Source organism: Oncorhynchus kisutch, linkage group LG16 (genome assembly GCF_002021735.2).
Source record: "Oncorhynchus kisutch isolate 150728-3 linkage group LG16, Okis_V2, whole genome shotgun sequence".
Taxonomy (NCBI): domain Eukaryota; kingdom Metazoa; phylum Chordata; class Actinopteri; order Salmoniformes; family Salmonidae; genus Oncorhynchus; species Oncorhynchus kisutch.
The window spans coordinates 20,544,963-20,671,860 of NC_034189.2; the positions used below are offsets into that span (position 1 = coordinate 20,544,963).

Consider the following 126,898-nt stretch of genomic DNA (forward strand, 5'->3'; position numbering starts at 1 on the left):
CCTCTGAACAACAGTGTCCTGACAAGAGAACACATTTTCCATGCCAGGTGAAAATACGCCTCATTAGCTCATTGTTATGGATGTATCCAAATAAAATGTCACTAAAAAGCTTAAACAAATGCAAATGCACCTACTTTGCTGTTATTCTGGCTGCACTTTTTGACGTGACTGTAAGTTAGCTATAGTTGACTAGCAAGCAAGGGATAAGAACGTTGCCAGCCAGTATGGCAATGGAACATTTAAAACGAACGACTGGGTCGCATCCATTGATACAGAACAGAAAGACTGAGCAACTGGGCCACGTCTCTGGCAACCGAACCGATAGAACGAACGACTGGTGTCAGGACTATATCTTGTGAAAGGATGAAATAGTATGAATACATTAATCAATATAACGTTTTTAATGAAAATATATCAACCATTATTTGAATATGTTGGTAACCCGTTGTATAAAAGTGATAATGCCTTGAACCAGTGTTTGAAGGATATATTGGTATGGTTTGCCGGCCCTGGACTTCATCTCGGGCCTAACAACACCTGTGCAAATATATCCTCCGAACACCGGCTTCTCAGGCATTATCACTTAACTAGAACCAACCCGCTCCATCCACTCAATGCGTAATGAATGATGCGCCAACCACACAAAATAGGTGACTCGTGGAGTTAGTTGCTCGTGTTTGCCAGATGCATTGAGGTCAAATGACAACATTTCATGGTAGCCCTTTAGCATCTATAAAGGGTTTGTAAAGGATCTTTAGGCCTATGTAGAAAATTAAATGTTAATATTTCATTAAGAAATACTTTAAAACACAATAATAATAGGCCTAATGTGATCTAATTTCACCGTTTTCATACGATTCAGAAGAGTTAGGGCCCAATGACCAAAAAAAGTTTTAATGTCAGCCAACCATGACTGAATATTCCGGGTAAGTAAACAGATATGATCAGAGTTAAGAAATTGTCATTTTTTACATGTACAGGTCCAGCGTTGTGGAGTAACTGATTACAGTTACATGTAATCTGAATACAAAAAAACTGTAACTCTAATCTGTTACGTAACCAGCCAAAATATTGTAATCAGATTACAGATACCTAATAAAAACAGATTGTGTTTAGAAAGTAACCTACAGGCCTATACCTTGCTTTTTAATAGTTACAAACTGAAAAGCACATGGGTAAAAAAGCAAAGACTTAGCATTGGACAATGATCATCCACCATGCAGATTGTAACTGTAATTGCAGAGTCCTAGTGGATTTAATCTTTGCCAGATGAATAGAAACACTGCTCTAATCAGGCTCCACAACCACCACAACAACTCTTTAGTCATTGAGGCTGACCGAAGAAGAGCCTTCATAGGAGTTTGTGTTTCACTTCCTCTTATGCTGCCCTATCTATCTCCATCATCATCGCATATCAGATGTTAGGGCATGCATGGTGGCGGAGAAAAACAAAAAGCCCATAAAACCTGTCCAGACTTATCTATCTAGCTCTCTGGCTGTAACACAAATAAGACGCATAGAGAGGTGATTATTGCCTGAGATTATAATGTAAATTGAACAGCTACGGATAGAAAAGAGCAGATGCTCTGAGCTTTCCTCCCAAGACCAAGACACTACTACTACTATTCCTGTAACAGATTTACTACTATTCCACTTGAACACATTACCAAGAAAAGAGACAGCACTGCTCTACTCTGTCCAGTGTCCACGGCTGCCATCATCATGTCCAAGCTCATCTGTGTGGCTCTCCTACTGGTCTTTCTGGTCTCCATTTGGTGCCACAACACAGGTGAATATGCAGAATACTATATGTGGGTTTACAATATAGGTGATATCAGCTTCATGTCACACTTGAACAGTGGTGTAAAGTACTTAAGTAAAAATACTTTAAAGTACAACTTAAGTAGTTTTAATGGGTAGCTGTACTTTACTATTTATAATTTTGACAACTTTTACTTTTACTTCACTACATTTAAAGAAAATAAGGTCCTTTTTACTCCATACATTTTCCCTGACACCCAAAAGTATTAGTTATATTTTGAATGCTTAGCAGGACAGGAAAATGGTCCAATTCACGCACTTATCACGAGAACATCCCTGGTCATCCCTACTGCCTCTGATCTGGCGGACTCACTAAACACACATGCTTCATTTGTCAATTATATCTGAGTGTTGGAGTGTGCCCCTGGCTATCTGTTTTTTTTTTTTTAAGTGGTGCTGTCTGGTTTGCTTAATATAAGGAATTTGAAATTATTTATACTTTTACTTTTGATACTTAAGTATATTTGAGCAATTCCATTAACTTTTGATACTTAAGTATATTTAAAACCAAATACTTTTAGACTTCTACTCAAGTAGTATTTTACTGGGTGACTTTCACTTTTACTTGAGTCATTCTCTATTAAAGTATCTTTAGGTTTACTCAAGTATGACAATTGGGTATTTTTTCCAGCAGTGCACTTGAATTAAACAACAAAGTATTTGTTGTCTGCATATAGTCAATTCTGTACAGATAGATTTATCATGCCTGAACACTACTAGGTCAATGACTAACAGATCTTTTACAGTTAAATGCACCTTTTGAATGGACTGTTGTTTTCTCAAGGGTTACTCAGTAATGAATTGTTGCAGTAGTTCAACATTTATGACAAAATGGGACCAATGATTAAGTTAACTCTTCCTCCACTCTGTGTATAGTCTCTTCTACCAAATGGTCTGTGAGGGACGTGCTCCGTAAGTGTCGGTGCAAAGGTGAGCATGCCTATTTAGTAAGTGCTAAATGATAAATGCCAATGGTAAGAGATGCATTGTATTTGTTGACTATAAAGCAATTACTGTAAGTTAACACCACTGCCTAAATAAAAACTTCAACTCAAACTTAAACTTAATTCTGTACAGTCTCCTACAAAGGTTATCATCATCATCATCATCATCCTCACTTGCATACTTAAGATTACTTATTGAATATGATATGAATATAAAGAGACGTGTGTAATTTAGAACTGTGGATTTCATTCTCTCTCCAGTTCTTCCCAATGGGAGAGAGATCTGCCGCAAGCCACTCTTTCCCAAAACCCCTGAGGAGACAAAGCAACTGATTAAATGCTTCTGCAGGAAATATAACTTGTATAGTGAGTATACTGTGTGTGTGTGTGTGTGTGTGTGTGTGTGTGTGTGTGTGTGTGTGTGTGTGTGTGTGTGTGTGTGTGTGTGTGTGTGTGTGTGTGTGTGTGTGTGTGTGTGTGTGTGTGTGTGTGTGTGTGCAGTTGTTTTTTGCTTTCTATAACTTTGTTTGTCTGTCTTTGTAGAACACGGTGCAAAGCTGAACTTAGAGACAAAGCGGGACTTGGAGAAATGTTCATTTATCTGGTCCAACCCCTTCTGAGGATGAGAGGGCAAATTATTTTAAATCATTGTTACACCAGCATAATCAGTCTTTTAAACATGTCAATCAAATAAATAAATGATTTTTCTATATTATCAATTCACATGTTGTGTTTATATTCATTTTTGTGTATGTGTGTTGCGTTTTAGTCATAGTGTGAAAACATAATCACAACTTATTCAATCATGTTTTGCATGCAGAGCCCCTATACCATACAGATGAGTGCTTACAGTAGGTTTCACGGTGTCGGGTTGTCACACTCTAGAGCCCTTTTATACCTGCCGTTAACATGCGTCCCTTTGTCCTGATCTTGACCTGAACTTGTCTGTTTAAACTTATGAGATGTGTATTTTAATCGTCTACACCTGTCTGAAAAAATTGGGCACAATAAGAATGTGGACAAGATCAACTAACTAAAAACAAACTAGGTTTACCTTTTTGTCTGTGGATTACTTGTCAGAGTAGAGAAGAAATACACTATTTTGTATGACTCCAGGTCAAAATTCAGGTAAAATAATGACCCAATCTCCAAGGATATGTACATTCATGTTTATTGTGTGTTTTGACCTGCCCCCAAATTAATATAGTTGGTTCACAGTTGGTTCTGATATTTTAACCTGCATGTCAGATTACAGACTCACACCATTGGGCTTTGTCACTAGAGTTTACATCTCTCTCTCTCACTCACTCAATCACTCTCAAATCATTGTTGCATGAACAGGCCTTCATGGTCAAATTGCTGCGAAGAAAGCACCACTAAAGGACACAAATACTAAGAAGAGATGTGCTTGGGCCAAGAAACACGAGCAATGGACATTAGAAAGGTGGAAATCTGTCCTTTGGTCAGATTAAATTTGAGATATTTGGTTCCAACCGCTGTGTCTTTGTGAGACGCAGATTAGGTGAACAGATGATCTCTGCATTGGTCGTTCCGACCGTGAAGCATGGAGGAGTGATGGTGTGAGGGTGCTTTGCTGGTGACACTGTCAGTGATTTATTTAGAATTCAAGGCACACTTAATCAGCATGGTTACCACAGCATTCTGCAGCGAAACTCCATCCCATCTGGTTTGCGCTTAGTGGGACTATCATTTGTTTTTCAACAGGACAATATCCCAACACACCTCCAGGCTGTGTAAGGGCTATTTTACCAGGAAGGAGAGTGATGGAGTGCTCCATCAACTGTTGGAAAAGCATTTCTCATGAAGCTGGTTGAGAGAATGCCAAGAGTGTGCAAAGCTGTCATCAAAGCAAAGGGTGGCTACTTTGAAGAATCTCAAATATAATATTTATTTTTATTTGTTTAACACTTTTTTGGTAACTACATGATTCCATATGTGTTATTTTATAGTTTTTATTTTGCAATGTAGAAAATAGTACAAATAAAGAAAAACTATTGAATGAGTAGGTGTCTGAACTTTTGACTGGTACTGTGCATAAATTCCTTATATCATATGATGCTGTACTTACTATAAAGTCAGACACCTTTGGTCATTCTTAACACATACATAAAGGCTTAATGATATAAATACACATTTATTAATATTTAGGGAATTATTACTAACAGCTAAAACAAAAAAATATTGAAGACATTTTTTATTTGTATTTTTTTCAGCGATCACTGCCTCATTGCCTGCGTCCGTAATGGGTCTGCGGTGAAATGACCACCCCTCATCACTGTCAAACTCTCCCTAAAACACTTCAGCGAGCAGGCCTTTCTAATCAACCTGGCCCAGGTATCTTGGAAGGATATGGACCTCATTCCGTCAGTAGAGGATGCCTGGTTATTCTTTAAAAGTGCTTTCCTCGCCATCTTAAATAAGCACGCCCCATTCCAAAAATGTAGAACCAGGAACAGATATAGCCCTTGGTTCACTCCAGGCCTGACTGCCTCGACCAGCGCAAACACGTCCTGTGGCGTACTGCATTAGCATCGAACAGCCCCCGTGATATGCAACTTTTCTGGGAAGTTAGGAACCAATATACACAGGCAGTTAGGAAAGCAAAGGCTAGCTTTTTCAAACAGAAATTTTCATCCTGTAGCACAAACTCCAAAACGTTCTGGGACATTGTAAAGTCCATGGAGAATAAGAGCACCTCCTCCCAGCTGTCCACTGCACTGAGGCAAGGAAACACTGTCATCACCGATAAATCTGCGATAATTGAGAATTTCAATAAGCATTTTTCTACGGCTGGCCGTGCTTTACACCTGGCCACCCCTATCAACAGTCCTGCACCCCCTGCGGCCCCCACAGCAACTTGCACAAGCCTCACCCATTTCTCCTTCACCCAAATGATGTTCTGAAAGAACTGCAAAATCTGGACCCCTACAAATCAGCTGGGCTAGACAATCTGGACCCTCTCTTTCTAAAATTATCCACCGAAATGGTTGCAACCCCTATTATTAGCCTGTTCAACTTCTCTTTCGTATCATCTGAGATCCCCAAAGATTGGAAAGCTGCCGCGGTCATCCCCCCATCAAAGGGGGAAACACTAGGCCCAAACTGCTGCAGATCTATATCTATCCTACCCTGCCTTTCTAAGGTCTTTGAAAGCCAAGTTAACAAACAGATCACCTACCATTTCGAATCCCACCATACCTTCTCCGCTATGCAATCTGGTTTCCGAGCTGGTCATGGGTGCACCTCAGCCACCATCGACCTGGCCAAGGCTTTCAACTAACCACCACATTCTTATCGGCAGACTCAACAGCCTTGGTTTCTCAAATGACTGCCTCGCCTGGTTCACCAACTACTTCTCAGACAGAGTTCCGTTATCCGGGCCTGTTGTCCAGGCCTCTGGCAGTCTCTATGGGGGTGCCACAGGGTTCAATCCTCGGGCCGCCTCTTTTCGCTGTATACATCAATGATGTCACTCTTGCTGCTGGTGATTCTCTGATCCACCTCTACGCAGACGACACCATTCTGTATACTTCTGGCCCTTCTTTGGACACTGGTTTAATGCTATGCTAGTCTATGATAAACTTACACAAATGCTTGTCTAGCTTTGGCTGTAAAGCATATTTTGAAAATCTGAGATGACAGGGTGATTAACAAAAGGCTAAGCTGTGTTCCAATATATTTCACTGGTGATTTTCATGAATAGGAAGATTTTCTATTAAGATTTATGTCCATTGCGTTATGCTAATTAGTGTCAGGCGATGATTACACTCCCGGACCCGGGATGGGGAGTCACAAGAAGTTAAAGTAACAACAAAGAAAGTTAGCAGGTCTGTTAGGAAACGCCTTTGTCACACCATCTGGATAAGGGGATTTCTGTGCTGTGCCAGAAACTGTAAATGTGAAGATGGGAAACTCCATTCAATTCGTATTATTATATTCCTCTTTCATTTACAAATCTCATGACGTGACAATGAGACATGGCTGTATCTAGGGGGATTTAAATTTAGCTGAGTCTGCTAGCTTGCACAATTTCGACTAGCTAGCAATTGCTGTGAATTCACCAAAATTATTTTAAATAACAACTGAGGTAGCTACAGTATATAATCTAACACTTAGCTACAATAAACTAATTTCAATTACAATAAATAAAGGCTAAACTTGCTTTTTTCTGTGCAGTGGCAGCATAACTGGGCCATTTGATTTGCGAACACATCACATTATAAGCATCTCATCAGCAACACTAATACATACTTCTGGGTCACAGAATAGTAGAAAAGTGTCAATAACCATTCATGATATATGAAACATAATTCTCTAACCATGAACAATTATTCCTATTTGGGTTTTGGGTTTCACCTGTCTTTATGCTTTGGGTTTTAAAACATGTTCCAAGTTCAAATAAATTCCACCAATGCAAACCACTGTTTATGGAATACATATTGGCTTAGATTAAGAACTATTCTGGGTGCTGTCACACCCTGATCGGTTTCACCTGTCTTGGTGCTTGTCTCCGCCCCCTCCAGGTGTCACCTATCTTCCCCATTATCCCCTGTGTATTTATACCTGTGTTCTCTGTTTGTCTGTTGCCAGTTCGTCTTGTCAGGTCTTACCAGCATGTGTTCCTGTCTTCCTGCCTTTTCAAGTTTATGTTTCCTAGTTTACCCGGTTCTGCCTGTCTTGACCCAGAGTCTGTCTGTCGTTCAGTACCTGCATGACTCTGAACCGATTACAAACCTCTGCCTGCCCTGACGCCGAGCCTGCCTGCTGTTCTGTACCTCATTGACAATGCCCTGGATTACGGACCTCTGCCTGCCCTGACTTGTCTTTTGCCTGCTCCCTGTTTAGGTCAATTAACATCTGTGATTCTAGCTGTCTGCATCTGGGTCTTATCCTGAGTTCTGATAGTATGAACTGGCCATTACTGACCCAGCAGATTCAGACCAGCTCCACAATGCTGTCTCAGAGCAAGGAGCCACCATTGGAAGACATGAGGAGTTACTGCAATGCCTTATGGAGGGACTCCATACCCTGGTGGAACGACATGACCAGGCATTCGATACATTGATGGAGCAATTCAAGAGATTCTCTACAAGGTAGTAAGCCACATCAGTAATGCCCCAGACTCTCAGCAACCCTGCCACCAGGGTACATTATAACGCTTATGTCAGGGAGGGCACATGCCTGGGCTACGGCGGTGTGGGAGCAACAGTCCGCCGTCTACCTTAGTATGCAGAAGTTTGTGGCGGAAGTACGGAAGGTGTTCGAGTCTCCATTGTCCAAGAGAGAGGCTGCTCGTAAACTGCTCTAGCTACGTCAAAATGCCCATAGTGTGGCATACTATGCGGTGGATTTTCACACATTGGTGGCTGGGAGTACCTGGAACACAGAAGCATTGTTTGACATGTTCTTTCACGGATTATCGGAGGTGATCAAAGATGAGCTCGCAGCCCGGGAGTTGCGAGTATCAGGGAATCACAGTGAATGTATGCAGTTCCTGCTCATCGAGTCTCCCCATGTACCTGTGGTTTTGGTGTCACGCCCTGACCGTAGAGAGCTTTTTATGTCTCTATTTTGGTTTGGTCAGGGTGTGATTTGGGTGGGCATTCTATGTCATTTTTCTATGTTTTGTATTTCTTTCTTTTGGCTGGGTATGGTTCTCAATCAGGGACAGCTGTCTATCGTTGTCTCTGATTGGGAACCATACTTAGGTAGCTTTTTCCCACATGGGTTTTGTGGGTAGTTATTTTCTGTTTAGTGTTTGCACCTTACGGGACTGTTTCGGTTTCATTTATTCTCTTGTTATTTTGTATTAGTGTTCAGTTCAATAAACAAACATGAACACCTACCACGCTGCGCTTTGGTCCGACTACTCTTCCTACCCTTCCTCACCTCAAAGCCGTTACATTTGGGATATTCATGGCTCCAGAAGCACAATCCCCTGATCGACTGGTCTATTGGTGCTATTGTGGGTTGGAGACCGTGCTGCCATGCTCATGCTCATCACCCATCTGCCTCCCCCGCCGGCGCAGGGTTCTTCTTTGTGGAGAAGAAGGACCAAACCCTGCACCCGTGTATTGACTACAGGGGCCTCAATGATATCATGGTAAAAAAAACGTTACCCTCTACCACTCATCTCCTTGGCTGTCGAACGTTTTCGGGGAGCGACCATCTTCTCCAAGTTGGACCTTCGGAACACCTACCATCTGGTTCGGATATGGGAAGGAGATGAGTGGAAGACTTCCTTTAACATGGCTAGCTGGCACTATGAGTACTTAATTATACCATTCGGGCTGACCAATGCTCCCACTGTGTTCCAGGCCCTGGTCGACAATGTGCTCCAGGACATGCTGAACCGGTTCGTGTTTGTGTACCTCGATGATATCTTGGTCTTTTCCCGGTCAGCTCAAGAACACATCCTCCACATCTGACAAGTCCTTCAGCATCTCCTGGAGAACCAGCTTTTCATTAACCTCTCTGGTACAAGTGGGACGGTAGCGTCCCACCTCGACAACGGCCAGTGAAATTGCAGGGCACCAAATTCAAAACAACAGTATTCCCATAATTAAAATTCCTCGAACATACAAGTATTATACACCGTTATTATACACACTTCTTGTAAATCCAACCACAGTGTCCGATTTAAAAATTGGCGCGTTATGTTCAGAAATGCATTGTCTCAAACAAACATTCGGTGAAAGTGCAGAGAGCCACATCAATTTACAGAAATATTCATCATAAACATTGATCTAAGATACAAGTGTTTAACATACGATTAATGATAAACTTCTCCTTAATTCAACAGCTGTGTCCGATTACAAAAAGGCTTTACAGCAAAAGCACACCATGCGATTCTGTTAGGTCAGCCAGCGCCTAGCCACAGAAAACCATACAGACATTTTCCAGCCAAAGGAGAGGTGTCACAAAAGTCAGAAATAGCGTTAAAATTATTCACTTATCTTTGATGATCTTCATCTGATGACACTCCCAGGTATCCATGTTAGACAACAAATGTTTGTTTTGTTCGATAAAGTTCATCTTTATGTCCAAATACCTCCTTTTTGTTTGCACGTTTAGTCCTGTAATCCAAAAGCACAATGCGTGGGCACTAAGTCCAGATGAAAAGTCAAAATTGTGCCATTACAGTTTGTAGAAACATGTCAAATGATGTATAGAATCAATCTTTAGGATGTTTTTATCATAAATCTTCAATAATATTCCAACTGGACAATTCCTTTGTCTTTAGAAATGAAAGGGAACAGAGCTCGTGCTCACGGCCGTGCGCTTGACTAAACTAAAGGCTTTCAACCAGACCACTGGTTCAAACAGATTCACTCCCCCTTCACAGTAGAAGCCTGAAACAACATTCTAAAGACAGTTGACATCTAGTGGAAGCCTTAGGAAGTGCAATCTGACCCCATAGACACAGTATATTGGATAGGCAATCACTTGGAAAACTACAAACCTCAGATTTCCCACTTCCTGGATGGATTTTCCTCAGGTTTTCACCTGCCATATCAGTTATGTTATACTCACACACAATATTTTAACAGTTTTGGAAACTTTAGAGTGTTTTCTATCCAAATCTACCAATTACATGCATATTCTAGCTTCTGGGCCTGAGTAGCAGGCAGTTAAATCTGGGCACGCTTTTCATCCAAAATTCCGAATGCTGCCCCCTACCCTAGTGAAGTCAAAACATAGAAATGTGAGCTCCATTGCTCCAATATCTCCTTCCTTGGATACGTCATCGCTGCAGAACATAGACAGATGGATCCAGACAAGGTGAGAGCGATGGTAGATTGGCCTCAACCCACATCCAGAGTGCAGCTGCAACATTTCCTGGGGTTTCTAACTTCTACCGCCACTTCATCCGAGGTTACAGCATCCTGGCTTCCCTCATCTCAGCACTCACCTCTCCCAAAGTTCCCTTGACATGGTCGCCAGCAGCTGACCAGGTGTTCTCACACCTTAAACGTCGATTCACTACAGCCCCCATCTTAGTCCATCCGGACACATCCCGTCAGTTTGTGGTGGAGGTCGACGCCTCGGATGTCGGAGTGGGGGCTGTCCTGTCCTGGCCGGGACCAAAAGCTGCACCCCTGCGCTTTCCTCTCCCATCGTCTTACCCCTGCTGAGAGAAATTATGATGTCGAAAATTGAGAACTCCTTGCCATGACTTACAGTCATGCATGAATACATTTTTACATATGGGTTGTCCTGGGAATTTAACCCAATATCCTGGCATTGCAATTCTCTACCAAGATGCATTACAGGGTTAGAGATACTTTTTGGGGCCTCAATTTAATATGATTTATAAGGCCTATATTAAGCAGTGTTTATGTCACCCTTTATAAAGCACAAGTTTATGTCATATTTGACATAGTGGGTTATGTCACATTTGACATGGGTGGTCATCCCACACCCATTATAAAGCATGACCTGTGGTTATAGATGATTTGTAACACATTTATGAAGTGTTTATGAAGCCTTTATAAACTGCATGTCATTTAAAGCGTGACCACATTCTATTCTTATTTACAATAAAAATGACTCCAAAATGACACAATGCATAATTTACCATTAATTTCTATTGTGCAGAAAATAATCTGAAAGACAACCAAAACAAACAGCAAATGTGTAGAGCCACAAGCTTGATGTAGTCATTGCATGCTATGAATATGGGACCAAATACGACAGTTTTGACTACTTTAATACACATATAAATTAATTTGTCACAATATTTTTGGTCCTCTAAAATGGAGGGACTATGTACAAAAAGTGCTTTTCACCCGATATGGATTCAAATACCTTCAAATTAAAGCTGTCAGTCTGCACTTTAACATCATAGTCATTGTATCAATTTAAATCCAAAGTTCTGGAGTACAGAGACAAAACAACCAAAAATGTGTCACTGTCGCAATATTGGAAGAATTGATTAAACTACCTTTGGGCTATGAGCAAAAGTGACCCCAGTCAGTAGCTTGAGGGTTAAACATGTAAATCAAATAAATAAAGGATTTTGCTATATTTTTACGTCACATGTGTGTTCTTGTGTTGATCCACATTATTTGCAAGTGGAAAAGCATAATGGTATTGGGTGTGTATATAAATTGTATAGTAGCATTCACTACCATACTTAAGTCATTTGTTAAATGCATTGTGTCTCAGTCAGCAGTAGCCCCTATACACAACAGGAGAGTACATAGGTTTCAGTGGTGGGAATTTACACTCTAGGGCTCTCCTGATCTCTATCAACTCTCACTGACATCAGGGTCATCATTATATCTCAATGACAGGTCACACACACACACACACACCACTGGGCTTTGGCGTCAGTTACATCATCAATCAACAACAGGAAGTCACAATCTTCAGTTGACAGTTTAATACTGTGAGAAGTGTTTAATAGTTCTATTCAATATGGGTGATATACACCTGATTTGTTCTAGGATTCACACTCTTGGATGAATAACAGCAGCAAACAAATCAACGTCTGCATAGAAACAGGTTAGACAGCCCCATGGCGCCTCAAAAATCTGATTAGCAAGTTTTTTGTAAGCTTTCATGGGAACGTGAGTCCACTGCTGTTTACTCCATGTGGTTCAGTCATTTTACACTCTAAACCCCTGGTAAGGAGGAGGAGCAGAGAGGTAAAACGTGACAGTCCAGTAATCTGAGAGGACTGAGCGATGGGTAAACACTGATCTAGAGAGTCCTGTACAGGAACCCAGTCTTCTGTCCTCTCTTCTTCCTTCACACACTCTTAGAAAAAAAGGTGCTAGCTAGAACCTGAAAGGGTACATTGGCTGTCCCTCCAGGTAGAACTATCTCGGGTTCCAGGTAGAACACTTTCCACAGAAGGTTCTACGTGGAACCCAAAAGAGTTCTACCTGAAACCAAAAAGGGTTCTCCTATGGGGACAGCCAAAGAACCCTTTTTTGTTTTGCCTGTCTGTTTTACCTGTAAGACCACCAATGTGGTGGGGGTGTGTCCCTGTCTTCCTCTGCTGGACTGTATCAGCTATGTGCCCCCTCTGTCAGGGAGTGATAGAGGCATAGAGGTAAGGTCAAACTAAAGGGCCTTCTTCATTGATTCATGGTATTACACTAATTAATCAATTGTTTAATTGATATAGTACTATCAGGAAGGCATATTATTAGAATATATGAATAATATTATATTAATATACAGTATATCCTCCCACATCACCATGGTAATGTAATAACAGTCCAACAAAATGGTTTGCCAATGAAAAACTTCCATATTTTTCTTGGTAAGCACTAATGTTGAATTTTTGTCGTGTTCAGTACCCCTAGTACCTTTATTTTTTTGCCGTACAGCGGAGGCCTAACTGAACTTGAATGTAATAGCAGTGTAATACACATGCATCTGGCTATGCAGACAACGTGCGCAGACGCTAGTAGCTGGTAGGTGTTGTTTGTCAACACAATACCCTGACATGGCGCCTGTTTGTCTCTAGGGCCTTTGAAATTGATGATCATCAGGTCACACAGTCTCAGTCACTGACTGCACTTGGCAGTAAGCAAATCTGGGCAACACAGTAGGCCAAAAGTATTACATTTCTATGGCCTGACTCCAAGAGATGGTCTCAGCCCACTGCCAGTGCTCATCAGTTCCTCTCTTATCGCTCTTCTTCCTCTCTATCAGAGACATTCAGTTCTGTCCTTTTGGTCCAAACATGCCCCTTGGCCCAGGCACCCTCTTATTGTTGATAAAGTGGGCTGTTGCTACTACTGCAGTCTATAAGCTATAGATACTTTCTGCTAAGCAGTATGTGTCTGAAGGTTTTCTTATGGAGGAGCATCTGATTTTCTTGTCATGACAAATAGAAAGAGATTTATTCACCTGTTGGACACCAAACGTGTTCCTAATAATGCATGGGATTATGTCCTAACCATGTGATCTAAACAGAAAACCACTCAAATCGGGACCGCAATTACAATTACTCTGGGGTGGCCCTGCAGTACACTGCTTCTGTCTATAGAGAGAGCTCTTTTACTTGTTTCTGCTTGTCACCATTGACGTTATAGAAAAAACAGGCCATTTAAATACTTGAAGACTAAGTAAAGATTTGAGCCACGCATGTACTGTATGTTATGTCTGTTGTCAAGATGTGTTGAGTTCGAGCAGTTCTAGAAGTCATTGGCATGTGAATGCTAGATAATTCTATGTGATATGTCATGCAGGCTACATTAACACCCGTAGACAAATTCAGTTAACACCCTACAAGGGCTTGTTATTGTTTGTTTGTAACCACCTACACGGTTTGAGCTATTTATATATTTTTTCTCTCTCTCTCTCTCTCTCTCTCTCTCTCCCTCCCTCCCTCCCTCCCTCCCTCCATGGGAAACATATATTTTTACATTGCCAAAGCAAGTGAAGTAGATCATAAACAAAAGTGAAATAAACAATAAACAAAATGTACAGTAAACATTACTCACAAAAGTAAGAATAGAGACATTAGAGAAAGAATACAGACATTCCTAATGTCACGTCTAAATACAGTGTTGTAATGATGTGCAAATAGTAAAAGTACAAAAGAGAAAATAAATCAACATAAATATAGGTTGTATTTACAATGGTGTTTGTTCTTCACTGGTTGCCCTCTTCTTGTGGCAACAGGTCACAAATCGTGCTGCCGTGATTGCACACTGTGGTATTTCACCCAATAGATATGGGAGTTTATCAAAATTGGATTTGTTTTCGAATTCTTTGTGAGTCTGTGTAATCTGAGGAAAATATGTGTCTCTGATATGGTCATACATTTGGCAGGAGGTCAGGAAGTGCAGCTCAGTTTCCACCTCCTTGTGTGGGCAGTGTGCACATAGCCTGTGGCGGTCTTTCTAAATAGCAAGGCTATGCTCATTGAGTCTGTATATAGTCAAAGATTTCCTTAATTTGGGTCAGTCACAGTGTTCAGGTATTCTGCCACTGTGAACTCTCTGTTTAGGGCCAGATAGAATCCTAGTTTGCACTGTTTTTTTGTAAATTATTTCCAATGTATCAAGTAATTATCTACCTCTCTCTCGCTACCTCTCCTCTCTTTCGCTCCCTTACTCCACCTTTTAAACAATAGAGAATGAAGGGATTATGAAAAACAGGGATGATGAGTGATATGCAGTATAAGTGGGTGACTCAGCTTTAAAACCCTTTCCTGCAGTCAAGTGAACACATCGCCCTCTATAGTTGCCTCATGGGTGGAATGTTATTAGTATTTTTCATTTATTAGTATTTTTTGCATTATTTCCAAAAACACGCCAAAAATACGAGTTTGAAAGTGTTTCTATGTCAAACGGTTTTGTTACATTTCAGTCTTCTGTGATGTATATAAAGTGTAATATTGGGATGCAAACTCAAATTGAAATACATTTCAACTCTCTATCTGACATGATACAGGTGTCTGCTTCTTTGTAAAGCCCCTAACCATGTGTGTTAGGTGTATACCTTTGCTTCATAGTAGATTTGTTTAAGATGACCAAGGAACACTCTGTCACCCTGATTTAGCACACTGCTGTATTAAAGTAGCTAGAAACAATCATGTTGATGCTGACAACTGGTCTTTCCAGTCTGGGTAAATAAACAAAGAGGGTAATTTCCACTGCTGCTTCTCTTTGTATTCATTCTGCACAACATGCACACAATGAAGTTACCTCAATTATTGCCACAACAACAATTGTCTCTCAGTGACTCTTTTAACGTCACTTTGGGTGGGATGAGGTGGAGGTGGAATGCAGTCAGTCGTTGTTCTACTATCTCCCAGGTTTATGTTTTAGAGGTTGAGATTCAACCAACAAACCCAGATTCCAGGAAACATGAAAGGAATTGAGTCATTGTCTATCTTTTTGTTATCCCACACAAAAATACTTAACTAATGATTACTAAATGGTTTATAATGACCTATATTATACATGTTATGAATGATCTTATTAATCATTAGTGCAAACTTTAAAAATTGTTTATACATGTGTTAATAACTAGCTTACTAACATTTACAAATGTAGGAGTAAAGATGAATGAAGATTATGAATCAACTATTTACTAACCAATTATAAATACTTAATAATTATGATTAATGGTTCTTATTGGTGTTATTATAAAGCACTACCGGGCACATTTCTTCAATATTTTAATTGTTAATGTTTTCTTCCGATGAAGGAGAGGCGGACCAAAATGCAGCGTGGTTAGTTCGATACATGTTTAATAAAAGATAAACACGAACAAAACAAAACAATAAACGTAACGTGAAAACCTAAACAGCCTATTCTGGTGCAAACTAACTCAGAGACAGGAACAATCACCCACGAAACACTCAAATAATATGGCTGCCTAAATATGGTTCCCAATCAGAGACAACAATAAACACCTGCCTCTGATTGAGAACGACTCCAGGCAACCATAGACTTTTCTAGACAACCCCACTAACCACAATCCCATAACCTATAAAAAAAAAACTAGACAAAACACACCACATAATAAACCCATGTCACACCCTGGCCTGACCAAAATAATAAAGAAAACACAAAATACTAAGACCAGGGCGTGACAGTTAAACCATTTTTTTTTCACAAGGGGCGGCAGGGTAGCCTAGTGGTTAGAGCGTTGGACTAGTAACTGGAAGGTTGCAAGTACAAGCTGACAAGGTACAAATCTGTCGTTCTGCCCCTGAACAGGCAGTTAACCCACTGTTCCTAGGCCGTCATTGAAAATAAGAATTTGTTCTTAACTGACTTGCCTAGTTAAATAAAGGTTAAAAAAAAGAAGTGGGACAGCCAAGCTTAGTACTGGTCTGTTTGCGTACAGTATAGCACATTATTTTAGGTGATTCTAGAGCAGGGTTGTTCCTGGAGAACTACCCTCTGTAGGTTTTCGCTCCAACCCGCAGTTGTTACTAACCTCATGCAGCTGATCAACCAGCTAATTATTAGAATCAGGTGTGGTAGACTAGGGTTGGAGTGAAAACCTACAGGACTGTACCTCTCCAGGAACAGGGTTGGAGAGCCCTGTTCCAGAGAAACAGTAGCACTGCAAGCTTTTTGGAAGAATCTTGATAAACTACAATGCTAACATACCTTCATATCTTCAAAGCTACCAGATATCATAATTTAAAATAACTTGCATGGTTTGCATGGTTTGTCAAGCTTAACTTGTTTGGACACAAAAAAAGGCTTGATGATAATGATTAGGGCCCTGATGTTTTCCTGACCATATGACCTGACCAGGAGAAACTATGCATATAACAGTAAATTACAGTGCCCCAGAATTTCGAGTTCGTCGTGGTCGGGTCAGTCTTTTGAGGTGTGGGGCTTATGAGGAAAGCCTGTGTCTGACAGTCTCAACTATTTAGTCAAACTGGATGGACTAGTTAATGGGTGAAACAGTAAGCCATTGCCAAGTGTGTGTGTGCGCGTGTGCGTGTTGAGCCTTTCCTACATATGCCACACTTCTTGCTTGGTTTCAGTCACTCAGCATTCCTCTTCACCATCCTCTTCTCTGAAGCTAACTCAGGTAAGACTATGTCTATGAGCAAAGACCAGGGAGCTTAGTCCCTCTATACGGAAAATCAATATTTGTGAAAATATGAAATATCTTTTGGCTATATTTTATATTTCAATTTTATTTTGAAATATAAAAATTGGCCAAACGTATATTGAATATTTACACATATATTAAAATATGTATTTATTTTCTGTATGTCATAAGGAATGAAAGGGAAAGGGAAAGGGGAATCACAGACTGCTGAATGTAATGATAATTTACAAGCCTGGTCTCACTAGATGTAACACAGTAAACATAAATCAGGGACTCTCAAATTAGAATATGTTACGTATAGTATGATTACATAAGACAGAGGGTTACTTGTAGGGTGGTTGGTCATGGTGAGTGGGCGTATAATCCAAACATCTAGGAACCCCAAAGGGTGTGGGTTCGAATCTCATCACAACTTCAGCGCTTTAGCGGATAAGTAACTACTTACTAGTTTTTAGCTACTTTGCAACTACTTAGCATGTTAGCTAACCGTAACCCTTTAAAATATCTCATAACTCTTTAATTTAACCCTAATCTTAACCCTAACTCTAAACTTAACCCTTAACCCAAAGCCTAGCTCACATTAGCCACCTAGCTAACATTAGTGTTAGCCCCCTAGCCACCGAGCTAATGTTAGTGTTAGCCCCCTAGCCACCTAGCTAACATTAGTGTTAGCCCCCTAGCCACCTAGCTAATGTTAGCCACAACAAATTGGAATTCGTAACATATCATATGTTTTGCAAATTCGTACCATACTGTACAAATTGGAATTGGAAAACAAATCTAGAACCTAAAAGGGTTCTCCGGCTGTCCCCTAGGAGAACCCTTTTAGGTTACAGCTAGAACCCTTGTATGTTCTATGTAGAACCCTTTTAGGTTCAATGTAGGACCCTTTTAGGTTCAATGTAGAACCCTTTTGGGTTCAATGTAGAACCCTTTTAGGTTCAATGTAGAACCCTTTCAGGTTCAATGTAGAACCCTTTTAGGTTCAATGTAGAACTCTTTCCACTGAGGGTTCTACATGGAACTCAAAAAGGGTTTTACCTGGAACCAAAAATAGTACTACCAGGAACCAAAAAGGGGTCTCCTATGGGGACAACTGAAGAACCCTTTTGGAACCTTTTTTCTATGAGTATATAATATGAAATGGGTGACGGACATCAACAAATGAATACATAACATACCATACGAAATGTAACATGTCATACTAATTGGAGTGTTATGGATTTACAGTTTTACTCTATTACGTCTACCCCTGAGTCCAGGTTGAATTTACAGTTTGAATTGGACTATGACTCCTTCTAGCTCATGTTCAAAGGAGCAGTTGTAAAGCCTGGGGACAACTAAGCTCTAAACACTAGGCTTCTCTGTAGAGCATACAGCATTTTGAATAACTTCAACTCGTTTTGAAGAATTTCACAAACTATCTTGAGAACTAGTTCTGGTGCCATTATTATGAAGCATGAAACATCGCCCTATATTCATTTGCTGGTGGTGTGACTTCTGTAAAAAAGAAATATATACATATATGCTCTTTTTTTTTTATCCTCACAGAAGACGCCACCATGGCAAACACGATGGTCATCCAGCAGCCCAAGCCCTTTGTTCAGGCCATTACCTCAAACCAATGGAGCTCCGAAATCTGTGACTGCACCAAGGATATGTCTTCGTGTAAGTGTGTGTGTTTGTGTGTGCGTACGAGCATGTTTGTGTGTGTACATATATTGATCGTCTTTAAACAAGGCCTCTGTTACTGCTCAACTCCATTCAATGGGGGGCAAACTTGTTTCAATCAACAACATAACACATTCCTTTAGAGTTTGAGCTCCCGAGTGGCGCAGCGGTCTAAGACACTGCGGTCAAGATACTGCATCTCAGTGCAAGAGGTGTCACTGCAGTACCTGGTTTGAATCCAGGCTGCATCACATCCGGCTGTGATTGGGAGTCCCATAAGGTGGTGCACAATTGGCCCAGTGTTGGCCGGGGTAGTCATTGTAAATAAGAATTTGTTCTTAATTAACTGACGTGCCTGAATGAATAAATGTCAATAAAAAATTATCCCATGGGTAAATCACTGTCATTTCTTGTCCTCTATCTCCCTTTATAGGTTGCTTAGCATTCTGGTGCTTCCCCTGCTTTGCCTGTATAACGGCGAGGGAGGCTGGGGAGTGCCTGTGTCTGCCCCTGCTAGACGGCTTCGGCCTTATCCCCGCCGCCACCATGTCCCTGAGGGTGGGGATCCGCCAGCGCTACGGCATCGAGGTGAGGACACACAGAACTCATTGTTTACTGTTAGCACAAATCAAATCAAAGCAACATTTGTCACATGCGCCGAATACAACAGGTGTAGACCTTACAGTGAAATGCTTACTTACAGGCTCTAACCAACCGTGCAAAAAAGGTATTATGTGAACAATAGGTAAGTAAAGTAATAAAAACAACAGTAAAAAGAGAGTGAAAAATAACAGTAGCGAGCAGAGGTGGGACCAAGTCATTGTTTTACAAGTCACAAGTAAGTTTTAAGTCTTAGCACTCAAGTCCCAAGTCAAGTCTCAAGTCACGACAGGGAAGTCCGAGTAAAGTCTCAAGTCAAGTCTCAAGTCCTAAACCTGAAGTTTTGAGTCCTAAACAAGTCATAATGTGCTCTTCGCCAAATGTAATACCAAGAGTAATAGTTAGTATATTACATTTACGCAAATCATAAATGCTTTTAAAAATATTTATATATTTATTATCTTTCCCAATAAACGTTATATTTCCATGGAAATACATGGGTAGACATGAGAAAGACCCCCCCCCCCCAACAATAGTTATCAACTATCAAGGATCGCTATGGGGCGCAGTAGACTTGTACACAATCGCCCAACCTTAACACACACACACTTTCTCTCTCTCTCTCCCTCTCTCTCTCTCTCTCTCTCTCTCTCTCTGTGTGGTTACAGTAGGCTAACGTGTGTCAGTGGTTTTAGGAACAGCAGTAACATCAGCCAGGATCTAGGCTACCAACTGCCTAGCCAGTTGTAGCTCAATCTTGGGTGCAATGATCACATTCCCGCACTGACTGACTGTGTGGAAGCTCATTGATTTAACGTTAGGTTAGCCTACATGATACACTAGTAAAGTAATAAAATATATAGCTGTCGGCTATATTAGCCATGACTTACCGTTCTTTGTGCAGCTTTAAATGTCGAACAAAGTTGGAAATTGTTGCGCCTCCGTCTGTAATTTTCTTCCTGCATGTTTGGCAAGTTGCAATCTGTTTTTTTGTTGATACAGCTTCGTATTGCTATCTGAAAATAATAATTTTGGGAATCATCTTTCCAAGGGCTCCATCTGAATTCACCCGCCGATATTCCTCTGCACTGCCACGCACAACTTTTTCTCAGCTGGCACAACTTGATTGGCTGCTGTCCGATTCAAACTGTAATCCGTTAAATGAAGAGTTGATGCGCTGCACACTTTTTTTAATAGCATCATTTTTTATATTTGGGCATGGGGAGGGTATCAAGTCAGGTCGAGTCATAAGGCTCAAGTCCAAGTCAAGTCACGAGTCATTGGTGTTAAAGTCAAAGTCGAGTTGCAAGTCATCATATTTGTGGCTCGAGTCTGACTCGAGTTCAAGTCATGTGACTCGAGTCCACACCTCAGGTAACGAGGCTATAACAGTAGCGAGGCTATAACAGTAACGAGGCTATAACAGTAGCGAGGCTACATACAGACACCGGTTAGTCGGGCTGATTGAAGTAGTATGTACATGTAGATATGGTTAAAGTGACTATGCATATATAATGAACTGAGAGTAGCGGTAGTGTAAAAGAGGGGTTGGTGGGTGGTGGGACACAATGCAGATAGCCCGGTTAGCCAATGTGCCGGAGCACTGGTTGGTCGGGCCAATTGAGGTAGTATGTACATGGGATGTATAGAAGAACACGAGTCATAAGGCTTGGCATGCCTTATGTCTAGAGTTTTTCCTGATCACAGGATCTGACCAGGAAAAACTCTGGGCTTTATAGTTCTTAGGCCATAATTATTGTTGAAGATGTATTATTTAAACATTTTGTGAAAATAATGCATATGAATACAATGTCCATACAAATTATGTGTATCGCCCAGTTCCTTTGACTGTACATGTGAATGTGTTATATCTCAAAATAGTGTACAACTATCAGTCCCTCCATCTCTCCAGTAATTCATGATCCAATCAAATCAAATTGTATTTGTCACATGCGCCGAATACAAAAGGTGTAGACCTTACATTGAAATGCTTACTTACAAGCCCTTAACCAACAATGCAGTTTTAAGAAAAATACCTTAATGTAAAGAAGAAATATAAGTAACAATGTTCACCTCACCTTCTAATCCGATCTCAGAACTCTCCTAACCAGTTCTAATGACCTAAGTTTCAGGAGTACCTGTGGCCCAGACCATTGCCACATTTTTTTTTTGAGTACTCAAACTCTGTTTTAATACCTGCATACTGAGGGTGTTGCCTGTGTACCAGTCTGTCTGTGTTAACATTCCTCTCCTTGCCAATCCTAGTCATGCAAATCAATGAGTTGTAATGATAGAACAAACTGATCGGAGACCAGGCTACTCAGGGATTAATGCATAATGTTCTGAAGATGGCACAGTGCTGAACTCCGATCAGACAGTCTATCTCCGCTAATTGATTAATTGATTAATGTAGTCAATGTTAACTGATCCTAGATCAGGTGTAATGTGATGTATCTCTGTCTCCTCCCTAAAAGGGCACCATGTGTAATGACTGTGTCTATTCATTCTTCTGCGGGCCCTGCACCTGGTGTCAAATGTCAAGAGAGATGAAGACCCGCCTCCAACCAGTCACTCTCATCAACCCACATGTAAGATAAGGACAGACCTCGTTCTTCCTCATCCTCTTCTTCGTCATCATGCACCATCATCATCATATATCCCTCCTCTTCATCCTCTTCCTCCTCCACCTTCATCATAGTCATTAGACTAATAATAATCAACATCATCATCATTGGACTCGTGTTAATGGAATAGTAACAATACCAAGACTGCACTTTCTACTACAGGAAGCTGCTGATGGGAGGACGGCTCATAATAATGTCCGGAATGGAGCAAATGGTGTATTTAATACCATCCCATTAATTCCGCTCCAGCCATTACTACGGGCCCGTCCTCCACAATTAAAGGGCCACCAATCTCCCGTGCTTTCTATCCTCTGTTGACTCTTCTATCACCGATCACTGTCACCAAAGTCATCACCATTGAACGTCACACACGTGTACACCTGTACTGTGAGCCACCCAAAACTGTTCTCCATTCAGTTTCAAGCAGGTCTGCAATAGTATCCTGTTCTTAGGTTGTTCACGTTCACTTCCACCCGGCTGACAGCTGAAATAGTTTACTCTGTATCTGTAAAGACCCTTTACATTTTTTGGGGTGTGTGAAAGATGAATGAATATGTGTGTATAAATAAACTTCCAAAACCCTTTTGAAAACTGGACCTTTTTATCTACCACTATACGAAATGTACAAAACATGTCCAAATGTATTGTAGAAACATATGAGAGAAATAGGTGTGACACATTTCCAAACAACAAAACATACATTCAGATATATCTTTCATGTTTGCAGTATAAATGTATCTTAATTAATGGTGAATAAATGATTCAAAGATGAGTGCCTGTCCTGTCTCTGTGACGTTAATACAGAGGATACTGTATGTCACTGATCTTTAGTGAAGGTGTTGAATCTTATGCAAACCACACACATGCAAAGAGTGACTGTTCCATAATTTAGTTCCTGAATGATATGATTTTTAATGCCACCTCTGGTCTGGAGATACCTATCACAAACCTGGATACAGCCAGGCAGAGCTGTCCATTTCAGGTGAGTATATTTTATTAAGAGTCATAATTCAATAAAACAGGACTTAGATTGAACATACCCCACTGCTAGAATTATAGGCTGCAATGAATTGTATTTGATGGGGAGACTTATAGGTAGACTACATAGACTTGTACGTTTTAACATCAGATTAATGGTGAATACTCTATAGACTACAGTTTGAAAATAAACAGTACCAGAGTGCACACAGTAGCCTATTGGTTGTTAAGTGATGATTGAAGGGGCTCCACTTGTAAGACGTGAATTAGCCACTTAGAATAGAAGGAAGTGCAGAGCTATTAAAGCGCATTTCGAAGCCAGGTGAAAGATGTGTGTGTGGTGGTGGGGGGGGGGGGTATTTCATATTTGATTTCATTGGGGGGGGGGGGGGGGCAGGAAAAAGTAACAATCCATTGATGTTTGTTGTTGCTTTTTGCTTTTTGTTCAGGTTCTTTGTCCTTAGTCGAGTGGCCAGCCGGCCAGTCACCATGGCAACGAGTGTGATAATCAACAACCAACATTCTCAGCCTCCTCAGCCCCAGACACCAGCTTTCATAGCTGTCCACTCTAACCAGTGGAACACTGGCATTTGTGACTGCTTCGACGACTTGCAAGTCTGTGAGTCTGTCTGTCTATTTGTTTGTCCATTTATCCAGTGTCCAGCGAATCATTCACATTTCTCTGCAAAAATGTTGAATTCAGAGTTCACTATTTATTTCCATTGTTCACTATTCATTCACATTTACATTGTATTTCGGAAATACCTTCTTAAAACATTGTTATAATATAAAAAGCACATATGTTTTACATGACATTGTTCCGTTTTGACTGACGCCGTGCTTGGAATATACACTCAGGTCCATAAATATTTGGACATAGTCCAAGTTATTATTACTTTAGCTGTCTACCACAGCATATTGGAGTTCAAATTAAATAATGAATATGAGCTGAAAGTACAAATCAGGTGAATGGTTTTCTAATTACAGCACTTTTTATTTGTGCCACCCCCCTTTTTTAATGGACCAAAAGTAATTGGACAATTGGCTGCTCAGCTGTTCCATGGCCAGGTGTGTTATTCCCTCATTAGTTCATTTACAAGTAAGCAGATAAAAGGTCTAGAGTTGTGTGGCATTTGCATTTGGAATCTGTTGCTGTTAACCCTCAATATGAAGTCCAAAGAGCTGTCACTGGCAGTGGAGCAAGCCATCATTAGGCTGAAAATCAAAACAAACCCATCATAGAGATAGCAAAAACATTAGGTGTGGCCAAATCAACCATTTGGTACATTCTTAAAAAAGAAAGAACACACTGGTGAGCTCAGGAACACCAAAAAGACCCGGAAGACCACGGGAAACAACTGTGGTAGATGACAGAAAAAAATTTTCCCTAGTGAAGAGAAACCCCTTCAGTTGGCCAGATCCAGAACACCCTTCAGTAGGTAGCCGTATCTGTGTCAAAGTCAACAATTAAGAGAAGACTAGTAAATAGAGGGTTTACCACAAGATGTAAACAATTGGTAAGCATCAAAAACAGGAAGACCTGATTAGAGTATGTCAACAAACATGTAAAAAAGCCTGTATAGTTCTGGAACAACATCCTATGGACAGATGAGACAAAGATCAACTTGTACAAGAATGATGGGAAGAGAGAAGAGTTATGGAGAAGTGAAGGAACTGCTCATGATCTGAAGCATACCACCTCATCTGTGAAGCATGGTGGAGGGAGTGTTATGGAGAAGTGAAGGAACTGCTCATGATCCGAAGCATACCACCTCATCTGTGAAGCATGGTGGAGGGAGTGTTATGGAGAAGTGAAGGAACTGCTCATGATCCGAAGCATACCACCTCATCTGTGAAGCAAGGTGGAGGTAGTGTTATGGCGTGGCCATGTATGGCTGCCAATGGAACTGGTTCCTTTGTATTTATTGATGATGTGACTGCTGACAAAAGCAGCAGGATGAATTCTGATGTGGTTAGGGCTACATTATCTGCTCAGATTCAGCCAAATGCTTCAAAACTCATTGGACGACACTTCACCGTACAGATGGACAATGACCCGAAGCATATTGTGAAAGTAACCCAATACTTTTTTAAGGCAAAGAAGTGGAATGTTCTGAGATGACCAAGTCAATCACCTGACCTGAATCCAATTAATCATGCATTTCACTTGCTGAAGGCAAAATTTAAGGCAAAATGCCCCAATAACAAGCAGGAACAGACAGCTGCAGTAAAGGCCTGGCAGAGCATCGCCAGGGAAGAAACAGCATCAAGTGATGTCTGTCGGTTACAGACTTCAGGCAGTCATTGACTGCAAGGGATTTCCAACCAAGTATTAAAACTCACAATTTAATTTCTGATTATGTTAGTTTGTCCAATTACTTCTGAGCCCCTAAAATTGGGGGGCTATGTATAAAAATAGTTATAATTCCTACACGGTTCATAAAATTATTTTGACAAAACCATTCAATTAAAGATGAAAGTCTACACTTAAAACAGATCTTGATTGTTTCCTTTCAAATCCATTGTGTTGGCGTGCAGAGCCAGAATTATGCAAATTGTGTCACTGTCCAAATACATATGGACCTGACTGACAGCGTTACTAGCCACTAATCAAAGTGAGTGAGATAAGTGTCGTAATCAGTGTTAACAGATCTCTTCCCTGACCTGCGCTTTGCGACCCTATGATCAGGCTGTTTTGCCTATTGGTGCTTCCCCTGTTTCGCCTGCACCACCACCTCAGAGTTCGGAGAGTGTTTCTGTCTCCCCATGCTGGACGGATTATGTTCCTCCACCCAGCTGGTAGGGGTGCCAACCTGCATTCCTCCTGTGTCCATGTCCATGAGGGTGGCTGTACGTACCCGCTATGGCATTCAGGTGGGTTAATGAATGTCAATCTGAACGCCTGAATAAAGAAACTAGACAAGGAAGATTGTTAGGGTAGGCCTACAGACTGTGTAAACGTGAGGCAGTACACACAACACAGCAAATCAAAAAACATGTTATTTGTCACATACACGTGTTTAGCAGATGTTATTGCGGGTGTAGCGAAATGCTTGTGTTTCTGGCTCCAAAAGTGCAGTAATATCTAACAAGTAAAATCGAACAATACACACAGATCTAAAGTAAAGGAATGGAATTAACAATATATAAATATTTGGGCTAGCAATGTTGGAGCTGCATAGAGTAAGATACAGAAGAATAGGATAGAATACAGTATATACATATGAGATGAGTAACGCTAGATATATAAACATTATTAAAGTAGCCAGTGATTTCAGGTCTATTTATATAGGGCAGTCACCTATAATGTGCTAGTCATGGCTTTTTAACAATCTGACCTTGAGATAGAAGCTGTTTTTCAGTCCCTCGGTCCCAGCTTTGATGCACCTGTACTGACCGTGTCTTCTGGATGATATCGGGGTGAACAGGCAGTGGCTCGGGTGGTTGTTGTGCTTGATTATCTTTTTGGCCTTGATGTGAAATCGGGTACTGTAGGTGTCCTGGAGGGCAGGTAGTTTTCCCCCGGTGATGCGCTGGACAGACCGCACCACCCTCTGGAGAGCCCTGCGGTTGCGGGTGGTGCAGTTTCCGTACCAGGCAGTGATATAGCCTGACAGGATGCTCTCAATTGTGCATCTGTAAAAGATTGTGAGGGTGCCAAGCCAAAGTGCCAAGCCAAATTTTTTCAGCGTCCTGAGAGCTTCTGTCCAGTTAATGCAACAGCCCAGTAGTCAGTGTAATCATACAGTATCCCAGGTTTGAAACCTCTGCTGATACCTCATTGCATGTAAAAACTAAATCCTGGGTGGAACATTGCCAGAATCAGGCAGGAATAAGCAAGTAATCCAAGAATCATCCAAACTGGGATTTCTAGAAAAACAGGGAATTTTGGGATCATAACCCTGTCTATATGTGTGTTCAGGGTGACATGACGGCAGACTGTGTGTACTCCACCTTCTGCAACATCTGCTCCTGGTGCCAGATGGCCAGGGAGATCAAGAGACGCAGACAGACCTTCACCGTCATCAACGCCCAGCCCACCATGCTGCCCGGTCAGCCCATGTTGATGGCCTCCCAGCCTGGGGTCATCACATCTCAGCCTATGATCACCTCTGCCCCTCAGGCCATCTTGAGCACTAGATTCATGTAACCTTTGACCCAAGACACAGAAACCACACTGGGTTAGCCACGCCCTCTGGTGGTGATTTCATAGAGGTGATGTAATGGAGGTGATGCACAATGTATAAGACTTGAGGCATTGGAATTCATGTAAAATCTTGCACAATTCCAGCATTTACTATACATAAGGATAGCTGTGAAATGTAAGTATCTACTCTTTTAACTATGTCAATCACCCAATGCAGATTGTTATATAATAATGAACATTTGGTGGGTGCCTATATTTGTCCTATTTCATATGTGCAAGTGTGTATTGTATGCATGTATGAATTGGAAATGTATTTTTTGCATATCCCAACTCCCCCTGAGACACCCTCTGAGAGCGGGGTCACGGCCAGGGTCTGCCATTATCAACGGCGACCCTGGAGCATTTAGGATTAAGTGCCTTGCTCAAGGGCACATCGATTCACACAATGTGACGTAAGTAAGCCTTCTGTTACCTTGAGAGCCAGACAGTTATTAATGTCTGTAGATAAGGCCAGTATCAGAGGGAGAGAGAGGGAGGGAGTGAGAGAGAGAGAGAGAGAGAGAGAGGGAGAGGGAGAGTAAGAGAGAGAGAGAGGGGAAGGCTGTAGCCCTCTCTGATAGGACTGTGCTAACAGTCACAGTGACTCATGTTCATCATTAAATGTTTATTTTTATACTGCTGTGACCTCCCTCCCTCTGACTTTCCAAAACAGTAAAGGACGTTACTGTACTTTAGGGAAGAGTGGAGTCCATCTCTAATGTCATGGAATGTTGAATATGTTACAGTCCTACTGCATTTAAAGATTAAAACATCATCTACACAAAGATAATGTTAATGTGTAATGTTGCTTTGCCTGAAATGTGTATATTCTCAGTTAAACTCAATAAACATTTATCAAAAACAAGGATTTTCCAGTCTGCGTATGAAAATGTTACAATATAAACAATTTGGCAATATATTACGCATCAAGAAACTGTCAGTTAACAAGCTCACTCCAGCTTGGTCTTTCTCCTGGAGCTCTTGCAGCACAGTCTGCTGCAGACAGAAACTGAGGCCCAGAGAGAGGCCCCGCTGAGGGCCAGGAGCAGCGTTGCCACATCCAACCTGTGGTTGGAGTACCTGGACATGCTGTAGGCTTCGGTGTGCAGGTGGGATGACGTTCCTCATCACGTAATCAAACCAGAAAGTGGTGCTGGCGAGAGGGGACAAGGGCGTGTTGCGGTACAGGCCAAAGATCTTCTGCATTCTGTGGCAGTAGGAGGGATTCTCCAGGACGTCCATTAGGACCTCCAGGAAGTCCACTGTGGTGAGAGTGGCAGCCTCCAGACATTGCCAAACTTGTCAAAGAGGAGCGGCAGGCCCAGCACAGTTGTAGATGGCCTCTTCCAGGCCATTGGTGCATCCGTGAGCCACGACGCAGGTTTTGGGTTGGCCCAGGAGGTTGCTCTGGGGGAGCCAGTGTAGCAGCAGGGTGTTGTTCCCCATGGAAGAGGGTCTTTCTCCCAGGAACCTCCACAACACCGTGTGGGGCAGCAGGGCAAAGGCTTGGGCCACCGCCTCGGTCACCTCCTTAGGCAGGGCGGACACCAGCATTCCCAGAGACACGACCACCACCCCGTGCTCTGCATGAAGGCCTCCAGGTCAGCAGGGAGCGACCTGGCCAGACGACACTAGAAGCCACCCATATAGACCACGTTGGGCATGGTGGGCCACAGGAACTCAAAGACAAAGTCCACCTGCATCAGCCACACGTCTGCTGAACGCTGCATGGAGAGCAAGTCAGCAGCAGAGGGGAAGTGACATTTGAGCAGGTTGGCGTACCGATGGTTAAAAAAGAAATATTGCGCCACCACACTATAGACATAATGCAACACATTTCTGGTTCTCTACAGGAAGTCCATGTGGTCAGAGAGATCTTTGCCCGACACGGGGACGTAGGACAGTGGCGAGGGGGCAAAGGCGAAGTGACCCTCTCCCGTGTTGATCCAGGGCAGGTTGAAGACCAGAAGCAGACGGAGGTAGTTGGCCAGGAGGATCCCTGTGGGCAGAGCAGGGTGTCAGCACCAGGTCAAACTGAGCATCCCAGAGCCGAGCCATGAATGCTGGATCACCATGAACGCTGGATCATCTGCGCCAGAACGTCCGCTCTGACACAGATATTGTGGCCTGTCGGCTGCATGGATGTGATCTCGTACTGATTGAGGAAGGACCACAGGAAGGGCGGCAGGGTCCGGATTCCCAGAATCGTTTGCAGCATCTTGTCGTGGAAGTTCTTGTCCACCTCGTCCTCCAGCATGAGGACGGTGATGGAGCTGTAGAGAGGGAATTTCTGGGAGATGTACCAGCTCTTGGCAGAGCGCAGCACGGTGAGGTCGTGATCTCGGGAGTGGAGCTCATGGAGGATGACCTCCATGTTGACCCAGTGGCTGCCATCCACCGGGACCACCAGGATCTTCCTACTGCAGGCGCTACAATGGCAACCATTGCCGGGCGATAGAAGCAGGAAGTAGAGGGCAGCCAAGAAAGGAGATGTCACTCTTATCATCATAGCTGTCTGTGGAGAAGTCATACAACAGATATGGAATTGATTAAGGAGGTGAAATCCAACACAACAAATAAAGAACATGTGTAAAACAGAGCCAGCTCTGGTGTGACTCATGTTTTTTTTTTTTTTTTTTTGTTTTTTACCTTTATTTAACGATGCAAGTCAGTTATTTACAATGACGGCCTACCAGTGGGTTAACTGCCTTGTTCAGGGGCAGAACGACATATTTTTACCTTGTCAGCTCAGGGATTCGATCCAGCAACCTTTTGCTCTAACCACTAGGCTACCTGCTCCATGTGAGCTAATGCGAGCTAGTACTTTAGACGAGACTCTACAATACTTATTAAAGTGTGGTAATGCATCAACAAACAAAGTGTTGTATTATTTAATACAACTCAGAAAGCAGGCTACTGAAATACCATTATAGCCCAACTTCACTATAGTCCATAGTGAACTTCAGTTTAATGAACCTTAATAACACTGCCCTGGTAACAACACAGTTAAGGCAATATGCTCTACAGAGGGGGCATTGTATAATATCGGTCTGCTTGGTCTGCTGGAGCCAGAGGCAGGGGACTGGAATAGTAAGTGAAAGGCTTCATGGATCCTGATCCATGACATGTAATATAAAATATAGACTTGCAAAGGTTACATGTAGAACAATGAATATATATATCAATCTGAGTTCCCAATCTCCACACATACACACGCTCTGTTCTTTGCAGAGTGCAAGGGTAGTGTTGCAGTACTCTATTTTCATTGACAGAGGTACAGATGGTTTGATACACAGTGTACAAAACATTAGGAACACCTTCCTAATATTAGGTTGCACCCCATTTTGCCCTCAGAACAGCCTCAATTCGTTGGGGCATGGACTCTACAAGGTGTCTACAGCGTTCCACGGGGATGCTGGCCCATGTTGACTCCAATGCTTCCCACAGTTGTGTCAAGTTGGTTGGATGTCCTTTGGGTGGTGGACCATTCTTGATACACACGGGAAACTGTTGAGGGTGAAAAACCCAGCAGTGTTGCAGTTCTTGACACTGGTGCGCCTGGCAGCTACTACTCACCTTCCAACAGAACAACGACCTTAAGCACAAAGCCAAGACAACGCAGGAGTGGCTTCGGGACAACTCTCTGAATGTCCTTGGGTGGCCCAGCCAGAGCCCGGATTTGAACGCAATCTAACATCTTTGAGACCTGAAGAAAGTTGTGACGTGACGCTCCCCATCCAACTTGACAGAGCTTGAGAGAGGATCTGCAGAGAGGAATGTGAGAAAGTCCGCAAATATACAGTAGGTGTGCCAAGCTTGTAGTGTCACACCCAAGAAGACTTAAGGCTGTAATCGCTGCCAAAGGTGCTTCAACAAAGTACTGAGTAAAGGGTCTAAATACTTAGGTAAATGTAATATTTGAGTTTTTTTTTATATAAATTTGTTTTTGCTTTGTCATTATGGGGTATTGTGTGTAGATTGATGAGGATATATATATATATATATATATATATTGTTTTATCCATAATGCTGTAATGAAACAAAATGTGGAAAAAGTCAAGGGGTTTGAATAATAATAATAATGCACTGTAGGGCCAGAGAACTACACAGACAGTGAAACATGGACAGACAGTGACACATTCAATACCGCCTTGCACACTCTTGCCTGTATCTAGCTGATCTATGGTAAAATCATTCGTTCAACAGTTGCAAAGAAGTGTATCTATTGGACAAATTCTGGTATGTTTATCCCCGTTTCATTTTGTTTGCTTCCGTTTAAGAAACGTTTTTCAACAGGATCGGCAGAATCAATACACCCCTGATCACTTGCCTGCATCTAGCTGATCTAGGGTGAAATCATTCGTCCAACAGTTGCAAACAAGTGTATCTATTGGACAAATTCTGGTATGTTTATCCCCGTTTCGTTCCATTTGCTTCCGTTTAAGAAACGTTTTTCAACAGGATCGGCGGAATGAATACACCCCTGATCACAAGTAAACACAGTTTACTTTCATAGCAGCCACGTTGTATTCCTTCTCGCATCAATGCGCTCTCCTCCTCTCACCTTTTCCCTTCGCTTGTGGATTTCAATGCACAACACACCAGCTGTATCATAACTGCTACACACATCCTACATCAATGTCACCATATTACCTGAAGTAACATCATAGTCAACATATCTAATAGAACTTACACGTTAGTAAACCCACTACAATCACCTAGTAACATTAGTGTACAGTCAGTAATCTACTCAGTAAGCAGTTTAGCAGTTACACCGGCAGGCCCTGGTGGCAATACATTTGTCAAACCAAAAGCTTACTTACTTGGAAGAGTTCTAGTGTTGTGTTGGATAGTCATAGTCAGCTAGCTAACATAGCATCCCTCTGTTTGAGCCGGGTGTTTGAGTAGCCTAAACTAGCTAGCAAGCTGCATTTGCTAGCTAAGTATGTGTTAAGTGAAAGTGAATACATTTTTGAATAAATGAATTTGTTCAAAACTGTTAAACCATTGTCTTTCTCTCTCTCTGAGTAAATTACTCAGTTCATGTCAGTTCATGCTGCAAGAGCTCTGTTAGGTTGGAGGATGTCTCCAGAAGTTGTCATATGGAGGGGGGTGAGAACCATGAGCCTCCTAGGTTTTGTATTGAATTCAATGTACCCAGAGGAGGGCGGAAGCTAATCAATTATTTGGTGACGTGAATATATTTAGTATTTTTTTTATTTTATTTTTATAAAATTCACTGAGGATGGTCGTCCCCTTCCTCCTCTGAGGAGCACCCACTGGTTCAAAGGCAATTACATATTTTTTACCTTGGCAATTCACTCTTTAATATGGCACACAGATTACACACTCCATGTATAAATAGTCTCAGGGCTTAAAGCTCCTCCTTTAACCTGTCTCCTCCCCTTCATCAACAATGATTGAAGTGGATTTAACAGGTGACATCAATACGGGATCAAAGCTTTCACCTGGATTCACCTGGTGAGTCTATGTCATGTTTTGTACATATTGACATTTGTTTCGTATAGATAATTGACCTGAATGTCTCACTTATGTGATGTTGGGTTGAACAAAGTAATATAGAGATTCCACATAGATTTTGGCATCACGTAGGTACTGTTTTGCTCTTCTGTCCATGGCTGGAGTGTCATTGTTGCTGTGCGCATAGTTGGTCAAGGTCCATTTAGAACAACACCCTGTGTCACATTTAACCATGTTGTTATTTGCTCTGTGTTAACTTTCGCTATAATGCTAAACTGAACCCTACGGTGCTGGCTCGGATGTTTTCTTTTCACATTGTCCTTTCCAGTAACTATAGTGTGGTGGATGCGTAACCTGGCAAGTAGGCCTACAGTGCAGCTTGGCTTGGCTCAGTAGAGTGAAAAGGGTATGTGTATGCAATATCTTAGACATCTTGCCAGTCAGACATTTAACTTTGAAAAGGCATTGTTCCTTAGATATTTAAGTCATTGCCGTGTATAGATGATGAAATAGAGCTGTGAGTCATAAGACACATTCGACTTAACAACATTTTTACAACTTTGCACTTTATGGAACATGAAATGGATAACTGTGATGGCTTACTCAGACATTAGCAGTGATAGTTCAACGGCTTCAGTAAATACCCCTCCATACAATTTCATCTTCAATTGTGACTTGCTAAATTGTGATATAGTATGCTAAAATGAATGGATCTAGTAAAAATGTAACACAATATTAATTGGGAATTGAATTTCTTTCATATTGCATTTCCTCAATCAGTGTACACATATGAGGTACCAGTAGGCCTACAGATATAGTAACTGCATAAATTAAACATCTTTATGGTCTACAACTTCTACAAACAGTTAAAACCATAAAAAGCTTTCTAATGGCTTCCATGTGAAATAAACAACACTCAAAGTTGATTCTTATTAAAAATGGGCAACCCTACAAATCCCTTCCACCATGGGGGGTGAGGAGCTCAATGTTCTTTACCCGGCTGCTTAGAATACAAGCTGTCCCCCAGGATGTCCGAACATGGCATTCCTCCCTCATCTTCCTTATCTAACTCAGAGGAGGAGTTAGTTGCTTGTTTGTTGGTGTGATGCTCGACTATAAAAACCAGTCCATCTGGGATCTCGTGTATTAACTAGCGACGAGGAAGAGGACAAGGGACAGTCTTTGTGTTACAGGTCACAGTGAGTTTATCATGTCTTTCACTAAACACTAACTGTGCTTCTCAGTGAAACTGAGACTGGCTATCCGTGCACACTGCTGCTACCGTGATATGATGAGAGTGCACTTGAAGAAGTAGGCGATAGATATATTGCATCGCTCTATGCATTGTATCTCACTATATGTTTTGTAAGTTTGGATTACCATAGTTTCTATTGCCTTTGTTAGGCAAAAACATCACATAGTTAGCATATATTGTTGTAGTAAAAAATATTTTTATAAGAATCTTTCAAAAAGAAACCAATATGCATGCATTTTGCTTTACAGAAAGATGTACATTTTTAAACTGATCATTTTTCAACTGGATATTAGCATAAAATATGATAAAAGGCTGGACGCTCCATGACTTTTAGAGATCAGGAAATAACCATAATAATCATCCAAAGTAATATACTGAATTGAATAATTTCTAAATGATGCACAGCATACTGTGAGAGAGTGGAGCCAGTTGATGCTGATGGATTCTAGTTCAGAACCCTGTGTAAACCTCCAGTACAGACTATCAACAGCTTATTGTGAAATAAACAAATTACTTATTTGAAATTTGTGACAGGCACATGAAAAAGTACACTGTGTGTATTCGACCATTTTCATGCCAACATTACACTATTTTCTTTCTTCATAACGCATGAGTACATTACACAAATTTCAATTTGTTGTGGCTAATGTTAGCTAGGCTAGCTAGGTGTCTAATGTTAGCTAAGGGGTTAATGTTAGGGGTTAATGTTAGGGTTAGGTTTAGGGGCTAAGGTTAGGTAACCTGCTGGCTAAGTAGTTAAAGGGTTAAGGTTAGGGTTAGGAGTTAGGTTAAAGGGTTAAGGTTAGGGTTATGGGAAGGGTTAGCTAACATGCTAAGTAAATGCAAAGTTGATAATTAGCTAAAATGCCAAAGTTTTCTGTGATGAGATTCAAACACACAACTGTTGGGTTGCTAAACGTTCACATTATAGAGCAATCTTTCCTGTCTTAAGTAACCTAATGTCTTTATCTGTGCAATGTACACAAAATTGTGTACTACACATGAAAACATATACTTTTTCATGTGCCTGTCACAAATTTCCAATAAGCAATTTGTGTCTGGGTTGAGTACATGGTGTTCTATAGTCTAACTGTGATGTCTTGCAGCAGGGAAGGGCAGCAGATAAACATGATAAACCAATGACCTGTGGTGAGGTCAGTAGCTGAGTAAGCACTGGCTATTATCAAAGCCAGATTTACTCACAAATAAACAAATTTCACCATACAACATAACTTCAACAACCAGAGTGACATAGGCTATTATTAACTGATATTGACAAACAATTTTTACCAAAATGTAAATACAAATGTAGCCAAGATACACAAGCAATAGCCTCTGATACACTGCTCAACTCAGCTCAGTCGTAGACCAATGTATCATCCACAGTTACAACTGATAGGTGGCACTAAAAGACCAATATATAGACACATTTCATCTGAAGAATTCGCAATGCAAACTCCATAGCATTTCACAACTGATTTACAAGCCACTCCTGCATTGTCTTGGCTGTCTGCTTAGGGTCGTTGTCCTGTTGGAAGGTGAACCTTTGCCCCAGCCTGAGGACCTGAGCACTCTGGAGCAAGTTTTCATCAAGGATCTCTCTGTACTTTGCTCCATTCATCTTTCCCTCCATCCTGACTAGTCTCCCCCTGCCACTGAAAAACATCACCACAGCACGATGCTGCCACCACCATGCTTAACTGTAGTGATGGTGCCAGGTTTCCTCCAGATGTGATGCTTAGAATTCAGGCCAAAGAGTTCAATCTTGTTTTCATCAGACCAAAGAATCTTGTTTCTCATGGTCTGAGAGTCCTTTAGGTGCCTTTTTGCAATCTCTAAGCGGGCTGCCATGTTCATTTCACTGAGGAGTGGCTTCCGTCTGGCCACTCTACCTTAAAGACCTGATTGGTGGAGTGCTGCAGAGATGGTTGTCTTTCTGGAAGGTTCTCCCATCTCCACAAAGGAACTCTAGAGCGCCGTCAGAGAGTGACAATCGGGTTCTTTGTCAGCTCCCTGACCAAGGCCCTTCTCCTCCGATTGCTCAGTTTGGCCGGCAAACTCTAGGAAGAGTCTTGGTGGTTCCAAACTTCTTCCATTTATGAATGATGGAGGCCACTGTGTTCTTGGGGACATTCAATGCTGCAGACATTTTTTGATACCCAGACAATTCCTTTGACCTCATGGCTTGGTTTTTGCTCTGACATGCACTGTCAACTTTGGGACCTTATATAGACAGGTGTGTGCGCCTTTCAAATCATGTTCAATCAATGGAATTTACCACAGGTGGAATCCAATCAAGTTGTAAAAATATCTCAAGGATGATAAATGGAAACAGGATGCACCTCAGCTCAATTTCAAGTCTCATAGCAAAGGCTCATTCTACAACAATGAAAAAATAAAGTAAAAATGTATTAAAAAAAATATTATTTACATATGTATTCAACTTATGTAGAAAAAAACATTTTTTTAAACATTTCTAAAAATGTATTTTTGCTTTGTCATGTGGTATTGTGTGTAGATTGAGGATTTTTTAAATCTATTTAATCAATTTTAGAACAAGGCTGTAACGTAACAAAATGTGGAAAAAGTAAAGGGTAGACCTAAATGAATACTTTCCATGTTGACTTTATATTATAAATAAGGTTTGAACAAATATTCCATATCAAAGTGTAAATAATTTAAAAAATGCAGGTCAAAGCGTCCGATTTAAAATGAAATTCTAGCTTGATAAATCAAATGCATTCACAGGGATGTTGTCTATTTTCATGATTCAACAGAAGCATAACCCACAAATTGCAAAAGAACATGCATTTAGGTCTACCTTTACCTTTAAATTAAGTCCATTAGTCAGTCTTCCCTCTCAGTGACAACAGAAGCCCATGTCCATTATTTTATTCTGCATGCACACAGCAGGGAAGCCACACATGTAGAATGGGTGTAATGCAGTTAGTCACATCCATTTTGTAGAAGCCAAAGCTCAGGCACCAATAAAGTGGCCGGAGAAGTCCCATTCCCACTGTATATACAAAGCGAAAGTACATGTCCAAGAGGTCTAAAGGTCAGGGTAAAAACTATGAATTTGTTATGATATTTCAAACAAGTCTACAGTGCAGTACTTCGTCTGCCCGACAGCTAGCAATGAGGGAGATGGTGGTTGCCTTGACTGTCATGAATAAAGTCACGTGTTGTATGCTGCCTCTGTCTGGTCTTAACTTTCATTATATTTGACGTTCCACTCTTCGAACCCTGCAAAAGGTACATTACATGATGATTCCAACAAGGCATCCATTTGTCAGGTTGTTTTTTCTAGCTACAGTTGAGGTCCACATACACGCTAGCCAAATACATTTAACCTCAGTTTTCACAAATCCTGACATTTAATCCAAGTAAGAATTCCCTGTCTTAAGTCAGTTAGGATCACCACTTTGTTTTAAGAATGTGAAATGTCAGAAAAATAGTAGAGAACTATTTATTACAGTTTTTTTTTTTTTTCATTACATTCCCAGTGTGTCAGAAGTTTACATACACTCAATTAGCATTTGGTAGCATTGCCTTTAAATTGTTTAACTTGAGTCAAACATTTCGGGAAGCCTTCCACAAGCTTCCCACAATACGTTGGGTGAATTTTGGCCCATTCCCCCTGACAAAGCTGGTGTAACTGAGTCGGGTTTGTAGGCCTCCTTGCTCGCACACGCTTTTTCAGTTCTGGCCACAACCTTTCTACAGGGCTGAGGTCAGGGCTTTGTGATGGACACTCTAATACCTTTACTTTGTTGTCCCTATGCCATTTCGCCACAACTTTGGAAATCAAATGTATTTATATAGCCCTTCTTACATCAGCTGATATATCAGTGCTGTACAGAAACCCAGCCTAAAACCCCAAACATCAAGCAATGCAAGTGTAGAAGCACAGTGGCTAGGAAAAACTCCCTAGAAAGGCCAAAACCTAGAGAGGAACCAGGCTATGATGGGTGGCCAGTCCTCTTCTGGCTGTGCCGGGTGGAGATTATAACAGAGCATGGCCAAGATGTTCAAATGTTCTTAAATGACCAGCATGGTCAAACAATAATAATCACAGTAGTTGTCGAAGTCAGCACCTCAGGAGTAAATGTGAGTTGTCTTTTCATAGCCGATCATTAAGAGTATCTCTACCGCTCCTGCTGTGTCAAGAGAGTTGAAAACAGCAGTTCTGGGACAGGTAGCACATCCGGTGAACAGGTCAGGGTTCCATAGCCGCAGGCAGAACAGTTGAAACGAGCAGCAGCACGGCCAGGTGGACTGGGGACAGCAAGGAGTCATCATGCCAGATAGTCCTGAGGCATGGTCCTAGGGCTCAGGTCCTCTGAGAGAGAGAATGAAAGAGAGAATTAGAGAGAGCATACTTACATTCACACAGGACACCGGATAAGACAGGAGAAATACTCCAGATATAACAGACTGACCCTAGCCCCCCGACACAAACTACTGCAGCATAACTACTGGAGGCTGAGACAGGAGGGGTCAGGAGACACTGTGGCCCCATCCGATGATACCCCCGGACAGGGACAAACAGGCGGGATAACCCCACCCACTTTGCCAAAGCACAGACCCCACACCACTAGAGGGATATCTTCAACCACCAAATTACCATCCTGAGACGAGGCCGAGTATAGATCAAAGATCTCCGCCACGGCACAACCCAAAGGGGAGCGCCAACCCAGACAGGAAGACCACGTCAGCGACTCAACCCACTCAAGTGACGCACCCCTCCTAGGGACGGCATGAAAGAGCACCAGTAAGCCAGTGCCTCAGCCCCTGTAATAGGGTTAGAGGCAGAGAAAACCAGTGAAGAGAGGGGAACCGGCCAGGCAGAGACAGCAAAAAAGCTGTCCTTGAAACAGTCTTGATATGTTCGTCAAAAGAGAGATCAGGGTGCAGAGTAACACAGAGGTCCTTCAGTTTTATTTGAGACTGTACAACCATCAAGATTACTTGTCAGATTCAACAGAAGATCTCTTTGTTTCTTGGGACCTAGAACAAGCATCTCTGTTTTGTCCGAGTTTAAAAGTAGAAAGTTTGCAGCCATCCACTTCCCTTATTTGTTGCGATTGCAAACGTAATAAAATGGTGGTCCAATAGTCCAGGGTTATGAGGAAAAACATTAAGATCCACAACATTTATTCCATGGGACAAAACTAGGTCCAAAGTATGACTGTGGCATTGAGTAGGTCCAGAGACATGTCGGACAAAACCCACTGAGTCGATGATGGCTCCGAAAGCCTTTTGGAGTGGGTCTGTGGACTTTTCCATGTGAATATCTAAATCACCAAAGATTGGAATATTATCTGCTATGACTACAGTGTCCGATAGGAATTCAAGGGTCTCAGTAAGGAACGCTGTATATGGCCCAGGAGGCCTGTAAACAGTAGCTATAAAAAGTGATTGGGTAGGCTGCATAGATTTCATGGCTAGAAGCTCAAAAGACGAAAACAGCTTTTTTTTTTTTTATTTGTAAATTGAAATTTGCTATCGTAAATGTTTACAACACCTCCGCCTTTGCGGGATGCACGGGGGATATGGTCACTAGTGTAACCAGGAGGTGAGGCCTCATTTAACACAAATTCATCAGGCTTAAGCCATGTTTCAGTCAGGCCAATCACATCAAGATTATGATCAGTGATTAGTTAATTAACGATAACTGCCTTGGAAGTGAGGGATCTAACATTAAGTATCCCTATTTTGAGTTATGAGGTATCACGAACTCTTTCAATAATGGCAGGAATGGAGGAGGTCTTTATCCTTGTGAGATTGCTAAGGCGAACACCGCCATGTTTAGTTTTGCCCAACCTAGGTCGAGGCACAGACACGGTCTCAATGGGGATAGCTGAGCTGACTACACTGACTGTGCTAGTGGCAGACTCCACTAAGCTGGCAGGCTGGCTAACAGCCTGCTGCCTGGCCTGCACCCTATTTCATTGTGGCGTTAGAGCCCTGTCTATGTTGGTAGATAAGATGAGAGCACCCTTCCAGCTAGGATGGAGTCCGTCACTCCTCAACAGGCCAGGCTTGGTCCTGTTTGTGGGTGAATCCCAGAAAGAGGGCCAATTATCTACAAATTCTATCTTTTGGGAGGGGCAGGAAACAGTTTTCAACCAGCGATTGAGTTGTGAGACTCTGCTGAAGAGCTCATCACTCCCCCTAACTGGGAGGGGGCCAGAGACAATTACTTGATGCCGACACATCTTTCTAGCTGATTTAAACGTTGAAGCTATGTTGTGCTTGGTGACCTCTGACTGTTTCATCCTAACATCGTTGGTGCCGACGTGGATAACAATCTCGCTATACTCGCCAGTTTTAGCTTTAGCCAGCACCATCTTCAGATTAGCCTTAACGTCGGTAGCCCTGCCCCCTGGTAAACAGTGTATGATCTCTGGATGATTCATTTTAAGTCTAATACTGCGGATAATGGAGTCGCCAATGACGAGTTTTCAATTTGTCAGAGCTAATGGTGGGAGCATTCGGTGTCTCATCCCGTAATGGGATGAGTAGAGACCAGGGGAGGCTCGGCCTCTGGCTCTCTGCTTAAATGGGGAGAACTGGTTGAAAGTTTGTTGGCTGAATGAGCGACACCGGTTGAGCATTTCTACAGCATTTCCCTCCAGAAGCCATGAGAAAGTTGTCTGGCTGCGGGGACCGTGCAAGGGGATTTATACTACTATCTGTACTTACTGGTGGCACAGACGCTGTTTTATCCTTTCCTACACTGATATTACCCTTGCCTAACGATTGCATCTGAAGCTGGGCCGTCAGCGCAGCTATCCTCGCCGTAAGGCGATCGTTCTCCTGTATATTATGAGTACAGCGACTGCAATTAGAAGGCATCATGTTAATGTTACTACTTATCTTTGGCTGTTGGAAGTCCTGACGAACCATGTCCAGATAAAACGTCCGGAGTGAAAAGTTGAATGAAAAAAAGTTGAGGGAAAAACAAAAAATATAAACTAATTAAAAAGTAGAAACTGTAAAGTTGTCAGGTAGCAAAGTAAAGTTGGCAACAAAACGTACAGCAGCACATAAACAAGTCTGCATGTTGTGTCCATATGCTTGGGGTCATTGTCCATTTGGAAGACCCATTTGCGACCATGCTTTAACTTCCTGACTGATGTCTTGAGATGTTGCTTCAATATATCCACATAGTTTTCCTTCCTCATGATCCATCTATTTTGTGAAGTGCACCAGTCCCTTCTGCAGCAAAGCACCCCCACAAATGATGCCGCCACCCCCGTGCTTCACGGTTGGGATGGTGTTCTTCAGCTTGCAATCCTCTCCCTTTTTCCTCCAAACATAACAATGGGCATTCTGGCTAAAAACAGTTATATTTTTGTTTCATCAGACCAGAGGTAATTTCTCCAAAAAGTACGATCTTTGTCCCCATGTGCAATTGCAAACCGTAGTCTGGCTGTTTTGGGGCGGTTTTTGAGCAGTGGCTTCTTCCTTGCTGAGCGGCCTTTCAGGTTATGTCGATTTTTACTGTGGATATAGATACGTTTGTAGCTATTCCTCCAGCATCTTCACAAGGACCTTCTTGCCACAGCTCGCATTGATGTGCCATCCTGGATGAGCTGCACTACTTGAGCCACTTGTGTGGGTTGTAGACTCCGTCTCATGCTACCACTAGAGTGAAAGCACCGCCAGCATTCAAAAGTGACCAAAACATCAGCCAGGAAGCATAGGAACTGAGAAGTGGTCTGTGGTCACCACCTGCAGAACCACTCCTTTATAGGGGGTGTCTTGCTAATTGCCTATAATTTCCACCTGTTGTCTATTCCATTTGCACAACAGCATGTGAAATCTATTGTCAATCAGTGTTGCTTCCTAAGTGGACAGTTTGTATTCACAGAAGTGTGATTGACTTGGAGTTACATTGTGTTGTTTAAGTGTTCCCTTTATTTTTTTGAGCAGTGTACATCCACAGGTACACCTCCAATTGACTCAAATGATGTCAATTAGCCTATCAGAAGCTTCTAAAGCCATGACATCATTTTCTGGAATTGTCCAAGCTGTTTAAAGGCCCAGTCAAATTAGTGTATGTAAACTTCTGACCCACTGGAATTGTAATACAGTGAATTATAAGTGAAATAATCTGTCTGTAAACCATTTTTGCAAAAAGTAGATGTCCTATCTGTCTTGCCAAAACTATAGTTTGTTAACAAGACATTTGTGGAGTGGTGTAAAAATGTGTTGGAGCGTAATCAAAGACTGACACAAATTAGCATAACGCAACGGACATAAATATTACTAGAAAATCTTCCTATTCATGAACATCACAAGTGAAATATATTGAGACACAGCTTAGCCTTTTGTTAATCACCCTGTCATCTCAGATTTTCAAAATATGCTTTACAGCCAAAGCAAGACGCGCATTTGTGTAAGTTTATTGATAGCCTAGCATAGCATTATGTCCAGCTAGTAGCAGGTAACTTGGTCACGAAAATCAGAAAAGCAATCAAATTAAATTGTTTACCTTTGATGAGCTTCGGATGTTTTCACTCATGAGACTCTCAGTTAGATAGCCAATGTTCCTTTTTTCAAAAAATATTGTTTTTGTAGGCGAAATAGCTCTGTTTGTTCTTCACGTTTGGCTGAGAAATCGACCGGAAATTGCGGTCACGAAAACTCTGAAAAATATTCCAAATTAGCTCCATAATATCGACAGAAACATGGCAAACGTTGTTAATAATCAATTAAAGGTGTTTTTCAAATATCTATTCGATAATATATCCACCGGGACAATTGGTTATTCAGTAGGACCAATTGGAAAAATGGCTACCTCTGTATTTTACGCGAGAATCACTCTGAGAGCCATCAGGTGACCACTTACACAATGTAGCCGCTTACGGGTATTCTTTAACATAAATGCATAAAACTAATTCACAATGCTGTAGACACCTTGGGGAATACGGAGAAAGAGTAATCTGGTTGATAGCCCATTCACTGCTCAATAGGGATGCATTGGAACACAGCGCTTTCAAAACATGAGGCACTTCCGGATTGGATTTTTCTCAGGCTTTTGCCTGCAATATCAGTTCTGTTATACTCACAGACAATATTTTTACAGTTTTGGAAACTTTAGAGTGTTTTCTATCCTAAGCTGTTAATTATATGCATATTCTAGCATCTTGTCCTGACAAAATATCCCATTTACTTTGGGGAACGTTATTTTTCCAAAAATGAAAATACTGTCCCCTAGTCTGACTCCAACCTAAGTGTATGTAAATCATAATCATTAGATTATCACAAGGGAACCACTGCCTACCCTGGATAACCTGATGGCACATCAATGTAATAAACATTCCAGGTCAGGTCACCCATGTCCAGTGTCTGCTGCACCCGTCCAGACAGGACGGGTTCTGCAGTTCCTGATGGGAGCACAGTGTAGAGTCAGGTTCTGTCTAGGGTTTCAGCCCCTGAGATGTGATGTCATTGCACCAATGTCCTTTTCATTAGGCACCAAATGCAACAAAACAGCCTCAAACAAGGAGGTACTATCTGGACTTAGAAATGCTTGTTTTCGTTTTCCTTTGCAAAACGTTTTGTTGCAGTGTGTGCCCTAATTAATGCAACCCAGATCTAGGTAAATGGCCAAAGCTAAAGGGTGTGTGGACCAGTGGAGGCTGCTGAGGGGAGGACGGCTCATAATAATGGCTGGAACAGAGCGAATGGAATGGCATATGATGTATTGGATACCATTCCACCTATTCCGCTCCAGCCATTACCACAAGCCCACCCTCCCCAATTAAGGTGCCACCAACCTCCTGTGGTGTGGACTGTGTAGTATCTGTGTCTACTGAGCATGTAGTATTTGTAATGCCTGTACTGATTTGGTACTGATGCATCAGTGAATGGAGAGGGTCTATAACGTGGGAGTGGAGGAAATTGACTGATAAGGTCCACTGTACTGTGTTCATCTCTGTATTTCATCCAGATTGAAAAACCATACAGTTATATTGTGCGGTAACTTAGGGAACCAATCTGCCCATAGTGGTACGAGGTGGTGACAACTCTGTTGAGAATACATCATATCGTGCATCTACTGTGTGGCTTGATGCTTCATTCTCAGAGTAGCATAACATGGGAATAGTGTTTCCACACAATGTAAGAAAATGTCCCCCTCCCTTCCTTCATAACAGTTTTATCTAGTGTTTCAGCATGTACAGCTTTAGAAAATAACCCAGTGGACATTTGGACATCTGCCAATTGCAGAGGCGGACATGTCGACTATGGAATTTATTTTGTACAGAAAAGACAATACCTCGATAAAGCTACTTTATAGTCAGACCATGTAATCTCTTTCTCAGTCCTTGCATTCTGTATGCTAAAACTGCTCATGAAAATCAAACCATTTCTTTTGTATACTTTTTCTAAATATAACATATACTATCGTGGAGAAGAGAAGAGAAGAGAACATTTTCCTGAGATCGTAAACAAACATGTTTATTTTCTTGTTGTTTGTTCCCAGCTCCAATGACGTAATGGGCATGTGTGGTGGAACAGCGGTGGTCCTTCGACGAATACTCTGCCTCATCTTAATTCGGGGTTGCTGCAGTAACGGCAGTGGGGGAGGTAGAATCCTGGTCTTCCCAGAGGATGGCAGCCACTGGCTCAACATGGAGGTTATCCTCCGAGAGCTCCACTCCAGAGGTCACAACCTCACCGTGCTGCGCTCTGCCAAGAGCTGGTACATTCCCCAGAATTCCCCTGTCTACACCTCTATCACCGTGAACCCTGCTCCTCCTCCGGCGGGTGAGGACCTGGGTCCTGACTTCTACACCATCCTGATGCAGCGCTCACTGAAACTCCGCAGGATGTTACCGGTCCTCCGTTTCCTGGAGCAGCAGAAGGACACGGCGGCCATGTTGATGATGTTTCACAGCGAGGCACTCTGCATGATCTCCACCATCTTGGATGACTCCGTCCTCGTCGCCAAACTGAGGGTGTCCAGATTCGACCTGATGCTCACCGACCCTGCCTTCCCTGCTGGAGTGCTCCTGGCCCAATACCTAGGCATGCCCATGGTTTATAATGTCCGCTGGCTCAACGCAGGCGAGGCCCACATGACTGTTGCCCCCACGCTGCCCTCCTATGTTCCGATGTACAACTCCCTGTTCAGCGATAATATGGACCTCCTGCAGAGGACAGAGAACTTCCTGCGTTACCTGGTCATCCTCCTCCAGGAGCACCTGGTCATCCTGCCACTCTACGCCAACCTGCTCCAACGTCACTTCCCCCCTGGTGCTGACCTGCTCTCCATGCAGCGCTCAGCAGACGTGTGGCTGATGCGGGTCGACTTTGTTTTTGAGTTCCCGCGGCCTACCATGCCCAATGTGGTCTATGTGGGGGGCTTCCAGTGCCGTCCAGCTGAGCCACTTCCTGCTGACCTGGAGGCCTTCATGCAGAGCTCTGGAAAGCACGGGGTGGTGGTCATGTCTCTGGGAACGCTGGTGTCTGCCCTGCCTAAGGAGGTGACCGAAGCAGTGGCCCAAGCCTTTGCCAAGCTGCCCCACAAGGTGGTGTGGAGGTTCCTGGGAGAAAGACCAATTTCCCTGGGGAACAACACCCTGCTACTGGACTGGCTCCCCCAGAACGACCTCCTGGGCCACCCCAAAACCCGCGCCTTCGTGGCTCACGGAGGCACCAACGGCCTGTATGAGGCCATCTACCACGGGGTCCCTGTGCTGGGCCTGCCGCTCCTCTTCGACCAGTTTGACAATGTCCTGCGGCTGCGGGTGCGCGGGGTGGCACGGGTGCTGGAGGCCGCCACTCTCACCACAGAGGACTTCCTGGAGGCCCTAAGGGATGTGCTGGAGAATAAGTCCTACCGCCACAACATGCAGAAGCTCTCTGGCCTGCACCGCGACACGCCCCTGTCCCCGCTTGCCAGTGCCACCTTCTGGATTGAGTACGTGATGAGGAACGGTGGAGCGTCCCACCTGCGCACCGAAGCCTACAGCCTGCCCTGGTACTCCTACCACAGCCTGGACGTGGCGGCGCTGCTCTTGGCCCTCAGCGGGGCCTCTCTCTGGGCCTCAGGCTATGTCTGCAGCAGGCTGTGCTGCAGGAGCTCCAGGAGGAAGACCAAGCTGGAATGAGACATGAATCTAAAGATGGCCCAAGATGGGTATTTTAGATGTTGTACGTATTTGACCATCAATTGGCACTTTTCTGTCAAAGATTTTAAAAATTGCTCAACAGAATCTTGAGAAAAATTTGACAAATTCAAAAAATAACTCCAAAGCCCACCATAAATACATAATAACATTAAAGGGAAGTACATGACTCAATAAAAACTGATGAAAAGTTATTTATATTCAGACTGGCTTTAGGGAATGTGGTGCCATGGAACTGTCAGATTACATATTGGATTTCAGTCTGGTGAGGGAAAGTACAAGATGACAAAGATAACAATCTCCTCTCTATGATATCATGTGTTAAAAATACAGCCTAGCCAACATTGTCTCACACTCCCATTCTCCTCAAACAATTTGAATTGTGTAGTCGTAGCTTTTCCCTGTGCCTGAGCTACAAAGTAATCTTGGTGTAAATTATGACCATACTGTATACCACAGTCGTACACAGTCAACAAATATGTTTGTTCAAAGGAAAAATATGTCACACTCATACTTTTCCACCTAAAAGCCCCAGTAAGAAGTCTCAATAAAGATGTAATTACTGTCATCCGAGTACAGTCAATTGACATTACACACTCCTTTTTCTGTTGAGTGGTGCGCGTTGTGTTGCATTTACACTGTCTCTTTGTTAGGCTGTAATCTCAGCCTGTCAGTTGCTTCCTCCTCCTTCTCCGGTGCAGAGGCTGATCCTCTCATCACATGGCCTCTGTGGCCTGTTATCTCTGCTTTCTGACACAGAAACACACACACGCAGTGAGAGGCATCCATTGTTTAAGAGAAGACAAAGGGGAAATATGTTATGTTACAGAATATTTGTTTCTTAAATGCTTTGCCTTAGTTTCCCCAACCATGAGAAATGGTCACATCCATCCATCCATCCATAAAGCACTTAGAATGTTTCCCTTCCTTCCCTACACTCATAAAACCTGTCTCCTTCTCACTCACTTTTTTTCCTCCTCTAACGGTGAGAGAACGAGGGAAAAGGGAGAAAGAGGGCGGAGAGGAGTGAGTGTTTCTGTTCAGGAAAAGAAAGGGGTTCTCCTGCGGTTCTCAGGATGTTGCCCTTTAAGCCTGGAAAAGTTGGCTTCCTGTCCAGGGTAACAATCAGAGAATAGACAAGGCCCTGAGGATTATGACGCTGTGTTCCTTCAGCAGCAGACACAGTCACTTTGTGTTGTACACTAAGCAGCTGGAGGGAAGAAGAGGTTTGTGGAACGATTTCTACTGCATGGATTTTTAGAGCTGTATGGGTGAGGTGACTGAAAAGATTCTCAAAATAAGTTGTTTTCTTGGCCATTTTTTTTCCTTCTCGTTTTTTATGCTTAAATTGTATGGGTTTCACTTTTAATCTCATGCTCCAATGCAACTGTTGTACATAGCACAATACTGTACATGCTTGTGTAATGGTCTGATTTAATGTTGTAGAAATGCTGTACTAATCTGGTCATGATCCTCCTATCATCTTCATCCTTCTCCTCCTCAGGTTTTCCACCAGGATTTGAGATCACTGGATCCTAAGCAGAATGGAATTTGCGTGATGGATACCTGACTCTAGGAGCCAATAGAAACAATATGGACATATCACATGCATATGAATTTATAGATTTTATGAATGATTTGGATTAGAAAACTTCCTCTGTCGAGTGCATCTATTTCCACCTTTTCTATCAGAAGTATTGTATTTATGAATGAATTGAATGGATATAAATCCAGAGACTGTCACACCACTGTCTCTCTCTGGGAATATAGATTTGCACCAGAGGGTGAAATAAGCACCTGTGTACTGTAGTACCTGGTTTCTTGTCAGGGGACTTTGAGGGTATCCCCCCTCACCCAGAGACTGTCAGAGACCATGTCCAACAGCAATGACAGCTGCAACCTCCCCCTGAACACCGACACACTTGGTCTCACCTACATCTACAGCCTGGCCTTCTCACTCGGTCTCCCTTGCAACCTGCTGTCCCTCTGGGGACTGTACCAACTGGGTCGGTCCGGCGGGGGTGGTTGTCAGCTGGTCTACATCCTCAACCTGCTGCTCTCTGACCTCCTCCAGCTCCTCACCCTCCCTCTCTGGATCCTCTATCTCCAGGGGGCGCACCGCTGGCCCTACGGCCGCCCCGCCTGCGAGTTCGTGGGCTATGTCTTCTACGTCAACGTCTACGCTAGCGTGGTGTTCCTCTGTATCATCGCACTGGACCGTTGCCTGGCAATAGTACACCCGCTGAGTAGTCGTGGCGTTCGGACCGTGCGGGTGGCAGCGGTATTGGGGGTGGCGGTCTGGACACTGACCTTTCTGTTCTGTTTGGGCGGGCTTCTTCCGTCAGTGTTTGATGCGGAGAGGCTGTTGTGTCTGGAGCAGTACCCTGTCAGCCTCAGATATGCTCACTTTAAGATTGCTACGGTTGTCATGGGGTTCCTGCTGCCCTGTGGTATACTGGGGTGAGTGGGAAACGGAGTATGAAGTATGCTTGGCTGACATGTTATGTGTGATTGCATAAAGAAATGGAGGAGTGTGTCCTGCACTCTGCATCTACATGTGTCCGTCAAATGCTTTGATAAATATGAAGTGAACACTATAAACAACTTTATATTAACATGTCACATTACATGCAAAAGGATGTGTCAATGAGGAGTCTTGTTAAGTCACATCTAACATATTTATCTGACATGACCTTTGACCTTGGCCTCTATCTCTCTCCCGCACCCTCCCCTTACAGCTACACTTCTGCCCGCATAGGTGTGACTCTCCATCACTCGCCATCCGTCTCCGACCAGGGCCGTCACAAAATCACAGGCATCCTCATCGTCATCACCGTCATCTTCATCGTCGTCTTCGGACCCTACCACCTCGTCGGGGGGTACCGTTTCGTCTCCTTGCTCCTCACAGATGACCCCTGTGAGTTGGAGCGTTCCATTTTCCTGTGTTACCGGCTGTGCTATGGCCTGACGAGCCTCAACACCCTGTTGGACCCTCTGTTCTACATCTTCCTGTGTCATGACGCCCGTCTGGAGCTCCGCAGGTCACTGACGCCCTGTCTGGGACAGGGGCACACAGCCCCCAAACAGGTAAGACTCAGTCTCAGAGGGAATCCTGATGAGAGTGACAGTGTGTAGAGAGACTGGATTGGACACATTTTTGAGTTTCCTGTTCCTTTGATTCTGAGGAAGAAGAATCTGGATAAACTGTATTATGTTACCCATTTCTTGTTCTTTGATGGTTGAGAGGAGAGGACACATTTTGTGGTGACACCAGCCATACACTACAATGCAGTGTTTTCATAGACTTGCTCAAGGAACTGACTCCACTGGTTTGGCTGCTGAGAATTGGTGATGGGGAAAAAAGCAGCAATTGTGCCACCTAGTGGGGAGAGCATGTATGCTGTTGGCTGAAATTGGAAAAGGTGTTTCCATCTTCTTCACCTTTCTGCTGACAGTCATCTCTAACTTATAATGCACTGCAATAGCTGCCTCAGTTTATACAGCCATATGAATGACTATCTGTGGATATCAACAATAATGTCATATGTCTTGATTACTTGCTTATTGCAGTAAATAAAGTCATTTTAAATACCTTATTTATTCATTTGTATGAGAAACTCTTATCATCATACCCAGTCATACTAAACATACACTAAAACATATTAACAAACACATACACCAGAGACTAAAACAGACAGTCTGAGAGTCAGTCTTTATGTGTCTTTTACTGAGGAGTGGCTTCCGTCGCCCACTCTACCATAAAGGCCTGATTGGTTGAGTGCTGCAGAGCTGGCTGACCTCCTGAAAGGTTGACCCATCTCCACAGAGGAACTCTGGAGCTCTGTCAGAGTGACCATTGGGTTCTTGGTCACCTCCCTGACCAAGGCTCTTTTCCCCCGATTGCTCAATGTGGCCGGGCTGTGTTCTTGGGGGCCTTTTAATGCTGCAGACATTTTCTGGTACGCTTCCCCAGATCTGTGCCTTGACACAATCCTGTCTCAGCACCACCATAGGGAATTCCTTTAACCTCATGGCTTGGTTTTGCTCTGACGTGCACTGTCAATTGTGGGACCTTATATAGACAGGCAGGTGCCTTTCAAAATCATGTCCAATCAATTGAATTTACCACAATGGACTCCAATCAAGTGGTAGAAACATCTCAAGGATGATCAATGGAAACAGGGTGCAACTGAGCTCAATTTAAGGGTCTAAATACTTATGTAAACAAGTTCTGTTTTTTATTTTCAATACATTTGTCCAAAAATTCTAAAAACCTGTACTTGTCTTTGTTATTAGGGGGAATTGTGTGTAGATTGCTGAGGATTTGTTTTATGTAATCCATTTTAGAATAAGGCTGTAAAGTAACAAAATGTGGAAAAAGTCAAGGGGTCTGAATACTTTCCGAAAGCACCATAGAGACTTACAATGGGGAACTCGCTCAATTTGGGCTCCTCTCAGGATACAGATAAGCAGGTCTTTAGGATCAATTTCACAAGACCTGAAAAAAACCTACTTGGTTTTATCAACATTTAGCACTCATTTAAGATCGGTGAGTGATTCTTGAATGGAATCAAAGCCAAGGGTCGCGAACGGCCTGCTGCACTGATGGGGCACATGAATAAATAACGAATCCGCATAGAGATGTAAGCCCATTTTTATTTTTCAGGGACAAACATTTAATGTAAATAGTGAACAGTAAAAGGCATAGTATTGAGCCTTGTGGCACTCCTTGGTTATGTAAAAAAAAAAAGACTGAACTCCATCAGCAGACAGACACTGAGTGTACAAGACATTCCAAGCACCGGCTCTTTCCATGACATAGACTGATCAGATGAATCCAGGTGAATGCTATGATCCCTGTTTGCTGACACTTGTTAAATCCACTTCAATCAGTGTAGATGAAGAGGAGACAGGTTAAAGAAATATTTTCAAGCCTTGACACAATTGAAGCATGGAGTGTGTATGTGCCAATCAGAGGGTGAACGGGCAAAACAAAATATTTAAGTGCCTTTGAACAGAGTATGGTAGTAGGTGCCAGGCACACTGGTTTGAGTCAGGAACTGCAACACTGATGGGTTTTTTCATGCTCAACAGTTTCCTGTGTGTATCAAGCATGGTCCACCCCCCAAAGGACATCCAGCCAACTTGACACAACTGTGGGAAGCATTGGAGTCAACATGGGCCAGCATCCCTGTGGAATGCTTTTGACACCTTGTAGAGTCCATGCCCCAACGAAATGAGGCTGTTCTGAGGACAAAAGAGCGTGCAAATCATTATTAGGAAGGTGTTCCTAATGTTTTGTACACTCAGTGTACATTTACGTCTGTCGTGTAGATCATTTTTGAACCAGCTACAGGCCAGTTGGTCTACACAAATTTCAGATAGCCTCCGTAGCAGGAGTGCATGATCAACCATATCGAATGCTTTCAACAGATCAATATAAAGGGCAGTGCGGTGCCGTTTCCTGTTTCCTAGCGCGTTAACCATATAAAGCAGCCAAGATGGTGCTCTGTCCTGGCCTAAAGCCTGACTGGTGAGCATTCGGAATAGATTTTCCATCTAAAAATGGAGAGCAGCTGAGAATTTACAGAGACTTCTAATATCTTCGCTAGACATGAAAGTTTTGAGATTGTGTGATAATTACAAAGATGGCAGGGATCACCACCTTTGTGGAGCGGGAGATCAAGGGCCACCTTCCACACCTTAGGAATAATACCCAAGAGAATGGATAGATTAAAAAGATATTTGTCAAGGGTTCCACAATCATATGTACAGCAAGTCGTAGAATACTTGGGTCAAGCATGTCTGCCCCAGTGGACTTTTACCATCAATAACTAAGAGCGTCCAGAAATTCCCTAGTAGTGACTTGCCAAAGCGAGACCAGTGGGTCACCATTTACATTAGCAGGCAAGTCTGCAATTGAAAAGGGGTGCATCAGAGCCTACTTGGAATGGGTACCGTACAAAAGCAAATAGAAAAGCATACTAGCACATTGCTTAGCCTTTGGTTTAACACTACTGAAACCATTGCAAAACACACAAGATATATTCCTCAATCCTTCTGGTGTCTATGCTGTACATAACATGGATTCAAAATACAATGATTTATAAACGGATCATTATGTATCCCACTGTTGCAGAACCTGGCTTTGGCATCGGAACTGTCATTGACGCAACAACTTCTCAGTTAGCAGGGTGTGGTTCCTTCGTCTTCTGTGCCGCCTCCTCCTCCGCCCTGAAGTCTCTTCCTCTCAGGCTGGGGGCATTGTTGAGGGACCTCCTCCCCCTCAGCAGCAGCTCTGAGGTACTGCTGGAAGATCTCTGCGTGCTTTGTCGCCGTGACCACTCCCCTAGGTCCTCCGCCAGCACGCTCTCCATTACTGCCGCAAGGGACTGTCTGATCTTATGGCACAGGTCCGGACAGCTGAACACATAGAGGATGGGGTTTAGCACACTGTTGAGGAAGGCTAGGCTGGCGGTGGGGGGCAGGCCGCTGGCCACGAGGCCCCGGAGGGAGGGTCGATACTGAGCTACAGCCTCCAGGATGCTGAAGACGTGGTATGGAGCCCAGCAGACCACAAAGCTCAGCAACACTGCTACCACTAGTCTAACGAAGCGGAAAGGGTGCCGGTTGCGGCCACGCCGCGCGATACCAATGGTCACTGATACATAGCTCCACACAATGACCACCAGGGGAAGAATGAAGGCCAGGAGGAGCTTAGAGAAGGCCAGGGCATCCTGGCGAGCCTCACACAGCTCTTTTAGGTCAAACTCCCTAACTGGGAGATACTGAGCGTAGTTATAGTAACACATGACTCTCCCGTCATGCCGATGAATAGTATCCCGGAACAGGTAGTACGGTACCGTACAGAGCACAGCCAGGGCCCAGATGATTCCACATACCCTGCCGACCAGCTGCACGTTCCTCCGGTTATGGACCCAGACGGGCTTGTGAACCACCAGACAGCGGTCCAGAGAGATGGCCGCAAGCAGGAAGGCGCTGACGAACATGTTGAGGAAGAAGATGGAGGAGTGGAGTTTGCAGAAGGTGGTGCCCAGGGTCCAGGTGCCTCCGCGGGCCAGGAAGATAGTGAAGAAGGGGAGTGACGCCGTGGCCAAGAGGTCAGAGGCAGCCAGGTTGAGGATCCACACGCTGATGACGCTACGGCGGACACGGAAACCCACAACCCCCAGGATGAGGATGTTCTCCAGGATGCCGAAGGAGGAGACCAGGCCGTGGAGACACACCGTGGCCAGGCTCAGAGCCCCCACCTCAGCCGAGGAATTGGAGGGTACGCTGGCGTTCACCATGGCCTGGATGAGAGGGCAGTAGCCGGGGCTGATGCTAGAATTGGTCATCTTGACAGTTCTGATTCTGCTTCTGACACTTTGACTCTGAATTCCTGTGTACAACACTGCAAAGAAACAAGGCAAAGAGGCATTACGAATTAGGACTCTACTCATTCCGTATCTTGGAAATTCAGAGTTACAGCATGATTGAAATTTAGGAGAATATTCCATCAATGTTACACCAAACATACAAAGAACATGGTTGCCGTGTTCACAGAACATAAAATATTAATGTTCTAGACATGTTTCATGAGAATGTTGCAAGAACATTCCTTTGTATCAGTTGTCAGGAGATCGCCTGATCGTCAAGCTTTGATTGTTGAATTACCTGTGTAGGGCAAAAAACAAAATGTGCACCCAGGGAGGACCCCAGGACCGAATCTGGGGAACATTCTACTGTATATATGTTAGCAAAAACCTTCAGAGAACATTCTTAGCATACCTCTACTTCTCTGCCTCGCTTCCTGATGCTTTAATCAATCGTAAAAGCCATCTCCAAACTGGCAATTGTTTTTGATTATTAGCCATGATGGTTTCTGTCTAACACGACTGAAGTGTCAAGTTTGCCTGAAAAAGTTTAACAGCCACTACCATCTCAAATTGTTAAGAGCGAGAGATGGCTTATCTCTGTCTCACTCTCTCCACATCCTCTGTGCAAGTTTGCCTTGTCTATCTATATATGTGAAAGCCATTGCACAAAGACAACTTCTGTTCTAGCTATTTGCTAGTTTCCTAATACAGAACGGTGTGTTTGTGTTGATGGAAATGTACCCTATAGTAGGGGAGAGTGGGGTAAGTTGAGCCATTTTTTACATTCAGCATCACTCTGTCAGGGGAAATAAAGATATCTACATATATTTCAGGGTGTTGTGTATCCATGGAAATAATCAGAATTCATGTAAACATAACAGTTTTGAAAACATAGCTTTTGTAAAAAAGCTCATCTTATGGGGTAAATTGAGCAGCGGGACAGGGTAAGTTGAGCCACCTACAAATTCCTTTAAAACCCTGTCTACCTTTTTATTTCCCAAACACAATTCAACACAATCACTTTGTCTTTTAAAGGGATACTTTGACATTTTGGCAATGAGGTCATTTAACTCATGGATACCATTCTCATGTCTCCATGTCCAGTATGAAGTTGCTAGCAGATACGCATGCGGTTTGCAGTATGCCTTCAACATACATAAAAAAAGAAAAATGTAAACACAGGCTTAACACCTAACAAACACTTTGTACTTCTTTTTTTTAACACTTCTAAACAGACTAGGCCCTGTTGTTACCTCATATCCCAACGTGTTGTTACCTCATATCCAAGTGATAATTCATTGCATTACCTCTGGGAAGAAAATAATTGCTCAACCATTGGCTCAACTTGCCCCGAGGCAAACATTTGGACTTTACAGTGCCTTCGGAAAGTATTCAGATCCCTTGACGTGTTCCACATTTTGTTATGTTACAGCCAGGTGTGACAAGCTTGTAGCATCATACCCAAGAAGACTTGATGCTGTAATAACTGCCAAAGGTGCTTCAACAAAGTACTGAGTAGAGTCTGAATATTTATGTAAATGTGAAATTTCAGTTTTATTTTTTCATTTACTACCAAAAAAAATAAAAAATATATTTAAATGACCTAACAAAATGTGGAAAAAGTCAAGGGGTCTGATACTTTTCAAAGGCACTGTCTTAGCCCACACAGCTAAAAGGATGCTAGGTTTAGGACTTCATATTGAAGCTTATAGAGGCCCCAATGGATCTATAGAACAATAATACAATTACACATAACTTCTAATAAACTCATTTGACTTGATGAAAATCCGTTTTTTGGACCTACCTAGCTTACTGCATTTCCCGTGTGGTTTCTTCTTTCACAGACTCCGTGAAATGATAACCTCTTTCTAAATATTTGGTGAAACGACACATCTTGGTTTCCGAGAAACAAGGGTGGCTCAACTTTCCCTCCTCTCCATCTAAAATTACATGACAGCTTTTTTGTAAGCCTACACTTCTCAGTTAAAGTGAAAAATACAGAGCCAAAACTTAAGAGTAATTTACTCTGGATCTCATCTATTTGTAGTCCACATACAAAATGTTTCTAAATTCCAAAATAGTTTTGAATGGATTACAAATAAAACCCCACCTTAACTGAGAATTCTCTCTCCACTGCTGAGTCCACATTGGGAGACTTGCTGGCCTGGTTGTGTTCAGTGTAGTTATGATTGGTGGGTAGTCAAGCACACTGACACGCCTGCAGTTACACCCACTAGTCAGTTGAACTGGGGATGAAAAGCATTTGACAGATTAAAGATAAATTTATCTGGCCTTGTTAATACACCGACTACTGATTATTGGTGATATAGCCGATGAAGTTGTTTCAGAAGAAACCAATTAAAAGGACCTCAACCCAAAATGTGTAAAAACAGTATTTTATTTTATTTGAAAGTGGACCTGGGGAATAAAAGCAGTTCATATCCTCATTCCTCAATGCAATCTTATGGTTTTGATACGCTCTGCGACTCTTTTGATGCATTATATTTCTCTCTCTCACACACACACACGCTGTTTCTTTGCAGTGCTGATTAAGAGATAGCTGACGACCACAAAAATATGCTCAAATATCAAATCAAATCAAATCAAATTTATTTATATAGCCCTTCGTACATCAGCTGATATCTCAAAGTGCTGTACAGAAACCCAGCCTAAAACCCCAAACAGCAAGCAATGCAGGTGGAGAAGCACAGTGGCTAGGAAAAACTCCCTAGAAAGGCCAATACCTAGGAAGAAACCTAGAGAGGAACTAGGCTATGTGGGGTGGCCAGTCCTCTTCTGGCTGTGCCGGGTGGAGATTATAACAGAACATGGTCAAGATGTTCAATGTTCATAAATGACCAGCATGGTCGAATAATAATAAGGCAGAACAGTTGAAACTAGAGCAGCAGCACAGTCAGGTGGAAGTTGAAACTGGAGCAGCAGCATGGCCAGGTAGACTGGGGACAGCAAGGAGTCATCATGTCAGGTAGTCCTGGGGCATGGTCCTAGGGCTCAGGTCAGTTGAAACTGGAACAGCAGCATGGCCAGGTGGACTGGGGACAGCAAGGAGTCATCATGTCAGGTAGTCCTGGGGCATGGTCCTAGGGCTCAGGTCCTCCGAGAGAGAGAAAGAAAGAGAGAAGGAGAGAATTAGAGAACGCACACTTAGATTCACACAGGACACCGAATAGGACAGGAGAAGTACTCCAGATATAACAAACTGACCCCAGCCCCCCGACACATAAACTACTGCAGCATAAATACTGGAGGCTGAGACAGGAGGGGTCAGGAGACACTGTGGCCCCATCCGAGGACACCCCCGGACAGGGCCAAACAGGAAGGATATATCACACTCAGTTGTGATGTGTCGAGGGGGAAACTTCAGACGTAAGTCACCCATTGTTTGCTTCATCAACGAGTGAGAAAGCATCCATTCAAACAACATTCACACAAAATAACTACTCTTTTCTCAACCCGTTCCCACGTGCATGGTGTGTATGGCAAGGCATCATTGACAGTAAAACAATAATCCAAGCACAATTGCATCACTAATTAGACTTGCGTCACGGTGACAGGTTCTGTAGAACAGGAAATTCAAAGTTCTCGGGCAAGATGTGATGTGCCATTGTCCATCTGCGGTTTATTGCCTGCAGTTCTAAAAAAAAAAGGGGGTAGCCTATCTTTGCATAGGGAATGCAAATGATTCCACTCAACATAGGCTTTTGGTACTAAGGCACAGCAACATAAAACATTTCAAATGATATCTCAAAAGAAATCTAATTTAGTGACTGTGGACAATATATTCTGTTCTTATAGATTGATAAGGGCCTAGTTAGAATACTATTTGGGTGTTTCGAGGAACAGATTGGCCAGAGTGCTAATAATGGGCCAGTATGGGAACCTCAAGGAGAAAAATGGAATGGTGTGTTAGTAATGCCTGAGGCTATTTCTCTGGGGATCCCAATCCATACCTGGCTATTGCAGAACACCAACCTGGTCAAAGAGCAATTCGTATTATTCTGTATGTAAATCCAAAACACTATTTAGTATGATATGTTACAGGGTTAAGGTTAGGGGAAGGATTTGCAAACACACTAAGTAGTTGCAAAGTAGCTAAAAAAGTAATAAATACTCAAACATTTGCTGAAATGCTAAAGTTGTCCGTGACAACATTCGAACTCACAACCTTTGGGTTGCTAGACATTCATGTTATATGCCCAGCCAACCACCCAACTTCCATTTTTTCCTGAAGTAACCATAGATCTTATACCAAACGTACCACGTGTAAAAGAAACCATACTAATTTGAGTGTCAAGGATTTACATTTACTATGTTACGTCTAGTCTATGAGACCTGGCTGAGAACTGGTTTCATGCTAAACTGAACAGAGAAGTGGTAAAGTTGGGTCGAGAGGTTCTGTCCCAAATGGCATCCTATTCACTACAAAATGCACTAGTTTTGACCAGACAAATAGGGTGACATTTGGAATGTAGCGCTACAGTCCACACTGATCTGCGGGTTACAACGGCGCACTTTTCACTCCTGTTCACCAGATCCTGAGCCACCCATTTGTATCAATGTTTATCCTATCAGTTTTGAATCCCAATTTACACATACTAACGACAACTACGTTAAAATGTCAACGCCTAGCAGTCGATGTTTTTCAAACGGGTGTACGGACTGATTGCAAAATATGTTGAGACAGTGGTGTACCTCTTCCTTCCTCTGAGAGCCTCAGATAAACTGTCGAAACTCATTCTATTATGAACAGGTTTACCCTTGAAATGTACACTTGCCCCCTGGTGGACTAATTGCGGTCTGCCACCTAACTGCTTTAAAACAAAAACGTATAGGAGGGCGTATGTAACACACAACCTACTTTACTCAAATCTGGGACGTCAGACGTTTTTGAACCTTCGGGCTAGACAAAGTTTCATGAATAATTATAGCTGACAATTAAACTGCACACACCTGGACCAGGTGTAAATCAGTCCCTGATAAGAGGGGAACAAAAATATGCAGTGGAACCTGGCTTCAAGGTCCAGATCGGAGTTTGAGGCATATAGGGAAAATAAGGTGCAATTTGAGACCCAGGGTGCCCTGCTGCCTCTGGAACAGTCTTGAGTCACTCTAGCACAGGGCTCTCCAACCCTGTTCCTGGAGCACGATACTTCTGTAGGCTTTCAATCCAAACCCAGTTGGAACTAACCTGGTTCCGCTTATCAACCAGCTAATTATTAGAATCAGGTGCGCTAGATTAGGGTTTCAGCCTAATCTACAGGACAGTAGCCCTTCAGGAACAAGGTTGGAGAGCACTGAACCAGAGAGCTAAATGCTCTGTAACAATATTAGGAGGACTGAAATGAGGGTTTAGCGCTGTGTTTGTAGAAACATTATCAGCATAGGCTGCTGTAATAGACAAAGGAATCATTTCAAAAGGTTGGAATTAATCTAGACTATTCAATCTATGTTACTGTCTTTTGTATTTCAGCAACTCCTGATTTAGCCCAAGGGACAAATACGTAAAAATGTATCAAACAATGAAAAGTCCTTTATTGCCATCAGAACATGAGTGAGAAGACCAGAGACAACCTGACACAGAGTGAAGAGTTGACAGTACCTAAACAGTACTACTAACATACACACAAACGTCAACATCCTCCCCAACCAGAAAGACATAGGGATACAGGGAGCCAAGAGAGGGAGATACAGTATAGACAAGTGAGGTATACGTTTCACACAAACAATACATTAAGTGTTCAAATCGGTCTCTTAATCCCACATGCAGGCATGCACAACTGAATTCATTATTTGAAATAATCAGTGCTCTGCTCTCATACCATGACACAGAAAGACAGTTTAACCAAAAGGGGGCAACACAATCCAGTTGATTTTAATCCAGTAAACACACCTCATCCCACTCAATACTTGTGGCTGTGAGAACACTGATGTGCCAGGTTTGTGTTAAAAACGTATTGTAATACTTAAGAGTAAGAAATGGGGCTAATTCTATTCTTAGTCATACCAGTAAAAAAGGCAGCCATCTTGTGGGTCAATGAGTGGTGGAAAGGTAGTCAGAGAAGCCACTACAGTACTAAAGTGTCTAAGGCAGGGCTCTCCAACCCTGGTTCTGGAAATCTACCGCCTGGAAGGAGCAAAAGCCTGCCTACAGGATGGTAGTTCTCCAGGAACAACGTTGGAGCCCTGCTCCAAGGTATGGATTCTTAAACACATTCGATGTGGACATTAGCAGCAGTTCTAGTAGTGGATGACGTAGTGGTGAAGCTGAAACGTGACCCTCTCCCTCATGCAAAGCTACTGCTAAATGATCATGCAAATTAGCTTGTTTATCGATTTAGAAAAATAGAGCGCAAACTCAGACAGAAGAAATCAATCAGTTCATCTCAGACAGTTGATTTCACTTCCATTTTATTTCACATTTTCTATGATGTGGAAAGAACAAAAGTAGTTGAGAGGTAACCAAGACGACAGTAACAACATGAGCCCACAAGCCAATAAGAGTTTGAGTCTCCTCCCTCACGCCCCTCGCCCGCCACCTTTTAAGAACAGGACAACCACCTTGCTTATAGTTAGTTAATCTCAAAAACACTCACGTCTCCTCCGAACATAACGTGGGGCGACCACACTGACTGCACCCCACCGCCCGTGACTGAATTGCAACAGTGTCGTGTTACGGTTGCAGTTTGTGCATCTGTGTGTAACCGTGCGTGTGTATAGCTCTCCTCATCTCTTTTGAAGCTGCGCTCGTCACAGTCAGTCTCCTCACTCCCCGCACGCCACACAGACCCTCTAGAAGGGTGAAACAACGTGGCCAGCCTTCTACACTCTACCTCCCTCCATCTCGTGGTCACCATGGCGTGTGCGTTGGGTCTCCCATGCTGCGGTTCACCCAGGCATATGTTAGTGTGGCTGGGAGCTACAGCGCCATGTTACCCTACCTCCCTATTCCACACAGCCAGTAGGCCCGGAGAAAGAGGCACTGTGACGTTTTGTTTACAGTCTAAATCCATCGACTAATCAAGTACTCAATCTATTTCCTTGTCTGTCAGTCTGAAAGGCTGTGTGTAGGACCAGCCCCGGACACGAGCGTCAAGCAAGGGAGAGGGGAAGTGACACAACACCCCTTCCTATCCTCCCAGCCAATAGTGGCCTCACCTGCCATTGTGAACTCACCACTGACCCAGGGTTGCCAGCTCTCAACTGTGCACACGTACCTACATACATACATACACACACACACACACACAGCCCAAACGCTGTCCAGTCCACTCTTAGGGAGGACAAGCGCCTTGAGTTTCTTGTTTGGCACCAGACTCTCTGGCCAGTCATTCGTTCCCTCGTTCTTTTCTGTATTACCACAGTTAATACCTCTGCAATCATTTAACTCCCCCTTCCCTCGCTACTGGTCTGTTCTCTTCTCAAAGAAAAACCTCTTTCCTGTGAAACAAAAACAAACTTTTTTTTTCTTCTTTTTTTTTCAAATTCAAGGCACAATGTCTATCAATAATCACATCTGTTTGACTTTCTGTCCATCATCACCAACTGACGTTTAGGCCAGGGTACGTAACGTAACACGCCTGACGCTTGTTCTTCACCTCTTGGACTCGTCCGCCCATCCCTCCTATCCTCCAGCTAGCATCATCTATCCTCCGGACCTTTAGACTGGTAAAAGACTGTTTGAATGGGAGAGCGGCCAAAAGTCCAAACCAGTGATAACATCAAAATAAAACAAAAACTTGCAAAAAAAATAAAAAATAAAGTCCCATCCTGTGTTTGTTATTTCTTTAAAAATCAAGTCGTATCCACCAGCTATTTTCTGGCAAGCTAGGTGTTTTTTATTTAAATAAGCACTAAGTACTGATAGATAGGATAACATACACCATTACGTGTGTTTTTAAGATGCTTTTGTCGTTTTTATGTACTTTCTCTCCCCCCTCTCTCTCATAGTAGTATGAATCTGGTATTTTGTCGTTTTTCACTCATCTGTTTTAAGGTTTAAGTAAATGCAAGCAGGGACAGAGTTTGCCATGAAGTCTTGCTCTAGACGTGGGTTTTTAGGGGGCGAGGCCTAGTCCTCTACGAGACGCCGTTGACAAGGGTCTCGCTGGGTATGGCCATGCCGTTGCTAGGGGAACGCTTGGAGGGGGCCATGTGCTCGTCCCTCTTGGCACTGCTCCCGTTCTCCTGAGGAAGGAGAGCAGGGGAGGGAAATGGTCAGTTTAACAGGAACACTAAAAGCTGACATCTTCGTGTGTGTGTGTGTGTGTGTGCGCATACCTTGAGCTCGGGAGCAGCAAGTGTTTCCTGGGGAAGGGTCTGTCGGCTCTGGGACTCGGCGCGGGAGATGTAGTCTGCCACGGTCACTGCAGAACACAACAACCCAGAGAACAGTGATGTAACCACGAGATCCAGTATAATGACAACCCCAGCGCTACACAGTGAGGGGATCAGACTAAGGAAGGATAGGGTAGAGAATAGAAATCTATCCAAGGTCCAGACTGACAACATGGAGGGACGGTCTGACACACTACTCACCTTCAACTGGCAATCTGTCACAGCTGGCGGATCCTCCCTCTGGGTGATTGCCACGGTTACGGCGACGGCGGCTCCTGTTGCGGCGCTGGGGTCTGCCCTGCTCATCTGGTAAAAAAATATTTTTATAATGGATAGGAAGTCTGAGAAAATAAACATACTTCAACCTAGTCTCACAGCATAACCATCTTAAGCCTCAAGCCCTCCTACCCAGTCCATTCTCGTTGGGTCCGGCCTGGCTGTCTGACTCTGTGGCAGCGGCGTCCATCACACTGGGCTCCTGGTCATTGCGGCGACGGCGAGAGCGTCTCCTGAGATCTACCTCTCCCACCCCCTCACTGGCATCTGTGTCACCCTGCTCACTCTCACCCTCCAGCAGGGAGAACGGGTTGCTGTCCGGGTCCTTCAGCACTGGACAGGGGAGAAAAAAAGAGGGAATGTGAGAGACATGGGAAGATGAGGCCTACAACATCAAACTGCACCACCTTCCAGTTATGAGAAACAACTAGACCATGGGGTTTGACCTGGAAGATGCCAATATCACCCAGGGCCGATTCATTAGGGCTAACTGTAGAAAAACGATTTGCTGCGAAATATACAAACGAGCGTTTCTCATTGGACAAGTTCAGGCAGTACTTCCCTAATTCCGTCCGTTATCTTCCATTTGGTGCTTAATGAATACAACTCAGTACCCTAGCTTGGACTATTATCCCCCCGTGTTGTACCGGAGCTGATTGAGTTGGAAGGTCGTGAGGCGGGTCCTCCGCGGCCCCGTCCGGTGTTGGATCCACGGCCCCTGCCACCCCGGCGGGAGCCTCGCTCATCTCCACCCACGCCCCGTGGACGCTGATCACGCTCATTGAGGTCCTCAGGCTCAGAGGCGTTGGACTGCTCAGAGTTGGTACCTGTAACAGACAGAAACATACAGCATAAAAACAATGGTATAGAACAAGGGATGAGCAAAAACAGAGGAAAGAGGAAGATGCAGGGTGGGGTCTATGTCAAATAGAGGGTGCTTATATTTGTCCTGTTTCACACATGTACAAGTGTGTAACCTGTACCGTGTAAAATGGAGGACTTTTTTAAATATCCCACTCACGGCCAGGGATCAGTCATTACTAACAGCGACCCTGGAGCAATTAGGTTTAAGATCCTTGCTCAAGGGCAGATGGACCAATTTTTCATCCTAGTCGGCTCGGGGATTACGAGTCCAACGCTCTGAACGCTAAGTTACCTCCCACCATACGTGGGATGTTCTACCGGTAGTCTAAGTATGTACCAGTCAACTCATCAGCAAACCCATGAGAGAGGGTGTTCTCCTAGTAGAGTCAGACTAGTTGGTGTTCACTGCAGCAAAGCTCAAAATTTTACCAGATCATCATCCCTGAAGACTATTGACAGAGTGTAGCCTGCAAACAACTAATATCACACAACCAACAACTAACAACCCAGAAAGGAAATTGAATTATTCAGATAAGAAGCATGCCAGGTTTGTTAAGTCAGAATCTGTCATAAACAGGGAGGGATCAAAGGAGTTGTCTAGTCACCATATCCAGAGTACTGGCTGTTGGAGGGCCTGCGCCCTCGGCCGCGGCCTCCGTAGATGCGGGAGGTGTGGAGGTTGGTGGAGTTGCTGCTCTCGTCCGTCAGGTAGCCCTTCTCCCTGTCCCCGGGGCCAGTGCCCCCGACCCGACTAGGGGGAGCACGATAACCCACCCCGATCTGACGGAGCTGCTCGTCAATCTGCAGCCGCTCCAGACGCAGCTGCTCCACTTCCTGTTAGAGAGACAGAAGTACATGTTAGAACTTACATCCTAGACTCATTCCTATTGGGCAGTGTATATATGTTAGAACTTACATCCTAGACTCATTCCTATTGGGCAGTGTATATATGTTAGAACTTACATCCTAGACTCATTCCTATTGGGCAGTGTATATATGTTAGAACTTACATCCTAGACTCATTCCTATTGGGCAGTGTATATATGTTAGAACATACACTACCGTTCAAAAGTTGAGTCACTTAGAAATTTCCTTGTGTTTGAAAGAAATGCACTTTTTTTGGTCCATTAAATCTAATTGATCAGAAATACAGTGTTAGACATTGTTAATTACTATTGTAACTGGAAACAGTAGATTTTTTTTAATGGAATTTCTACACAGGCCCATTATCAGCAACCATCACTCCTGTGTTCCAATGGCACATTGTGTTAGCTAATTCAAGTTGATCATTTAAAAAAGGAAAATTGATCATTAGAAAACCCTTTTGCAATTATGTTCTGATTAAAGAAGCAATAAAACTGGCATTTAGACTAGATGAGTATCTGGAGCATCAGCATTGGTTGGATCGATTACAGGCTCAAAATGGCTAGAAAAATAACTTCCTTCTGAAACTCAGTCTATTCTTGTTCTGGGAAATGAAATTGCCAAGAAACTGAAGATCTTGAAATAAGAAATAGATGTCAGTTTCTTGGCCAACGCCGTGTACTACACCCTTCACAGAACAGCTCAAACTGGCTCTAAGCAGAATAGAGAGTGGGACACCCCAGTGCACAATTGAGAAAGAGAACAAGTACATAAGTGTCTTGTTTGAGAAATAGACGCCTCAAGTCCTCAACTGGCAGCTTCATTAAATGGTACCCGCAAAACACCAGTCTCAAAGTCAACTGTGAAAACTGCGACTCTGGGATGCTGGCCTTCTAGGCAGAGTTCGTTTGTCAAGTGTCTGTGTTCTTTTGACCATCTTAATCTTTTATTTTCATTGGCCAGTCTGAGATATGGCTATTTCTTTGCAACTCTGCCTAGAAGGCCAGCATCCCGGAGTCGCCTCTTCACTGTTGACGTTGAGACTGGTGTTTTGCGGGTACCATTTAATGAAGCTGCCAGTTTAGGACTTGAGGCGTCTGCTATAGAGCACGTTAGAACATACGCTGCCTGATGAAGACTAGTTGAAACACGTTGCAGTTGGGGGTCCTGATGCACTATGCCAACTGCTCCCATATGTATTCTTAAGTAAATATATTCTGTTAATAGTCCACTGAAGTTTATTGGAAAATACTGGCCGCCGACTCGTCTTCTTTCATTACAACATAGACAGAAAGAATATCTTGTGTGGGCAAAGAGCCTGGACCGCTGTGGGCTGGCAAACATTTATTTTGAAACATACAGGACCCGTCCCAAAATGGCATCACATTCCCTATATTGTGCACTACTTTTGTCGGGAGTTTTATGGGCCATACTGCAAAAGTTTGACGTGAAATTTCAGTATCTGAGGAGAAGGAAAAAAGCCTTTTCAAGACTGACATACATCTTTTTCAGTTCTGCAGTGTGGGCAAGACTGTGGGTAGCCGGATCAGTTTAGGAGTGTAAGGGCTGGGGATCAAATACACTGACAGCAGTTCACTGGGGCCTTTTGGTTAGGTGAGGTGGCTGAGGGTGTCACTTCAGAATGCAACAGCTGCTGAACAGCTGACCCTTGAGGGAGGTGGCTGACCAGGAGCAAGGGGGTGCAAGGATGGGTAGAGGCGTTATTTTGGGAGGCTAGGGTCCAGATAACCTGTAATCTACACCGCTACCCCCTCTTCCAAACACTGAGCAGGGGACTATTTATAAAAGCACGCAGGGTAAGGGTAAAACGGAGCTACTCTCAGCAGCTTTCACATGGAGGTAAAGGGTGGATGGAGGGGGGACAGGTGACCACTGAAATGATCTGGAACCCCCACCCACCCCACAAGTCCCCAGACAGTATACAGTACATCACCTTTTGAAAGACACTAGTTTCCCATATTCACAAGTAGGTAGATTAGAAACTTTCTCCTGATTCAGGGTCAGATATTAATTGCCTTCTATGGTTATGGGGGAGGGTAATTTGATCCTAGAACTGTGGGTAAGGGGAACGCCTACCATGCGTGTATATTCAGGCCATTGGCCCAGTCACAGTGCCTAGGTTTACTCTAGATATTCAGAGGCATATAGGGTCAACATTTACTGTGCCTTGAGAAAGAATTCATATCCCTCGACTTACTCCACATTGTTCTGTTACAGCCTGAATTCGAGCTACACACAATACCCCATAATAACAAAGTGAAAACATGTTGAGACATTCCTGCAAATTTATTGAAAATTAAATAGAGAAATGAAATTTACATAAGTATTCAAACCTCTAAATCAATACAGATTAGAATCAACTTTGGCAGAGATTACAGCTGAGAGCTTTGCACACCTGGATTGTACAATATTTGCACATTATTCTTTTAAATTATTCAAGCTCTGTGAAGTTGGTTATTGAACATTGCTTGACAGCCATTTTGAAGTCTTGGGTTTATGTGATTTAAGTCAAAACTATGCCACTCAGGAACATAATGTCACCTTGGTAAGCAACCCCAGTGTACACTGGGCCTGTGTTTTAGGTTATTGTCCATCTGAAAGGTTCATTTGTTTCCCAGTGTCTGTTGCTTAGCATTATTTAGTTTATTTTTTATCACCCCCCCCCCCCCCTTGCCGATGACAAGCATACCCATAACATCGCAGACACCAACATGCTTGAAAATATGAAGAGTGGTACACAGTGATGTGTTGCGTTTGCCCCAAATATAAAGCTTTGTATCCAGGACATTGAGTTTTAATTTAGTGCAATTTTGCAAAAGGATGCATGTTTTGGAACATTTTATTCTGTACAGGCCTCCTTTTCACTCTGTCATTTGGGTTAGTATTGTGACTATAACGTGGACCAAACCTCAGTTCTCCCACATTACAGCCAGTAAACACACTGTTTTAACGTCAACATTGGCCTCATGGTGAATTCGGTTTCCTTCCTTTCCGGCAACTGAGTTAGGAAGGATGCCCGTATCTTTGTAGTGACTGGGTGCATTGATACACCATCAAAAATGTAATTAGTAACTTCACCATGCTCAAAGCGACATTCATTATTAAACATTTCCACAAACAATTCCACTTTGACATCATTAAATCTCAATTTAATACAATTCAGCCTGTAACAAAATGTGGAAAAAGAGGAGTGAATACTTAGAGGGTTGAGTGTCTATTACTTGTCTAGTGGTCTGTGTAAGGGTTTCTGCTTGTGTGTCTCACCTGTAGGTAGGCCACATGGTACTCCAGCAGGGCCTGGGCATTGCTGATGTTCTCCTTAGTTCCCACAAAGACAAAGGGGACCATGCCCTGGAGAGGAGGAGAGGAGGATTTAAGACAGTAGACTGGTAGAGTAGACCTACTAGTGGAGAGCGCGTCATGGATTTGAGGGGGGAAGAGTCCTGCTGTTTAGTCATGGACATTTGTACATTTTCGCAAAGGCCAAAGAACCGATGTATTTACGTTGATGTAGAAATACGCTGAATGAGAGAGGGTTCTCTTTGAAGGATTTTTTTTTTTTTACTTGCGTGTACGCTCACAATCACAAGAAAGCACACTGAACAACAAACACCAACCGATGAGACCCCAGCCAACCCCCCTAGAACAGGTGCCGTACAGACAGACATGCTGTGGAAACTGAAATGGGATAACTGGCAGCCTGTAGACAGAGCTTATGGTTTTACAGAAATCCCAGTTGAAGGACTGCTGGATTTCCTGCTTATTCTCTCCTAACTCCAGAAATCTTCCAACCAGAATCTCTGGAAATGTTGGGAAAGCGATCAGAATTTTGACAAAGACGATGGCGGTGACGGTGAAAACATAGAAGCGGTAATTAACACCGTGGTACGGTTATTGTTAGAGCGGCCGCAGCGCTCCATTCACCTCTTGTTTAGGGGCAGTGTCTTCTCTGCCAGCCCCCTGCCTGCCTACCTCCTCCCGGGGAAGCTTTTTGTCGTTGTCCCCCTCGATCCGGACCCGAACCACACCCGACTTGTCTACGATCTCCTGAATGACTTTTCCGTTCTTGCCGATCACTTTGCCTGGGAGAAGGGGGGGGGGGGGGGAGAAAAGGTGGACGAGTCAGGAATAGTTGGACGAGTCAAGTTTATATTAAAATTAAAAACAATGGTACAATTGAGATGGTATCAATGTTTCTCAATACATGTATATATACAGGACATTTTGTGATTGACTAAATCACAGGTATGTGCTTTAACTTGTTGAGTGTAGGGAGGAGGATTTGGATTTTTTGGGATGAAAAACATACCCATTTGAAACTGCCTATTTCTCAGGCCCAGAAACTAGAATATACATATAATTGTCAGATTAGGATAGAAAACACTCTAAAGTTTCCAAAACTGTCAAAATATTGTCTGTGAGTATAACAGAACTGATATGGCAGGCGAAAACAGGAGGAAAATCAAACCAGGAAGTGGCTTCTATTTTGAAAGCTCCATGTTCCATTACATGCCTTCGCTCCATTTAAAGGGATACCAACCTGATTCCTTTTCCTATCGCTTCCTCAAGGTGTCAGTCTTTAGACAAAGTTTCAGGATTTTATTTTGAAAAAAAATGAGTGAGAAAGATAACATCACGTCAGTGGATAGCTGGGTGTTCGCAGAGTTTTGCTTGCGCAACAGAGTGGGGCAGCCATTGTCTCTCCCTCTCCTATTGAAAAAGCGACAGTCCCGGTTGATATATTATCGATTATATATTTTAAAAACAACCTGAGGATTGATTATAAAAAACGTTTGACATGTTTCTGTGGACATTACGGATACTATTTGGAATTTTCGTCTGCGATGTCGTGACAACTCAAGCCTGTGGATTTCTGAACATATCGCACCAAACAAATGGAAGTATTTTGGATATAAAAATTATCTTCATGGAACATTTGTGTAACTGGGAGTCTCGTGAGTGAAAACATTGCTTTTCTGATTTTCGTGACCAAGCTACTTTGATACTAGGTGTTCATAATGTTTTTTTTCTAGTGATCGATAAACTCACAAACGCTTGGCTTGCTTTCGCTGTAAAGCATATTTTCAAAATCTGACACGACAGGTAGATTAACAACAAGCTAAGCGGTGTTTTGCTATATTGCACTTGTGATTTCATGAAAATTAAATATGTTCAGTAATTTTATTTGAATTTCGCACACTGCAATTCAGCGGGTGTTTTTGAAAATTATCCCGCTAACGGGATGGGGTGCGTCAAGAAGTTAACTCACCTACGAGGTTCCTGGGCACCTGGAAGTAGTCTTCTTTGAACTCCAGGAAAACCCTGGCCAGTTTCACTGCTTCTGGAGTCTGCAATGCAAACAAGCCATTATACACAGAGACAAAGACTGACACACACACCAAGACCCCTCTCTCTCACCTAAACACACGCACAAACACGACACGCCCACACACCTCTCCGTAGATCCTGAAGGTGCAGCTCTCCTCCTCCAGTTCGATGGCGGTGACACCGGGCACCTTCCTGGCCTGCTGGATGTTGGCACCGTGGGAGCCAATGGCCAGACCCATCAGGTCTTCCCTTACCTTCACCTCCTCCTGGTATGCTGACGCCAGCTGCTTACTGGTCTGGGGGGCAAGGAGAAAAGGGTGTATGTCTCGACATTTTGATGGCCGGTCTCCACGTTACATTTTAATTGAATGAACATAATGTGCATTTGTACCTCAAGGTGTTTAGTGGCTTCTTCGTTGCGGGACATGAGCATGAGCTTGGTACGGATGCTGCGGAAGTGCATGTCACTCAGGAGAGCAGCACGCTTTACTGACGTCTCGTTCGTTGACTAGAGAAAGAGAATTAGTGTGAGAAAGCTACTTTTACAGAGAAAAAAAGGACAAAACTATGGTCCGTATTAAAAACATGTCGTAGTTGTTGTGTTGATATAGGATCAAGTCCATATAACCTTATGAATGACCTAAAAAGGCTAAATTGATCCTAGATCAGTACTCCTACTCTGAGAAGCTTAGTGAATACAGGCCCTGGAAGCAGTAGTTGTGATACTGACCAGCACAGTGAGCTCGTGTGAGGCTGCACTGTAGAAGATACAGTTGGCTCCGATGGCTTTCCTGAAGTCTTTGTGGATGTTGTCGTTTGCACAGCTGTTGGTCCAACAATAAACTCTGGGTGAATCCACAGTTACTCACAACAATAACAACGCACTATGTAGCTACTGAGAGAGGTGCCATTGGACTGGCCAAACACGACAAAGCTCAGATGACATTTCAATGTATTTAACTGTAACAAGAACCCCCTCACAAATAGAATAAACTACATAGTTCACTACGAGACGGAACAGTCAAAAGTAGTGCACTAAATAGGAAATAGGTTTTCCATTTCATGTCAAAGCAATATACTCCCGTGACTATTGGAGTAACACCCGTAGACGGTCAGTCTGAGTGCAGTGCTACAGCGCCACCAGTGGTGAGGCAGGTGTAGTGCAGTGCCAGGGTCAGACACTCACATGTCCCGGAGGTCTTCTGGGACAGCGATGGGGACCTTGTGGAAGGAGTTTCGGGAGGAGGGGCTGTTGGGGTTGACGGGCCGGATGCGTTCGTGTGTGACGATCTCGTTGTATGTGGCGTCGCAGGCTGCGTACTCGATGACGTAGAACTGAAGGGTTCAAATAGAGACAAGGGTTCTCAGAGAGAAATGGCAAGAGAAATAAAAGTAGTGCTGAAGAGTAATCAATAGAGACCGACCCATATGAACATATGGTCCAAATAATAAGGAGGGGCCATATTCAGTCAGGCTAGACACGTTAATACTACCCAACTACCTAGTCAGCAAACACTGCAACAAATCTAAAACAGACCAAGACTGCATTCATACCACAGACAACTTATTTCTCCATCACATTGAGGATTAATAGGGTTTTTAAGGAAAGTAAATAAAAAATGGCACTCTTTAATATTTCATCCAGCATAGCCTTTATTAATTTGATTGATGAACCAAGCCCTTTTTCTAGTCCCCTCTGGCTCAGAATGAGAGCGAGAAAGAGGGAGGAGAAAGAGACGGAATACACCACACGCCATGCTCTTAGGCCAGTTTTAAAACCATCACTAAACAGAGCAGACATTCCAACAGGGCTTTATCACGGATCCAAATGCAGTTGTCGTATCTAGCGTCACACAGCACGAGGCCTCAATAACCAACACCTCAGTCTCACCCTACTGACCCATAGTCAGTCTGCCTGTTTGATTCCCATTGGATTCCCAGAGCTCCGGTCAAAAGTAGTGCACTATATAGGGAATAGGGGGCCGACTCGGGAAGAAAACGCCTCGCCACTCCTGAAGATCTGAGAGGATTGAATAGGTATAAAACAATGGTAGTTGCTTTCGAGTTCCTTCTCATAGACTAGGTGAAACTTCCCACATAATTCCACCTAGAGAATGCTTTCTGATCTACAGAAGTGCGTCAGGTGTAGGGGTCAAAATGGAATCTAGAATCTGTGTATAGTCTGGGTGGCCCTACAGTATGGGCCAGCCTGCATTAAACACACAATGCGCTTCCTGCTGCCTTAGCTGACCCTATTAACCTACACTAGACTGCTGTCGGTCGGTCTGGCCAAGGAATGACTGAGGGATATCCCATAGTGGATGAAGAGGGTGTGTAAAATGCTGTTTCATCACACAACATGCACATGACACGAGAGTGCACCAAATTTTTTTTTTTTTTTTTTTTTTTATTTCACCTTTATTTAACCAGGTAGGCTAGTTGAGAACAAGTTCTCATTTGCAACTGCGACCTGGCCAAGATAAAGCATAGCAGTGTGAGCATACAACAAAGAGTTACACATGGAGTAAACAATTAACAAGTCAATAACACAGTAGAAAACGAAGGGGGGGTCTATATACAATGTGTGCAAAAGGCATGAGGAGGTAGGCAAATAATTACAATTTTGCAGATTAACACTGGAGTGATAAAAGATCAGATGGTCATGTACAGGTAGAGATATTGGTGTGCAGAAGAGCAGAAAAGTAAATAAATAAAAACAGTACGGGGATGAGGTAGGTGAAAAGGGTGGGCTATTTACCAATAGACTATGTACAGCTGCAGCGATCGGTTAGCTGCTCAGATAGCTGATGTTTGAAGTTGGTGAGGGAGATGAAAGTCTCCAACTTCAGCGATTTTTGCAATTCGTTCCAGTCACAGGCAGCAGAGTACTGGAACGAAAGGCGGCCAAATGAGGTGTTGGCTTTAGGGATGATCAGTGAGATACACCTGCTGGAGCGCGTGCTACGGATGGGTGTTGCCATCGTGACCAGTGAGCTGAGATAAGGCGGAGCTTTACCTAGCATAGACTTGTAGATGACCTGGAGCCAGTGGGTCTGGCGACGAATATGTAGCGAGGGCCAGCCGACTAGAGCATACAAGTCGCAGTGGTGGGTAGTATAAGGTGCTTTAGTGACAAAACGGATGGCACTGTGATAGACTGCATCCAGTTTGCTGAGTAGAGTGTTGGAAGCCATTTTGTAGATGACATCGCCGAAGTCGAGGATCGGTAGGATAGTCAGTTTTACTAGGGTAAGCTTGGCGGCTTGAGTGAAGGAGGCTTTGTTGCGGAATAGAAAGCCGACTCTTGATTTGATTTTCGATTGGAGATGTTTGATATGAGTCTGGAAGGAGAGTTTGCAGTCTAGCCAGACACCTAGGTACTTATAGACGTCCACATATTCTAGGTCGGAACCATCCAGGGTGGTGATGCTAGTCGGGCATGCAGGTGCAGGCAGCGACCGGTTGAAAAGCATGCATTTGGTTTTACTAGCGTTTAAGAGCAGTTGGAGGCCACGGAAGGAGTGTTGTATGGCATTGAAGCTTGTTTGGAGGTTAGATAGCACAGTGTCCAAAGACGGGCCGAAAGTATATAGAATGGTGTCGTCTGCGTAGAGGTGGATCAGGGAATCGCCCGCAGCAAGAGCAACATCATTGATATACACAGAGAAAAGAGTCGGCCCGAGAATTGAACCCTGTGGCACCCCCATAGAGACTGCCAGAGGACCGGACAGCATGCCCTCCGATTTGACACACTGAACTCTGTCTGCAAAGTAATTGGTGAACCAGGCAAGGCAGTCATCCGAAAAACCGAGGCTACTGAGTCTGCCGATAAGAATATGGTGATTGACAGAGTCGAAAGCCTTGGCGAGGTCGATGAAGACGGCTGCACAGTACTGTCTTTTATCGATGGCGGTTATGATGTCGTTTAGTACCTTGAGTGTGGCTGAGGTGCACCCATGACCGGCTCGGAAACCAGATTGCACAGCGGAGAAGGTACGGTGGGATTCGAGATGGTCAGTGACCTGTTTGTTGACTTGGCTTTCGAAGACCTTAGATAGGCAGGGCAGGATGGATATAGGTCTGTAACAGTTTGGGTCCAGGGTGTCTCCCCCTTTGAAGAGGGGGATGACTGCGGCAGCTTTCCAATCCTTGGGGATCTCAGACGAGATGAAAGAGAGGTTGAACAGGCTGGTAATAGGGGTTGCGACAATGGTGGCAGATAGTTTCAGAAATAGAGGGTCCAGATTGTCAAGCCCAGCTGATTTGTACGGGTCCAGGTTTTGCAGCTCTTTCAGAACATCTGCTATCTGGATTTGGGTAAAGGAGAACCTGGAGAGGCTTGGGCGAGGAGCTGCGGGGGGGGCGGAGCTGTTGGCCGAGGTTGAAGTAGCCAGGCGGAAGGCATGGCCAGCCGTTGAGAAATGCTTATTGAAGTTTTCGATAATCATGGATTTATCAGTGGTGACCGTGTTACCTAGCCTCAGTGCAGTGGGCAGCTGGGAGGAGGTGCTCTTGTTCTCCATGGACTTCACAGTGTCCCAGAACTTTTTGGAGTTGGAGCTACAGGATGCAAACTTCTGCCTGAAGAAGCTGGCCTTAGCTTTCCTGACTGACTGCGTGTATTGGTTCCGGACTTCCCTGAACAGTTGCATATCACGGGGACTATTCGATGCTATTGCAGTCCGCCACAGGATGTTTTTGTGCTGGTCGAGGGCAGTCAGGTCTGGGGTGAACCAAGGGCTGTATCTGTTCTTAGTTCTGCATTTTTTGAACGGAGCATGCTTATCTAAAATGGTGAGGAAGTTACTTTTAAAGAATGACCAGGCATCCTCAACTGACGGGATGAGGTCAATGTCCTTCCAGGATACCCGGGCCAGGTCGATTAGAAAGGCCTGCTCACAGAAGTGTTTTAGGGAGCGTTTGACAGTGATGAGGGGTGGTCGTTTGACTGCGGCTCCGTAGCGGATACAGGCAATGAGGCAGTGATCGCTGAGATCCTGGTTGAAGACAGCGGAGGTGTATTTGGAGGGCCAGTTGGTCAGGATGACGTCTATGAGGGTGCCCTTGTTTACAGAGTTAGGGTTGTACCTGGTGGGTTCCTTGATGATTTGTGTGAGATTGAGGGCATCTAGCTTAGATTGTAGGACTGGCGGGGTGTTAAGCATATCCCAGTTTAGGTCACCTAACAGAACAAACTCTGAAGCTAGATGGGGGGCGATCAATTCACAAATGGTGTCCAGGGCACAGCTGGGAGCTGAGGGGGGTCGGTAGCAGGCGGCAACCGTGAGAGACTTATTTCTGGAGAGAGTAATTTTCAAAATTAGTAGTTCGAACTGTTTGGGTATGGACCTGGAAAGTATGACATTACTTTGCAGGCCATCTCTGCAGTAAACTGCAACTCCTCCCCCTTTGGCAGTTCTATCTTGACGGAAGATGTTATAGTTGGGTATGGAAATCTCTGAATTTTTGGTGGCCTTCCTGAGCCAGGATTCAGACACAGCAAGGACATCAGGGTTAGCAGAGTGTGCTAAAGCAGTGAGTAAGACAAACTTAGGGAGGAGGCTTCTGATGTTGACATGCATGAAACCAAGGCTTTTTCGAACACAGAAGTCAACAAATGTGGGTGCCTGGGGACATGCAGGGCCTGGGTTTACCTCCACATCACCCGCGGAACAGAGAAGGAGTAGTATGAGGGTGCGGCTAAAGGCTATCAAAACTGGTCGCCTAGAGCGTTGGGGACAGAGAATAAGAGGAGCAGGTTTCTGGGCATGGTAGAATATATTCAGGGCATAATGCGCAGACAGGGGTATGGTGGGGTGCGGGTACAGCGGAGGTAAGCCCAGGCACTGGGTGATGATGAGAGAAATGACGACATGGACTGATCTTGATGTTGAAAAGAGGACTAAATAGCTAAAGTATTGGTTGAGAATTAGATATTCTTCATGCCTCTGTTCACAAAAGAGAGTGAAACTTGACTCCTTACGAACACACACCGTGCCACCCCACCGACCCCATGCCGGCCCCAGCGTGCACCCAACCCCTAACTCACCAGTCCCTGACTCACCTCTCCCTTCATCATTCTCACCCGGGCCAGCCACCAGCCACATGGCTCCTGCTCGTTGGCCCTGGAGTACACCTGGGGAGGGGTAGAGGAGAGATGATTAAAACTGAACAGAGTTTATACCTGCAAGGGATGCAAACTTCCACTATAAATTCTGGATTTCCTGTTTAGGCCCATTTCCTCCTGTATATAGGAATCTTCCAAACAAGATTTCTAGGAAACTTGGGAGTTCCCATAATTTTGCAACCCTAATACCTGCTTAGGGACGCATATAGCAAGGATGGTACCAGAGCAATAAGAGGAATATAACTGGACAATTACAAAAAGAGGGAATCTCTTTGGAAATCAATGTAGCATAAACCATCACTTTCAGGTGTGAAAAACTTATAGGAAAGTGATAATTGTGAATGTATGAGATATAAATTAATTATATGGACAATGAGATGAGTTTGTCTCAATGGTGATAATGAGTGCTGCTGTGATGAATGGAATCCTAGCTGGCTAATCACGTGACTAAATTGGACCGTGGTTAATCTCTCTCTATATCACGTTGCCGTGGTGAACAGGACTCTGGGTAATCTCTGGACTAGCAGGGAACTGCCACATGGGTAGTAATCTCCAGCTATGACTGGAATCATGGCGGAGGAAGCAAACTAGACCGTTGATAGTGATATGGATTAATGTATGGTACAGGACTCTGTATGACATCACAGTAACACTGGGGGGGGGGGGGAATCCCCCCCCAGAAATCCCTGGAACTTTTCTAGAAGCAGTTTCGCAACCCTAGAGGGAGATAGTGGGGTTTGTGACATGACATGAACAGCCTGGCGTACCTCAACCTCCTCTCCCTCGCCGATGTCCTTGTGGTAGTCGGCTGGAGGCGGCAGCCGCACGTCACTGAAGGGCAGCTGTCTCTCTGGTTGCCAGCTTTTTAGGGGGACAGGGAGAGAGGCCAAACAATCAAACACACACCGGTCAGCCATCTTACAAACAGGAGACACCTTAAAGACTACAACATCAGCCAACTCCCTCTTCCGGTCATGTGATTTATAACAGGAAACAAGTCCACTACCCGTAGCACTTTCTCTGGCCTCTGAATGCACGTGCGTGCAGGGCTCTACAGTGCGACCATTTTACTCGAATATATGCACCAAAATATTTTGCTGTGAGACCTGGAATGTCATTTTTCATTGTACTCCTAATTGTCTGTGTGCACCTACATTAACTTAGGCACACACGTGCTCCTTGTAAAAAATTTTAAAAAAGTCAGTGTGTAGAGCCCGTGTGTGTGTGTGTGTGTGTGTGTGTGTGTGTGTACTTCCAGAACATAGTCCCTAATGAAATTACTAAGAAACACAGCAAAACACAAGAGACAGACCCAAAAGAGTGTCAACCCCTAACATAAGGCTTAATAGTCCTGCTGCCTGAGGCGGTGTTCTCTAGCTGACAGACAAATCTCATGGTGACAGTCAGTGAAAGGGAGTATTGTACAGTTGAAGACGGAAGTTTACATATACCTTAGTCAAATACATTTAAACTCAGTTTCACAATTCCTGACATTTAATCCTAGTAAAAAAAAATCTGTCTCAGGTCAGTTAGGATCACCACTTTATTTTAAGAATGTGAAATGTCAGAATAATAGTTGAGAATTTCAGCTTGTATTTCTTTCATCACATTCCCAGTGGGTCAGAAGTTTACATACACTCAATTAGTATTTGGTAGCATTGACTTTTAATTATTCAACTTGGGTCAAAGGTTTTAGGTAGCCTTCCACAAGCTTCCCACAATAAGTTGGGTGAATTTTGACGTATTCCTCCTGACAGAGCTGGTGTAACCGAGTCAGATTTGTAGGCCTCCTTGCTCCCAAGCACTTTTTCAGTTCTGCCCACAAATGTTCCAACTTTGGAAGGATGCTTGGGGTCAATGTCCATTTTGAATACCTATGTCTTGAGATGTTGTTTCAATATATTCACATTTTCCTACCTCATGATGCAATCAATTTTGTGAAGTGCACTAGTCCCTCCTGCAGCAAAGCACCCACAAAACATGATGCTGCCACCCCCGTGCTTTACAGTTGGGCTGGTGTTCTTCAGCTTGCAAGCCTCCCCGTTTTCCTCCAAACATAACGATGGTCATTATGGCCAAACAGTTCAAATTTGGTTTCATCAGACCAGAGGACATTTCTCCAAAAAAGTACAATCTTTGTCCCCATGTTCAGTTGCAAAACGTAGTCTGGCATTTTTATGGCGGTTTTGGAGCAGTGGCTTCTTCCTTGCTGAGCAGCCTTTCAGGTTGTCAATATAGGACTAATTTTTCTGTGGATATAGATACTTTTGTACCTATTTCCTCCAGCATCTTCACAAGGTCCTTTGCTGTTGTTCTGGGATTGATTTGCACTTTTCACACCAAAGTACATTCATCTCGAGGAGACTGAACGCTTCTCTTTCCTGAGCGGTATGACGGCTGCGTGTTCCCATGGTGTTTATACTTGCGTACTATTGTTTGTTCAGGTTAACATGGTACCATCAGGCATTTGGAAATTGCTCCCAAGGATGAACCAGACTTGTGGAGGTCTAGAATTTATTTTCTGAGGTCTTGGCTGATTTCTTTTGATTTTCCAATGATGTCAAGCAAAGGGGCATTCAGTTTGAAGGTAGGCCTTGAAATACATCCACAGGTACACCTCCAATTGACTCAAATGATGTCAATTAGCCTATCAGAAGCTTCTAAAGCCATGACATTTTCTGGAATTTTCCAAGCTGTTTAAAGGCACAGTCAATTTAGTATAAGTAAACTTCTGACCTACTTGAATTGTGATACAGTGAATTATAAGTGAAATCTGTCTGTAAACAATTGTTGGAAAAATGACTTGTGTCGTGCACAAAGTAGATGTCCTAACAAACTTTCCAAAACTATAGTTTGTTAACAAGAAATTTGTTGAGTAGTTGAAAAATGAGTTTTAATGACTCCAATCTAAGTGTATGTAAACTTCTGAATTCAACTGTATTTTTGCAATGGGAAAAGCCATAAACTTACTGGGTGTAACTCAATTACATTTGGTAATGATCCTAAGATGGCACCTATAATCTACAGTAGATAAATTATCTACATATAGACTGTGTGTGTATAAAGGCAAAGTGAGAGAGACGAATAGAATCATCATAAACGTCAGTGGATTACAGAACACGTATATCGGGAGATAGTGTGTGTGCATTTATCTAAAACACTAAAAACGAGAGCTCGGCCTAAAAACAGCTCAATGTACTGCAGCTTTGTTAACAAATTCACAGAAAGATACTTATGCTCACTAAGTGAGGGGGTTCATGATAATTTTAATATAGGCTAGCATTCACATAAAATAAGGTTGGACTGTACACAGGTTGAGGATATTGGTGACAATATGAACAAAGCAGGCACTCATAGAAAGCACAGGTTTCAACCAGTCATGTAGTATCTCACACAAACAGCGACTCCTCCACAAGGCGGGTTGGAACAGCAGAACCATCCCAAGAATGTCAGGGGCCACTGTCCAGTACGCCTGCCTGTATACCTCAGGACTATATTTAGGGACACCACAGACGGACAGAGTCAACTAGAGGAAGAGGAGCGGGGGGGGGGGCTACTATAAAGGGTTTTGTGGACAGCCGTGTCCCGAGCACAGGTGGTGCTGAAATGGGGATTTCAGGAAGAAAGTAAAACAAACAAGGAAGGCTGACTCGAGCAGCGTGGGTATGCTGGTGTGTGTGTGTCTAACTAGAATAAACCTGTGACTCAGTAACTCACAAATAGAGGAGCTACTACACGTCACGAGTGTAAATAACAACTTACTTGTTTTCAAATACTATTGTGAGTGAGTCTTCATGGACATCTTTGATGAACCCCTGAAAAAGAGGAGAAAAGGTTGATGCGTATGCATGTCAGAGGGTAAAAACAGGTCTCTAGGGCCGGCACGGTTATGGATGAAGAGTCCTGAAAATAAAACCAGTGGAACAAATGGCTGACTGAAGTGGGGGCGGGGGGCATTCGTGCAGTCGAGTCCTTTTCTACAGTAACATGGACTCAATGTGAGGAAACATTGTTGCGCCTTGCAAAAATGTAGAATGTTTATTCAAAATGTTGACCGAAGTGGCTCACGCAATGGAGTGTTTGTCATGTTAGTCGAGTTGAATCAACAAATCACGGCACATTGAAGGTTACACATCCTTTTACCTCGTTTTGCTCCCATGCGTACACTAGCAATGGTCGCCAGTCCACTCATTATCGTCTCTGACTTGAATGAGGACGCCTGTATTATACATTCGATTTGTATTGCAGTACATGCAGTCAGGAGCAGAGGAGAAAACAGGAGTAAAAATGTGTTGCTGTTCGTACGGTTACTACGGCGACCGCAGTAATTTGGCTGGCAGCTATCCACAATTCCATGACCGTCACAACCCCAGGTCCGACTGCACAAGCGTGCACGCAGATCAAAAGTGCACAACACGACCCTCCCCACTGGAGAAAGTTAAGTGATACTGGATCAACAGCAATTACAAGAGACTCCTCCTCCAAATCTGTCCCCCATCCATCAGTCAGCCCTCCACAGATCTGTCACACTGTGCCATTAACTCCCCGTAAGGGTGACAGTTGGGAGTAGTGGAGGGAGGTTGCCATGGTGCTTAGTGTTACACTGCCTTATATGGGGGCAAGAGGTCGCTGGCAGTGGCACTAGGGCCTGAGAGGGAGAGTGATTGTCAGAGCTTCACCTGCTGGAAAGGAAACCTAAGGTTTCGAGAGGCAGCGCAGGCGTTATGCATACTGAAAGGCCTTACAAGTGATAGCATCAAATTCCCTTATACTACACAATCTAACAATAACTTCAGTTCTACTGCTGCCACTTTTAGGCAGAGAGAGACGGCCCCAGAGAGAGACTGCCAATGAGCCAGAGGGACGCCAGATTGTGTTGTGACAGTGCAATTCAAACTGCCACTGTCTGTGTTGCTGTCACTCAAACTGCAGGCTAGTGCTACAGAGACAAGCTAGCTACTAGTTACCAGAGGGGGGGGAGAAGAAGAAAATAAAACACTTTGGATAGCTGCCTTGTTTGATGAAAGGAGACGGGCATAGTATATTCCAATACATGGCTTACTGAAGTAGTTCTAATGAATGGTGTTCATTTTACTACCAGGTCAAAGGTCAGGCATGCCTTTTGGCATGAGTGCACAGAGGTTAGAGTGTCATTCCCGGTGGTACAGTGAGGTCACTCCTTCTCCGGCCATGTGCTGCACTAGGATAACTCCCCACATGCCCAAAGACGGACCACTCTGGCGTGGGGGTGCCAGGTCTACTCTACACAACCCTGGTATAGGACGACATCTCTGTTAGCACCTGTGTAAGGAAGGTATTTTTTATTCCGTTTTAATATTGGACACAAGACCACAAATACCAGCAAATCTCCAAGTCACTTGAATATTGGAAATCTGTTCCAAAGTATTCCCACGCATAATGCTATAAGAGCCTACAATCTTCTGGGAAGGCTTTCCACTAAAAGTTGGAACACTGCTGCGGGGACTTGCTTCCATTCAGCCACAAGATTATTATTGAGGTCCAGCACCGATGTCAGGCGATTAGGGCTGGTTCGCAGCCGGCGTTCCAAATCATCCCCAAGGTGTTCGATGGGATTGAGGTCAGTGCTCTGTGTAGGCCAGACATGTTCTTCTACACCGATCTCGACAAACCATTTCTGTATGGAACTCGCTTTGTGCAAGGGGGCAGTGTCATGCTGAAACCGTAAAGGGCCTTCCCCAAACTGTTGCCACAAAGTTGGAAGCACTTTGTAGTGTCTACTCTCTTTGTACAATGTCATTGTATGCTGTATCGTTTAGATTACCCTTCACTGAAACTAAAGGGACCAAGCTCGAACCATGAAAAACAGCCCGAGACATTCTTCCTTCAAACTTTAGTTAGCACTATGCATTGAGGCAGGTAGAATTCTCCTGGCATCAGCCAAACCCAGATCGGTCCATCGGACTGCCATATGGTGAAGAGTGATTCATCACTCCAGGAGAATGCGCTTCCAATGATCCAGAGTCCAATGGCAGCGAGCTTTGTCACTCGAGCCGACGCTTGGCATTGCATATGGTGATCTTTGGCTTGTGTGTTGCTGCTCGGCCATGGAAACCCATTTCATGAAGCTCCCGGCATTGTTTCCAGAGGCAGTTTGAGAGCTCGGTAGCGAGTGTTGCAACCGAAGACGGATGATTTTTCACACGCTAAGCGCTTCAGCACTCCGCGGTCCCGTTCTGTGAGCTTGTGCCCTACCACTTGGCGGCTGAGCCGTTGTTGATCCTAGATGCTTACACTTCACAATAACAGCACTTACCAGAGCAGCACTAGCAGGGCAGAATTTTGAAAGACTTGTTGGAAACGTGTTGAAAGTCACTGAGCTCTTCAGTTTGTTTATGGCAATTGCATGGCTGTGTGCTCAATTGTATGCACCTGAAATAGCCAAATCCATTCATTTGTATATATAGTGCACATGTGATCGTATACAAAATTTAAGCAAGGTTTGAAATGGTGTTTTAGTCAAATATATCCATTTCGGCTTCTTGTGGTTAAGTTCCTGTCCACAATTTATTTGGCCCCATGACCATCCGCTCATCCGCTCCAGATCTATACATATACATAAACAAAATTTTAAAAAAAACATCCCTTTTTCAGTACCCTGTCTTTCAAAGAACATTTGTAAAAATCCAAATAAATTGACAGATCTTCATAGTAAAGTGTTAAACACTGTTCCCCATGCTTGTTTAATGAACCATAAACAATTAATGAACATGCACCTGTGGAACGGTCGTTAACTTGAGTGTAGGGGGTAGTATTTTGATGTTTGGATGAAAAACGAACCGAAATGAAACTGCGTATTTCTCAGGCCCAGAATCTAGAATATGCATATAATTATCAGATTAGGATAGAAAACACTCTAAAGTTTCCAAAACTGTCAAAATATTGTCTGTGAGTATAACAGAACTGATATAGCTGTGCAGCAATGCTCCCCATCCAATCTGACAGCGCTTGAGAGGATCTGCAGAGAAGAATGGGAGAAACTCCCCAAATCCAAGTGTGCCATCGACAGAGCCGTCACAACATTCAGCCAGCATGATAGATGTTAACAAAGAGCAAGATCAACCAATGACATTCCCATTCTTGCTCTTTTTCAACTAAATGGTTTATGTTACCACAGATCTCCATGTGGCAAAGTCATTATAGCTGTCATTATTCTTGACCTGTGAAACCTAGTGTCTAGTCACCACAGCTGACCCCTCAAGCAGGGACAACATTCCCCCTGGTCCTCCAGATCACGCTTAAACGGGAAACCTGCAGTTCACACAACTGACAAATGGAGGTATTTTGGATATAAAAATAATCTTTATGGAACAAAAGGAACATTTATTGTGTAACTGGGAGTCTCATGACTGCAAACATCCGAAGATCAAAGGTAAGCCATTAATTTTACTGCTTTTCTGACCAATCTACTTGGCTGCTAGCTGTTTGTAATGTTCTGTCTGCTGAGAGAGATATCCTTACATCAACGCTTGGTATGCTTTCGCTGAAAAGCTTTTTTGAAATCTGACACGCCAGGTGGATTAACAACAAGCTAAACTGTGTTTTGCTATATTGCACTTGTGATTTCATAAAAATGTAATATTTTTAGTAATTTCATTTGAATTTGGCAATGCAGCGGATGTTGACGAAAATGATCCCGCTAACGGGATGGGTGAGTTAAGACACTAACAGCTTACAGATGGTAGGCAATTAAGGTCACAGTTATGAAAACTTAAGACACAAATGAGGTCGACCGGGCCTGTACTAGAGGTCGACCGGGCCTGGACTAGAGGTCGACCGATAATGCTTTTTCAACCCCGATGCCGAATATTGGAGGACCAAAAAAGCTAATACAGATTAAACCGGACAATTTTTTAAATTCATTTATTTGTAATAATGACAATTACAACAATACTGAATGAACACTTATTTTAACTTAATATAATACATCAATAAAATCAATTTAGTCTCAAGTAAATAATGAAACATGCTCAATTTGGTTTAAATAATGCAAAAACAAAGTGTTGGAGGGGCGAAAGTGCAATATGTGCCATGTAAGAAAGCTAACGTTTCAGTTCCTGGCTCAGAACAAGAGAACATATGAAAGCTGGTGGCTCCTTTTAACATGCGTCTTCAATATTCCCAGGTAAGAGGTTTTAGGTGGTAGTTATTATAGGAATTATAGGACCATTTCCCTCTATACCATTGGTATTTCATTAACCTTTGACTATTGGATGTTCTTAAAGACACTTTAGTACTGCCAGTGTAACAGTATAGCTTCAGTCCCTCTCCTCGCTCCTCCCTGGGCTCGAACCAGCAACACAACACCATCGAAGCAGCGTTACCATGCAGAGCAAGGGGAACAACTACTAGAAGGCTCAGAGCGAGTGACATTTGAAACGCTATTAGCACGCGCTAACTAGCTAGCCATTTCACTTCGGTTACACCAGCCTCATCTCGGGAGTTGATAGGCTTGAAGTCAAACAGTGCAATGCTTGACGCACAACGAAGAGCTGCTGGCAAAACGCACGAAAGTGCTGTTTGAATGAATGTTTACGCGTCTGCTTCTGCCTACCACTGCTCAGTCAGATACTTGTATGCTCAGTCAGATTATATGCAACCCAGGACACACTAGATAATATCATCAACCATGTGTAGTTAACTAGTGATTATGATTGATTGTTTTTATAAGATAAGTTTAATGCTAGCTAGCAACTTACCTTGGCTTACTGCATTCGCGTAACAGGCAGTCTCCTTGTGGAGTGCAACGAGAGACAGGTCATTATTGCGTTGGACAAGTTAACTGTAAGGTTGCAGGATTGGATCCCTAGAACTGACAAGATGAAAATCTGTCTTTCTGCCCCTGAACAAGGCAGTTAACCCACCGTTCCTAGGCCGTCATTGAAAATAAGAATGTGTTCTTAACTGACTTGCCTAGTTAAATAAAGGTCTTAAAAAATACATTTTTAAAAAATACAGATTTCGATTGTTATGAAAACTTGAAATCGGCCTCTTGCCTGTACTCTAGAGTGGGATCGATTTGGAGGTGGAGGTGATCCCTCATGGTCTGGGGTGGTCTTTGTTTGCAGTCATGTAACAGCATCAGACTGCCTGCAATGACGTCAAGCTCAATCTCAGCGCTGTGCGTTACAGGGAAGACACCCTCCTCCCTCATGTGGTACCCTTCCTGCAGGCTCATCCTGACATGACCCTCCAGCATGACAATGCTACCAGCCATAGTGCTCGTTCTGTGCGTGATGTCCTGCAACACAGGTATGTCAGTGTTCTGCCATGGCCAGCGAAGAGCCCGTACCCGAATGCCATTGAGCACGTCTGGGACCTGTTGGATCGGAGGGTGAGGGCTAGGGCCATTCCCCCAAGAAATGTCCAGGAACTTGCAGGTGCCTTGGTGGAAGAGCGGGGTAAGATCTCACAGCAAGAAATGGCAAATATGGTGCAGTCCATGAGGAGGAGATACACTGCAGTACTTAATGAAGCTGGTGGCCACACCAGATACTGACTTTTGATTTTGACCCCTTTTGTTCAGGGACACATTATTCCATTTCTGTTAGTCACACGTCTGTGGAACTTGTGCAAACAATGTTCTTCCCCAAAAACATATCAAAATGACAATCTAGCTAACTATATAGCTGTCATCTAAAATAACCCTAATTTATAAGACAATTCTTATTTGATTAATGAGGGCTGGACCCATCTAAGTGAAGCTAGCCACAATAAGGATTAGCCACAATAATGGACTTTGCGGTTAGCGTTCAAAATGAAAGTATGGTATAATTCTACTATTTGTATTAATTTGCATCAGTCATTGACAAACTGCAAATTCCACTATTATGCCTATGCCTTAATTTGGCTAGCTTCACAACACACAACCCGGTCAAGCCCTCACTAGCCACATGAAGCTTGCTGGCTACTTATAACGTTAGCTTTGGGCAACAGGGTTTGGTAGCTGGCTAGATATTCATTTTCGTGAACTGAAGTTCAATTTCAATAGGTGAACAACAAGTGGCAACCTAGTCAATACTTACAAGGATTCCTAAATCATTGCTAAGAATAATGAAAATGACTGCAGTTTTTACTGGTCATTGATTTCAGGCTGGTTGTATTGGTGCTAGCTAGGTACCAAGCTAAAGCTAGCTAACACAGAAGTTGCAGTCGAACAAATGACCGCGGAATTGTAAACACATCGTTCGTGGCCAGTGTTTGCTGACTTTTTTGTACAGCTTTGACAGTGCTACCGTCTCTTTTTTGACACGCAAAGACCTAAACACCATTCCATAGTATGTATGTCATGAAGCTAATAGCAGTGATGCTATTACTGTGTAACTCAAGTAGGACATTATCGGAAAAATAGCGCACTTGATAGTGTTAACCGGTGCTTGACCAGTCGGCGAAAGCCAACGTCACCCACGACAGAACGGTTGATTGTCAAGGGCAATGAAATTAATTCTCTTGGCTTTAATGGACTTTGCCTTCAAGTTGTCGTCTCGCTGAAATTGTTACTCTTTCAAATGACTGCTTGACCCACACAGCAGACATTGTGGGGTAGGTTAGGAATGGTGTGTTGCACGTGTAGCGCAATTTTTTTTTACGTAGCGTCATTATGTCATGTACCTACATTATTTAGGTGTGCAAGTCAGCTGTGACATCGGTTTTGCACATCAGCCGACAGATGTTGGCATTTTTAGCGAATATCGTCCGATACCGATATGTTCACCGATATATCGTGCATCCTTAACTTTAGGAATACACAGGGAGACTCTGCGGAAGCCTATTCCCACCCCTAATTATTATATTTTTTCCCACGTTCTCTCAAAATGGACTAAACAATATTGAGAACTTATTTGAGAAGTCCAACATCCCGAAGTCGCCTCTTCACTGTTGACGTTAGAGACTAGTGTTGTGCGGGTACTATTTAATGAATCTGCCAGTTGAGGACTTGCGAGGTGTCTGTTTCTCAAACTAGACACTTGTGCACAATTGAGTAATCGGACAAGTACACCGGGGCCTCCCACTCCTTTTTCTCGTCTGGTTAGAGCCAGTTTGCACTGGTCTGTGAAGGGAGTAGTACACAGCGCTGGCCAAGGAAACTGAAGATCTCGTACATTTCTCACATGGAATAGCCTTCATTTCTCAGAACAATAATAGACTGATGAGTTTCAGAAGTTGGTTCTTTGTTTCTGGCCATTTTGAGCCTGTAATCAAAACCACAAATGCTGATGCGCAGATACTCAGCTAGTCGAAAGGACAGTTCTATTGCCTCTTTTATCAGAACAGTTTCCAGCTGTGCTAACAATTGCAAAAGGGTTTTCTAATGATCAATTAGTCTTTTAAAATTAACTTGGATTAGCTAAAACGTGCCACTGGAACACAGAAGTGATGGTTGCTGATAATGGGCCTGTGTACACCTATGTAGAAATTCCATTTAAAAAAAGAATATGCCATTTACAGCTACAATAGTCATTTACAACATTAATGTCTACACTGTATTTCTGATCAATTCGATGTTATTTTAATGGACAAAAGTGCTTTTTTTAAGGGACATTTCCAAGTGACCCCAAACTTAACTATAGTTTGTCATTTTTTATTTAGCTAGGCAAGTCATTAAGGAACAAATTCTTATTTGCAGTGACGGCCTTGTTCAGGGGCAGAACGACAGATTTTGACCTTGTCAGCTCGGGGATTGAATCTAACAACCTTTCAGCTACTGGCCCAAAGCGCTAACCACTAGGCTACCTGCCACCCCAATAAATACATATATACATAACCAGTCAAAAGTTTGGACATGCCTGCTCATTCAAGGGTTTCTCTTTAATTTTACTATTTTCTACATTGTAGAATAAGTGAAGACTTAACGATGAAAACACATATGGAATCAGGTAGTAAACAATCAAATTTTAAATCAAAATATATTTTGATGTTTTATTATTCAAAGTAGCCACCCTTTGCCTTGATGACAGCTTTGTTTACTCTTGGCATTCTCTCAACCAGCATCATGAGGAATGCTTTTCCAACAGTCTTAAAGGAGTTCCCACATATACTGAGCATTTTTTGGCTGCATTTCCTTCATGCTGCAGTTCAAATAATCTCAAACCATTTCAATTTGGTTGAGGTCGGGGGATTGGGGATGCCAGGTCATCTAATGCAGCACTCCATCACTCTCTCAGGACGCTGAAATGTTGCGCGATTTTTAACAAAAAGCTGCGAAAATTCGCATCATCCCAAAGAGGTTTTAACAGTTGATGTTGAGATGTCTGTTACTTGAAATCCGAAGCATTTATTTGGGCTGCAATTTCTGAAGCTCGTAACTAATAAACATATCCTCTGCAGCAGAGGTAACTCTGGGTCTTCCATTCCTGTGGCAGTCCTCGTGAGAGCCAGGTTCATTATAGCGCTTGCTGGTTTTTGCGACTGCACTTTTATACACACTTTCAAAGTTCTTGACATTTTCCGGATTGGCTGACCATGTCTTATCGTAACGATGGACTGTCATTTCTCTTTGCTTATTTGAGCGGTTCTTGCCATAATATGGACTTGGTATTTTACCAAATAGGGCTATCTTCTGTATACCACCCCTACCTTGTCACAAAATAAATAGTCTCTAACGCATTAAGGAAAGAAATTCCACCAGTTCACTTTTAACAAGGCACACCTGTTAATTGAAATGCATTCCAGGTGACTACCTCATGAAGCTGGTTGAGAGAATGCCAAGAGTAAAAGCGTGGCTACTTTGAAGGTCAAATATATTTGTTTAAAACTTTTTGGGTTAATACATGATTCCAAATGTGTTATTGTATAGTTTTGATGTCTTCACTATTATTCTACAAAGTAGAGAACAGTAAAAACAAAGAAAAACAATGGAATGAGTAGGGCTGTCCAAACTTTTGACTGATATTGTATATATAAAGAAGTCAAAGGTGCTGCTCTCACAGGTTTCCTAGATAAATTAAGGGATGTCGAAAACGCTTGATATGTGTGCTTGATATGAACAAGAGTGAGAGGAGATTAGTACAGTGCCTTCAGAAAGTATTCATACCCCTTGCACGGTGTTTCCTCCGACACATTGGTGCGGCTGGCTTCCGGGTTGGATGGCGCTGTGTTAAGCAGTGCGGCTTGGTTGGGTTGTGTATCGGAGGACGCATGACTTTCAACTTTGGTCTCTCCCGAGCCTGTACGGGAGTTGTAGCGATGAAACAAGATAGTAGCTACTAAACAATTGGATACCACGAAATTGGAGAGAAAAAGGGGTAAAAAAAAAAAATTTAATAGAGCACAGAAATCTTATTTACAACCGAGTCAATACTTTGAAGCACATTTGGCAGTGTTTACAGTTGAGACTCTGGTTAAGTCTAAGAGCTTTCCACACCTGGATTGTGCAAATATTTGCCCATTGTTGTTTATTTTAATTTTTTTTATCATACGTAGACAACCATTTTCAGGTCTTGCAATAGGTTTTCATGTAGATTTAAGTCAAATCTAACTTGGCCACTCAGACATTCACTGTCTTCTTGCTAATCAACTTCAGTGTTGATTTGGCCTTGTGTTTTAGGCTATTGTCCTGCTGAAAGGTGAATTAATCTCCCAGTGTCTGATGGAAAGCAGACAAACAGGTTTTCCCAATAGGATTTTCCCTGTGCTTAGCTCCATTACATTTTTTTATCCTGAAAAACTCCAGTCCTTAACTATTACAAGCATGCCCACAACATGATGCAGACAGCACTATGCTGGAAATTAGTGGTGATACTCAGTAATGTGTTGGATATGTCCCAAACATAACACGTTGTATTCAAGCCAAAAAGTTACACATTACTTTATTCTATACAGGCTTCCTTTTCACTCTGTCAATTAGGTTAGTATTGTAGAGTACTAGAATGTTGTTGATCTATCCTCAGTGCTATCATATCACAGTCATTAAACTTCGTAACTGTTTTAAAGTCACCATTGGCCTCATGGTGAAATCCCGGCGAAACCCTCATTCCTCTCCGGCAACAGTTAGGAACGACGCCTGTATATTTGTAGTGACTGGATGTATTGATACACCATCCAAAGCGTAATGAACTTCACCATGCTCGAAGGTATATTCAATGTGGGGTTTTTTGTACCCATCTATCAATGGTGCCCTTCTTTGCAAGGCATTGGAAAACCTTCCAAGTCTTTGTGGTTGAATCTGTGTTTGAAATTCACTACTCGACTTACGGATCTTACAGATAATTGTATGTGTGGAGTACAGAGATAGGGTAATTCAAAAATCATGTTAAAACACTTAATGCACATAGAGAGTCCATGCAACTTATTATGTGACTTGTTATGCACATTTTCACTCCTGAACTTATTTAGGCTAGCATAACAAAGGGATTGAACACATATTGACACTTCAGCTTTTCATTTGAATGAATTGGTACACATTTTCAAAAACACAATTTCACTTTGACATCACGGGGTAGTGTGTAGGCCAGTTACCCCCCCAAAAAATCTCTATTTAATACATTTTAAATGAAGGCTGTAAGGCAACAAAATGTGAAAAGGTGTGAATACTTTCTAAAGGCACTGTAAAGGTGAATGGATTGTATACTTTCAGGCAGTAGAGACAAAATGTCACGAAGTTAACAGAACAGGTGTGAGGGAGGAGGAGAATAAATATAGTCCAACCCAGGGGTATTAAACTCTTACCCTACGAGATCCTGAACCAGTTGGTTCTGTTCTACCTGATAATTAATTGCACCCACCTGGTGTCCAAGGTCTAAATCCATCCATAATTAGATGGAAACAATAACAAATTTAAAAAATGCAGTGGAACTGTCTTCGAGGTCCAGAGTTTGAGTTTGAGGGGTTTAAACCACAAGGGGAGAGCAGAGCTAGAGAAAAAACAGGACAGAGTGAATGAAAATTTGGACTGGAAGGGTGCTGAGATTAGGATCACCTGTTCCACCAACACCTGCTTCAGTTCTTCAGTTACTGTCAGGCAGGCTCAACTGAGCCATTCAACCATTAGCAAATCACTAGGGCCTATTCAACTGTCTGTCAGTACACAAACTGTCTGTTTTACTAAACTACAGCAAGCATTTGCACAGGGACTTCTGCCTTACTGACGTTAAATGTAGTCATTTGACTCAACTTGAATCACTGAATAAAATAACTGACATCCTCATAATGAAAATGAATGCATTGACTCCCTTACGTTGAGTCACCTAATTTGGTTTGATGTTTGGAAACAGCCATGATATGACTGACTATCAATGTAAATAATTTGATTCACTGTACTAACGTAGGCTGACTCAGCCTCCTTGTTTGAACGAGAAATTGTTAGAAAAAAAACTTAGGGAACAATGTGAGAAAGTGGAAATAATTTAACAGCTTTATGGTAGGTACCAGCTTAGAAAGACTAATCAAATACATTACGTCATTTAGGCTACTTACTTTGTATTGTCTCACCCGGGACAGTAAACAAACAGGTCGAGATCTCAGAACATTTTAGATTGTCCATCCTTCCACCGCCCTTATTCTCGCTAGCAAATGTGAGTGATTAGCTAGCAACTCCTACCAAAGAAAGGAGTGCCCCGAGAAGATGGTTAGCTGACTAGCTCAAGACAGCCAACAAAGTGTAAAATTGACATTTGGAATTGACCAAAACCAGGCCACAACAAGCGTGCTCCATAATGGCCAACGGTGACCTGATGAACAAAAAAAAAAAAATCTAAGAATAGCGATCTTAACATTTTTTGGGCCTACTCTCAATGAATGATGCTGCTAACCAAAGCTGCCAGCTAGTTAGTTAACGTTACCAACGCTAGTTGGTATTTGCTAGCTAGTTAGAACAAAACTCTGTCGACATCAATATTTGCAATTGTTTACCAGTTGTGCATCCTTAGCTAACGTTAATCACTGCACTATTTCATTTACCTTGTAGAAGGCCCCGTTCGAACCGCGAACCTCCACCGCCAGCCCGTCCATAGTCGTCGGTAGGTCCGCACGACTGGGCTTCTCTGATTGAGCCGCTACGACTCCGTGCGGTTCCGGTACCACCCCCAGCTTCTCTGCCGCTGGCCCGTCGCCGCTCTCCGGCCGCTTGTGGATTTCCAGTGTTTCGGGAGGTGGAGGGAGAGGGGTGAAGGGATCGGAGAGTTGGGTGTTGATTATGGGATCAACGAATAGCTAACGTTAGCGTCTCCAGCGGTCAACTTCACGTTAGCTCACTACCTAGCTAACGTTAGCAAACTATCAACGATACCTTTGTTAGCTAGCGTGCAACGGCACTAGCAAGGTGCTGTCCTGCGTTGAGGGGGCCCGCGGCGGTCTAGTTGCAATGTGCTTCAAAGCTAATGATGCTATGTGAAAGGAAGATGTTAGCAAGCAGCTAGCTATCACCGACACCTTGATTCCGTCACTTGCGGGATGCCAAAACAGGCGTATACATGCAGCGGTCGGAGAGAAGTTACTGTATTAAGTCATCGCTAGGATTCCTTTTGTTGTTTTTTAAGTATATTTTAGCAAAAAAAAAAGTATCCTCCTGAACTAAGCGTTTGTGGTGCACTATCGCCCGACAACTCCTAATACTCCAACCACCCGTCCCTCAAACGCACGCCGACAGAGTACATCAGTGAGGTACTGAATGATCTCGATAAGCCCACCCCGCATTCTTGAAAGATACACCCAAAATAGAATACTGACTTATCATTGGTCAACATGACCGCAAATCAAATATAGATATTTTTCATTGGTTCAACAGTTAGAGGCCGGTCTGTGTTTCATCCAATAATTGAGCCAAATATCTATTTTAGGCATCTCTATTGGAGATACTGCCTGTCAGTTATGTTACCCAAATTACTGGCTCAAATGGCAAGCTAATTTTGTGGACCTCTACATTCCCATCCTTATTGTGATTTAATTGAGTCCAGGGGTAGTCTATGAAAATTATCAAATCACGTTCATAAATGTGCAGACCACATTCATATTCATATGAAATAAATATTTGTGGAAGAAAAACAATGTACACTTTGCATGTTTTTTTTTTAGATCCATTAGTAGGCTACCGGGTATATAGAAATGTGAAAATGCAGGTATTCACATTTGCAAGTGAAGTGACATACTTTCAGAAAAACGGCCTCAATGTCCAGTCCTAGTTAAGAGGTATTTTTTATACAATGACGGCTTACCCCTGCCAAACCTGTAAAGGAGAGCTTGTAACAGCTGACTGAGCCCTCTACCAATCAGTGCCAAGTCAGTTGTTACATTATGCAAGAACCAAAGTTACAAAACCCCATCTGAGGGACCATGAATGACTATTATGGACCAGGGCACCTATTCAAAAAGTGTCTCAAAGTGGTAGTGCTGATCTGATTAAATTAAAGGGGTTAATCAGCAATTGCTACATCCATCTTTGGACTTTGAAATGAATGCTATAACGTTATACCAATTGAATCTTGAAGAATATCACTTATTAACGCAGCAGGAGCTTAGTTCAACTGTCACACTCCATCAGAACACAACATATAAGCATGCTTTACTCCATTGTTTGTAATCAATCCAATTGTAAAAAAAACAAACATTGTATAGCTTTAAATCATGGTTAAAACTTCTGTCCTTGCATCCATAGATTTTTCTATGAATTTGAGAGTAGTTACATTTCTCTAGTGCTATCCCTCAGCTTTTTACCAAAAAGAGCAGTCTGATGGCCTCTTTGTTATTGTGTGAACTGCAGGTTTCCCCTTTAAGCATGATCTGGGGGAACAGGGGGAATGTCATCCCGGCCTGAAGGGTCAGCTGTGGTGACTAGACACTAGGTTTCACAGGTCAAGAATAGTGACAGCTATAATGACTTTGCCACATGGGTCTGACAGATCTATGGTGACATAAACAATTTAGTTGAAAAAGAGCAAGAATGTTGTAACGCCCGGGGTGTAGTGGAGGAAGAAGTCAGGCGCAGGAAGCAGGGGGCCCCACTGCGTTGGCGGTCAGCACTCCTCTTCTGCCGTCCACTGACTTGTTTGCGCGATTCCTGCCGGCCCTCCAGGTCTCCTTGGAGCGCTGCACCCTCTACTCCACCGCAGGAGCCTCGTCCGACTCGGATGCCAAGGTGCCAGGACCGTCTGGTAGCAAAACACACACTGAAACGGTTTGTCGAGGAATGACGGAGTGAGTTTTGGGCCATGGGACGTACCTAGACCACTCGATGGGCCGGTCCTGGCAATACGACCGCAGAAACCTACCCACCTCCTGGTTCACTCTCTCCACCTGCCCATTACTCTCTGGGTGATAACCGGAGGTCAGGCTGACCGAGACCTCCAGACGCTCCATGAACGCCCTCCATACCCGGGACGTGAACTGGGGACCCCGATCAGAGACGATGTCCTCTGGCACCCTGTAGTGCCGGAAGACGGGGGGAAATAATGCCTCCGCAGTCTGTAGGGCTGTAGGGAGACCGAGCAACGGGAGGAGACGGCAGGACTTAGAAAACCGATCCACAACCACCAAAACCGTAGTGTTCCCCTGAGACGGGGGGCGATCGGTCAGGAAATCCACTGATAAGTGAGACCATGGCCGTTGTGGAACGGGGTGGGGTTGTAACTTCCCTCTAGGAAGGTTCCTAGGAGCCTTACTCTGGGCGCACACCGAACAGGAAGAGACATAAACCCTAACGTCCCTAGCCAAGGTGGGCCGCCAATACTTCCCCCGGAGGACACGCATTGTCCTCGCCACCCCAGGATGACACGAGGAGGGTAGGGTGTGAGCCCACCGAATCAGTTGGTCCCGGACACCAAGTGGAACGTACTTAGGCCCAGCCGGACACTGAGGAGGCGCAGGCTCCGCCCGTAACGCTCGCTCGATGTCCGAGTCCAACTCCCATACCACTGGTGCCATCAGCCTCGAGGCTGGAAGGATGGGAGCAGGCTCGGTGGACCGATCCTCCGTGTCATAGAGACGGGACAGCGCGTCGGCCTTTATGTTCAGGGAGCCTGGTCTATAAGACAGAGTGAACCTGAATCGGGTGAAGAACATGGCTACCTTACTTGAAGCGGATTCAGTCTCCTAGCTGCCCGAATATATTCCAGATTCTGGTGGTCGGTCCAGATGAGAAAGGGGTGCTTAGCCCCCTCAAGCCAGTGTCTCCACACCCTCAGGGCCTTGACCACCGCTAACAACTCCCGGTCCCCCACATCGTTACGCTCCGCCGGACTGAGCTTCCTTGAAAAGAAAGCGCAGGGGCGGAGTTTTGGTAGCGTACCCGAGCGCTGTGATAGCACGGCACCCACCCCAGCCTCGGACGCGTCCACCTCCACTTTGAATGCTAGAGAGGGGTCCGGGTGCGCCAACACAGGTGCATCCATGAACAGCGCCTTCAACCTATTGAAGGCTCTGTCCGCCTCTGCCGACCACCGCAAACGCCCAGGCCCCCCCTTCAGCAGTGAGGTAATGGGGTCCGCTACCTGGCCAAAACACAGGATAAACCTCCGGTAGTAATTGGCAATCCCCAAAAACCACTGCACCTCATTCACCGTGGTAGGAATCGGCCAATTACGCACGGCCTTAATGCGGTCACACTCCATCACCACCCCCGAGGTGGAAATGCGATAACCCAGGAAGGAGACGGCTCATTTGGAGAACACAAACTTCTCAGCCTTGACGTATAGGTCATGCTCCAGCAGTCTACCAAGCACCTTGCGTACCAGAGACACATGCACGGCGCGGGTGGCGGAATAGATCAGAATATCATCGATATAGACAACCACGCCCTGCCCGTGCAGGTCCCTGAGAATCTCGTCACTCGTTTCCACCCCGAATACGCACCAGACTATACGCGCTCCTGAGATCCAGTTTTGTGAAAGATTGTGCTCTGTGAAATGATTACACCGCCGTAGCGATGAGAGGTAGTGGGTAACTAAACCCCACTGTGGCATTTAGACCTCTATAATCAATGCACAGACGCAGACCTCCCTCCTTTTTCTTCACAAAAAATAAAGTTGAGGAGAAAGGTGAGATGGAGGGCCGAATGTACCCCTGCCCCAAAGATTCTGTGACATATGTCTCCATAGCCAACGTCTGCTCCTGGGACAATGGATACACGTGACTCTTGGGAAGCGCAGCGTTTACCTGTCGATGAGGTGGTAATTTAGTGGCTCTCTTCTTACTGAAAGCGATTGCCAAATCGGCATATTCGGGGGGGATGCGCACCGTGGAACCCTGGTCTGGACTCTCCACCAACGTGGCACCGATGGAAACTCCCAGACACCTTCCAGAACACTCCTCTGACCACCCCTGGAGAACCCCCTGTCTCCACGAAATCTTAGGATTGTGACTAGCCAGCCAGGGAATCCCGAGCACCACTGGAAATGCAGGTGAATCGATAATGAAGAGACTAATTCGCTCCCTATGATTCCCCTGCATCACCATGTCCAGTGATTCCGTGGCCTCCCTGACCCTAATGGCTGGCTATCTAGGAAGTGCACGGGGAAGGGAGAATCTATCGGCACGAGCGAACACCCAGCTTGATGGCGAGTCCGTGATCCATAAAGTTCCCAGCTGCACCTGAATCGACTAGCACCTTATGCTGGGAAGAGGGGGGAAAAAAATCAAGAAACAAAATCAAGACAAACATGTGACCAACAGGGGGTTCTGGGTGAGTTTGGTGCTGACTCACCTGGCGTGACCGAGAAGCGTTCTGCCTGCCCTCTCGACTCCCAGACGGGCCCCCCCAGCACCGATCGGCCGTGTGTCCTCTCCGACCACAGCTGGTGCAGGGGGAGCCTCTTCCTCCGGTACCCCTCGGCACGGCCCCCCCTAACTCCATAGGAATGGGAGCGGGGGCGCTGGGTGGTGGAACGAACAGGACCCTCTCCGAACGCCTGCGGGCAGCCAGCAGATTGTCCAGCTGGATAGACATGTGGATGAGTTCATCAAGGGAGAGAGCGGTGTCCCGACACGCTAGCTCCCTGCGGACGTCCTCCCGGAGACTACACCGGTAGTGGTCTATCAGGGCCCTGTCGTTCCACCCAGCCCTAGCGGCCAAGGTCCGGATCTCCAACGCGTAATCCTGTGCACTCCTCTTCTCCTGCCTAAGGTGGAACAGTCGCTCCCTCTGGAGGGTGATCAAACAAAAAAAAGCAGCGGGTGAATTCCGGGTAGTGCTCCTTCGCTGAGTCTGGGCCATTCCAGACCGTGTTTGCCCACTCCAGAGCATGGAGTGGGCAGGAGACAAGGACACTCACTCTCTCTGATCCCGAGGGAGTGGGCCTCAAGGTCGCCAGGTACAGTTCCAGTTGGAGCAAGAACCCCTGACACCCCGCCGCTCCTCCATCATAGTCCCTCGGGAGCGCAAGACGGAGAGCACTGGAGCCGGAGGGGGAGGGAGGAGAAGGGGGATCCAGAGCTGGTATGGTGGAGGACACATTCCTCCATCGATGGGAGGGGGTTGGCAGCTGCTCCTGCTGACTCCATTCTTTAAGGGTGCGAGATTCTGTAATGCCCGGGGTGTAATGGAGGAAGAAGTCAGGCGCAGGAAGTAGCGCTACTTTTAATGCACCACAACGGTGAAATGACGCCATCCCAAACAAATTCCCCAAACAAGGGGAACTTAAACAGTCCAGCAAAATACAAACACACGGACAACCGTGACCTACAGCCGTGTACACACGTACACTGAAAATAATCCCGCACAACCAGCAGGCGGGCCGGCTGGTAAATAAAGCCCAACCAATTAACCTAAACTAAACACAGATGCAACTAATAAACAGCAAAGGGGGAAAGGGGATCAGTGGCAGCTAGTAGGCCGGTGACGACGACCGCCGAGCGCCACCCGAACAGGAAGGGGAGCCACCTTCGGTAGGAGTCTTGACAAATGGGAATGTCATTGGTTGATCTTGCTCTTTGTTAACATCTATCATGCTGGCTGAATTTTGTGACGGCTCTGTCGATGGCACACTTGGATTTGGGGAGTTTCTCCCATTCTTCTCTGCAGATCCTCTCAAGCTCTGTCAGATTGGATTGGGAGCATTGCTGCACAGCTATTTTCAGGTCTCTCAAGAGATGTTTGATCAGGTTCAAGTCCAGGCTCTGGCTGGGCTACTCAAGGACATTCAGAGACTTGTCCCGAAGCCACTCCTGCGTTGTCTTGCCTGTGTGCTTAGGGTCATTGTCCTGTTGAAAGGTGAACCTTCGCCCCAGTCAGAGGTCCTGAGTGCTTTAGAGCAGGTTTTCATCAAGGATTTCTCTGGACTTTGCTCCGTTCATCTTTGCCTCAATCCTGACAAGTCTCCCAGTCCATGCTGCTAAAAAACATGATGCTGCTAAAAAGCATGATGCTGCCACCACCATGCTTAACCGTAGGGATGGTGCCAGGTTTCCTCCAGATGTGACGCTTGGCATTCAGACCAAAGAGTTCAATCTTGGTTTCATCAGCCTAGACAATCTTGTTTCTCATGGTCTGAGAATCTTTAGGTGCCTTTTGGCAAACTCGAAATGAATTGTCATGTGCCTTTTACTGTGGAATGGCTTCCATCTGGCCACTCAACCATAAAGGCCTGATTGGTGTTGTTCCTGCAGATATGGTTGTCCTTCTGGAAGGTTCTCCCATCTCCACAGAGGAAATCTAGAGCAATGTCAGAGTTACCATCAGGTTCTTGGTCCCCTCCCTGACCAAGACCCTTCTCCCCCGATTGCTCAGTTTGGCCGGGCGGCCAGCTCTAGGAAGAGACTTGGTGGTTCCAAACATCTTCCATTTAAGAATGGAGGCCACTGTGTTCTTGGGGACCTTCAATGTTGCAGAAATGTTTCGGTACGCTTCCCCAGATGTGTCTAGACACACTCCTGTCTCAGGGCGCTACGGACAATTCCTTCGACCTCATGGCTTGGTTTTTGCTCTGACATGCACTGTCAACTGTGAGACCTTATATAGACAGGTGTGTGCCGTTCCAAATCATGTCTACTGTAATTTCCAGACTATAAGCCGCTACTTTATTCCCACGCTTTGAACCTCGCGGTTTATACAATGACGCCGGCTAATTTATGGATTTTTCCCGCTTTCACAAGATTCATGCCGCCAAAAAACGGAGCACCGTCACATAATGTGACGTAAATCGAGCGCGCTCAAACTTCCCATCATTCTGATTACGGTAGTAATTTTGTCACCCTCATCATGGCAAAGACACGGAGAAATGCATATGATGCAGCTTTCAAGTTGAAGGCGATCGATCTGGCTGTTGGAAAAGGAAATAGAACTGCTACACGGGAGCTTGGCCTTAATGAGTCGATGATAAGACGTTGGAAAGCAGCGTGAGGAACTGACTCAGTGCAAAAAGACAACAAAAGCTTTCAGAGGGAAGAAAAGCAGATGGCCCAAAGTATTTGCAGCCACTCGACATCAGTGAAAATCGTGCATTTAAGGTGGCGCTCCTTGTTCAGTGGGAGGCTTGGATGACAAGTGGGGAGAAATCCTTCACTAAAACGGGCCGCATGCGAAGAGCAACTTATGGTCAAGTCTGCCAGTGGGTCCTGACAGCGTGGAGCATTGTCAAAAAATCCATTATCATCAACGGGTTTCGAAAGGCTGGACTGCTGCATGTTGAAGGGGCAGCATAGTGACCAATGACTTTCTTGGTAGGCCACTGTTTAATTTTTGTTACAAGCCGTGTAAAGTTCATTTGTTTCAATGTACCGGTAGGCACCTGCGGCTTATTTATGTACAAAATACATATTTTTTTATAATTCAGTGGGTGCGGTTTATATTCAGGTGCGCTTAATAGTCCAGCAATTATGGTAATCAACTTAATTTACCACAGGTGGATTCCAGTCAAGTAGTAGAAACATCTCAAGGATGATCAATGGAAACAGGATGCACCCAAGCTCAATTTCACGTCTCATAGCAAAGGGCCTGAATATTTATGTAAATATTATTTTTAATAATTGCTAAAATTTCTAAAAACCTGGTTTCAATTTGTCATTATGGGGTATTGTGTGTAGATTGATAAGAAAACAATACATTGAATCAATTTTCGAATAATGTAACAAAATGTGGAAAAAGTCAAGGGGTTTGAATACTTTCCGAATGGACTGTATATATAAAACTCCCTGTCAACAAACAATACAACACATGATAGTCCTCTGGCTCATCAAAACTCTGCAATGATATGAACAACTTATTTTCAAGTGTCTCATTTCATCCATCATACACACACGATGCCCAGAGGGCTGCAGGCAGAAGTTTACCGAGATCCAGGTCACTCTATGAAGTATACAATGACAATGTCATGAGTGACAGTGGCACACACACACCACAGCTGTGACCAATGATATTATCTCCACACACACACATACATTAATGCATTGACAAGCGCGCACACACAAACACAAACACACACACACCAATGATATTATATCCAAGGTGCCCAGTGGGCTGCAGGCAGGAGTTTAGGGAGATGACTCAGATCCAGGTCACTCTATGACAGTATAACAATGTCATGAGTGACACGCACTCACTCACACACACACGCACGCACGCACGCACACACACACACACACACACACACACACACACACACACACACACACACACACACACACACACACACACACACACACACACACACACACACCATCACCTTCAGAAGCAGGAAGACTTTGAGATGTTTTTTTGTGGTTCTTCGATGAGAAGTCATTCTTTTTTATGCTGTATGCTATTTTTATGTCATACCCGGAAACTGAAAATTAAAATGGTTATGTGGAACCGTTTAAGCAGTTAAGGCGCAACAAGTTCTAAAGAAAATGTTACTGAAAATGTTACTGACATGAATTTCATACAACAGTTACAACAGATCGGAACATGAACCATCGTTGATCCATTCTGTAAGTACCTAAACCCATTCACCAATCAAAACACAATTGAACCACAACTTCAGTGTTTTGAGTGCTCTAAGAGCTCAGTTCCCTAGTCTCTTTAATCCCAGACTTAAAGCAACACATAAGCAACATCACTTATGTGTGTTGCCACATTGCTCATGTGGGAGGCAACCCGTCTGCCTAGGGAGACTACCAGTAAACCTAGAGATGAATCGAAGGGGAAGAGATGTCCTTTCTTATTCTGTTTACTGTGAAAAGACCAGACCAGCCCCTCTGATCCTAGCAGAAATATAAAAACCAGCCTGCCACTAGAGTTTCAGATGGGACTTGTGATAGCAACCAATTAACACTGTGGTATAAGCTACTGACCTAGTCCCTCTGGCAGTAGTGAAATTAGATGTATTCTTTGTGACCTCAGAAGTTTAAAGGCCAGTAGCGATGATGTTGAATCTGTTAACTTGTTTTTTATTTTATTATTATTTATTTCATGAACCCCTCCAACACCTCTTCGGAGGACAAATATCTTAGTTTTTTTGCTACATATGCATACATTTTACCTGTACATTTTACATACACATTTAACATATACATTTGACATACATGGTACTTTTATATATAACAACAATACATTGCCAAACAAACTCTTTAATCCCAACCCTCAGCCACCCTCAGCCCATCCCACCTGTCTCCATAGACCGCCCTTGTTTGGTTTCCATGTGCCATATGTTTTTCAATTGTGCTGTGATGTTTTACAAAATGTTTGAATCTTTGTAATCGTATATTATCAACAGATTGTGAGCTAAAGATGAAAACCTTTCCAACGAGTATTATTATATTATTTATTGACTGGTTATGGCTTTTCAGATCGCCCAACACTGCTATTTGTAAGGTTAATTTTAAGTGCACGTAGTGATTTTTTAACCATTTGTGAGGGATCAGCCGGATCAAGTGGTCCGACTGCGCCCTCTCCTGGAGCTGCTCCGCAGTACAGCCACTACTGATGAGCTCACCTGGGGCCAATTGACTGATTATTGGTTGTGTTCTCTTATTAATTATTGAGTGTAGGGAGCAGGATTTTCATTTTTGGCAACAACAAAAAAACGTACCCATTTGAAACGGCCTATTTCTCAGTCCCAGAAACTAGAATATGCATATAATTGTCAGATTAGGATAGAAAACACTCTAAAGTTTCCAAAACTGTCAAAATATTGTCTGTGAGTATAACAGCACTGATATTGCAGGCGAAAACCTGAGGAAAATCAAACCAGGAAGTGCTGTTTTTCCTGAAAGCTCTCTGTTCCATTGGATGCCTTGCCTCCATTTAAAGGGATATCAACCAGATTCCCTTTCCTATGGCTTCCTCAAGGTGTCAACAGTCTTTAGACATAGATTCAGGATTTTATTTTGAAAAAATGAGCGAGAAAGATAACATCACGTCAGTGGATAGCTGGGTGTTCGCAGAGTTTTGTTTGCGCAACAGAGTGGGGCAGCCATTGTCTCTCCCTCTCCTATTGAAAAAGCGACAGTCCCAGTTGATATATTATCGATTATATATTTTAGAAACAACCTGAGGATTAATTATAAAAAATGTTTGACATGTTTCTGTGGACATTATAGATACTATTTGGAATTTGTTTCTGCGATGTCGTGACCGCTCGAGCATGTGGATTTCTGAACATAACGCGCCAAACAAATGGAGGTATTTTGGATATAAAAAATTATCTTTATAGAACAAAATGAACATTTATGATGTAACTGGGCGTATCGTGAGTGCAAACATCTGAAGATCATCAAAGGTGAGCGTTTTAATCTATTGCTTTTCTGACTTTCGTGACCAATCTACTTGGCTGCTAGTGTTTGTAATATTGTGTCTACTGAGAGAGATGTTCTTACATAATCGCTTGTTATGCTTTCGCCGAAAAGCTGTATTGAAATCTGACACGCCAGGTGGATTAACAACAAGCTAAGATGTATTTTGCTATATTGCACTTGTGATTTCATGAAAATTAAATATTTTTAGTAATTTAATTTGAATTTGGCTCGCTGCAAATCAGCGGGTGTTTATGAAAATGATCCCGCTAAAGGGATTGGTGCATCAAGAAGTTTTTAAGGACCTGACTGAAGGGGCAGAAGGGAGAGAGTGATTATGAGCGGGAGACTACATTTAATTCCAGGACAACAGGCTGCCCTGTTATAGGTTCCGCTCAAGCTGTTGGAGTGGCGTTGGGTAAAAACTTTGATTTCTTTGATTCATGTTTAATAATAAAAGATAAACACAAACACTACAAAAACAATAAACGTGGAAAACCAAAAACAGCCCTATCTGGTGCAAAACACAGAGACAGGAACAATCACCCACAAACACACAGTGAAACCCAGGCTACCTAAATATGGTTCCCAATCAGAGACAATGACTAACATCTGCCTCTGATTGAGAACCATCAGGCCAGACATAGAAATAGACAAACAAGACATCCAACATAGAATGCCCACTCAGATCACACCCTGACCAACCAAAACATAGAAACATACAAAGCAACCTATGGTCAGGGTGTGACATCATCAGTCGTAAGACTCACCACTCTGGACGTTGGTTCATTTTAACAGTACATTTCCACAGTGAAATGTTTTTATTAGGGAATATTTATGCATCCAACAACAAACAAAACAGGATGTTATTTCAAGAATTAAGAAATTAATAGTCATTTTAACAGTATTTCAGGATATCAAAATTATCTTAGGTGGCAATTTTAATTCTGTATCTAATGTGATGATTGACAGATATCCCCCTCCCAACATATCCAGCATAGTTAATCCTGAGTTTAATAATCTATGTCTAGGATTAGTCGATATTTGGAGATCTAAATGTCCTGATAAAAAGGACTTCACTTGGAGTGAGGACATGTCCAGACAGTCAAGAATTGACTTCTGGTTGATTTATAATTCATTAGATAATTCTGTAGTCAAGGTATCAATTGAACCATCTATTCTTACTGATCATAAAGTTATATTCTTATCTTTAAATATTTTTTTGAAAGATCATAATGAAGTCAAAGCTATTGAGTGTATTAATGCCTTCACACATGTATCATCTCTGAATATTAGGAAATGTGAATTATTTGCATTGAAAAGATGTGACTTTAACTCAGTATATAATATCCCTGTAAAAGATGTGATCACATATCTTGGTATTACAGTTAGCAAGGATCCGAAAGAAAGGGCCAGCTTAAATGTCTCTTCTATTGTAGAGAGAATTTGAAAGAGATTTAACTCCTGGTTATTAAGAGATCTTTATCTGGGCGTGTACTTTTATCACAATCTGAAGGTCCAGATGAGTTTATACCTCCCTTGCCTTGGATGTTCCTCTGTCAGTAACTCAAATGGTTGATACTAAATTATTTAACTTCATATGGAGGAATGAACCTTATTATTTAAGAAAAGCGGTACTATGTAGCACCCAAGGTGAGGGAGGGTTGAATGCTCTGGATTTTAAAACCTCTAATATAATATTTAAGATTAAATGGATACAAAACTATTTAAGAAATAAGGGTTGCATCTGGAATATCATCCCTAATTTAATATTCCAACAAATTTGTGGTCTAGAATTCTTACTCAAATGCAACTTTGATTTGGGTAAAATCCCTATTAAGCTTGCAAACTTTTATAAACAGGTACTTCTAACTTGGAACCTGATGTTCAAACACAATTTTTCCCCTCATAGGTATACAATCTGGAATAATAAAGACATAAAATACAAAAACAAGTCTTTGGTTTTCCAGAACTGGTTTGACAACAACATTATTTGGGTTAAACAATTTATTGAGTAATGATGGACAACTATATGATTATCTGCATTTTGGTCCGATCCTTGTTCTACCTCTTCGTCAGAGGAGGAGATAGAAGAGAGCCGTAACAGAATCACCCACCACACCCGGACCGAGTGGCGTGGTAACAGGCAAAAGCGACAGCAGAAGCAGCGAAAGGAGGAACTGACATGGGAGGATGAATTGTTCGGACAAGGACCCTGGGATCAGCCTGGAGAATATCGCCGCCCCAAAGAAGAACTGGAGGCGGCTAGAGCTGAGAGGCGCTGATATGAGGAGAAGCAACAGCGGCAGCAGGAGCAACAATATCGGGACTACACTACTTGGGAGGAAATAGACAGGTGGGTGGTCGACCCAGAGAGAGTGCCGGAGCCCGCCTGGGATTCGCTGGAGCAGTGCGAAGCAGGTTATAGGAGAATGGTGTTGGAGAGACAAGCACGACGGCGCAGAAGGAAACCCGAGTGTCAGCCCCAAAAATGTATGGGGGGGGGGGGCTCAGGGAGAGTGTGTCAGAGTCAGGAGTCAGACCTGAGCCAACTCTCCCTGTTTATCGTGAGGAGCCAAGGAGGAGACCAGAACCAGAGCCGGTGTTAGAGGTGAGCGAAGCAAAGACTGTGAAGGAGTTAATGGGGAAAGTGGAGGAGAGAGTAATGAGGGAGTTGCTAGTTTGGTGCTTTAGGTACGATATTCGTCCGACGGAGCGTGTCGGGGATTTGATGGCACCTGGGTCAGCGCTCCATACTCGTCCTGAGGTGCGTGTTAGTCGGCTGGTGAAGTTGGTGCCAGCCTCACGCACCAGGCCTCCTGTGCACATCCCTAGCCTTGCACGTCCTGTGCCAGCACTGCTCTCAAGATCTCCAGTACGCCTTCACGATCTAGCCCATCCTGTGCCACCTTCACACCCCAGCCCTCCGGTAGCAGCTCCCCGCACCAGGCTTCCTGTGCGTGTTCTCGGTTCAGTACCACCAGTACCAGCACCACGCATCAGGCCTACAGTGCGCCTCGCCTCTCCAGCGCTGTCGGAGTCTCCCGCCTCTCCAGCGCTGTCGGAGCCTCTCTCCTCTCCTGCGCTGCCGGAGTCTCCCGCCTGTTCAGCGCAGCCAGAGCCTCTCTCCTCTACAGCGCTGCTGGAGTCTCCCGCCTGTTTAGCGCAGCCAGAGCCTTCCTCCTCTCCTGCGCTGCCGGAGTCTCCCGCATGTTCAGCGCTGCCAGAGTCTTCCTCCTCTACAGCGCTGCTGGAGTCTCCTGCCTGTTCAGCGCAGCCAGAGCTGCCAGCCTGCATGGAGCAGCCTGAGCTGCCAGCCTGCATGGAGCAGCCTGAGCCGCCAGTCTGCATGGAGCAGCCTGAGCTGTCAGTCTGCATGGAGCAGCCAGAGCTGTCAGTCTGCATGGAGCAGCCAGAGATGTCAGTCTGCATGGAGCAGCCAGAGATGTCAGTCTGCATGGAGCAGCCAGAGCTGCCAGTCTGCATGGAGCAGCCAGAGATGCCAGTCTGCATAGAGCAGACAGAGCTGCCAGTCTGCATGGAGCTGCCAGTCTGCATAGTGCAGACAGAGATGCCAGCCTGCATGGAGCTGCCAGTCTGCATAGAGCAGCCAGAGCTGTCAGTCTGCATAGAGCAGCCAGAGATGCCAGTCTGCATGGAGCAGCCAGAGATGCCAGTCTGCATGGAGCAGCCAGAGCTGCCAGTCTGCATGGAGCAGCCAGAGCTGCCAGTCTGCATGGAGCAGCCAGAGCAGCTAGATTCGCCAGTCAGCCAGACTCTTCCAGATCTGCCAGTCAACCAGACTCTTCCAGATCTGCCAGTCAACCAGACTCTTCCAGATCTGCCAGTCAACCAGACTCTTCCAGATCCGCCAGCCAGCCAGGATCTGCCAAAGCCAACTACCTGCCTGAGCTTCCTCTCAGTGCTGAGCTTCCTCTCAGTGCTGAGCTTCCTCTCAGTGCTGGGCTTCCTCTCAGTGCTGGGCTTCCTCTCAGTGCTGGGCTTCCCCTCAGTGCTGGGCTTCCCCTCAGTGCTGGGCTTCCCCTCAGTGCTGAGCAGCCCCTCAGTCCCGAGCTGCCCCTCAGTCCCGAGCTTCCCTTCAGTCCCGACCTACCCCTCAGTCCCGAGCTGCCTCAGTCCCGAGCTGCCCCTCAGTCCCGAGCTGCCCCTCAGTCACGAGCTGCCCCTCAGTCCAGTGGGGTTCTGGGTGAGGACTATTAGGCCATGGTCGGCGGCGAGGGTGGATTATCCCAGGACGCGAGGGGGAGGAACTATGACATTTATGGAGTGGGGTCCACGTCCCGAGCCGGAGCCGCCACCATGGACAGACGCCCACCCGGGCCCTCCCTATGGTTTTGAGGTGCGTCCCCTTATGGGGGGGGGGGGGTTCTGTCACGCCTTGGTCTTAGTATTTTGTGTTTTCTTTAATTATTTGGTCAGGCCAGGGTGTGACATGGGTTATTGTGGTGTGTTTTTGTCTTAGGGGTTTTGTGGGGTGTCTACGTAGTCTATGGCTGCCTGAGGCGGTTCTCAATCAGAGTCAGGTGATTATCGTTGTCTCTGATTGGGAACCATATTTAGGCAGCCATATTCTGTGAGTGTTTTCGTGGGTGATTGTTCCTGTCTCTGTGTTAGTTTTCACCAGACAGGCTGTATAGGTTTTCACATTTTTCCGTTTGTTGTTTTGTATTGTTCGTGTTTTCATTTTCATTAAACATGTATCGAACTAACCACGCTGCATTTTGGTCCGATCCTTGTTCTACCTCTTCGTCAGAGGAGGAGATAGAAGAGAGCCGTAACAACAATACTCCAAGTGCAACTATTGAGGATTTTATAGCCTCAATACAATTAGAAGGAATTGACATTTTAAACAATAAATGTAATAACATGTATATAAGGAAACTATGTTACTATTTCCTCTGCTAAAATGTACTGGAAGGCAGCCCTAGGACAAGTGAACTGGAACAAAGTTTCGTTATCTGGTAAATATTGTATATCTAATGTGAAAGGAGTATCATACCAACTCATTCATAGAATCTACCCTGTAAAGACCTTTATGATACACCGATTTAAAATAGCTATTGATAACAAATGTGTGTTTTTGTGATTGTGACCCAGAGACTCTTCACCATTTATTTTGGGACTGCTCTTATGTCAGAAGATTTTGGTGTGAGTTAGAAGATTTTATTTTAAAAGAAACAACTATTAATATTAATTTGATAGACTGATATTGTTTTATTTATTTTGAACCAAATTATATGGACCCTGATTTAACTTTCATTGTTAATTTGTTTATTTTTCATGGAAGATTCTTTGTCCATGAAAGGAAGTGGGCAGAGAACAAACCCCTCTTCACATTATTTAAGATGGAATTGAAATATTATTTTGAAATAATCAGTAAAAGCAATACGCACCATAAAAGTATTTAACAAATTGAAAATGAATCTTGATATGTAAGTCTGTTAGGTTTATGTACTCTTGATTGTTTATTTCATTTTTTTTGTATTTTGTGTTAATACATAAATAAAAAAAACTGTTAGCTTGCTAACTTCAGGTAATGTCTAACGTTAATTTCCTTTCACTTCTGCCCACTCTCACCATCACAACTTCATTTGCAGCTAACTGGTATATTGACATGCCTCTCCTCTCACAGGCTTTGCGTTGACACAAATATGGTGAAGATCTTTATTGGAAACCTCCCTAACGAGGTCGAGAAGGATGAGCTCGAGGCTCTGTTTACTCAACATGGTGCAGTGACAGAATGTGCAAAGTTCAAAAACTATGCCTTCGTCCACATGGATGACCGTAAGTCTGCCACCGAAGGCATCCGCAGCCTGCACCTCTTAAAGCTTCATGGCAGGCCAATCAATGTGAAGCCAAGCAGGGGAAAGAATCAGGGTCCGGTGAAACTTCACGTGGCTAACGTGGAGAAAGGGGAAGAAGATGCGCTCCGCACCTTGTTTGAGGAGTATAGCACAGTCACAGAATGTGCTGTTGTCAAAAACTTTGCTTTTGTCCACATGTCCAACTCTGATGAGGCCATGGATGCCACAGAGGGATTAGACAACTCTGACTACCAAGGTAAGAAACAAAGACCCTAATTTAATATTCACTATTAAACGGTTGGGAAGTCCCAATGTTAAATATGAACTTTAGTTTTGTGTGTCACTGTCTGACTGGTAATCATGGTTTTCCTCTTTAGGCAGACATCTTCACGTTCAGATATCAAAAAGACGTCCCAGACGGGAGGAAGGGGATTAAAATAATGGCGCATACTGGCCAGCACCTCACGGCTACCCTGTTGACAGGGGGAGCCGGAACACCCTCATTACAGAGGTTGCATGTCAGGGGGGTACCCTGGCCTCCCTTCACCCCCTCCCCCTAGACGAGCCCCATACCCCCCAGAGCGTGCTTATGAGCGTGGTAGATTACTATGAGAAGTACAGAGCTCGCCCTGCCCTTTACGGTTGCTTCTCAGGCTATGGAGATGAGAGGCGAGTTGGCGCCATACCCCCACCACCACCCCCTTCTGCCATGGTTAGGGCGCGCCTTTCGGCCTTCTCTCTCGCCCGGTAAGAGCGTCACCTACCTCCCACCTCTGTCCTCCTACTACGCCATGACCACAGTCCCATCAGGAGACCATCTCCTCCCTCCATGCCCCGCATGGGTAACGGCTACTCCTATGAGCGCTTCCAGCTCTCTCCTCTGTCCAGGCCTGCAATGTACAACCTACCACGTTCCAGGGACCCCTACGCTGACAGGGTCCCTCCACTGCCTCCTGCACGCTACTCTTACTGAACGCACACTGGCGTTTGACTCAAGGTGAGATATCAGAGACAGGGTATTATACTATGCAAGTCCACTCCCTATCTAGCTCCATTTTTTTATTTTTTATATATCGAATTGGGGATAACCTCACGTTGACGCTTAATGTCCAAGGACATTGTTTCTCCATCTCCTTAGCCTTTATAAACTCTCCAAATCTGCTTCAACTGAACAATGTCAAATCGTAATATACCTTTATAAAGAATGCAGGGCATTTTTCTGAACCTGAGCGCGTTCATCCATGAGTACAATGCGCTTTGACTTGTGTGGTTTGCTCTCTTTCCAGGTTTAAATTATCTGCCAAGATTGTAGTCGTCTCCTGATGCACGTGGCGCTATACCCCACTTTGCCTGTGGCGGATTGCGTTGCGTTCAACTGCGATTTACTGGAAGACTCTATATTGCTTGCGGTCACTCCATACTTAAAAAAATAATGTAATGTTAATGGATGAAAACCTAAACTGTGACATTTATGAATGGAATATTTGAATAATAGTTAAAGAGCAATTTATGTAATTTTGGTAAACCTGAATGTTGCGAAGATTGTGGATATATCTTTCAGAAATGTAAGAGATGTATCTAGCTACAGTTTGAGAAATAAACCACACAATAACGTTTTAAGTATAACTTCGCTTTAATTGGTTTGGTCTTGGCTGTAGGTTGTATTTACCGGTATTCAAGACGTTTTGCGACGTAACTGTCGGCATAGTGATTTAACTTAACTACCAATGTATATTTGATTTGTTAGACATTTTTTGTTAAATGATATGCCAATTTTTATACCAAGATACCCCAAAGCTGCGTTTATGTATGATTTTCTTTTCTTTACAGATGACGTTTTGATTTCAGACAAAATACTCTTTGTCGTCATGGGAAGCCAACATGCATCGGCACTAACTTAATCTATGCCATTTCAGTCCATTCTACTTAAAATACGTTTTAGTGTTTAGTTATTTTCAAAGTAATGGGGGAAATGACCCACTTTATACATTTGCCATCGCAAAGTTCAAAATGTCATCTCTTGTGATCTCAAAGCGCTTAATTGCTCAATGACGCTTCCCATCACTCAACCACTAGATATCCTACCATGTTCCTCACCGTCACACTCTTAAATATATTTAATGTTTTGGCTTTTGCTCTCGCATTTATGACAATATTAGCCCTGGTGTTCTTAACACCTGCTTTTTGTAGGTTGTTAGAACCATGATCTGTGGATAGGTGTTGTGGACACACTGTACTGTAGGAGACTGCTGTTCTGAGGCAAGTAAGCCTGGGTGTTTTATACTGTCCAATGAGGATATATGGAGGTAATGTTACATTAATTGATCATTTATACAGAAGTATAATTTATCAAATGAAACTGTGGATTACGTGTTTTAAGAACATTCTGCCAATCCCCCTCACCTACTTTAAATCCCATTTGACATACTTTGCCCATGCTTAGTATCTTTTTTATATCCTTTTCAATCCAGCTGATCCCCGTCTTGTTTCTACAGTCCTCTAGGCCTCGTGTTCTTTCCTTGCACAAGAGGTTGGTACGGAAGTGGAATTCTGCTCAAAGGTATTGTGAAATTATTTGAAGTGGAATTGTGAAATTGTGTAGGTGTCGATAATGAAAATATTAGATTAAGTCTGGTCGTTTATACTAAATGTCGGATTTATTTTTTAATTGTATGGACACATTTTCCCCTGCTTAGTAGACCCTTTATAATTAAACTTGTCTCCATCCTATTTCTCCCATCTCTTCCACTCTAGGCCAATTTAAAGGCAATGCTACCAAATACTAATTGAGTGTATGTAAACTTCTGACCCACTGGGAATGTGATGAAGGAAGTAAAAGCTGAAATATATCATTCTCTCAACTATTATTCTGACATTTCACATTCTTAAAATAAAATGGTGATCCTAGCTGACCTAAAACAGGGATTTTTTTACTAGGATTAAATGTCAGGAATTGTGAAACTGAGTTTAAATGTATTTGGCTAAGGTGTATGTAAACTTCTGACTTCAACTGTACATATCATAGAGATACTTGGAGATAGCCCTACGGGACCATGGATTGTGCTGTTTTGAGCTTATTGGTCATGCTCCTGTCTGGGGTGTGGCATAGTGTTTCTCCTTCTGAAGCCACATTGGTTGAGTGTGGCACTGGGAAGACTTGCACTGTGGCCCTACTTAGCCTTAACCCTGCCACTCTGGTCTGCCCTGGTTCCTCCCTACACCCTTTGATCAAGTGGACCATCCAGGGAATCTTGGACACAGGCTACAGCTCATCTCCAATAGTGATCCAGACCAGTAGAGCCCCCCTGGTGGGGGCCTTCTGCTGAAGGCTGACACCACCAACTGTGAAAGAGTGAATCTCCCCTAGTGTTAACTGCTGTGTACTTGGAGCACTCCGAAACCAACAGGCAAAGGTTTGGCTTGGGTCTGCAGAGAGCTCCAAGCAGGCAAAGAAGGAACATCAATCTATGGAGAGTTCTGTGACTATACTCCAATATCCAATACAGAGCTCTGGTCAGGATAGAACCAGGTGGTGTAAAGGTTTTTCAATCATCCCTTATGGTGGCCAGCCCAACTCGCCCTCAGGCTCCTGCCTCCGCCTTTGAGACACAGGACTTACCTCACATCTAAACTCAGCATGCTCGCCAGTGAACCTCCTGCCTCTTTCTGCCCATGTGCAACCTTTAACCTCTGACCACATCAGACCAGCGACCCTCTGGCACAGTTTTCGACTGATAATGACCTCCAGTCACGCCTCAGAGGTGGAGAGCATAACCTTGTCTTCGCTGACACCTGGGTCTGGACTCTATACCTGCCAGGTGCGGGATGTGACCCTGGCTCAGTTTGAGGTGCAGGATGTTTAGTGAAGTGCAGATATCACACGCATCCCACCACGGGCTATTGCCCAGGGAAAACTTAAGTGAGGCTGGGGGAGGTGTTCACAGTATGGGGTGCGTGGCAGGGTTGAAATTGCTGTGGGGAACTTGGAGAGAGGAAGAGGATTGGGTGAGTGTAGTTACATTGGAGACATATCCTTACTTATATTTAAGCAACATTTTCACACTGTGTCCCATTGCCTGCCATCAATGCATGACAAAGTGAAAGTTTGACCTGTGTGAGTAGATTTGCCTCAGAGGCAGCAAACTACTACAGGTTTAAGTTTTTCTATCTGTAACAGTGAGAGGTGTGGTGTCATTACAGCCACTAGAAGTGCTGTTTCCTAACTTCCTTTGTTCTACTTAGGTTGTGCTATGCACAGGTCCTCAATGTGAGCACAGGAGAGGGGATCCCGGGTGCGGCCCTTGGGTCTGGGGTGGTTCAGAGATGACTAGAGTAATTACAAGGTTTCTCCATTGTCCTGGGCCAAGAGGTCATCATAGAAACATGTTGCCAGGACTGTCCGACCTCTTGTCTGCATGACTAGGATGACATTCCCACTCCGCGGAGCCTCCATCGGTCACTCCTGAAGCCTGTTGACATCACAGCCTCCTTGGATACTGTGCTACTGTGCTGCTGTGTCCCTCTGTCTCTGTGTACAGGTGAGCTGATGCCCATTTCCACTTCAGGGGCTCTTTAAGCTTTCAATAAGCCACCTACAACACACCAATCAGTCGACACATTTATGCATTTATAATGGATGATTCATGTATGTTATCAAAGTATAACGGGATATTTCAGATCCCACTACCAGTCTAACAATGTTACTACATTGTAGTATTGGTTCTAATATCTTTTATATTCTTTCTAATGACCTCCCTGCCTACAGCCCTGTATACTGGGAACGAGATGCACTGCCTCTAACCCAGCTGGACCTTCTCCAGAAGAACAGCTCCCACTCTCTGGATCTCTCACGGGAGAAACGGCTACCTCATCCACCAGGCCTCTCTGTCTGACTCTGGAGTCTACCGCTGTTTACAGGGGGGGTGGCTGAGAGGGGGTTACCTCCTGCAGGTAGATGAGCATGAACGCATTCAGGTCCAGGCCCAAGTTGCGCTGGGCCATACTGGCTTCAGAGCTAGTTGCCCTGTCTCTTCTCCTTCATAGTTCTATTTCTGGTTAAATTTGCCAGGCAAGAGAGTGGAAGAGGGGTTGATAGTCACCTAGGGATAGGGGACCTTGCCAATATGTCTTCACCAACTACAAGTCCTTTCATTTGAAGTTACTATGGCCTATTGTGATTCAGCTAGGCACTCAATGAATAAATATGATTGTGAGAAGATGTGAGCAATTGAATTTTACATTGTTTGACTGGCTCACTAACTTCAGCTCCAAGATAGAGAAAATAGGGGTCATATCATCTCACATGCAGGTAGACGAAAACATATACAGGTATAGACAGTTTTTCAGAATGTGCCTTTATTCCTCACAGGTAAAATGTGTTGCTTGTACTTGCCAAAGCCTTTAACACGATAATCAAATCAAAACGGTGTAATTGTTATAATCAACATTTCCAAAACGGTGACATAACAATATCCTTCCCCCACCCTAACATCGTCCTTCATTGAATTCTGATACTTGCTCTTATTTGGGTATCATGAAAAAGGGTAATATTCACATTCTTTAGTGTCACATTTGATAAAATAACATAAGTCCGAATAATACTTGGAGTGGTTTACAAGGTGGAATATAAAAACATTTGAGGTACAGTCAACATTTTGATTTAAGCTTTCAGAATGTTAAGCATTTTAAGAAAACTGCTTCTAATTTAAAGAGAAAATAATACAATATGGCTGTTATTGTAGTAAAAGTAATCTATGAAAGAAACTCAATGCACAATTGCCTCACTGGGTCCTCAGCCTGGTACTTGTGTCCAGGGGTAATATGCAGTGTAGATCTGGAGGCATGTCATCTGCTCCTCTGTTTCCACGGTGTGAGACACCTCCATGATGTATCTTATGATGGCTGATGCAATTGAAGGGATGTTGTCTTTCACTTTCTGGTTAACTTGGTCTAAGAGAAAAACAGAGGAATATTCAATATTCACACTCCACCTCAGTCAGCATTTCCTCAAACGTCCATTGGTTGAGTCATTCCACTGTGCTTTAAATGTAGCCTTTTTCATAGAGGTGTTCATGTTACATATCATCATCTGCAAATGTCGTAAGCACTAACAAGACTATCTTAATTAGATTTGACTGATAACTAAACCATTCTGAATGTTCACTTCCAAAGTTTCTATATCTATCCTGTAAAGTTGGGTAAGCTGATCGAGGTAAAGACAGATTCAGGTTGGATATTTGTTGGATATTCACCTGTAGTTTTCCTTACGTCCACCAACAGCAATTAGGGACCGTCAACTGTGACAAATCAAAATGTTCTCATTTCAATAGCTCTTTAACCATTACTCCTTTGAATTTTGTAAACATTCTAATTTCAATAGCTCTTTGGTCACGCACACATTAACTTGGGCCTTCTCCCTGGGCCTTCCTGACCTCTAGGCAGGCACCCATTGACCTGGTGACCTCTGACTCCTGGCCTCTAGGCCTGCACTCCCTGGAACTACAGGCCTCCACATCTACTTTCCCTCCCCGGTCAACACCCCTCTTACTTGGTCTTAGAGTGTAGCTCCTGGAATTACTAAGACGTCTACAGTCCCGCTGCCAGGGACCAGGTGCACAGCATGGCATGTGGTTCCTGACAGCGGGACTGTAGACTTCTAATTCGAAACAGGCTCTGTGCACTTGGTAACCCGCCTGCTTTTTTTCTGCTCTCGGACTAAGTCCCCACTCCAACCTCCGGCCTGAGTGCTGCCCCCGAGTCCGGCCTCCCCTGCTTGGGCTCGGAGTGCCCCCCGCCTCAGAGGCGTCCTTGTGCACCTGATTACCTGAAACAAGCTCTATGCACCTGGTGACCTGCCCGCTTTTATCCGCTCAGACTAAGTATCCAACCTCCAGCCCGAGTCTGGCCGCCCCTGCTCAGTCGGAGTGCCCCCTGCTGATTCTGTCAAGCCCGTTCCCTTGGCTGTGGTTTCACTAGATAGTAGCTAGGGACTGTGGGAATCTCATTCATCCTCATCTCTGAAACTGGAAACAGTTATCTCCCTCACTAGCTTTAAGCACCAACTGTCAGAGCAGCTCACAGATTACTGCACCTGTACATAGCCCACCTATAATTTAGCCCAAACAACTACCTCTTTCCCAACTGTATTTAATTTTTATTTATTTATTTATTTTGCTGCTTTGCACCCCATTATTTTTTATTTCTACTTTGCACATTCTTCCATTGCAAAACTACCATTCCAGTATTTTACTTGCTATATTGTACTTACTTTGCCATCATGGCCTTTTTTGCCTTTACCTCCCTTCTCACCTCATTTGCTCACATTGTATATAGACTTGTTTATACTGCATTATTGACTGTATGTTTGTTTTTACTCCATGTGTAACTCTGTGTCGTTTTATCTGTCGAACTGCTTTGCTTTATCTTGGCCAGGTCGCAATTGTAAATGAGAACTTGTTCTCAACTTGCCTACCTGGTTAAATAAAGGTAAAATAAAAAATAAATAAATAAATAATTCAACTAGGAATAGAAAAAGCTGCTCACATTTCCACATGTTTATTCGCGTTGGTTAATTAGCAAATGAATGTCCAAATTGTGAAAATAAGACCTGTGCAATGTTGTGCGCAGTTTTTCCAACATCATGACACTTACTTGGTGTCTGTGGCTCAAGTGGATTGAGGTTTGAAAGCGTGAATATCCAACTTGAAATGGTCTTTATCTCGGTGGTAAGAATAGTTGTTTTGCCCGCAGCGTCTCAAAAGGTTGCTTTGTCTACTTCAACGGGTACAGCGAATTGTCTACTGACACGCCAAGTTGTGTGCCAACTATAACGAGTGTTGGAGGGAACTGGACAGCAAAAAACGGCAAGAGGACGATCGTTACGTCAGCAGCACCCGAAACAGCACCCCCAGTGGCAGTGACTGCTGCTTGCCTTGATCCTGTGATGGGAAATTATGTAATTTCCAAATAGCATGAGATGCTTAGGGAACGTCTGTTTTATGCGTTCACCTTTGAAGGCTCCATGCAACTTCCTTACGCTTTTCAATAACAGACGGGCCCATATATCTATTTTATGACCGTGTGAGTACAGTCTTAAAAGACGCAGTATCAATTAAACCAAATAATTATGTGATTCAGTTGCGTGTCAAATGATCTGTTTTGGGAAAGGAGAGTTTACTTCAATTGACTGCCATCTAATCAGAATGGCAAAAAAAATCAGAAGCTTTGAAACTGATGGTTGCATGCAACACATAGCCCGACAGATAATGGCGGTAATAAAGTTGTTCTTTTTAAACAGAAAAATGTTTGTTAAATAAAATACGTATAACAGGCAAGCTAATATATGTAATACCATTTGAATTAGTTGGTTCGAATAGTAGTATATTCATATGTACCTAACTAGGATAATAACCAACCCTACAAGCTATTTAGTATTATACATTTATAGCTAACTAATTCATGACACAGACAGAGGTGGTCCGTATCGCTGGCCTACTCTTGTGTGTTGGCTACATTGTAACAACTTGAAGTGTCATTGGTGGTCTGAATTACTCGAATAAACGTAGATGTTGTTCCATTGGTCCATTCCCAGGCTAATCAATGAACAACGGTTGTCTAACCAATCAGCTGTGTTGACGCATCTCTATAGGCGGGCTTCTTTAGCACGCCGGTGTAGCCATTTTTTTTCACGACCGTGAAGCAGCTAACTGATTGAGGTAAGCGTTCCATTCAATCTTTCTTGGTCAATAGAAAATAAATAGCTACTGCTAAAACATTTGACATTGACTCGAGGTATGAACTCTGTCTACCCGCATTGAAAAATATTCTGTTTTGCAATAAAATATTTTGGAGTACCGTTTCTCGAACGGGTACGTGCGTATTGGGGTGGCAAGCTAGCTAAATTAGCTACTTTAGCTAGGTAATGTAGCAAGACAACGAGATTTACAATATTCGACGCCGTTTTCTATGAATTTTTATTTTTGCTTCTATAAAATTTGGACATGATAATATTGCTGAAATAATAAACTTATCGAGGTTTTAGAACCATCGGTTTCTGTCGAAAGTGGTTAGCTAACATTCTACTAGATTACTAGCACCCATGCTTGATGCCGATAACAAGTGCACCACTGTACTTAGTTTAAATGACCATCTCGCTGGTTCGCATAGTCTCATTAAGCTTTCCCCCCTCACATCAGGCTTTCTACAACACTGCTTCAAGTATGGTCAAGATCTTCATTGGGAACCTCCCTCGGGAGGCAGACAAGGATGAAATCCAGGTTTTGTTCTCCCAGTACGGTGCCGTCACAGAATGCGCCATCGTCAAGAATTTTGCTTTCGTCCACATGGATGACCGTAAATCTGCCACCAAAGCCATCCGCAGCCTGCACCTCTACAAGTTGCATGGCACGGCGATAAATGTCGAGGCTAGTCGCGGGAAGAACCAGGGAGCCGTCAAACTCCACGTGACAAACGTGGAGAAAGGCAACGATGATGAGCTCCGCACTTTGTTCGAGGAGTATGGCACAGTCTCTGAATGTGCTATTGTCAAAAACTTTGCGTTTGTACACATGGACAACTCCGACGAGGCTATGGATGCCATCAAGGGATTAGACAACATTGAATTCCAGGGTAAGATTTTTTTAAAGTGTTATGCTCTTTGAGAAGGTTACACATTTAGAAATGTGGCAACTGCTGGTCTTCCACCTAATCATGTTCTTTGGCATTTCTTTCCCTAATAGGGAAACGTATCCATGTTCAGATATCAAAGAGCCGTCCCAGGTACGAGGAGGAAGACGACTACCCCCCACCCCCACCTGAGAGGGGGGGATACTGGCCCCCTCGTGGCTACCCCGGGGAGAGGCATGATCCTCCACCCCCTAGCTATCTAAGAGGTCGACAGCCACCCCCTCATCACGGGTACCCTGCCCCCCCTCCACCACCCCCTCCCCCTAGACGAGCCCCGTACCCTGAGCGTGCTTATGAGCGCGAGAGGCAGAGCTATGCCGTGGTGGATTACTATGAGAAATACAGGGCTCGTCCTGCCGCTTATGGCATAATGTCCTATGATGAGAGGCGTGTAGGCTCCTTACCCCCTCCTCCCCCGCCCCCCTCTTCCATGGTCAGGGAGCGTTTCATGACCTCTGGCCTCGATCCATATGAGCGTCGCCCCCTCCCTCCTCCCCCGTCTGCGTACTACACCAGGGACCGCAGTCCCATTCGGAGGGCCCCTCCTCCCCCCATGCCCCCCGCCGGTAACGGTTACTCCTATGAGCGTTCCCGACTCTCCCCCGTCTCTCGGCCCGCGATGTACAACCTACCACGTACCAGAGACCCCTACGCCGACAGGTTGCCGCCGCCGCCTGCGGCTCGCTATTACTAAGCAGCGTACACCGGCGTTTGACTCAAGGTGAGAATAGGCCTGCGCTACAAACATTCTAATGGGAGGTGAAGTAGTACCTATCCTCTATATGGAGGGTCCAAGGTCACTTGATGCGATCTTTAGACGGGCTTCATGCCTCAGTTCTGAGAGGAATGGTCTGACAGTCGCTCTTCGCTAAACCTTCAGAGTAACTGTGAAATGCTTGAAATGGGAGAAAAAGCATGTGTAAGAGAGCTCTGCGAAAAATCGTAATTCTTAATCCTCTCGTTGGCACTGCTGGTTTGTAGGCAATGATTGAGCTAAACATAAATAATGTTTTGGTAAAAGTGAGGAACTGATATAGAGTATAAATTTGACCATTCAGATTGAAGTTGCTGATGAGAATAGAAAGATGAATGTAGATTGTTTATAAATGAAACACGTGTTCGCTGCGGGTGTAACGGGCGGTTGACGTGTGTGTGGTTTGCTCTCTTTCCAGGTTTAAATATTTCAACAAGATCTGCGTCGTCGTCTCCTGATGCACACAGCAATTTACCCCCCTCGTCTGTGGCTGAGCGCGTTTCGTTCTCAGGAGGAATTGTAATGCATGACCTCGTCATTTAAAACCCTTTTATTACACTTGTATTGTTTCCTTATATTTTTTGCATTGTTTTAGTATTGTGCTTTAGCTATGTTTTTAGTCTCAGGCTCCCACGAGCCATTTAGTTGTGCGTTTTTATTTTACGTTAACATGATTTTGTCCTCTTGATATACTGTAACGTGTCATGATACAAACTTTTTGCTCTAAAATCTAATTTCTGAAATGGAAATTGAAAGCTGCAACACGTTATTACGAAAAGGATGTTAATAATCGTGATTGACTATGAACACGTGTTTTCTTTGAACAACCATGCTAGTTTAAATTTAAATCTATCGTCTGAAATTATGCCAAGTTATGGATTATGGAAAGGTAGCGCTCTGCGACAATGTACAACAGCATAATAAACCACTACGATGGACTAGTTTTTTAAATTTGTTAGTTGGACAAATATTTGCTGATGGTAGCGAGTTACACTAAGGTGGATAAAGTTCTTATTTGTGTAATCAGGACATGATTTTAATAAAACTGAATTGTGTAGAATTTTTAAAATCATATCGCAGATTCTTAATCTTATGATTCAATGGCGAATGATCAGTTGCTTCTCAATATACTTGAACCATTTTGAAGGGGGATAAATGCTTGATAATGATCAATTGTCAAATAACGTTCTGTGTCCCCTCGACTTCAAGCGCTCAATCACAATTGAACTATGCCGATCTGCCCCTTCACTGCCCATCAATTTATTTAGGTGTCATGGGTTTGATAGAGCTTTATTGCCATATCCCCAGTTCTCACCATAATTACACTCACTCTGGAAGCATCTCTGGAGAGATGTTCTTGGCACCGCCTGCAGGAACCTAACCAGGTAAGATGGGAGCTGGGACCAGTTGTATGACTCTTGGGGTTAAAGATTTTAGGTACACAGGAATCAGGAAAATGACACGACGTCTGCTTGGCATGGACAGGTAATATAAATGCTAATCCTTTCCATACTAAACATCTATGTGTCTGTGTTTAGACAGGCAGCCCAATTCTTATTTTTCCCCTCAACTAATTGGTCATTTGACAATTAAAAAAACAAACATTTTTTTGGTATTTTTCAAAGCTGAATGACAGTGTAAAAAAATTGTGCTGCCTGTATAAATGCAGCCTAATGTCTTTTAAAGGGGCAGTCTCGGATTCTGCAACATTTTTTGATTTTTACATTTAGATATAGGCTAAACCACTGAATCTCGAAGAATATAACATACATGCCTGATGACCTTTAACTCCCACCTAAAACACAATCAGAGCTCCAAATATAAACCTATTACTCCATTGTTTAAGTAATCTAATTGTGAAAACACTAGCTTTAAAACATGGTCAACTATCATATAGATGGTCAGTCCATCTATCAAAGGCTCAGTCTATGAATTTCAGAGTGGTTAGTCATATACAGTTCTCCAGCCTCAGCTCTTAATAACCAAACAAGTGGCTGGGTCTGTTTGAATACCAGATTGCCCTTTTAAATATAACCATGATCTTGGTTGTGGAAATGTTAGGTGTCATTGTCAGGTGCAGATTTATTTTATAGATAATTCCGTCCATAAGCAAGTAGGGACACAGTCTTATGGTCAGCAGATACATATTGTTGTGGGGTTTATTCATTTAGTGTACACAAGCAAAACATTTTGCTGTGAAAACAAGCATTTCTTAATGGACACGTTAATGCTACTGAGTCCCCCTCTGTTTTGGCCCTTTTGGTTCCTATTGAATGCACCCCTATGTTTGAAGTTCTAGGCCCCTGGTAAGTTAAAGTAGAATTCATTAAACATTCATATGTATTGTAACCTATACTGTAAATGGTTGTATTGGTTTGTATAGCTGTACTACTGAATTACATGGTTTTATAAGAGTCCCCTGAATGTCTTTGTGTAATTTCCTAATAAAATATTTCAACTGATCTTGTTTGTTCACTCTGGGTTGATAGTGTCCTCTCCAAACAAGGTTTGGAAGGCTGGTTCTAGCTTTCGGGCGTTGTAACAGATTTGGTTGGGGGGAGCACCTGGTGGCCCTCTTTCTTTGGGGTGGTGATTAAAAACATACAAAGTTTATTTTATTTAACCAGGTAGGCTAGTTGAGAATAAGTTCTCATTTACAACTGCTACCTGGCCAAGATAAAGTATAGCATTAAAGCTACACATTTTGGCATGGGGCGTAGAGAAAATGTTACTTTTGAAGAAAGTCTTCTGCAGTGCTACACATTTTGCAATGTTGATATCGGAGTGAGGGCAACTAATAATCAATGGGGGTCAGGGCCTCATCCACTATTTTGGCCATGATTACAAGTGAAGATCACTAGATAGCCATGTCTGCTAACAATCTAATTTAGTGACTGATGCACAAAAATGTTTGAATTTACACCTTGTATTCTAATGCTCATCAGTAAATTGAGACCCTGTCAGTTCCTGGTTGCTGGGGCCCCAAAGTAACTGATTATGCCTGGAGCCGGCCGTGCAAGTGAGACTACAGATCACTATAAATTCTGTTGGGGGGGGGGGGGGTAGATTAACTCTTTCTATAAGCCATCATATGACTGGTGATGAGGTCATTTGGGTGTGGCTGTTCCTTTTGTGGAAGCCAACTGCCCTATGCTGGGTAGTTTGTGCAGATCAAAGAAGTCTTGGCATCCAGTGCCTTCAGAAAGTATTCACACCCCTTTACTTTTTCCTCTATTTGATGTAACAAATTGGGATTGAAATTAATTACATTTTTAGTCATTCTACTTACAATTTTCTTCCACTTGGACAGAATATTTTAACATTTGAAAAAAACCCTAATATCTTGATTAGTCTCAGAGGGTTTAATATTTATCTATACATGTTAAAATCACATTGGCAGTGATAACTGCTGTGAATCTTTCTGGGTAAGTCTCTAAGAACTTTCCACACCTGGATTTTGCAACATTTACCCAAAGAATTGTCCTTAGATCTACAAGATATTTCTGAGGAAGGGTATAAAACTATTTTTAGTGTTGAAAGTTTCCAAGAGCACAGTGGTCTCCACTAAATGAAAACAAATTTTATTAGTCACATGCGCCGAATACAACAGGTGAAACAGTGAAATGCTTACTTACGAGCCCCTAACAATGCAGTTAAAACAAAATACGGATAAGAAATAAAAGTAACAAGTAATTAAAGCGCAGCAGTAAAATAACAATAGCGAGACTATATAGGGGGGGGGGGTACAGAGTCAATGTGGGGGCTACCAAGGAACTTGAAACTCTCAACCTGCCCCACTGCAATCATGTCGATGAGAATGGGGGAGTGCTCGGTCCTCTTTTTCCTGTAGTCCACAATCATCTCCTTTGTCTTAATCACATTGAAGGAGAGGTTGTTGTCCTGTCAACACACGGCCAGGTCTCTGACCTCTCTATAAGCTGTCTCGTCTTTGTCGGTGATCAGGCCTACCACTGTTGTGTCATCAGCAAACTTAATGATAGTGTTGGAGCCGTGCCTGGCTATGCAGTAATGAGTGAGCAGGGAGAACAGGAGGGGACTGAGCACGCACCCTTGAGGGGCCCCTGTGTTGAGGATCAGCGTGGCGGATGTGTTGTTACCTACCTTTACCACCTGGGGGCAACCTGTCTGGAAGTCCAGGATCCAGTTGCAGAGGGAGGTGTTTAGTCCCAGGGTCCTTAGCTTATTGATGAGCTTTGAGGGCACTATGGTGTTGAACGCTGAGCTGTAGTCAATGAATAGCATTCTCACATAGGTGTTCCTTTTGTCCAGATGGGAAAGGGCAGTGTGGAGTGCAATAGAGATTGCATCATCTGTGGATCTGTTGGGGCGGTATGCAAATTGGAGTGGGTTTAGGGTTCCTGGGATAATGGTGTTGATGTGAGCCATGACCAGCCTTTGAAGCACTTCATGGCTTCAGATGTAGGTGCTACGGGTCGGTAGTCATTTAGGAAGGTTACTGATCTTTGGCACAGGCACTATGGTGGTCTGCTTAAAACATGTTGGTATTACAGACTCGGACAGGGAGAGGTTTAAAATGTCAGTGAAGACACTTGCCAGTTGGTCAGCACATGCTCACAGTACACATCCTGGTAATCTGTCTGGCCCTACGGCCTTGTGAATGTTGACCTGTTTAAAGGTCTTACTCACATTGCCTGCGGAGAGCGTGATCACAGTCTTCCAGAACAACTGGTGCTCTCATGCATGTTTCAGTGTTATTTGTCTCGAAGCGAGCATAGAAGTAGTTTAGCTCATCTTGTAGGCTTCTGTCACTGGGAAGCTCTCGGCTGTGCTTCCCTTTGTAGTCTGTAATTGTTTGCAAGCCCTGCCACATCCAACGAGCATCAGAGCTGGTGTTGTACGATTCGATCTTAGTCTTGTATTGACGCTTTGCCTGTTTGATGGTTCGTCGGAGGGCATAGTGGGATTTCTTATAAGCTTCCGGGTTAGAGTCCCGCTCCTTGAAAGCGGCAGCTCTAGCCTTTATCTCAGTGCAGATGTTGCCTGTAATCCATGGCTTCTGGTTGGGGTATGTACGCACTGTCACTGTGGGGATGACGTCATCGATGCACTTATTGATGAAGCCAATGACTGATGTGGTGTACTCCTCAGTGCCATCGGAGGAATCCCAGAACATATTCCAGTTTGTGCTATCAAAACAGTCCTTTAGCTTAGCATCTGCTTCATCTGACCACTTTTTTATTGATCTAGTCACTGGTGCGTCCTGCTTTAATTTTTGCTTGTAAGCAGGAATCGGGAGGATAGAATTATGGTCAGATTTGACAAATGGAGGGCGAGCTTTGTATGCGTTTCTGTGTGTGGAGTAAAGGTGGTCCAGTTGTTTTTCTCCTCTGGTTGCACATTTAACATGCTGATAGAAATTTGTTAAAACGGATTTAAGTTTCCCTGCATTAAAGTCCCTGGCTACAAGGAGCACCGCCTCTGGGTGAGCTTTTTCTTGTTTGCTTATGGCAGAATACAGCTCATTCAATGCGGTCTTCGTGCCAGCCTTTGACTGTGGTGGTATGTAAACAGCTATGAAAAATACAGAGGAAAACTCTATGTAAGTAGTGTGGTCTACAGTTTATCATGAGATACTCTACCTTAGGCGAGCAATAGCTCGAGACTTCCTTTGATATCGTGCACCTGCTGTTATTTACGAAAATGCATAGTCCGCCGCCCCTTGTCTTTCCAGACGCCACTGTTCTATCCTGCCAGTGCAGCGTATAACCAGCCAGCTGTATGTTGATAGTGTCATCATTCAGCCACGTCTCCATGAAGCATAAGATATTACAGTTTTGAATGTCCTGTTGGTAGTTTAATCTTCTGCGTAGCTCATCTATTTTATTGTCCAAAGATTTCACATTTGCTAGCAGAAGGGAAGGAAGTGGCGGTTTATTCAATCGCCTACAAATTCTCAGAAGGCATCCCGCCCTTTTTCAGTATATTGTTTGCATCGGCCGAGTCAGACTCGTTTTTAGGGAAAAAAAGGATTCTGCCAGTCCATTGTGAGTAATCACAGTCCTGATGTCCAGAAGTTATTTTCGGTCATAAGAGATATTATTGGGAAATTTAAAAAATATGGAACTACCCATACTCTGCCTAGAGCTGGCCATCCAACCAAACTGAGCAACCGGGCAAGAAGGACCTTTGTCAGGGAGGTGACCAAGAACCCAATGACCACTTTGACTGAAAAAAATGCAGAGTTCCTTGGCTGAGATGGGAGAACTTGCCAGAAGTACAAGTTTCTACAGCACTAAACCAATCTGGGCTTTATGGGAGAGTGGCCAGACAGAAGCCACTCTTGAGAAAAAGGCACATGACAGCATGCCTGGAGTTTGCAAAAAGGCACATGAAAGACAGCGCATAAGACAAAAGATAATGGTCTGATTGACTAAAATTGAACTCTGTGTCCTGAATGTAAAGCGCTATGTCTGGAGAAAACCAGGCACCTGTCTAACACCATCCCTACTGTGAAGCATGATGGTGGCAGCATCGTGCTATGGGGATGTTTTTTAGTGGCAGGGACTGGAGGACTGGTTAGGATAGAAGGAACAATGAATGGAGCCAAATACATGAGAACCTGCTTCAGAGTGCCAAACGACCATAGACTGGGGGCGAAGATTTACTTTCCAACAGACCCCAAGCATACAGTCAAAGCAATGCTGAAATGGCTTCAGAATAAGAATGTGAAAGTCCTTGAGTTGCCCAGCCAAAGCCCACACTTGAATCCCATTGAAAATCTGTGGAAAGACTTGAAGATTGCTGTTCACCGCCTCCAGTGGTGATTTTAGCATGTAATCTTGGTGGAGCAACCCCTCCATTTTTTTAGATGCATGCAGCAAAGCCACTACACAACACAACACTAAACAATACATTAATTGCACTATAATGGTGACAAATGTTGCCAACAAACTGTTATGGCCCAACAGCAGTCCCAACACCTTATCACTGCTATATCTGGCTATCAGCGGAGCCTTGTCTGACAGTGAATCAGTTAATTCAGCCTCATTTACTGCCTTTTAAATAAACATAGCTAATATGGCAGACTTGCTTAAACAATTGTGGTTTCTACTGACAATTGGGATGTACAAACTGTCATAAGGGGACGAACGGATAAGAGGAAATCCGTCATTTCGATGAATACATTAATGAGCGAGCTAGGACGGACGTAGTTAATCTAACTATTTGTTCAGCACTTTTGAAATGTACAGCAACAGAATTCAGAACATGGGCTGGCCTTAACAGTATTCTCCCGGTACACCAAGTCACAACTGTAGGATAAAAAAGGGGGGCGTATAAGCAGACAATGAAAGCTTTAAAACAGGCTATAGGCTACATGTGCACCAGCAAGTCAGAACAGTAGGTTAAATTATGAGGGAAAAAAGGTACCAAATTATTAGGGTGAGGTACATGGGCTACTAACAGCTTACTACACTTATGTATACTGTAGCTAAAAAAGTTATACTGTCTCCCTGGCATATTACATAATTTACGCAGCAGCATACAATACATTTTTGTACTCACTTTTTTGTGGTGTGTTAACCTGAACGGGAACGTGGTGTGGCTGTCCTTGTGGGCAAATTTTGTCATCAAAGTCTGGCATTCTCTGGATATATGGTGCTTTTGGGATAACTGGGAACTCAGGGGAAAAAAAGGTTGAATCACAGTGATCTTCAGGTCGGAGCTCTATAGGCCAGAGTTCCCGATTTGGAATTCTGAGTTGGATGACCGTTCAAAAGGTATTTTCCCAGTCGGAGCTTGTTTTTTCCCGAGTTTCCAGTTGTCTTGATCTTAATGAAGTCTGCGATTTCCCAGTTCCGAGTTTCCAGTTGTTTTGAAGCAGCAGAAGTCATGCTGGATTGACAGCATGGCCAATGTATTCAACCTTTTCTGGCCCATGGTGTTGAATGTTTATAATTTTAAGCTTGCAAGAGACCCTTAGACCACACACTCACTCCACTGAATAGCAGGCTAGTGATTGTTTTGCAACGCTTGCAGTTAGCCACTGATTCCTTCCAAACCACTCATTGTTACATTTGCAATTTCCAACTTGTTGTGTAATGTATATGTCCAATGGCCGATGAGCACTGATCGTTTTATCTATAATTTGTCTTCATATGACAAGGATTTACCAGTAGATTGTCAACTTGATTCATGATGATGACTGCTTGTCTAGCTTGCTAGCTAAGATTTTGAAAGTATGATGTTGATATGATCAGTCCAATCAAAGCTACGGTAGATATAACATGATTTGACGTCATTTTATCTGTGGACAATGACCTTGAGCCTTCTTGAATAGGCACTTCTAATATAAATCTATGGCAGCACCCAAGGGGCTTACATATTTTAGCTCTCCCCGTAGATTTTATATTGACGTATATATCCCCATGAGTGACAGAACACTGAGCAAATCACGGCACAACTAGAAAACATTTCCAAACCCTGTGCTC

The 126,898-nt window shown here is 43.7% G+C and overlaps 7 protein-coding genes, 1 long non-coding RNA gene and 3 pseudogenes across 15 annotated transcripts; 7 read left to right on the forward strand and 4 right to left on the reverse strand.

The window, feature by feature from the left end:
• The first annotated feature begins 1,465 nt into the window (after positions 1–1,465).
• On the forward strand, positions 1,466–3,488 carry LOC109906877 (uncharacterized). The gene is made up of 4 exons (XM_031791963.1): positions 1,466–1,789; positions 2,698–2,751; positions 3,027–3,131; positions 3,309–3,488. Exons 1-4 carry the CDS (start codon positions 1,723–1,725, stop codon positions 3,383–3,385), a joined length of 303 nt encoding a protein of 100 aa, XP_031647823.1. The 5' UTR covers positions 1,466–1,722; the 3' UTR covers positions 3,386–3,488.
• Positions 3,489–17,183: 13,695 nt separating this feature from the next.
• Positions 17,184–23,003, forward strand: LOC109906868 (cornifelin homolog B-like). Its single transcript, XM_020504710.2, has 4 exons — positions 17,184–17,312; positions 18,888–19,004; positions 19,441–19,595; positions 22,082–23,003. Exons 1-4 carry the CDS (start codon positions 17,240–17,242, stop codon positions 22,202–22,204), a joined length of 468 nt encoding a protein of 155 aa, XP_020360299.2. The 5' UTR covers positions 17,184–17,239; the 3' UTR covers positions 22,205–23,003.
• Positions 23,004–23,113: 110 nt separating this feature from the next.
• Positions 23,114–28,263, forward strand: LOC109906235 (placenta-specific gene 8 protein-like). Its single transcript, XM_020503856.2, has 4 exons — positions 23,114–23,213; positions 23,659–23,828; positions 25,899–26,083; positions 27,132–28,263. The coding sequence occupies exons 1-4, from the start codon at positions 23,146–23,148 to the stop codon at positions 27,357–27,359; spliced, it is 651 nt and encodes a 216-aa protein (XP_020359445.2). The 5' UTR covers positions 23,114–23,145; the 3' UTR covers positions 27,360–28,263.
• Positions 28,264–28,329: 66 nt separating this feature from the next.
• Positions 28,330–29,901, reverse strand: LOC109906236 (UDP-glucuronosyltransferase 2A3-like; annotated as a pseudogene).
• Positions 29,902–32,827: 2,926 nt separating this feature from the next.
• LOC109906450 (UDP-glucuronosyltransferase 2C1 pseudogene) lies at positions 32,828–46,845 on the forward strand (annotated as a pseudogene). Of its 3 annotated transcripts, none has more exons than XR_002257400.2 (2): positions 32,828–32,876; positions 44,630–46,845. The product of XR_002257400.2 is annotated as a UDP-glucuronosyltransferase 2C1 pseudogene, transcript variant X1 (transcript). The 3 variants fall into 3 exon arrangements; XR_002257401.2 differs by lacking the exon at positions 32,828–32,876 and adding an exon at positions 33,258–33,282; XR_002257402.2 differs by lacking the exon at positions 32,828–32,876 and adding an exon at positions 34,007–34,075.
• A 424-nt stretch (positions 46,846–47,269) lies between these two features.
• On the forward strand, positions 47,270–49,873 carry LOC109906838 (probable G-protein coupled receptor 132). Its single transcript, XM_020504685.2, has 3 exons — positions 47,270–47,503; positions 47,782–48,737; positions 49,016–49,873. Exons 2-3 carry the CDS (start codon positions 48,151–48,153, stop codon positions 49,410–49,412), a joined length of 984 nt encoding a protein of 327 aa, XP_020360274.1. The 5' UTR covers positions 47,270–47,503; positions 47,782–48,150; the 3' UTR covers positions 49,413–49,873.
• A 1,040-nt stretch (positions 49,874–50,913) lies between these two features.
• Positions 50,914–55,903, reverse strand: LOC109906451 (prostaglandin D2 receptor 2). 2 transcript variants are annotated; one of them, XM_020504156.2, is made up of 3 exons: positions 55,767–55,903; positions 55,461–55,596; positions 50,914–53,691 (listed from the first exon to the last, which is right to left on the reverse strand). In XM_020504156.2, the coding sequence occupies exon 3, from the start codon at positions 53,633–53,635 to the stop codon at positions 52,460–52,462; it is 1,176 nt and encodes a 391-aa protein (XP_020359745.1). In that variant the 5' UTR covers positions 53,636–53,691; positions 55,461–55,596; positions 55,767–55,903; the 3' UTR covers positions 50,914–52,459. The 2 variants fall into 2 exon arrangements, with proteins under 2 accessions (XP_020359745.1, XP_020359746.1); XM_020504157.2 differs by lacking the exon at positions 55,461–55,596.
• A 3,284-nt stretch (positions 55,904–59,187) lies between these two features.
• On the reverse strand, positions 59,188–92,138 carry LOC109906452 (FMR1 autosomal homolog 1). 4 transcript variants are annotated; one of them, XM_020504160.2, is made up of 17 exons: positions 91,428–92,129; positions 79,254–79,306; positions 76,259–76,352; positions 75,429–75,500; positions 70,551–70,699; positions 70,095–70,188; positions 69,756–69,872; positions 69,490–69,660; positions 69,306–69,384; positions 68,009–68,118; positions 67,301–67,387; positions 63,757–63,985; positions 62,935–63,114; positions 62,420–62,620; positions 62,213–62,317; positions 61,955–62,040; positions 59,188–61,861 (listed from the first exon to the last, which is right to left on the reverse strand). In XM_020504160.2, exons 1-17 carry the CDS (start codon positions 91,476–91,478, stop codon positions 61,754–61,756), a joined length of 1,986 nt encoding a protein of 661 aa, XP_020359749.1. In that variant the 5' UTR covers positions 91,479–92,129; the 3' UTR covers positions 59,188–61,753. The 4 variants fall into 4 exon arrangements, with proteins under 4 accessions (XP_020359749.1, XP_020359748.1, XP_031647824.1 ...); XM_020504159.2 differs by having other exon boundaries at positions 75,414–75,500; positions 91,428–92,119; XM_031791964.1 differs by having other exon boundaries at positions 67,961–68,118; positions 75,414–75,500; positions 91,428–92,111.
• A 15,698-nt stretch (positions 92,139–107,836) lies between these two features.
• Positions 107,837–110,645, forward strand: LOC109906274 (RNA-binding protein 4B-like; annotated as a pseudogene).
• A 2,677-nt stretch (positions 110,646–113,322) lies between these two features.
• On the reverse strand, positions 113,323–117,298 carry LOC109906457 (uncharacterized). Its single transcript, XR_002257404.2, has 2 exons — positions 115,640–117,298; positions 113,323–113,938 (listed from the first exon to the last, which is right to left on the reverse strand). It is a non-coding gene; the product is annotated as an uncharacterized LOC109906457 (long non-coding RNA).
• LOC109906454 (RNA-binding protein 4B) lies at positions 116,575–120,889 on the forward strand. The gene is made up of 4 exons (XM_031791965.1): positions 116,575–116,703; positions 117,184–117,616; positions 117,727–118,394; positions 118,846–120,889. The coding sequence occupies exons 2-3, from the start codon at positions 117,208–117,210 to the stop codon at positions 118,365–118,367; spliced, it is 1,050 nt and encodes a 349-aa protein (XP_031647825.1). The 5' UTR covers positions 116,575–116,703; positions 117,184–117,207; the 3' UTR covers positions 118,368–118,394; positions 118,846–120,889.
• Positions 120,890–126,898: the final 6,009 nt, after the last annotated feature.

What these genes read in the sequence shown, in the direction of transcription:
- LOC109906877 (XM_031791963.1), top strand. Translation starts at nt 1,723, where the DNA reads ATGTCCAAGCTCATCTGTGTGGCTCTCCTACTGGTCTTTCTGGTCTCC. An exon ending in CCGTAAGTGTCGGTGCAAAG is followed by an intron (nt 2,752 to 3,026) that starts GTGAGCATGCCT and finishes TTCTCTCTCCAG; the next exon opens with TTCTTCCCAATGGGAGAGAG. An exon ending in CAGGAAATATAACTTGTATA is followed by an intron (nt 3,132 to 3,308) that starts GTGAGTATACTG and finishes CTGTCTTTGTAG; the next exon opens with AACACGGTGCAAAGCTGAAC.
- LOC109906454 (XM_031791965.1), top strand. Translation starts at nt 117,208, where the DNA reads ATGGTCAAGATCTTCATTGGGAACCTCCCTCGGGAGGCAGACAAGGAT. An exon ending in AGACAACATTGAATTCCAGG is followed by an intron (nt 117,617 to 117,726) that starts GTAAGATTTTTT and finishes TTTCCCTAATAG; the next exon opens with GGAAACGTATCCATGTTCAG.
- LOC109906451 (XM_020504157.2), bottom strand. Translation starts at nt 53,635, where the DNA reads ATGACCAATTCTAGCATCAGCCCCGGCTACTGCCCTCTCATCCAGGCC.
- LOC109906838 (XM_020504685.2), top strand. Translation starts at nt 48,151, where the DNA reads ATGTCCAACAGCAATGACAGCTGCAACCTCCCCCTGAACACCGACACA. An exon ending in CTGCCCTGTGGTATACTGGG is followed by an intron (nt 48,738 to 49,015) that starts GTGAGTGGGAAA and finishes CTCCCCTTACAG; the next exon opens with CTACACTTCTGCCCGCATAG.
- LOC109906452 (XM_031791964.1), bottom strand. Translation starts at nt 91,478, where the DNA reads ATGGACGGGCTGGCGGTGGAGGTTCGCGGTTCGAACGGGGCCTTCTAC. An exon ending in CAGCCAGTACTCTGGATATG is followed by an intron (nt 63,115 to 63,756) that starts GTGACTAGACAA and finishes TGTCTGTTACAG; the next exon opens with GTACCAACTCTGAGCAGTCC. An exon ending in ACCCAACGAGAATGGACTGG is followed by an intron (nt 62,318 to 62,419) that starts GTAGGAGGGCTT and finishes TTTTTTTACCAG; the next exon opens with ATGAGCAGGGCAGACCCCAG.
- LOC109906235 (XM_020503856.2), top strand. Translation starts at nt 23,146, where the DNA reads ATGCCACCTCTGGTCTGGAGATACCTATCACAAACCTGGATACAGCCA. An exon ending in CTTCGACGACTTGCAAGTCT is followed by an intron (nt 23,829 to 25,898) that starts GTGAGTCTGTCT and finishes CCCTATGATCAG; the next exon opens with GCTGTTTTGCCTATTGGTGC. An exon ending in GTACCCGCTATGGCATTCAG is followed by an intron (nt 26,084 to 27,131) that starts GTGGGTTAATGA and finishes ATGTGTGTTCAG; the next exon opens with GGTGACATGACGGCAGACTG.
- LOC109906868 (XM_020504710.2), top strand. Translation starts at nt 17,240, where the DNA reads ATGCCACACTTCTTGCTTGGTTTCAGTCACTCAGCATTCCTCTTCACC. An exon ending in CTTCTCTGAAGCTAACTCAG is followed by an intron (nt 17,313 to 18,887) that starts GTAAGACTATGT and finishes TTATCCTCACAG; the next exon opens with AAGACGCCACCATGGCAAAC. An exon ending in GCCAGCGCTACGGCATCGAG is followed by an intron (nt 19,596 to 22,081) that starts GTGAGGACACAC and finishes CCTCCCTAAAAG; the next exon opens with GGCACCATGTGTAATGACTG.